Here is a 125,929-nt window from a genome sequence, read left to right as displayed (position 1 = left end):
AAAAAAAAAAAAAAAAAAAAAAAAAAAAAAGCTCAGGCCCAGTTGTCTTACTGGTGAATTAAAGGAGAAATAATAACAAATTTTCATGAATTCTTCCAGAAAATAGAGGAAGCTGGAACACCTTTCAACTCATTCTAGGAGGCCAGTATTACCTTGATACGAAAGCCAGAAAAAGCCATCACAAGAAAAGAAAGCTACACATGAATATCCCTCATAAACATGAAAAAGATGTAAAAATCCTTAATAAAATATTAGCAAATGAAATCCAATAATAAATTATATACAACATGACCAAGTGGGGTTTATCTCAAGAATGCAAGATTTGTTTTACAACTAATATATCATGTGAATAAAATAAGAGGAAAAATTATATGGCCATCTCAACGGATGCACAGAAATCATTTGATAAAACCCAAGATTCATCCATAATAAAAGTACTCAAAAAACTAGAAATAGGAGAGAACTTCCTTGAACTAGAGTATCTATAAAAACCTACAGCTAAAATCCTATGTGTTGGTGAAAGACTGAATGCTTCTGCCAAATATCAGGACAAAGACAACATTATCTGCTCTCACTTCTATTTAACCTCGTATAGAAGGTTTCAGCCAGTGAAATCAGGCACAAAAGAAATAAAAAGCATTAGAAAGGTTAGAAAGGAAGAGGTAGCCAGGCGCGGTGGCTCATGCCTGTAATCCCGGCACTTTGGGAGGCCAAGGTGGGTGGATCGCCTGAGGTCAGGAGTTCGAGACCAGCCTGGCCAACATGGTGAAACCCCGTCTCTACTAAAAATACAAAAATTAGCTAGGCATGGTGGCAGATGCCTGTAATCCCAGCTACTCGGGAGGCTGAGGCAGGAGAATCGCTTGAACCCGGGAGGCCAAGGTTGCAGTGAACCGAGATCGCACCATTTGCACTCCAGCCTGGGGGAGAAGAGTGAGACTTTGTCTCAAAGAAAAAGGAAGAGATAACATAATCCTATATATACAAATTCCTAAGGAATACATGCACACACAAAATAAAACCTACTAGAGCTAATAAATGAATTCAAAGTCTTGGGAAACAAGATCAATAACAAAAATAAATTCTATTTCTACATACTACCAATGAACAATCTAAAAATAAAGTTTAAATGACAATTCCATTCAATAGCATCAAACAGAATATGTAGGAATAAATTAACAAAAAAGTATACACCGTACACTTGTACAATGAAAATTACAAAACTGAGAGAAACTGAAGATCTAAATAAATGGAGAGACATTCCACGCTCATAGATCAGAATCCTATGTGCAATTTTCCACAGATGCAATGCAATGCCTATCAAAATCTTAGCATGGGTTTTTTGCAGAAACTTACAAGCTGATCTTAAAACTTATAAGGAAAAGCAAAAGATCCAGAGTAGCCAAAACAATCTTTGAAAAGTAGAACAAAGCTAGACAGCTTACACTTCCTTATTTCAAAACTTAGTACAAAGCTGTAGTAATCAAGACACTGTGATAGTGTATAAGGACACACATATAGAGGTTAATGGAACACAACTGAGTACAGAAATAAATCCATACATTTATAGTCGGTTGATTTTTGACAAAGGCGTGAAGGAAAGTCAGGGGGAAGGGGCAGTCTTTTTTTAAAATGGTGCTGGTGGCCAGGCACAGTGGCTCACCTTTGTAATCCCAGAATTTGGGAGGCCAAGGTGGGCAGATCACCTGAGGTCAGGAGTTCAAGACCAACCTGGCCAACGTGGTGAAAGCCTGTCTTTACTAAAAATACAAAAATTAGAGGCATGGTGGTACTCGCCTATAGTTCCAGCTACACGGGATGCTGAGGCATGAGAATCACTTGAACCTGGGAGGCAGAGGTTGCAGTGAGCCGAGACTGCGCCACTGCACTCCATTCTGGCAACAGAGTGAGACTCTGTCTCAAAAAAAAAAAAAAAAAAAAAAAGTGCTGGGACAACTGGATATCTACATATAAAAAAAGTTTTGCCCTTAACTCATACAATTCCTAAAAATTAACTCAAAATGAATCATAGACATAAACACAAGAGCTAAAACTAGAAAATTTTTAGAAGAAAACATAAGAGCAAATCTTGTGACTGTTAGGCAATAAATTCTTAGCTACAACACGGAAAGCATGATCCATAGAAGAAAAAACTGATAAACTGTACGACATCAAAATGAAAACTTTGATGCTTCAAAAGATACCATTAATAAAATAAGACAAGCCACAGATTGGGATATTTGCAAATCATGTATCTAATAAAGGATCTGTATCCAACATATGTAAAGAACTCCTAAAACTCAGTAAGAAAACAATCTCATTTTATTTTATTTTTTATTTTTTATTTTTTTTTTGAGACAGAGTCTTGCTCTGTTGCCCAGGCTGGAGTGCAGTGGCACAATCTCGGCTCACTGCAAGCTCCGCCTCCTGGGTTCATGCCATTCTCCTGCCTCAGCCTCTCCGAGTAGCTGGGACTACAGGCGCCCACCACCACGCCCGGCTAATTTTTTTTGTATTTTTAGTAGAGACGGGGTTTCACCGTGGTCTCGATCTTCTGACCTCGTGATCCGCCTGCCTCGGCCTCCCAAAGTGCTGGGATTACAAGAGTGAGCCACGGCGCCCGGCCGAAAACAATCTAATTTTAAAATGGGCAGAGATCTAAACTGACTAATGGCCAATAAGCACATGAAAAGATGTTCACAGTCATTTGAGAAATGAAAATTACAACTACAGTGAGATACAGTGTCACTCCTACTGGAAAAGCTATAATCAAAATGACTGATAGTAACAAGTGTTGCTACAGTAATTAAGATAATATATACTGGAGAAAAAGACAAATGGAGAAGAACTGACATCCCAGAAACAGACCTTCAGATCTTCACTTGATGGAAACTTGACATATACCAAAAGGAGTATTACAGGTTAGTGGGGGAAAGAGCAATCTATTAAATTAAATAATGCTTGGGAGATTGGTTATCCATATGGGAAAAAGGGAACAACAACAACAACAAAAGAATAGTATGAGGCCTCTATCTGATACCATTTTAAAAAAGTCAATTAGTATTATTTTTTCTTTTCTCCCTAGAATTACAGTTATACTCTTTTTTCATTTATTCTAGCAGTTCCTCCCACATGTAAAGTACAAAAGGTGGAGTACAGTTTCCTTCTCCTTGACTTTGGGCTTGGCCGTATGACTTACTTTAGCCAATGGATTATAAGTAAATGTGCTGTAAACAGGGCTTTGCCCTCTTGAGTTTCTGCCAACACCGTGAGAAGAACATGCCCTACCTAGCCCACTGGTCCCAGGAGAGTTAGATAAGTATGGGCAGAACTGTCCCAGCAGATCTGCCATATGAAACAGAGCCAACCCAACCAAGGCCAGATGAGATCAGCCAACTCCCAGCCAATCTATACATGCATAAAAAATAAGCACTTTGTGTTATTCACTACTGAGAACTTTGTAGTTGTTTTTGCTAAGCACCATTACTGTACCAACTGTTAATACAATTCCCAATGGATTAATATATAAATGTAAAAAGCAAAGCTCCAAAACTTAAACAAAAAGTTAAATTACTTTACAGCCTCATGATAGGGAATAATTTCTTAAATGAGACACAAAACACAAAACTAGCCATAAACAAAAAGATTCCCAAAATAAGTAATTCTACTCACTGAGATGCCTCAAAAAAAAAAAAAAAAAAAAAAAAAAAAATGAAAAGACCATCCACAAAATGGGAGAAGGCCTGCCACACATAACTCACAAAGAATTATATAAGGAATATATAAAAATCAATGTATAAAGGACAATCAGACCAATAAAAACATGGGCAAAAGACATTAACAGGCATTTCACCAAAGATGAAACTCAAAAGCCAGTAAGCATAAGAAAAGATGCTGTACTTCATGCAAATTAAGTTACAAGATCCTATTTCTTTTTTTTTTTTTTTTTTTTGAGACGGAGTCTCGCTCTGTCGCCCAGGCTGCAGTGAGCCGAGACTGCGCCACTGCACTCCAGCCTGGGCGAGCTGGGACTACAGGCGCCCGCCACCACGCCCGGCTAATTTTTTTGTATTTTTAGTAGAGACGGGGTTTCACCGTGGTCTCGATCTCCTGACCTCGTGATCCGCCTGCCTCGGCCTCCCAAAGTGCTGGGATTACAAGCGTGAGCCACCGCGCCCGGCCCCAAGATCCTATTTTTACATTCACTAAATTGGTTAAAATTAAAGTACTGACAACATAAAGTACCGGCAAGTGTAGAGTGACAGGAGTTCTTCTACACAGTTTGTAGGAGTATAAACTGGTATGACTACTTGAGAAAAAACTGATATTATATTAAATTTTATGATGATATGATTCTACTCCTTGGCACAAACTGTGGATAACTTGTGCACATTCACACCAAGAGGTATGTATATGGATATTTACAACAGTTTGTATTTTTAAAAATTGAAAATAACCTAAATATTCATTAATAGTAGAATGACTAAATAACTAATATAAACATAGAATGAAATGTTATATAGGAGTAAAAATGAATGACAGCTGCATGCATCTACATGAATGAATAATGTTGAATGAAAATAGCCACGTCATCAATTAATACAGAGAGTATGACACAGTCTGATAAAATCCAAATATAAGCAAAACTAAATATATTGTTTTGTGAATTATATGTATTTGGTAAATCTACAAAGAAACACAAGAGGAGAATAAAAATATACCCGATAGACAAGACCACACAAGGAAGCAGGCTGATGTAGATCCATATAGGTATGTAAATATATCAAATATTTTATAATTCTTTTTTAGTGGGGGAGGAAGAAGAAAAATACTTCTATTTGAGAACCCTATTGAGGTTGCATGCCAACTTCTGGCGATGTTCAGACAAGAAAAAAAGAAATGTGGTAAATTCTAATTTTACCTTTTTATGTCTATTTTATTTACATGACTTCTTTTCGGTATCCAAAACCTAATATGAAAAAAAAATCACATTATTCATGTCTAATTCAGGTACATTGTCACACTCATAACTTTCAAATGATTCCAATCAAATTCATCCTAATAATCATCTAATATTATTTACTACTACTACAGGAACTGAAAAATTTATTTTATATATATCACTTTTCCGTATCTATTTCATACAAATAAACAACTAAATATTTGGTACAACTTCTAATTCCACATTAACCATTCATATTTTACAATCTAAAAATATCTATAAACAAGCACCTTTGACTTTGTAATATTTGCATATGCTTAAGGGAACATTTTGCCACAAGATCGTATGGTTGACTTCAAAAGAATCTTTTAAATGTTCATGTATACTTTTGAATTTTTAAGAGACTAGCTACAACTAACATGAGAAATGAAAGAATACAAATGACTGTAATTTTTCAATAACCTTTTCTCACAGACTGAAAGAATATCTGAAGAAAACATTTTGAAATTACTACTTAACTATTATTTGATGTAATTCTAAAATGTTTATAAACCCGTAACTCATAACTTTCCTTCCAAGAGTCTTTATAACAGGAATACTATTTTTCTTATTTGATTTGCTTTGTTTAGCTTAGTTTAGCTATTAAAATGGCTAATTACACTGAAGACTTTACATCATTCCAACTTAAATCAGCAGTGAATATACATCTTCCTTTCAGCTACAAGGAAACATATACAAATGAAAAATATTTAAACTGAATTCTTATCAGTCCTATTATAGCCCATATGCTAACCTAAGAGGCACTCTCCTTAATTATCTTCAAATTCTCATCCTTAGTTCAAACATATTCCTTAAAAAAGAAAAAACAAAAGATTATTAAAAATTATACTTACTTTAGCCAACAATTCTTGTGTTTCAGGAGTCAGCGGAGCATGAGAAAACTTGCAGTATTCTCCCTGATAACATTTTGTTCCTGTATGGTAAAACTTACAAGGATATTCATGTAACCCAAGTGTTAAGGAAGAGAACAGTTTTAATCCAATTGAAATAATGTTATTAACTTAATGACTTTATTTTTCCTAAATAAAGACCTTTGTGGCCAGGCGCAGTGGCTCATGCCTGTAATCCCAGCACTTTAGGAGGCTGAGGTGGGCAGATCACTTGAGGCCAGGAGTTCAAGACCAACCTAGCCAACATGGCAAAACCTTGCCTCTACTAAAAATACAAAAAAATTAGCTGGGCATGGTGGTGCAGGCATGCCTGTAATCCCAGCTACTCAGGAGGCTAAGGCACCAGAATCATTTGAACCTGGGAGGCGGAGGTTGCAGTGAACCAAGACTGTGTCACTGCACTCCAGCCTGGGCAACAGAGCAAGATAATGTCTGAAAAAAAAAAAAAAAAAAAAAAGAAAGAAAAAGACCTTTCCTACTAGTAGAAACTGGATTTCTCTATTTAAAGTATGAGATAATAAATTAACTGGAATACATTAAAAAATCTAATTTTAGAAAGACTACGTACATAAATCAAGTTTATTGGCTATCACAGGACATTTTTTTCCTTCACATCCATTCTTATAATAGAGTACAGGCATGTTTCATATATGAAAGGGGTATATATTTTAAATACCTTGATAAATGTGATCATTTTTAAAGCATTCCTTTGGGGGTGGAGGAATCAAAGTCAACAACAACATATCTTACAAATCTGGATCCTTTGTACATTAGACTTGTTTACAACAGAATAAATTTATATAACTTCAATATTGTTTTCTAGGAAAACAATCCTCAAATTACAATTTGATACTTCTTATATTGAATGCCTGAAGAAAAAAAATTTTTTGTGATGACTAAAGGTGCTATTAACCTAAAATGTTTATGTTCCATGTTTTTACAACTTGTCTGTGCCATTTGCACTGAACAGCTAAGGCTATTCTGCAAATTAAGGGATGATTAATTTCCACATAGTACAGAATACACGGAAAACAGGTACTCCCAAATTATGTAATCCCTGCCTTTTTATGAAGAAGCCTATTTGAATATAGATTCAATTAGTCAGTGTCACAGTAGAAATTGTGATAAGTCTTTCTGGGATTTGAAGAGGTCTCATGGACCCTCTATACCACCCAGGTTGAGCAGAAAGAATCATCATTTGAGAGATTTTCTAAAGAATTCCTCTTTTCTTGCTTATGAAAAAATCCATGTACAATTTAATCACTTTGATACTAAGTTGGGCTTGGATAATATCATTTTGGTATAGCTAAAACACTGGTTTCATTAAAAATTTTGCACATTTAAAATGTTCATGTACATATTTATAAATAATAAAGTCACCATAGCTTGTGATAAAGGATATTATGCAAATACAGACAGTTTTCACCTCTGGTACAATATCCTTGTACATAAAACTTACACATTTCCTTTTTCTTCTCTATCTCTGCATCATGATCAAATTTACACTGGTCTCCCTAGGCCAAAAGAAGGAGCAAGGAAAAGCCATTATTTCTCATAGTCAAGTCATTACGATTTAATTCCTACTAAACTTTAAATAAGCAAATGATTCCAGAAAGAACCAAAGTCTTAGAGGTAGCAAATTCTAATTGTTAATAAATTATAACCACATCACATATATCTGCTTAAAATCTACTTAAGTCCCAAACATTTTTAAAAATAAAGCATTTTTTAAAATTATCAGTGGCTCACGCCTGTAATCCCAGCACTTTGGGAGGCCGAGGTGGGTGGATCATGAGGTCAGAAGATCAAGACCATCCTGGCTAACATGGTGAAACCCCGTCCCTACTAACAATACAAAAAAATTAGCCGGGTGTGGTGGCTAGCGTCTGTAGTCCCAGCTACTTGGGAGGCTGAGGCAGGAGAATGGCGTGAACCCGGGAGGTGGAGCTTGTAGTAAGCTGAGATTGCGCCACTGCACTCCAGCCCAGGCGACAGAGTGAGACTCCATCTCAAAAAAATAAATAAATAAATAAATAAAAATTATCTGACTCAGGTGATCCACCCGCGTCAGCCTCCCAAACTGCTGGGATTACAGGCCTGTCTACTTTTTTAAACATAAAAGAATACTTCACTAAAATTTTCTAACTGAATTTTTTCCAGAATGAAACAGCTTTAAAAACCTAAAGGTATGAATTAAAAGAGTATCAAACAGAAAGAGCAGTTTTACATTTTAGTAGATTTTTGCTTACACATTTTTATACCTTAATACATTTCCTTTCAAGAAAATATTTACAAATATGTTTTCCCTTGCGTTCCACTGTATGTTGGTTGATGAATGCCTGACTCAAATGCTGCTGCTTCTCTTTAGGTTTACCATCCTTTAAAAACAAAAACAAAAAAACTAAATGTAAGAAACAGAAAATTAAATATTTTATTATGTTGCACAAAATTGTTTAAACCAACTTCAAAGCCTTAAAGGTGACTCTTCTAAATTGGCCTTCATATGTAAAACTTGGATTTCTGTACACCAGGTTAAAAATGAATGTTTTGTCAGTTTCAACAGCATTCCATCATTGAATATTAGTGTTTGTATTGATTTGAATATTATACATTGCCTTTATTTTGTAAAAATGAATGAAAAAAATTTTTTAAATGGGCCAGACACAGTGGCTCACGCCTGTAATCCCAGCACTTTGGGAGGCTGAGGCGGGTGGACCACTTGAGGTCAGGAGTTCGAGACCAGCCTGGCCAACATAGTGAAACCTCATCTCTACTAAAATACAAAAATTAGCTGGGAGTGGTGGTGTGCGCCTGTAATCCCAGCTACTCTGGAGGCTGAGGCAGGAGAATCGCTTGAACCCAGGAGGCAGAGGTTGCAGTGAGCCAAGATTGCACCACTGCACTCCAGCCTGGACAACAGAACGAGACTCCATCTCAGGGAGGAAAAAAAAAAATTTAAATGAAAGTGATAGTATTTATGATTAAAAAATGAAGTCTAAGAACAAAGATCTTTAGAGCAATAGAGACAAAGTTGGAAATCAGAGTGAACCAAAAGCAGTGGAATCTATAATTTCAATGAGATGCTCACTGGTGTGAGTTGATCAAAGATGGTGATAAAGGTATAAAAGGAGATTTTTATATTAAAAAAAGGAAGAAAATCTTATAATACATTTAAGCTCTTCAGAAACATAAGGTACTTTTTACATGTTAACTTATGCTACAGCTTACAGCTTCTGTATACCAAATTTTTGAATACAGTTTTAGGAATACAGTATGTACAAACAAGGGAGCTGAGTGTACAGTCATTTATAATAATGTCAAATTTCCACTTGGCACCATCAAATTTATGTCTTATAAATATCTGCCAGTTTAAATCTTTTGTTTTATTTAGTAACATTATTAAATTCTACTATGTATGTTTACAATTTCTTCCTTGTGTAGAAGGGCTGTCAGCTTTGGTTGAATAATCATTTGAGCCATGTAAATCACATCAAAGAGAATATTGACAGGGGGTTGAGAAACAAAATCCTAGTCCTGGCTTGGCCCTGTGTGACTATGGGTAGTTATCTGAACCATAGGGCTTCAGATTCCTCCTTCATAAAATATGGAGGCAGGGGACAGACTGTATATAAATGTCTTTCAATCTAGAATATTTGGCATTTCTAATATTTTACCACCCCTTACCCTTGTCCCCATGACCAAGCCTAATAAAAAAAGTTGCCATCCAGTTAAAAGCCCTCAGAAAAGTGGAATCCAGAAGAGGCACTTATTATTCTACCCTGCTTACATCTACAGACCAACGAAAAGGAACTTCTAAAAACCAAAATCAAAATACAGGAAGGTGGGGAGTGGGGAGATTTGGTAAGGCCAATGCTCAGAAATACCGATTTTTAATTTCCAGAGGGAGCCAGGATGAGGGACTTTAGTAGTAAAAAATTTGTAGACTCAGTGGCCTTTGAAATGCCTCATGACTATTTGATCTTCTCTGGGCTTCCCATTTTTCCAGAGTCACTGATAGTATAACACTAAAAAAAAAAAAAAAAAAATCAAGGAGCGGCCGGGCACAGTGGCTCATGCCTGTAATCCCAGCACTTAGGGAGGTGGTGGGTTGTGGGAGCCGAGGCAAGTGGATCACCTGAGGTCAGAAGTTCAAGACCAGCCTGGCCAACATGGCAAAACCCTGTCTCTACTAAAAATACAAAAATTAGCCAGGTGTGGTGGCACACACCTGTCGTCCCAGCTACTCAGGAGGCTGAGGCAGAAGAATCGCTTGAACCCAGGAGGCAGAGGTTGTAGTGAGCCAAGATCGCACCAGCCTGGGTTACAAGGTGAGACTCCGTCTCAAAAATAAATAAATAAATAAAAATATTAATAATAAAAATCAAGGAGTTTGTGTGCATATATTCAGGAACAACAGTGAGAAGACTAAGGCTTAAAAGTGGTGCTGGCAGCTAATTAGTGAGAAAAAGAAAGCTGCGATAAGAAACACGGAGAACCCAGTGATAGTAAAAGGACATCTTCATCCGAAAACTGATTCTGTGGGATGCTTCCACCTCTCCATATCACATAGCACTTCTTGTCACTGAAGTATAAGATCAAGTCCAAAAGCATGCAGGGGTCAGGTATTCCTAGAAGCATATGTTCTTATACCTCTTCCTGTGAGCCACTGTTCCTCAGCAAAGCATTTGATCCTTTGTTTCCAGTGCCAGGCCATTTTCGCTTCATTTTCTTCTGTTTGCCATTCTTGTGACCAGCTTTAAGATTTTTATTTTTTTGTTTAGCAGCTAAAAACAAAAAATTAATTTAAAAAATGACAAAGTTACAATAGCAGTTTACTTTTAAGAAGTACGGGGCTGGGTGCAGTGGCTCATGTCTGTAATCACAGCTCTTTGGGAGGCTGAGGCAGGAGGACTGCTCAAGGCTAGGAGTTCAAGGCCAGTCTAAGCATTCAAGGCCAGCCTAGACAGCCTAGAGATCTTGTCTCTACAAAAACGTAGCTGGGTATGGTGGTGCACACCTGTAGTCCAGCTAGTCTGGGACTATAGGCTAAGGCAGGAGGATTGCTTGAGCCAAGGAGTTCAAGGTTACAGTGAGCTATGACTGCACCACTGCAATCCAGCCTGGGCAACAGAGTGAGAACCTGTCTCAAAACAAACGGAAAAATAAAGTATGATTTACAATAATTGAGGAAAGTTCTCTAAGGCTCAATAAGTGAAAACTGGCATGATATTGATCAGTTTTTCTAGAAGCTCTGGGACTACGGGACCAAAAAGAGAATTATGATAATACATCCTGGATTCTCCATTCATTGTTTTTAAAAATATATAAGGCATTGTCAAGAAAAAAGCAAGATAATAAAATCAGTCTTACAAGCTCTAAGGCAGATCCTTTTGAAGCGTTCAGAGTATGATGGATCTAATTAGGAACTGTAACAGTAAAAGCTTTAAGTGTTTAAAATGACCTCATATATTACTGTCAGATTTTTCACTGAAAACATTTTATATAGATCAAGTTTTTATTTATTTATCTATCCTCCATCCTGCAATGGCATAATCATAGTTTACTGGAGCCTCGAACTCCTGGGCTCAAGCAATACAGATCCATTTTAAGAAAAGAAAGCAACAAAAAAATGACAGCATTAAAATTTTAATTTTTTTTTTTGAGACAGAGTCTTGCTCTGTTGTCCAGGTTGGAGTGCACTGTGCAATCTTGGCTCACTGCAACCTCTGCCTCCTAGGCTCAAGTGATTCTTGTGCCTCAGCCTCCAGGGTAGCTGGGATTACAGGCGTGTGCCACCATACTGATACTTTTTTTATTTTTAGGTTTCACCAAGTTGGCCAGGCTGGTCTCGAACTCCTGACCTCAAGTGATCCGCCGGCCTTGGCCTTCCAAAGTGCTGGGATTACAGGCGTGAGCCACCGTGCCTGGCCAAAAATTTCATTTATAATTGCCATCTGCCCTCATATTTATGGCTAAATCTCATTTTAGTAATCTAGAAGAATATATTTCTGAGTTACAGTCTGACATACAACCATTCCAGTCAATTCCTCTTTAAATGACAGCAATACAAACAGGCACATCCTATCCTTCATACATGCAGAGGCCAGGGCTTTAGCATTCTCCCTTTAGAAATAGTCATGGCCTTTGATAACCCATCTCCATCCTCCAGCTCCCCCTACAAACTGAGCATTTAATGCACCAACTGGCCAGGTCTCAGATGGGGTCTCTGGCCATGCAAGCTCATGTCTGGTATAAATATCCATGAAAACCATAGTCTTACCATGAGATAAAGTGCAAGGAAAAATCCTCTGTCCATATATGGACAACTGTGACTGCTTCTCTACATAAACTTTAAATGATAAAATAGTTTGACTCTTACCCTGTGGGGTATCTTTTACTTGTTCTTTCTTTGTAGATTCTTCAGGTTGAGCAGCATTTGCCATTTCTCTGGCTTGTATGTACTGTTGAAGCTCTTTGGCAAAATTATCTTCTGATTCCTGACTGCAGATATCATTATCACTATATACATCATAGTCCTTACTTCTTGATTTTCTACGCAGCGAACTTTTTGGTGATATTGCAGAGTTTCCAAAGTGTCTAAACTAAGTAAAAATTAAAACTTCAATTTTAAAAACCTAGCATGATTCAAAACAATCTGGCGATACAGAAGAAACAAGATTGGCTATAAACTGGTCATTGTTGAAGTTGGGTAACAGGTACATGGGGTTCATATACTATTCTCTCCACTCATATATTTGAAAATTTCCAGAATTAAACTAACAAACCACTATGACTTATCTATCCTTAAAGATGATTTGAGGGAAGATTCTAAATTTGTACATTGTATGCCTTTGACTGAATTAAAAGTCTACACCCCTAAATCTTAATTATTTGATATGAGAGGATTACAGTATTACAGTTCACACATTACATTTCTGCCTTTGCATTGACAGTACTTTAAATATCTTCAATAATTTACAAAATGATAAATTATTGAAGACATTTAAAAACACCAAGTAAACTGTAATAGTCCATATGAAAACCCACTTACACTTAAGATACATCTAAGCTACCAAAGCCTAGTCTTTCTCCTGTAACTCGCAGGAGTGGTAGCAGCAATGATGACAAGGAATAAAGAACTACCCTATTCTCTGTAACTGAGTTAACTTTACTTTCAGAAAGAGTTTCCTAACTCTGTTGTTGCAAGTGCCCAAGGCAAGGGTGAAGAACCCAGGTATGGGAGCTAAACCTAGAGGGGCCCAAGCTGATCACAGCAGATGACTTAAAGCAATTTCTGCATAAAAATTTTTCAGGTATTGGTTACACGTGTGTCTACAGTTGGTGACACAGGTATATTAAACGGTATAATTATAATTAGTATGTATGGCACATTTTAATCAGAAAGTTTATTTTTAAAAAATGATCAAGTATCAAAGGGCTCCTATTCTGATGTCAGGAAGAAATGGCATGCCTATCATTTTTGGTATTTTTGGTATAGATGGGGTTTCACCATATTGGCCAGGCTGGTCTCGAACTGCTGACCTCAAGTGATCCACCTGCCTCGGCCTCCCAAAGTGCTGGGATTATAGCCATGAGCCACCATGCCCGCCAACAGTTTACTTCTGATGGTTAACTTCAAAGTTAGGAGTTGTTCCACCAGAGGATTGATTATAAGCCTAGAAAATGAACTTGCTCTCTGCTTAAAGAATCCAAACAAGCTGAGGAAGTTTCTTGATCTGACAATGGCCTCAATTATACCTTATCTTCACTACACCAGACAAGACTACCAACCAATCTAATATCTTCAGGCCACCAAACTTCTTGTCTCTAGGTCTTCAAGAAAGAGTGCCTTTTTCCCACTAACACCATAGAATAAACTTGTAAATATAACTTCTGGACCGATAGATCAGGGGTTGGCAAACTTTCAGCTTCACCACCTGTTTCTGAAATACAGTTTTACTGTAACACCAATTACATCCATTCATTTACATATTGTCTTACTTGTGACAGAGACAACATGGCCTACAAAGGTGAAAAGATTCACTAACTGATCCTTTATGAAAAGGTTGGCCGACTCCTGTGATAGATTATGTTTACCTTGGTTTTGGACTTTAATTTTATTTAGTAGACATGGGGGAACCAAAAAGATTATTCGGTATGCAGCAGCTCCTAGGAAGTTTAGCTTAATCAAATACATAGAGGTGAGATTTTCTTCAGTGCATCTGAATCAAAATATTAAAATGATCCAAATGAGTGATTAAGTTCCTTCTGCCTGCACAAAACACATGGGCCTACAGTATTGAAGCAGACTCCTTTTACGACAAGTAATAATACGTCGGACTTATATTAAATGAAGACATGAAACAATCTGGCAACATTAATAAAGCCAGGACAATCATCAATTGTGCTGTTTTATTAATACAGTAGGGATGAATATTACTAATGATTCTTTTCAGAGGGCACTGAAACATATAAAATACAAATAATCGAATACTTTTCTTCACTTAGCTAGCTATAAACTCATTGCTTCAGTTTGTTGTTTTTTTGTATAATTTAAAAAGTATACGAACATGATTACAACCCCTTTCTCCGTTTGTAATAGAGTCTAAATAACTTTTTTTATTCAAGATGGTTTACTGAACTAGTATGGCCTCCAGAAACCTCCAAAATTAAAGTACAGGTAACAGTGTCTCTGTGTGTGTGTGAGTGTGTGTTGTGTTTTGTGTGTGTGTGTATAGAAGGCATGAAGTGTATTCATCAGGAATTAAGAGTCAAATTTCTGATAGACAAAAAGGAAGTTATGCTCTAAAGGGTGGGCTTAGGTACAGTGTGAGAATGGGGCTATAAATGAGAATGAATTAAAATTCTACATAAAACAGACAAAGCTGTTATAACAAATTCTCTCTGCCCTCTCCCTCTCCAGAACACAATCACCCAGGTACTTTCCCTAGGAAAAAAAAGAGAAGGCTGTTATCCAAAGAAATAGAATAGAATGTCTGGTAAAAGCTAAGATGTGGGTACTACAACCACCCACATAGAGGTACTAAATCTTCCACGGGCTGGCATTTGGGAGCAACCCCTACTAGAAAAATACTCCATCCTACTCACCATAAAGCAGGGGTTCTCACCCTGCTGTCCAGAGACCCCCCTCAAGGGCCTATGGATTGAATTCAGAAAAGTCAGTGAACTTGCATGAGAAGAAAACCACATATTATTTTCATCAACCTCCAAATTGACATTTGGTATTTGAACAAAGGAAGTATGTTCAAATATGTTATTCTGTTTTGAACATAGGAAACAAAATATAGCAGTATCAGCAGTGCCTGTGACTGTCACTAATACAAATCACAGATATTTTCATGTATCACATTATAGTTGCTGCAGATCTCAAAATATCTTTTATGTTCATGACCACTGCAAAATTAGAATCAGACTAACTGCTCTGCTAGGTCTTAATATTCAGTGATAAAGTAATAAAGAACATATTACTCTATAGCATTTGTTTCTTAATATTTTGATAAACGGTATTTCAATCAAATCAATTTCCTTTGTAATCAGACATTTTATTTTATACACTTAAAAAACTTGAAAAGGGGTCCATAGGCTTCACCAGACTGCTAAAGGGGATGCATGGCACAAAGTGGGCTGAGAACTGTTACACTGCTGGGAAACCTCCTATCCACACAGCCTACTCACTCACCACCCCGTCAGGCTTCCTATTTAGAGAAAAGGCCTTTAGAGACACAGACTTACCAACACATCAGCAGAGGACATCTATTAACTCTCTGGGCTTTTCTTAAATGAATGGACAACAAAGGAATACAAAAGCATGTGACAAAAATCTAGAGCTGGAGTCAGTGAACTACAACCCAAGGGCAAAATCCACTCTGCCACCTGTGTTTGTAAGCACCCACAAGCTAAGAATGAACTTTACATATTTTTTCATGGTTGAAACAAAAGAAATCAAAAGAATATTTCATGACACTTGAAAACTATATAAAATTCAAATTTCAGAGTCCATAAATACAATTTTATTGGAACATAGGCACACTCATTCATTTATATATTGTATGGCCTGCTTCTTTGCTACAACAGCAGAGCTGAGTAGCTGCAAGAGACCTTCATGGCATTCTCATCACTTTGCAGAGATGCTGTTATAAATTGACAACATTTTGAGTGCTTCATAGAGTACCGCATGCCATTTAATTTTTTTTATTTCCAGAGCATACTTACCACATCAAAACACAAAAAGCAGACTTCAAATGTCAAGTATTTAAAGGCACAGTGAATTGTGGATTATTATACTGTCAAGTCAGATGGCAAATCACTGTGGTTATTATGTAACAATACTACAGTAGTGCTAAAAGAAAACAATGTATGTTGACATTACAGTATTAAGCATTCATCACAATATTCCCAACTCATGAGAGTAACAGAAAAATTAGAAAAATTTACTCCAGCTCTCTTCTGATTAAAATTAAGTTTTAAAAAAAATTAGACAATTTAAAATAAATGATCACATCCACAGATTTCTTTCTTTCCAAAAATAAAACAAAAACAAAGCTATAATCAAAGTAAGTTTCATTTGTAGCCAAAGAAAGCTTATAGTGAGTTAATTAAATCATGATTGATTACAGCAGTTAAAGAACTCTGTCCAGAGAAAATAAAGTTCTTAAGACAAGTGGCCTTTTGGCAAGAACAGCTGCTCAAAGATATGAGGAAACTGGAGCTTCATCAGACAATTTAAAACCAGGTAAATACTTTCCAGTGGTTTTCCTTGGCTTTTAATGAGTTCACAGGTGTTACTGACACTGCTCGGTATCACTGTGCTGTTCAAAGTTAAAATAGGAACAAGATCTCCATACCTACATTAATTTGCAGCAGATATATTTTGCATACTCAAACAGTTCCAGAGTGTTTTTTCAGACTTTAAAGTAAGTGCTTCAAAATCCATTTAACTATGCAACTGAGGAGCTTCCGCCTAACCTTTGATTGGCAGTGATTCATCTGCAATGTAGTAACATGCTAAAACACAAATCTAAGAGAAGAATCGAATAAAGTTCCATAAATGTCTTCCAGGCAATGAATATGCTCAATTAAAATCATATTCTGGTGAACTGATATCAGTATTTGGCAATATCCATCTGTAGTGAAAAGACATTTTCAGAGATGAAATAAAGCCTTATTATATATCAGCTTAACAGATGAATCTTTGCAATCAATTTTGATAAGGAACAGTAACTTTGAACCCCAGTTAAGCAAATAATTACCTCACAAAGAAGAATCCCATTCTTCTCATTAGAATTGTATTAAAAAACAATTATTATTATGTACTGAAGTCTATCAGTCAAAGGCTGTGTTGTGGAAACTTGTTTTCTCTCCTTCATTATAAGTACCTAAATAACATCCTCGATTTTGCTTCTTGCCTTAAAAACCTAAAATACTTATTGTCTTGTCCTTTATAGAAAATGCTTACTGATTCCTGATCTACAGAACATAACAAAAAAGCAAGAAAATAACTGAAAAACAGATCCAGAAGAAGCAACTATCATTTGAGAAAAAGAACTTGAAAATTAAAAAATACACAAATATTAAAAATATATTCAAAAACAATGTTAGAAAGCTATCAAAACAAGAATAACATCTTAGTTAAATTGTAATTTATGAAATAACGATAAATAGAAACAGAGGAAATACCTTGGGATAGAAAGAAAAAAGATAAAAAATAAGAGATATGTCTCATATAAAAGGATATGAGCAAATAATCTCACCACAATAGCACTAAGCAGAATGAATGAAAAAAGATTCACAATCTCATAGTTAAGAATGCCAAGAACGAAGAGAAGAGCCTTAAAGCTTCCAGACAAAACAGGATACTTACAAAGATATTAGAATGAAATTGGTAAATTTCACCTTTGTAACACTGGATAGTAGAAGACAATGGAGCAGTAACCTCAAACTTAATTCTATTTCAGCCAAACTATCAACAATGAGGATAAATTCAAGATATTTTCAGAAATGTTAACAAGAACTCAAAAATCTGTCTTCCATGCATCCCTACAGATGGGTGTATGCCAACCAATGAGAAACCAACAGCTAGAAAATGATACTTAAAAAAATATTATTCACAATAGTTTCATTAAACACTTAGCAATAAATATAACAAAAGGTATATAAGATGTGAGATATCTACAAAGAAAGTTATAGGCCTACCTTATTTAATGTCCTTCATTTTACTGTGTGTCACAAATAACGCATTTCTTTTACAAATTGAAGGTCTGTGGCAACCCTGCATCGAACAAGTCTATTGGCACCATTTTTTGAAAAGCATGTGTTCACTCTGTGTCTCTGTGTCACATTTTGGTACTTCTCGCAATGTATCTGTTATAGCGATCTGTGATCAGTGGTCTTTGATGTTACTATTGTAATTTTTGAGGGGGTGCCATGAACCAAGCCCACATAAGATGGCGAACTTAATCGATAAATGTTGCATGTGTTCTGACGGCTCCACCAACCAGCCATTCTCCTGTCTCTCTCCCTCCCTCTCCCCTCAGGCTTCCCTATTCCCTGAGACACTAAGATACTTAAATTAGACTAATTAATAACCCTACAATGGCTTCTAAGTGTTCAAGGGAAAGGAAGAATCATATGTCTCTATTGAAATCAAAAGCTAGAAATGATTTAAGCTTAGGAAGGCATGTCAAAAGCCAAGACAAGCTGAAAGCTAGGCCTCGTAAGCCAAATAGCCAACTTGTGAATGCAAAGGGAAGGTTCCTGAAGGAAATTAAAAGTGCTACTCCAGTGAACACACTAATGATATGAACACAAAACAGCCTCATTGCTGATATAGAGGAAGTTGTATTGGTCTGGATAGAAGATCAAACCAGTCACAACATTACCTTAAGCCAAAGCCTAATCCAGGGCAAGGCCCTAACTCTCTTCAATTCTATGAAGGTGGAAAAAGGTGAGGAAGCTGCAGAAGAAAAGCCTGAAGTTAGCAGAGGTTGGTTCTTGAGGTTTATGGATAGACGATGTCTCCATCACATAAAAGTGCATGACAGGCCAGGCACAGTGGCTCACGCTTATAATCCCAGCACTTTGGGAGGCCGAGGCGGGCAGATCACTTGAGGCCAGGGGTTCAAGACCAGCCTAGCCAACATGGTCAAACCCTGTCTCTATTAAAAATACAAAAATTAGCCGGGTGTGATGGTGCACACCTGTAGTCCCAGCTACTCAGGAGGCTGAGGCAGGAGAATCGCTTGAACCCAGGAGGCAGAGGATGCAGTGAGCCAAGGTAATGCCAATGCACTCCAGCTTGGGTGACAGAGCAAGACTCCATCTCAAAATGCAATGTGCATGATGAAGCAACAAGTGCTGATGTAAAAGCTGCAAATTATCCAGAAGATCTAGCTAAGATCATTGATAAAGGTGGCCACACTAAACAACAGATTTTCAATGTAAATGAAACAGCCTTTTGTTGGAAGAAGATGCCACTTAGGACTTTCATAACTAGAGAGAAGTCAATACCTCAATTCAAAGAATACCCTGACCTCACCACTACAATCTATGCATGTAACAAAATTGCACTTGCACCCCGTAAATTTATACAAATAAAATACTTTAAAAGGCTTCAAAAAGATAGGCTAACTCTTGTTAGGAGCTAACGCAGCTGGTGACTTTAAGTTGAAACCAATGCTCATTTACCAATTTGAAAGTTCTAGGGCCCTTAAGAATTATGCTAAATATACTCTGCCTGTGCTCTATATATGGAGCAACAGAGCCTAGATGGCAGTATATCTGTTTACAGCATGGTTTACTGAATATTTTAAGCCCACTGTTGAGACCTAGTGCTCAGAAAAAATATCCTTTTCAAAATACTCCTGCTCATTGACAATGCACCCAGTCACCCAAGAGCTCTGATGGAGATGAATGTTTTCATGTCCACAAACACAACAACCATTCTGCAGCTTATGGATCAAGGAATAATTGACTTTCAAGTCTTATTTAAGAAATAAATACACTTTTTTAAGGTTATAGTTGCCATAGAAAGTGATTTCTCTGATGGATCTGGGCAGAGTAAATTGAAAACCTAGAAAGGATTCACAATTTTAGCTGCCATTAAGAACATTCGTGATTCATGGCAGAAGGTCAAATATCAACATTAACAGGAGTTTGAAAGAAGGTGATTGCAACCCTCAGGGATGACTTTGAGGAGTTCAAGACTTCAGTAGAGGAAGTAATTGCAGGTGTGGTGGAAAAGCAAGAGAACTAGAATTAGAAGTGGAGAATGAAGACGTGACTGAATTCCTGCAACTTCATGATCAAACTTGAACAGATGAGGAGCTGCTTCTTACGAGTGAACAAAGTGGTTTCTTGAGATGCAATCTATTTCTGGTGAAGATGCTATGAACATTGTTGAAATGACAACAGATTTAGAATATTATATAAACCTAGTTGATAAAGGAGTGGCAGGGGTTGAGACGATTGACTCCAATTTTGAAATTTTTACTCTGGGTAAAATGGTATCAAACAGCATCACATACTACAGAGAAATCTTTTGTAAAAGGAGAAGTCAATTGAGGTGACAAACTTTACTGCTGTCCTATTTTAAGAAATTGCCAGAGCCACCTCAATGTTTAGCAATCACCACTCTCAGCAGCTATCAACACTGAGGCAAGACCCTCTGTCATCAAAAAGATGACTCTCTGACTGTTCACATTTTTTAGCTACAAAGAATTTTTAATTAAGATATATACTGTTTTCTAAAATATAATGGTATTGGACACCTAACAGACTACCATATAGTATAAACGTAACTTTTATATGCACTGGGAAACCAAAACATTCCTGTGCCTAGCTTTACTGCAATATTTGTTTTATTGTGGTGGTATGAAATCAAACCCTCATGCTCTTTCTTAACTTGCAAAGTGTTTACCTGGGTATTCTCTTTTAAATAAGCTATGGCCAGGCATGGTGGCTCACACCTGTAATCCCAGCAGTTTGGGAGGCCGAGGCGGGCCAATCACTTGAGCTCAGGAGTTCGAGACCAGCCTGGCCAAGATGGCAAAAATCCATCTCTACTAAAAATACAAAAATTAGCCAGGCAAGGTGGGTGCCAGGCACCTGTAATCCCAGCTACTCGGGAGGCTGAGGCAGGAGAATTGCTTGAACCTGGGAGGTGGAAGTTGCAGTGAGCCAAGATTTTGCTACTTTACTGCAGACTGTGCAACAGAGTGAGACTCTGTCTCAAAAATAAATAAGTTAATTAATTAATTAGCTGTGATATTTATTTGATAATGTATTAACCTTTTACATACTTGTGAGTGAAGAGCCTGCACTGAAGCAAGCCTGGTTGAGAATAACCTAGGAGTCCATCTTCTCACAGTACTGTTTTGTGGAAACTACATAAGACAATTGTAGAATGTTGTTTCTGCCTGTCTGCTGTGGAAGGTTATAATATATAATACAAAGTCTGGAGGGGCTAAAAGTGGGCAAAAAGACTGAGGCCTATGTGACTTAAGCAGTATAAAAAACTTATGGGAAGCTGAAGTTGCAATTTCTTGTCGTCAACCTTGGCTCTTATCTTTGGAACCCACATAGGCCCCAAAGGGGAAAAGAAGTTGCTTACTTGGGTAGCTGAGAGGCTTCCAAGAAGATGAAGATACTGTACCTGCTTTATCATCTGTCCTGTATTCTTTTATAAAGCTAAGGAGGCTGGGCATGGTGGCTCACACCTATAATCCCAGCACTTCGGGAGGCTGAGGCTGGCAGATCACTTGAGCTCTGGAGTTTGAGATCAGCCTGGGCAACATGGTGAAACCCTGTCTCTGCTAAAAGTACAACAATTAGCCAGGTGTGGTGGCGTCTGCCTGTAGTCCCAGCTACTTGGGAGGCTGAGGTGGGAAAATTGCTTGAACCTGGGAGAAGGAGGTTGCAGTGAGCCAAGATCATGCTACCACACTCCAGCCTGGGTGACAGAGACAGAAAGAAAAGAAAGAAAAAGAAAAAGCAAGCAAGCAAGCAAGCTAAGTAAAAGATATACTATTAAAGTCTATTTCTGTCTTATAAGTCTCAGTGACAATTTAACCCATTCTTCTACAGTGTGTTAAAATTCAATTTTTTTTTTTTGAGACGTAATTTTGCTCGTTGCCCAGGTTGGAGTGCAATGGCATGATATCGGCTCACCGCAACCTCTGCCTCCCGGGTTTAAGCGATTCTCCTGCCTCAGCCTCCCGAGTAGCTGGGATTACAGGTGCCTGCCACCATGCCCGGCTAATTTTGTATTTTTAGTAGAGATGGGGTTTCTCCATGTTCAAAAACAGAAAAGAAGGGCAAGACAGGAATAGACATTATGTTTGTTATGGTTGAACTGCACCCTCCCAAAATTCTTATAATGAACTTCTAACCCCTAATACCTCAGAATGTGACCTTTTTTGGAAATAGGGCCATTGCAAGTGTAATTAATTAAGATTAGGTCATTAGGGTGGGCCCTAGTCCAGTGACTGATTTCCTTATAAAAAAGGAAAATTCAGCCAGGCACAGTGGCTCAGGCCTGTAATCCTAGCACTTTGGGAGTCCGAGGCGGTCAGATTGCTTGACCCCAGGAGTTCGAGACCAGCCTGGGCAACATGGCGAAACCCCGTGTATGTTTTGTCTCTACAAAAAACATAAAAATTAGCTGGGCATGGTGGTGCACACCTGTAATCCCAGCTACTTGGGAAGCTGAGAATTGCTTGAGTCCAGAAGGAGGTTGCCGTGAGCAGAGATTGTGCCACTGCACTCCAACCTGGGTGACAGAGAAAGACTCTGTCTCAAAAAAAAGGAAATTCAGACAATTCAGACACAGGCATACAGGGAGAACACCATGTGAATATGAAGGCAGAAATCAGGATGATACTTTTGCAAGCCATCACAAAAGATTGCCAGCACTCCATCAGGAGCTAGGAGAGACGAATGAATAGATTCTTCCCCACAGCCCTCAGAAGGAACCAACCCTGCCAACACCTTGTGCTGGGACCTCCAGCCTCCAGAACCTTGAGACAATAAAGTTCTGGGTTTTTTGTTTTTGTTTTTGTTTTGAGACAGAGTCTCACTTTGTTGCCCAGGCTGCAGTGCAGTGGCAGGATTTTGGCTTACTGCAACCTCTGCCTCCTGGGTTCAAGTGATTCTTCTGCCTCAGCCTCCCTAGTAGCTAGGACTACAGGTGCGTGCCACCATGCCTGGCTAAATTTTTTTGTATTTTTAGTAGAGATGGGTTTCACCATATTGGCCAGGCTGGTCTCGAACTCCTGACCTCGTGATCCATCCACCTTGGCCTCCCAAAGTGCTGGGACTACAGGCATGAGCCACTGCACCCGGCCAAGTTCTGTTGTTTAAGCCACCCAGTCTGTGGTACCTTGTTATGGCAGCCCTAATGAACTAATATGGGCTTTAAGCTATAAATCACTAAGGTTGGTTAAGTTAACAAATCATAACCCTCAAAAATGTTAACCCAACTTGAAAGAAGCTTTTGAAGCTGTTTACAGTCCATTTCAGAAATAACAAAAATTGAAATAAATGCAATTATTAAAAATACGTCATGTTAAATGACAATAAAGTTATTAAATAATAATTTATTTAGAAAGTATAACCAGTTTTCTTTGATATAAGTAACTGGGTCCCAAATGCTGGTAAAATGAGACAAGTAGGATCCTTCATTAATTTCTCATATCCATTTCTATCTGTTTTTTCTTTTTTTGTTGTTCCATGTGAAACTGAGAAAAAAAAATCTGCGTTTTCAACTTAAACAGTTGTCAACTTAATCTTACTTTTTTGGGAATTTGCTCGCACTCCAGTTTAATTTTCTCTTCTTGTGTTTCTTCTACTTCTGTATCTATTTCATCATCGATTCTGTAGCAAAAATATCAAAACACAAAAGAGTTTTTTCAACCTGAAGTGTTCATACCACAGCGTTACAATTCACTGCTTAGGCTTGTCTTCAACTTACCCTCAAAGAAATTACAAATTCAAATTCTACACCAAATACTCCAGAAAATGTACAAAATTATGATGACCAATAAATGTCAATATATATTTATGAATAGCCTGTAAAATTTTAGATTATACAACCTTAATGTTCAAGTATTAGCAGCTACATAAATCATTCATTCATCCATCATTCCATTAATTCAACAACTACTAAGTACCCACTATGTACGAGGCTCCAGGCCTTAGGCCCTGGACTACAACAATGAAAAAATACAGACCCTGTCACTGTCTTCTGAGAGCTTTCTATCTCCTTGGGAGAAAAAAATAAAGCTATTTCAATATGGTATGGTAAGTATGGGGGCATATACATGGAACACAACCCAGACTTGGGGATCAGAGGCATTCAGAGCCTAAATGATACTTATGAGTTAGCCAAAAAAGAGGAAAGAGGAATGTGAGAGAGAAGGGTATTTTAGGCAGAACGCAGAGTGCCTTTTGAGATTAGGAGCGAGACAAACACATTTAAGTGTAAAGATGAAAAAGAAAAACTGTCTTCAGACTTACAGGACTGAGAAGTTGACCATGCATATATATAATAGTCTGAGACAATTACTTGAGGATATTCCAGCAAAACTAAATATGAACCCAAGAGGGATGGGAAATATAAGAAACTGGTGAACAAAGAAGCCAATAAAATGTATAGATGTATCTGAATAATGGTTGATACTAGAAATATAGGGAGCTGAAGAAAATAGTGTCTTAGTAAGTGGTGACTACTGAACACAAGATTGGGAAAAGCTGTGAATTAAAATATGAGTTACACACCAGATAAAGGCAAGGAATTGGGGAATGTGTCCCATCTCAAGAGAACATGTTACAAAGGGAGAGCACTGACAGCACAAGGAGAATGTGAACAGTGGCTCTGTGGCTGTTCTTTCAAAGTTACAGGAGCTCAGGCTTTACAGCTTTGTCCAATTCAACAGTTTACACTGACTCAGAGCTCCAGAGTTACATCCATCAGATGAGGTACTAAGTTGTGAGCCTGCTACAGAAGCCACCATTACAAGAACCAAAAACCTCAATACTTGTGAACCTTTATAGCTATAGTTTCCAGTAATGAATCATCTCATGGAGTAGGAGGCAACCTCTCCTTAGGCAGAGGAATAATGACAATAATGACCTCAATAGCAGTAATAGCATCAGCCAACACTTGAATGATGCTTACTGTGTGCCAGATGCCGCTCCATACACGTAACACTTATCACAAACAACAGTGTTATGACATACATACTAAAAGCCCATTTTACAGATGAGAAAACAGTCACAGAAAGGATATGTAACTTGTCACAGAGCTAATACATGGAGCTGAGATCTGAGCCCCAGCAGGCAGGCAAAGCTCCCAAGTATGTGCCCTACAATCACACTGTTATTCAACACTGCCCATTCTAAATAGATGTCTGCTTTCACTGTTAAGGTCTGCAATACTCAGCACCCATATTAGACCTATGAGCAGGATAGGACAGAGTTGACCACCTCTTCTCTGTAAAACATGTTCTTTACTTAGCTTCAGAGATAGTGGACTCTTCTAGTTTCTTCTTTCCACAGCTACTACTTCTCAGTCTCCTTTGTTGGTTCCTCATCTTCACAGCTTTCAAAGTTAGTTCTCACCTCTTCTCTTCTTTGTCTATATTCTCATCTATATTCTCATTCCAGGCTATCCCTTTCTATATCATCACTATGAATATCATCTGTACGTAGTTGATTTTCAATATCCAAGTCTCCAACCCAAACCCCTCTTCTTAAAACCAAACAGAGCTAACTTCCTAGTCAACACAACCACCTGAACATCTACTAGACATATGTAATCTTAAAACATCCAACACTGAACTCTTGCTCTTCTCTCTGAAGCCTAATCCTTCTTGCTATCTAAAACGGCAATGCCATCCCTCTCAAGATCCCTACCAAAACTTTAAAGTCAATCTTGATTCCTCTCTCACATCCCCATCCAATCTCTGAGGAAATCCAGTTTATTCTACCTTCAACGTACCCACGTTTGACCACTTCTTGCCACTAATACAACAATCCAAGCTGCTCTGGCACCCTTACATTCTACTCGCAACACAACTAGAATGACCCTGCTAAAATATTTCAAATGTCACTCTGCTGAAAAACCCTCCAATGGTCTCTTGTCTCATTCAAAGTAAAAGCCAAAGTCCTTATTTTGGCACCTACCAGTTCCTCTATGATTGGGCTCCCCTAACCCTACCCCAATACCTCGCAGACTTCCAAGTCCCTCTTACTCCACCCCAGCTGTCCTTCTGGCAACTTTGCTCCCCTAACCCAATCACACAAAGCTCACTCCCCCTGAGGACCTTTACACAGACTCCTCTCCACCCCTCTAGACTATGAAACCCCCTCACCTCCTTCAGGTCCCTACACAGATTTTTAAAACTTACCAATGTTATCAGTGAGGCTTTCTTTATCTACCTTCTTAAAATATCTACACCCTCCTGGCCGGGCGCGGTGGCTCACGCCTGTAATCCCAGCACTTTGGGAGGCTGAGGCAGGCAGGTCACAAGGTCAGAAGATCGAGACCATCCTGGCTAACACGGTGAAACCCCGTCTCTACTAAAAATACAAAAAAATTAGTCGGGCGTGGTGGCGGGCGCCTGTAGTCCCAGCTACTCGGGAGGCTGAGGCAGGAGAATGGTATGAACCTGGGAGGCAGAGCTTGCAGTGAGCCAAGATCGCGCCACTGTACCCCAGCCTGGGGGACAGAGCCAGACTCTGCTCAAAAAAAAACAAAAACAAAAAAACTACTCCTCCCTGCCATCCCACCAGTACTTATTTTCCCCTTACCCTTCATTCATTTTCTCAGGGCATTTAGTACAACCTAAAATATGATATATTCATGTATGTCTCCCCCTTCCCCTAATAATGTAAATTCATTACTACAGAAATTTTCATCTCTTCTTCATTTACTACATATCCCCAAGGCCGTAGCAGGTGCTCAATACGATTTTTTGAATGAATGAGAAGTATTCCCATCACAAATTACTCGGAAAAAAAAACAGAAACCATATGAGAAAAGGCTGATTCATTTGACTGCATAAAACAAAACCACAACATCCCCATTCCTTTTTACACTGAAAAATAATGCCATAGGCAAAGACAAATTACAATTGGGAGTAAAGTATTCGCAGATAAGAGATCCTAGAATTTGAAAAAGACCAAAAAGGAGAAAAATGGGCAAATAATATGGACAGCTCACCATACTTCCATACCATCCTTCACCCATCATTTTGGCAAAATTCCAAGTGTCTTTTATGTATTGCAGTCAAGTTTTTGGGAATGGAGCTTTTGTCCAATACACTTTGAAACTGATAGCTGCTGTTGGGATTTTTACATGTTGCTATTATCTTTTTTTGTGATGAATTCTTATGGATTTTTTAATGTATCAATTAGTACCAGTTATTTTTCTTAGTAAATTATATCATCTGCAAGTAATTAGTGTCTTTGTCTCTTTCCAATTATAGGCCTTATTTTATTTTAGTCATTTTGCATGAGAAGCTTGGTGGTAAAATCATGGATCCTGGACATAGCTCTTCCACTTACACTGTGCAATCTCGGCAGGTTATTTAGCCTCTCCGTGCCTCAGTTTTCCCATCTGTAAAACGAGGAGAGCATCATCTTCTCTTTAAGTTTGTTTTGAGGATTAAATGATTTATTTCATGTAAAGCACAAGGTAAAGCTCTGGATGATCAGTTAAGGTAAAATTTGAGATAGAGAACAGCTGAGCAATATTGAGAGGTAAAATCAATCACAATTGGAAACATATCTCAGTTGAGGGAAATAAAAGACGTAGGTTTAAGAACAAAGATGGTGGTTTTTAGCATTTCAAATCACTATACACTGCTCCAAAAATATAATCTACAAATTAGGGCCATTTGACCAAGAGTCTCACTTGCTTTTCCAATCTAATGGAAATATTAAGTCCAAATGATGTCTGTTGCTTTCTTGAGGTCTTTAGGGTCTTTCCATGCAAATCAGTGGACTAATGGCAGAGTATTCCCTATTCTTTATCTTTTAATAAACTTGTGGTTTCATCCTTTCTACAGAAAACAGCCTAGCATGTGCCAGTGAAAAAGGTCAAATCAGTGTCCTTTGGGAATTTACGTTCTCGTGGAAACAGGCAACGATGGTAAAGACAGACGCTACGGGGCCACAGAGGCGGGCTCCTAACCCGCTGCTGTGCAGAGAAAGGGGCGCATCCCGGAGCCTTCTCGCCTCCACCCCGCTCCCCCGCCCAGGCTCTCGACAGCCCCGGCCGTGGCGGCCTACGCCTGAGCCCCGTGTTCAGCTTCTGCTCCCACCCGGACCCCGCACGACCTCTACAGGTCAGACGGTGGCGCCCGGCCGGCCCACGTGCTCCCCACGGGCCCTCGCGACGCGGCCCGGACGTGGCCCCTGACTGCCTCCAATCCAGAAGAAACTAAGAGGCGGAGTCCCGCTGAGCCCCTGCATTCAAAGGATGAAAAGATGTGAGATCACCTTTCGTCAGAGTCCGTGGCCGTTTTGCCGAGGGCCGGGTTGGGGGGTTTTGAGAAAAGATTCTCAAAATCCATGACCCAGACAGGTCCTCCCTTTCGCGAGCCGGGAAGCTACAGAGTAACAACCCGAGAGAGTAACAACCCGGACGCGACTAGACGGACTCGGAGCCCGGCCAGGGCCACAGGCTCCGCCCCGCGCAGCCCCATCCGCCCCGCACATGCGCTGCGCCGCCCTCCGCGACTCTGGGCAAGCCCGCTCTCTCCCTGCCTCCTTCGCCTCGGCTCTGCGCAGGCGCCGCGGTGGTTGCCCTTCCGTAAGCTTTTTTGTCCATCACCTCAGATAGTAGAATTTTGTTTATTTATTTAATTTAATTAATTAATTTATTTATTTATTTAAAGACAGAGTCTAGCTCTGTCGTCCAGGCTGGAGTGCAGTGGCGTGATCTTGGTTCACTGCAACCTCCGCCTCCCGGGTTCAAGCAAGTCTCCTGCTTCAGCCTCCTGAGTAGCTAGGATTACAGGTGCCCGCCACCACGCCCAGCTAATTTTTGTATTTTTAGTAGAGAAGGGATTTCACCATGTTGGCCAGGATGGTCTCGATCTCTTGACCTCGTGATCCGCCCGCCCCAGCCTTCCAAAGTGCTGAGATTACAGGCATGAGCCACAGCGCCCAGCCCCAGCCCAGAATTTTTAAAATGAGTTGTTAGGATTCTGCTTTCACCTTGGTAAAAACTCTTCCATCAAAATCACAGTATTTCTAAGAGATGGTAGTAACAGCTAACATTTATCTGAGCACTCCACTACTATTCCTTAGAAATAGCGTTTCATATGTTAGCTAACTTAATCCTCACAACAGCCCTGTAAAAGATGTTCTATTACCATTCACATTTTTGAAATGAATAAACAGATGTGTAGTCAGGTAATGTAACTTGTAGGGTCTCTACAATTGAATGGGAATTAAAATGAATACACAAGTAACCTCAAGACAGAAAAGTCCATTAAAAAGTACCAAATACTAAGAGGATTCAGAAGAGGGAAAAAATTGCATCCAGTTGAGAAGGCTTCTTGATAAGGGAGTATTTGAGCTGGGTCTTGAGATATTTCCGTAGGAAAAGATGAAGTGGGCATTGCAAGTAGAGAGAATTGTATGAAGGCAAGAAAATAGAGCATGCTGTTGCAGAACAGGGAATTGCTCAGTTTTGCTCAATGTAATGCCATTTAAGGGACTAGTAGAAAGGAAGCCTCAAACCCTAGGTTGGGCCAGTGATAGAGAACCTGACTTGCTTCTGTAAGTGAAGGGATTGTTTGATTCTTGGCATGAATCAGGATCCCTTTACCGATTAGTGAAGGGAACTATAAGCCAGACATCTTCCCCAGGGAAATTCTACTTTCCCATGTTGTTTATATTATAGGCCATCACCTATGGAACATGAATCATTACTAAAAATTGAGAGGAAAAATTGAATTAAGGAGATAAAAACTAGAATTACCCCCTCTTTAGCAGGAAGCATTATTATAGAACTCAAATTGTTACCATACACACTTTTATATAAAACGTCCAGCATACAGCAAAAGATAACCAGACACAAATGAAAATTAGATTGGTAGGTAAAAAGCAGCTAAAACATCTGACCTGCAAAGGCATCAGACACTAGCATTTTCAGACAAAGACTATATAAAAGGCTACATATGTTTGTGTTAGATTGATGCCAAAAATGGCCCCAAATTCTCCAACCTTCCCTGTATCCATGTCCTTCGCAATGTGACTTTGCAGCTCCTCCCACAAAGAGGTAGGATCTATTTCACCTCCTCTTTAATCTGAGTTGACTTTGCCTAATAGAATGGCTTGTTTTAGCTAGTAGAATGCAGAGGTGGCCTGCCAATACCAACCCAAGGCCCCAAGAGGCTTTGTATGTGTCTGCTGTCTCTTATATGCCTGCCTTCTTCAGGACAATAAGCTCAGGCTACCCTGCTGACGATAAGGGAGAGGCATGTGGAAGATAAGGCCAACGGAGGAGAGCAAAAACATCCAGTCAACAGCTAGCAAAACCCTAAAAGCAAAGCCTCCTAGGCAACATACAGCGGAGCACACACATGATGGAGTCCTGCAGAGAACCGAAGTCTCTCAGATGATCCCAGTCCAAATTACTAACCCACATAATTGTGAGCTAAATAAATGGTTCTTGTTTTAAGCCACTAAGTTTTTAAGTAGTTTACTATATAGTAATATCTAACTAATAAAAAAGCAACTATAAAAAGTGTCATAGAGAAATTGGGGAGAAGTAACCAAGTAGAACTTCTAGAAATAAAAAATATAATACTGAAATTTTAAAAAATCAGTGGATGGGGCCAGGCGTCGTGGCTCATGCCTGTAATCCCAGCACTTTGGGAAGCCAAGGCCGGTGGATCATGAGTTCAAGAGATAGAGACCATCCTGCCAACATGGTGAAACCCTGTCTCTAATAAAAATACAAAAATTAGCTGGGCGGGGTGGTGTGCGCCTGTAGTCCCAGCTACTCGGGAGTCTGAAGCAGGAGAATCGCTTGAACTCGGGAGGCGGAGGTTGCAGTGAGCTGAAATCGCGCCACTGCACTCCAGCCTGGGAGACAGAGCGAGACTGTCTCAAACAAACAAACAAACAAAATCAGTGGATGGTGTGGTCATATTAAAATGTGTTAAAAAAATTCCTTAACACTTCTCCCTGCAAAAGTTGGAGATTTAGTCCCCTCTTCTTTAATGTGGATAGGATTTACTGATTTATTTCTAACAAATACAATGTGGCAAAAGTGATGATGCATGATTTCTGAGGTCCTAAGAAGACATTGTAGTTTCTGCCTTATTCTCTTGAATCATCTGCATGAAGGGAAGTCAGTCACCATGTCATGAATCACTCAGGCAGCCTGTGGAGAGCCAGCCACATGGGTGAGGTACCTTCGAAACAGATCTCCCAGCACTAAGCAAGCCAGAAGACATCTTGACAGTAGTCCCATGAGAAACTGTGGGACAGAACCACCCAGCTAAGTAGCTTGCAGATTCATGACCCACAGAGGATATAAGAAGATTAATGTTGGGCCAGGTGTAGTGGTTCACACCTGTAATCCCAGCACTTTGGGAGGCTAAGGCAGGTGGATCACCTCAAGTCAGGAGTTTGAGACCAGCCTGGCCAACATGGTGAAACCCCGTCTCTACTAAAAATACAAAATTAGCTGGGCGTGGTAGCACATGCCTGTAGTCCCAGTTACTTGGGAGGCTGAGGCACGAGAATCGCTTGAACCCAGGAGGCGGAGTTTGCAGTGAGCCGAAATCACGCCATTGCACTCCAGCCTGGGCAACAAGAGTGAAACTCTGTCTCAAAACATAATAATAATAAAGAAGATCAATGTTTATTTTTTTAACCACAAAGTTTTAGGCTAATTTGCTATCCTGTATAGCAATAGATAAGTGAAATTCCCTATTATTATAAAGCAGATGGCCTAAACATAAAATTATCATATGACCCAGCAATTCCACTCCTAGGTATATACCCAGAAGAAACATATATTTGTACATTCATGTTAATTGCAGCGTTATTCACAATAGCCAAAAGGTAGAAACAAACCAAGTGTCCATCCACTGATTAATGGATAAATAAAATGTGATATACACATAGGATATTATTTATCCATAAAAAGGAATGATGCTCTGATACATGCTGTCAGAACTGAATTTTGTATCCTAGCTGAACTTTGAAAACAGTATGCTACATTAAATAAGCCAGGCACAAAAGGACAAATATTGTATGATTCCACTTATACAAAATATCTAGAATAGGGAATTGTATAGAGACAGACAGTAGATTACAGGTTACCAGGGACTGAGAGAGGGTGAAACAGGGAACTGTTGCTTAAAAGTGACAGAATTTCTGTTTGAGTGATGGGAAAGTTTGGAAATACATAAATGGTGATGGTTGCACAACAATGTGAATGTAACTAATGCCACTGAATTATACACTTAAAAATGGCTGGTCAGACACAGTTGCTCACTCCTGTAATCCCAGCACTTTGGGAGGCCAAGGCAGGTGACTCATCTGAGGTCAGGAGTTTGAGACCAGCCTGACCAACATGGTGAAACCCCGTCTCTACTAACAATCCAAAAATTAGCCAGGCGTGGTGGCAGGCGCCTGTAATCCCAGCTACTCGGGAGGCTGAGGCAGGAGAATCGCTTAAACCCGAGAGGCAGAGGTTGTAGTGAGCCAAGATGGCGCCATTGCACTCCAGCCTGGGCAACAGAGTGAGACTCCGTCTCAAAAAAAAAAAAAAAAAGTGAAATGGCAAATTTTATATTATATTTCTTTTACCAAAATAAAAGCAGCTGGCATGTTAAAATGGTGAAATGGCCTGTGATAACTCAGTTACAGTATGAGCTAGATATAATACCTTATGAGTATATGCTATAAATCAGCAATCACCAATACGTGGTGCTGTTTCTCCCATAGCCAGTATACTCGGGGTCTGGGAATCAAGGCTTGCAAGTGGGAATAGATCCTCTCTGTATTATTCCTAGTGATGCCCTAGAATAATGTTTGCTTCTTATCTCCACAACTTTGGGCTCTGCTGGTTTAGAGCAGACTTTTTCAACCTCAACATTATTGTCATTTCCGCCTGGATAATTGGGGACAGTCTTGCGCATTGTAGGAAGCTTGGCAGCATCCCTGGCCTCTGCCGCTAGATGTCAGTAGCGGCTGTTCCCCAGTTGTGGCAACCCAAAATGTCTCCAGACATTACCAAATGTCCTCTGTGGGGAGCAAAATCGTCCTCACTTGAGAACCACTGGTGTACAGTTAATCCCCAAAGTAGGAATGTTTGCATCAAGGGGCATGACAATGAGTCCATTAAACTTGACGTTGAGACTGCCGTTTGGCCACCTTAGGCTCCTCATGTCAGTGCATTAACAGGTAAAGAAGGGGCTTACTGTATTGGCGGGGGTGATTAATCCTAACTATCAAGTTATCCTGACTACAGAATACAGTTAAGGAAGAGTATGTCTAGGATGCAGCTGATTTCCTGGGCGGGAGACTAAGTAATCCTATGCTCTATGATTAAAGCTAATAGAAAACACCACCACCACAGGCAGCACTGAAAGTGCCCCAAACCCTTCAGGCATGAAGGTTTGGGTTACCCACCTGTTATCGGAAGGAGCACTTGAGTGTAAATTGTGGTGGTCCTTCGTATTTTCAACAAAGAATTAGACAAAACGCACAAAGTAACAAAGGAATGAAACACAGGGACGAAGCAGCAAAAGCAGGAATGTATTAAAGCGAGAAAGCACTCCACAGGGTGGGAACGGGCCAGAGCAAGCAGCTCAAGGGCCCAGTTGCAAAGTTTTCTGGGTTTTAAGTACTCCTTTTGAGGTGCCTATAGATGAAGGATTTGGTCTCTGGCTAATTAAAGGCTGAGGTGAATTGGCGCCCTATGTAGATGAAGCGATGGTCCCTGCCAGGCCCTCGGCCAATCCAGGACACTTTCCTTTTCCATCTGAGATGTGGCAGATGGGGGAGAGTTGTAGGGAGAGTAGCCTTTGATCCTTTGCTACTCTGGTGTGAGGAGATGGCGGGGTGTTGGGGGGGGAGGTGTTCCTTTTGGTTCAGCTTTAGGATATTTACAGTAATTGGCCTTAGGATCCCTTCCCCCAGACCCAGGTGTTTTCCTTTTGATCCAGCTTTGGGAAGTCAGCATGAATTGGCCTCAGATTCCCTGCCCCCAGACCTTGGTGTTTTTCCTTGATTCAGCACGAATTGGCCTTAAGTTCCCTGCCTCCAGACCCTATTCTCCTGCCTCACACCCAGCAAGGAGTCAAGACCAGCTTGGGAAAGAGAACATGGCAAAGGGTAGGAGCAGAAGGTAGTTGTACAAATATAAGCTGCAACTGATACAGGAGCTTAAAAGAAATTGTTTAGGCTGTTAGTGAGGGTAAGAGAGTCCTCAGTAAGGTTTCCCTTTTAATAAAAAAGCAGCTTCAAAATCATTTCTAACAAAGAGCAGCCTGAAAAATCAAGCAGCACACATAGAAAAGCAAGCTAGAACCTTGCAGAGGTAAATGCCGGCAGCTGTGCCAATAGAAAAGGGCTACCTAGGAGCCAGGCATATTCCAACATGGAGGCTCCATCTTCCCTTTTCTTTGTCACCACATGTACAGTCAGGGAACAGGCAACATGGCACCAGCCAGGTAGCAAACCTATCTGCATAATAAAAGATTAGGGCGGGGTTGCTAGCTTCTTCAAGCACCATGTAAATGGCGCACCTGGTCCGACCAATCCTTTGCACTCTATGTAAATCAGATACCAGCTCCTCAAACATCTATAAAACCACCCACATCTCTCCCTGAACCTGGAAATGTTGGGGGACCCCTTCCTCTGCACGAGGCAGCTTTTCTCTTTCTTTCACCTATTAAACTTCTGCTCTTAAACTCAGTCCTTGTGTGTCTGCATCCTCGACTTCCTTGGCATGAGACAATGAACCTAAGGAATTACCCCAGACGAATGATGCTGCTTCCCAACTACATGACCAGTAGCAAAAATGATTGCAATATTTATGAATATATCATTCTTAATTTGATATAAATTTGTGGAAATACGTGTGTGGAATTACACACACATAGACACACACACACACATATATATTTAAAATTTTCCCTTCTACTATTCCCCTACCATCTAACACAAAATATGTTAATAGTAGTTAACTTTATATCTCTATTTAAGTTATAGGATATAAAAGGAGGCATGTGACTGAGCTAAAAGAAGAATTCAAAGAAGAATGAACATCACCCAGAAGTGAAAAAGGGACTTTTTATCCTTTCTTGGGAAAATGGGTAGCATGTTTTTGGTGGAATGGGGGATTGTTGCATCATGTTAGGCAGAGGCATGACTTTGCTATTGCTTTTATCTGAAAACTAAATATGGGTTAAAGAGATATTTATAGGTACCTAGTTAAAAAGTGTATACTTGGGCTAGGCGCAGTGGCTCATGCCTGTAATCCCAGCACTTTGGGAGGCCGAGGTGGGCGGATCACGAGGTCAGGAGATGGAGACTATCCTGGCCAACATGGTGAAACCCCATCTCTGCTGAAATACAAAAAATTAGCCAGGCATGGTGGCAGGGTCCTGTAGTCCCAGCTACTCAAGAAGCTGAGGCAGGGGAATCCCTTGAACCTGGGAGGCAGAGGTTGCAGTGAGCTGAGATCGCGCTACTGCACTCCAGCCTGGTGACAGAGCAAGACTCTGTCTCAAAAAAAAATAAGTGTATACTTGATGATTTTGTAATATGTCATCTTAGTGTATACTTGGTGATTTTGTAACATGTCATCTTAGGTAGGCTAACCCATGTTTTCCAGGATTCTTATCCTGCATATTTCTAGCTAGGGTGGACCACAAGATAGATTTTGCATAAAATTTGGGAGGTGGAAGTAAAACAGTAGCCATATTGCTTTTTACATTCAGGAGGTCAGTGAAGGGGCAGAAGATGCTATTGCAACTCATGCACATTGTTGTTTACTGGTTTACCTTGTTGATATGGGACAACAACAAGACCTGATATAACTCATCCCAGATCCTCCTTCAGATTTTCTAAATTCTGGGCCAAGCATGTCTTTAGTTCCATGATAAAGGGCTCAAGAGTCTCCTGCACAACACCTACATCATTAAAGTAGAGCAGACTAAGAGACTAATACAGGTTCTGGGTTTATGCTCAGGGATTCTAGATTGTCCTCATTCTCTCCCACTTTACATCCAACTTCCCTTCCTGAATATGTGCCTTGCAGGTCTAAAAGATTTTAGACAAGGTCTTGCTCCATCAGTGGCACAATTATAGCTCACTGCACTCCCATGGATTCTCACTGTGTTGCCCAGACTGGTTTCAAACTCCTGGCCTCAGCAATCCTCCTACCTCGCCCTCCCAAAGTACTGGGATTATAGGCATAAGCCACTGTGCCTGGCCCCATCTTGCAGCTCTGAAGCTCCAATATCAGACGAGAGCTTTACAGACTGTTATAAACAGCTCCCACAATTGCATAAGGTCAAATCCCTGTAAATCTAGCTAGCTATCATCTGTCATCTATCTATTTATTTATCTTCTAGTGATTCTGATTATCCAATTAGACTTTGAGTAATAAGATGGCTTTAATAGGGTAGACAGGGTTTAAAAGAAAATTAGTGAACTGGAAGATAAGTCAGAAGAAATTATCCAGAGTACATCATAGAGAGACTGCCACCCAAAAAAGGGAAGTTACAAAACAGATGATTATAAAAACATAAGTAATAGATTTAAATGTCTAACATATAACTAATAATAAGAACAGAAGAAAAAAAGAAAGAGGAGGAGGACATATTTGAAAAGAAAAGCCTGGCTGGGTGTGGTGGTTCACGTCTGTATTCCCAGCACTTTGGGAGGCCGAGTCGGGTGGATCTCTTGAGATCAGGAGTTCAAGACCAGCCTGGCCAACATCGTGAAACCCTGTCTCTACTAAAAATACACAATAGCCAGGCTTGGTGGCCCACACCTGTAATCCCAGCTACTTGGTAGGCTGAGGCAGGAGAATTGCTTGAACCCAGGAGGTGGAGGTTGCAGTGAGCTGAAATTGTGCCACTGTACTCCAGCCTGGGTGACAGAGTGAGACTCTGTCTCAAAAAAAAAAAAAAAAAGAAAGAAAAAGAAAAAGAAAGAAAAAAAAGAAAAGACAGACTTTTCCAGATTGTTGAAACTCACCAATTTACAGATCAAGACATTAAACAAATACTAGGCAGGATCATCAAAAGAAATCCATACTAAGACACACCATACTGAAACTACAGAAAAGCAGAGAAAATATGTAAAATAGCCACAGAAAAGTTTTAAAAGTTTACCTTCAGAATAATGACAATTAGACTGCCAGCTGTCTTCACAGCAGCAACAAGGGAATGCAGAAGACAATAAAATTATATCTTCAATAAATTGAAAGAAAATAAAACTTAGGAACTAGAATTCTATACCTTGAAACAATATTATTCAAAAATGGAGGTGAGCTATAAGATATATTTAGGAAAACAAAAACAGAGAGGTCACTATGAGCAAATTATTTAGGAGATTCTGAATAAATTTAGAAATTAGAAAGAATGAATTTGATAGCAGCAAATCTCAGGCAAAAGGTTTGAGTTACAAGAAAAAAATGGAGAATGAAGAAGCTGATCATTCTAAGTAAATATTTAGTGAATAGAACAATATTACTAAGGTATTTGGTAGTTAAAGTTTATATATGATGGGATTTCTGGTTCTAGGTAACATAGTAAAAGCACATTATATCCCCTGAATATAGGTTTACCTAGATAGGATGCATGGAATTGTTCGAAGACTCTAGAAAGTAATTAAAGCATGCAGATTGGTGAAGAAGATGACAATTCAAAGTACCACTGAAATAGTGTTAAGTTTTTAATTTTCTTTTTTCTGTGGTCCTCCTGCCACTAAGCCCAGACATAGGTACAATTGCAAATATATGCAGAAGTGGGGGTAACTGAAGCTCAAGCTTTCTGGTTGGACAACCAAAAAATAAAGCTTCAGGGACCTGAAAAATTTCTAGAAGACCATAATGAGGAAGGGGCCTAGAAAAATGACAACATAAATTTCTGAACCCCCAGGCTTACCATACAGTTGCGCATGTATGGATCTGATCCTAATTGGCATGCCAAAGACTTTTGAGATTGAATAGACATAATTCATCCATGTCTTGACTGGTCCCTGGTAGTGCAGATCTAAGATTCAAATAGCATTGCAAAGGCATTCAGTTGAACAGGCACTGGAATCGCAGTGTGTTAGAAATCGAGGCCTGAACCTAACCAGATCTATTACCTATAAAAACAAAAACATAAACATTCTGCATAAGATTTAACTAAGATCCAGAGGTTTTATAGCATATTATTATTCAGAATCTCCAGGATACAATTCAAACTTATTTGGCATACAAAGAACCAGGAAAATCTCAAATTGCCTGGGAAAAGACAATCAACAAATGCCAAAGCCGTGATGACTTATATGTTGGAATTATCTGACAGACTTTGAAACAGCTTTTTATAAAAATGCTACACTAAATGCCCTTGAAACAAATGGAAAAAGTAGAGCATCTCAGTAAAAAAAGAGAAGACATAAAGAACCAAATGGAATTTTGAGAACTGAAAAATATAAAAACTAAAATTAAAAACTCAATGAATATTCAAAGACACAATAAGTAAATCAAATATAGAATATCCCAAAATGTTAAAGCAGAAAAGAAAAAAATAGAAGAGCAATAAGAGAATGAATAGAAAAAATGTTAAAGATAGACTTAAAATCAAACATATTAATAGGTACATTGGATGCAAGTGGGATAAATTTACCAAATAAAACAAAGAGATTGTCAGAATGGATAAATATGATCTAGCTGTGTGTTCGCTACAAGAAACTCATTTTATTTTATTTTATTTACTTATTTATTTATTTATTTATTTTTTTGAGATGGAGTTTCGCTCGTCACCCAGGCTGGAGTGCAGTGGCACAATTTCAGCTCACTGCAACCTCCACCTCTCAAGTTCAAGGGATTCTCCTGCTTCAGCCTCCTGAGTAGCTGGGATTACAGGTGCACTCCGCCATGCCCGGCTAATTTTGGTATTTTTAGTAGAGATGAGGTTTCACCATATTAGCCAGGCTGGTCTCGAACTCCTAAGCTCAAGTGATCCTCCCACCTCAGCCTCCCAAAGTGCTGGGATTACCGGTGTGAGCCACCACCCCTGGCAAGAAACTCACTTTAAACATGATATGGACAGGTTAAAAGTAAAGGTTGGTAGAATACATACTAAGAAACACTAAACCAAAGAAAGCCAAAGTGACTGTATTAATATCAAACAAAGTGGACCTTACAGTAAAAAATTAGCAGAGATAAATATAGATGTTGTGTAATTACAAAAAGGCAGATTCACCATAAAGTCATAATAGTCCTAAATAGGTATGCACAAATATACAAAGCACACGGAAAATTCACCAAGATAAACCATAAACTGGGTTATGAAATAAACTTTAACAAATATAATAGTATTGAAATAATAGAGAGTATATTTGTTAACCATAATGGAATTGAATAAGAAATCAATAATAAATAACAACAACAACAACAAAACCTCCAAATACTTGGAAATTAAACAACATACCTCTAAAAATTCCATAGGTCAAAGGAGGATTCACGAAGTAAATCGGAAAATATCTTGAACTGAAGCCAGGTGCAGTGGCTCACACCTGCAATCCCAGCACTTTGGGAGGCTGAGGCGGGTGGATCACTTGAGGTCAGGAGTTCAAGACCAGCTTGGCCAATATGGTGAAACCCCATCTTTACCAAAAATTAGTTGGGTGTGGTGGCATGCACCTGTAATCCTAGCTACTTGGGAGGCTGAGGCAGGAGAATTGCTTGAACCAGAGAGGAAGAGGTTGCAGTGAGCTGAGATTACACCACTGTACTCCAGCCTGGGTGAAAGAGCAAGACTCAAGTCTCAAAAAAAAAAAAAAAGAAAGAAAGAAAATATTTTGAGCTGAATGAATGTGAAAATGCAACATAGCAAAATTTGTGAGATATGGCTAAAGCAGTATTTATAGGAACTTTAGAGCTCTAAATACTTAAAGATCTCAAATAAACTTTTACCTTCAGAAATTAGAAAAAACAAGCAGAAAGAATGATATATTAAAGATAAAGGCAGAAATCAATGAAAGATAAGAGCAGAAAAACAATAAAGTTAAACCAAAATCTAATTATTTGAAAAGATAATTGATAATCTCTAGCAAAACTGAAAAGAAAAAGGAGAAAAGATACAAATTACCAATCGGACATGAAAGAGGATATTTCAGTACAGACTCCACCGATAATTAAAAAAAAAAAAAAAGTAAGTCAATTTTATGAAACCCTCTTAGATTAAAAGCCAAATCTTCACAAACCACAAACCATGTAAACTCATCTAAGGTAAAGTACACAATCTAACAGAACAATAACTATTGAAGAAATTAAATTCATATCTTAAAACCTTCTAAAATAAGAAATCTCAAGCCCCAGATGGTTTTTCTGGAGAATTCTACCAAACATTTAAGGAAGAAATACCAGTTTTATATGACCTCATGCAGAAAATAGAAAAGAAAGGAACACTTCCCAAATTATTTTATTAGGCATGCATTAATCCAATTCCAAAAACAGTCAAAAACAAACAAAGAAAACTGCAGACCAATATCCCTCCTGAGCATAGATTTTTAAATCCTTAACTAAATGTTAAAAATCAAATCCAACAATATAAAAATAATAATATGCAACAACTAAGTGGAGTTCATATCAGAAATATAAGGTGGTTTGTTATTTGCAAATCATTCAGTGCAATCCAACATGTTGTGAGTCAAAACAAGAAAAACTATATGATCTCATCAACTGATGCAGAAAATTATTTGACAATATCCAACATCAATTCAGCAAATTAGGCATAGATAGATTTCCTTAACAGAAAGATTTCCTTAATAGATAAACCTTAACAAATGTCACAGAATTGAAATAATATAAAGTATGTTCTCTAACTACGGTGGAATTAAAAAAGAAATCAATAATAAATAACAAAAATCTCAAAAACAAAAAAATAGATTTCCTCCATCTGATAAGGGCATGTCAAAAACTACGGCTAATAGCATACTTCATATGATTGAATGCTTTCCCTCTAAGATTTTGAAAAAGCAAGAGATATAAAAACTGAAAAAAGGCAATTTTTAACATAAAAAATAAATGAAGAAAGTCATTTTTCTGAGTGAAAAAAGCCTTACACAAAACAGCATTTATTCTATTTATAAATCACACCATGTTTTAAATCAGGCAAAACTAATTTATAGTGAAAAAAGTCAGAGGAATGGTTGCCTCTGGATGCAGATGAGGATTGAATGGGCAGGGGTGGAGGGAAATTTCTAGGGTATGGTCATGTTTTATGTTTTCATAAGGATTTGGGTGACACAGGTGTACGTATTTCCTGCATTTTTCAGAACTCATCAAATTGTTTTCTCAAGATTCTGCACCTCACTGTATGTAAAATTTACCTTAAAATGGTACCGCAAAAATATTACATTCTAATTAATGATTTGTATGATGAAGTGTTTAGAAGGTGCTATAGACCGAATGTTTGTGTTCCTCCCAAATTTATGTTGAAAATTTGAAATTTTGAAATTCAGTATGTTGAAACGTAATCCCCAACGTGATGGTATTTGAAGATGAGGCCTCTGGGTGGTGATTAGGTCATGAGGTTGGAGCCCTCTTGAATGAGATTAGTGCCCTTATAAAAGAGAAACCAGAGGGCTCCCTTGTCGATTCCACCATGTAAAGAAACCAGAGGGCTCCCTTGTCGATTCCACCATGTGAAGACACAATGAGAAGACAGCCATCTGTGAATCAGGAAGCCAGCCAAATCTTCTGGCACCTTGATCTTGGACTTTCTGGACTCAAGAACTGTGAGAAATAAATTTCTGTTGTTTATAAACCACCAGTCTATGATAATTTGTTATGGTGGCCCAAACAGACTAAAACCAGTGAAGTCTGCAACTTACTTTGAAATGTGTCTAAAGATAAAATCAACTGATGGATGGATAAAGGAAAGAATAGATAGCTAATAGTGTAATAAATATGGTAAAATGTTAACAAAGTAACAAGTAACAGAAAATTGTGAGAAACCTCTGGAGATTCAATGGCAATGGTGGAGTTTGTGGGACTAGGTGCTGTTTTAAACTGATGGCTGTGGGTTGGTGTCTTAGTATGTTTTGTGCTGCTATAACAGAATACCTGAGACTAGTTGACTTAGAAACAACAAAAATGTATTCCTCACAGTTCTAGAGGCTGGGAAGTCCAAGATCAAGGCACTGCCATGTGGCCTGGTGAGGGCCTTCTTGTTGTGTCCCCACTGGTAGAAGATGGAAGGGCAAGAAAGGGAAGAGCACCATGTCCTCGCATGGTAGAGCAGCAGAAGAGAGAGAAACAACTCCTGCAATCCTTTTTTATGGCAGCGTGAATCCATTCATGAGGGCAAACCCCTCATGACCTCTGCACCTCCCATTAGGCCCCACTTCCCAATACTGTTGCATTGAGGATTAAGTCCCCAACACATGAATTTTGGGGGACACACTCAAACCACAACAGTTGGTGTCTTGGGCTTGGGGCAGGAAGCAGCTTGGGAAGGTTGTGAGAGGATAAATTAGAAAAGAAACAGTTCCAGTTGTGCCCTTGTTTCCCTCACCACTGCCTTGGACAGACAGTGACCCACATTTTATATTGGTGTCCTCCAAACTAAAATCAGGGTAGTACAGAGCCTTGAGCTTGTGAAATGCTGAAAAAACAATGAAAAAAAAAAAAGACTCATCAGACAGAAACTAAGAGAAAGGTTTTATAGCTATATGAATATTAAAAAAAAGATTTAAAAGTCTTTAGGAAAAACAGCATCATTAGAAATGGAGAAAGTTACTAAATAACTTACTAGGAAGGGAAACAACTTTGGGCACTTTTGTACAATATCCTTGTAATAAATGAAGAATATGTGATATAACTGTAAAAGAAGTGGAGAAATACATCATTGCATGGGATTTAAATTACTTGATTGTTTCATCAAACAGATGAAGAAAAATCAGCAAGGATATAGAAAATAAGAACTTTACAATGAATAATCTTGTCCTACTGGACATATATAGAGTTCTGCATTTAACAATGAGAGAATTTACATTTTTAAAGCACAAATGGAACATTTACAAAAATGAATCTTATACACAAAACCTCAAAATTGTAAAGAATAGGTGTTATACAGTCCACAATTTATGACCTCATGGCAGTTAAGCTAGAAGTTAAAAACACTGCTAAGTAACTCATGGGTTAAAGAGTAAATTATAATAAAAATTATAAAATAACTGAATGAAAATAAAAATACCACATGTTAAAACTTATAGGATTCAGCAAAAGCAGTTCTTCAAATTTATAGCCATAAATACTTAGAAAAGATACATCAAAATTAATGAATGAAGAAGTTAAAAATAAAATAATAACCAAAAAGAAAGCAGGAATAAAGATATAATATGATTGAGTGAAAATTGATGAAACAGAGACAATAAAAATAAGAGTAAAAAATTATGACCTACAGTAAAAAGTGAATTCTTAGGGAAAAAAATCAATGAATTACTTATATGAAAATTTTTTTCAACCAAACTTGGGAGTATCGGAGGGGTGCAGAAACCGGCGTATACAAAGGACCCACTTTTCATATAATAGAGTTGCCAAGGCCGAATATGCGTGGATTTTGGTATATGCAGGGGTCTTGGTACCAATCCCCTATGTATGCTGAGGGACGACTGTATATAAAATACCCAGATATCATCCTAAATGGGAAAACTTTATAGTCATCTCCTTGAACACTGGGAAACAAGACAAGGATATCCAACATAACCACTTCTATTTAACACAGGATTGCATGTCCTAGTGCTGGAGATCTTAGCCAGGGCAGAAAAAGAAACTGGAGTCTAAGGATTGGAAAGGAAGAAATAAAACACTAGGTGTGTTGTAACTTGTTATGCAGCAACAGAAAACTAATACAAATACCAAATAGTTAGGAATAAATCTATAAAAGATGCAAGATATTTATATAAATGAAAGACATATAGGAAAAATTTCAACATTGTATTAAGAGATATGAGTCCTAAATAAATGGAGAGATATTACATATTCATAAAATGAAAGACACAACTAAGCAATCGTCAGTTCTTTCAAAATTGGTCTATCAATTCAAGGCAATGCTAATAAAAATCTCAAGTTTTCTTTATGGAACTTGATAACTCTAAAAGTTGTATCAAATTATAAATTCTAAATGACTACTTCTAAACTCTATATTAAAACTTAAGGCCATGTGTGGTGGCTTAATCCTGTATTGCTAGTACTTTGGAAGGCTGAGGCTGGAGGATTGCTTGAGGCCAGGAGTTCAAGAGCATCCTGGGCAACACGGCGAGCCCCTGTCTCTACAAAAATAAAGACATAGGAAAAAATTACAAAATTGTATTAAGAGAAATGAGTCCTAAACAACACAGCGAGACCCTGACTTTACAAAAATACAAATAAATTAGCCAGCCTGGGCACATAATAAGACCTCGCCTCTATAAAAAATAAGCCAGATGTGATAGAGTGTACCAGTGGTCCCAGTTACTTGGGGTGGTGGGGGGGGGTGTGGACGGCGGGTGATGGTGGTGGCTGAGGTAGAAGGCTGCAGTTCTAGTTCTTGTATTATCTAGTGTGATATCTGTGATACATACACTCCTCCTTATCTGAGGCAACTAAAGACAAGGTGTCACAGATCACTAAGCACTATAATTGTGCCACTGCACTCCAGCACATCTGGATGTGCTGAGGTCATAACAAGGCTTGAGGAGGCACATCTCACACGTGCACATGAAAATCTAATCATCATGCTTATGAGCCGCAAAAGAATTGGAGGCAACATTTTAAAAGTACTTTTTCAGGCCGGGTGCTGTGGTTCACACCTGTAATCCCAGCACTTTGGGAGGCTGAGGCAGGTGGATCACTTGAGACCAGGAGTTCGAGACCAGCCTGGCCAACATGGTGAAACCCTGTCTCTACAAAATACAAAAATTAGCCAGGTGTGGTGGTGCACGCCTGTAGGCCCAGCTATTCGGGAGGCTGAGACAGGAGAATCGCTTGAGCTCAGGAGGTGGAGGTTGCAGTGAGCTGAGATCATGCCACTGTACTCCGCCTGGGTGACAAGAATGAGACTGTTTTAAAATAAAATAAAAGTACTTTTTCAAAGACATGGCTACTGTTCAGATGCTTGTATTTTTAGGGGGTGTGTGTGTGTGTGTGTTAAAAACTTTCCAATGAATAACACAAGCATTCATTTGTAACATCAATGTGTACTGTACAGGGAATTATTCCTCTCAATTTAATTCTAACTCTAAGCCCCTATGCTGGTAGGTAGGCAGAAAATAGTTGTAACTGGGGCTCTGTCCCCCTGCCTAGGGCCACATATACATTTAGGGTTTGTATAAGCTACCAGGAAGGATGGGGAAAAGGCCCCCTAATCCTCCAGCTAGGACGATCACCTAGGAGACTGCTTTTGTCCCAAGCCTGACCAGTCTCTGAATGTCTAGTGGTCCAATATTGGGAGCCTTGGTATACCAGGGCTTATTCTTACCATCTGGGACAAAACACGGGCAATAAAAGGAATTTTTCTTAACACTAAATGTAAAGGAATTCAAAGTAAAGTAATTGGCTTTTTAAAGTATATCCTTGGCCAGGCGCGGTGGCTCATGCCTGTAATCCCAGCACTTTGGACGGCCAAGGCGGATGAATCACTCAAGGTCAGGAGATAGAGACCAGCCTGGCCAACATGGCAGAAACCACCGTCTCTATTAAAAATACGAAAATTAGTAGGCATGATGGTGCGTGCCTGTAATCCTAGCTACTACTCGAGAAGCTAAGGCATGAGAATTGCTTGAACCCAGAAGGCGGAGGTTGCAGTGAGCCGAGATCGTGCCACTGCACTCCAGCAGGTGAAGTGAAACTGTCTCAAAAAAAAAAAAAACCACCAACAACAAAAACCAACGAAACAAAAATGATATCCTTCCTACTTTCTTGATGTTAAAATGTCTTTTATGAAATAACTGTAAGATGTTTAATATGTTTAATTTATTTAGCAAAATAAAGTGTTGGTACCTTTATGTCCGTTACAATTTTTGTGTGCATAGGGGGTGGGGAAGGTTGACAAAGATAAAAAAAAACTGGACATTAAAGTGGTGAAACCAATTTTATTCAGTAATTACTAACAGTAGGGGAAAGAGCAGCGTTCCATTTCAATGCAGAGATAATTGAGCAGCTTAAAGAGAGAATAAGGGAGGGGGAAAGAGCCGGAATGCATGCAAAAAATTTCAAAGTCAGTCAGTATGAAAGTGATTAGACCAGCTGCGTCAGCTAGCTAGCGATTATCACTGAAGTCAGGATTCTACCCTCCCACCAAGAATGGGAGATAGCAACCTTCCAGATGATTAAATTTCAAAGGAATGGCTTTCAGGTCCTTGAGAAAGATACTCCTGAATTGTAGGAGAGAACACATACATGTCAAGGGGACAGAGGAAGGACTCACAATTTTAAGCTCTTTTTTTTTGTAAATGCTCCAAGAAAGGGGGTCAAGGGCCTATGGCCAGGTGGGCAGTGTTTTCTCTGGGAGACATTTAACCCGAGAGGCCTGGGGAGAGATATGCGATCATCCTACGAACACGACCTTATGCTGCTACAAGCCTTGCTATAGTTTGGTGGTCTCTTTTTGCTGAGGTTTGGACAAGGTCATTATGTGACAAGAGTTCTGCAGTTCTCATGATCCATATGTCATTATCAGGTAAAATCTGTTAGGTTTAAAATTAATTAGTGTAATCTCTTTGATACCTATATTGCTCCTTAACTGAGGCAATTAAAGACAAGGTGTCACAGATCTCTAAGCACTTCTAGATTCTAAAAACCCATAGCCTCAAAGGAGCACTGCCCCTCAATGCTCATACACACACACCTCCCCTTTCTGTTACCTAGAGAAAAAGACCAAGGCCTGATGACAAATTTCATCATCAAACTTAAGTGGCGCATGCCAACGGTTAGAAAAGGAGGCTTTTCATCCAGAGAGAACTGCACTGTCCTACACCAACACAAACCAAACACCTTAACGAAGGTTTGAAAGGAATTCTCAGACCTCCAGATACAGGGGACAGGGAAAACAGAAGTGCAAGAAAGAACAGCAACTGTTTACCACACGGGCCTTTGGATAACTTCAAGAAAGCAGCTACCCAAATTAGCTATAGAAAGGCCCAGAGTAACTAAGACAGTTACAATAAAACCGAAGTCCTGAGATTTTAATGTAACTCCAAATGTTAACATAGTTTCTTCAGATCTATGAAGCTTCCTACAAATTTATTATGGTAAAATGTGGCTATAAGTACAGGTCCTGTCACTGGCTGCATTCAACTGAAAAAAAAAAAAAAAAAGTGCGACTACAGGTCCTGTCACTGGCCGTATTCAACTTTTTTTTTTTTTTTTAATACAGAGTTTCGCTTTTGTTGCCCAGGCTGGAGCGCAGTGACTCAACCTCGGCTCACCGCAACCTCCGCCTCCCGGGTTCAAGCGATTCTCTTTCCTCAGCTTCCCGATTAGCTGGGATTACAGGCATGGGCTACCACGCCCGGCTAATTTTTATTTTTAGTAGAGACTGGGTTTCTCCATGTCGGTCAGGCGGGTCCCGAACTCCCGAACTCTGGTGATCTGCCCGCCTCAGCCTCCCAAAGTGCTGGGATTACAGGCGTGAGCCATTACACCTGGCCTTTATTTTCAATGTATATGTTAATATCAAAAACTTTACATTTCTAATTTAATCCACTCACTGCAATTGTTTTTGAATGCATTCCATTTATGTATTAGTAAAATGTATTATTAAGGAAAGACTAAGTCAGATATTTGGATTAATTATTAAGTCTATCATTTTAGTAAAAAGCAAGGAACTTTCCTTCAGGACTAATATATTAAGCCAAAACACTGACTTGTCATTAAAAAAATTTTTAAGGTCACTTCATAAGTATAAGAAACTCACGCATGGTCGGGCACGGTGGCTCACGGCTGTAACCCCAGCACTTTGGGAGACCCAGGAGGGCGGATCATCTGAGGTCAGGAGTTCCAGACCAGCCTGGCCAAAATGCGGAAACCCCATCTCTACCTAAAATACAAAAATTAGCCAGGCCTGGTGGTGCGTGCCTGTAGTCCCAGCTACAACGGAGGCTGAGGCAGGAAAATTGCTTGAACCCGGGAGGCAGAGGTTGCAGTGAGCCGAGAGCGCGACACTGCACTCCAGCCTGGGCGACAGAGGAGACTCCATCTCAAAAAAAAAAAAAAAAAAAAGCATGCCTAATACTTTTTATTTATAAAATACTCCCATACATTTTACATGTTAATATTATTACGAAATAGTAACGTTTATATAATTATTTCAATAGCTATTACTATTTTAAGTAATATTTGGGTAAATTTAACAGCAAATATAAGAAAAAACTGCATGGCAAGCTATTTCCCTTAAAACACGATTCTGAGCACTAAACGTTACAAAAACAGATAACTTGCTACAACTGTGAAGGAGAAACTGCATTTCCCTATTACAAGAACAAAGGTTTTAACAAAAAAATTTAAGGATTCTACAGCCGCCTTGTTGTTATCCCACCCCTGTCCGCCTCGGCTAATGGTTTTGGGGCCCGTTTGCTTGGTGCGTCTGGAACTCCTCAGACAGCGGGCGTCTCGCAGAAAAAACCGCGGCCCGTACTGGGACGGGAGCAGAGGCGCTGGTGGCCCTGGTAGGTCCCGTGGGCCGCCTCCCCCTCCTGCAGACACTCGAGGAGCCATCCGGAGGCGTCTCCAGCCCGGCCCCGCCACTAGGCTGCCGCCTCCGCCGCTGCACAGAGAAGGGCGAAGACCCGCCCCTGCAGGTGATTGACGGGCACTCTCCTCCAATGATCAACGCGCTCGGCCCCGGCGGGCGGGGCAAGGGCCGCGGCTCGCGGAGGAATCTCTCTTGCCCTTTAGTCCCGGGCAAGGTGTTGCGGCCGGCGCCATTTTCTCGAGCCGCCTGTTTCGGGTGCCGCCATGTTGGTGAGGAGAAATCACCGTTACGGCCACTGTCCAAATCCCCGCGTCGCTGCACGCCGCCCGCCCGCTCCCACGCCACAGCCACCGGCGGCGAATAGAGACTAGAGCGGCAGCGCCGGCAGCGCGGGGCCGTTGCCCAGTGTTTGCAGTTAGAGCCCCACCTCTCTGGCGTGGTTGTTAATAGACTGGAAAGTCTGTGTCTGTGTCGCTCACTAGTAACCGTGAGTTTTTACCACTTCGTCACCTGTCGGCGGCGGCCGGGAGCAGGTTCCCGCAGGCGGCGCAGGGGTCTTCCCCGCGCCCCGCCGCCGCCGGCCTCGCAGACCTGCCCTCCAGCCCCGCCCCGTTCTTGACCAAACATGACAGACTCTGAACATGCAGGGCACGACAGGTCGGGAACCCTTCTTGTCTGTCTTTCTGTCGGATGAGAGGAGGGGTCTGGGGCGGCGGGAGCGGGCCGGGGCCGGGCGCCTCCTGCATGACCTAGACGTCTCTGTGTGGCTCCGTCAGTTCCATGACGCGCACCCTTATGTAAACTGCTGGATCGCGGCCGCGGGGGAGGTCGGCCCAGCCGCGCCCGCCTCCCCGAACCGGGGTCGCTGCTCGCCGGCGCCGGCCCCGGCCCCGCCCCCGGCCGGGCACGTGCGAGCCCCCCGCCCCCGGGCGGGCTCCGTGTGCGCCGGGCGGCTCTCAGCGTCCCGGCTCGGTGCTGAGGTCCTTCCTCTTCCCGTCCAGGTGTCGGTGCTCCCGGCCAGATAGGACCAGCCAGGAATTTTCAGGAACGGGTGTTTTGGTATTTGACTACTTCCCGAGAACCGAGAACACCTCTAAAAAATAAACATATTTGGTTTTCAGGGAAGTTTTAAGCAGCCCCAAAAGGCCATCTGTTGTATACAGTCTTGTCCCTTGGAATTTGAGATGGCAAGTTTCAAGTTCAATATGTTAACACAAAATACTTAGGCTTTGCAGAAACTTAGTTTAGCACAGTTTTACCCTAACGGAAAAACTCCATGGATTATTCCGGCTAGCCCAATTTTCTAGATGGTGTGTATCACTTGAATATTGAGATTCTGATTTTTTATTTTTGCTCTGTGCCTTAAGAGGCACATTCTTGATTCCATTCGAGTTTGGGGACATTTACAAAGTATACTGTAGCATACTTAAATTTTGGTTATAATTCAAATTTTCATTCGTATATATCTTTAAAATGCGAAAGGGGGGCTTTCATTCATTAAACTTACTGAAACAAAATCCATTGCATCTGATTCTTACTTAGAATATTAATTTGAAAATCTAGAACCTCACAATTACTCCTTTGTGAATACAAGTAATCAAAAATATACATTTTGCTATAGACTATATACATTGCTGAAGTTTTATCTGTAGTAATGTGATCGGCTTGGTAAAGCATCCTAAACACGTTTTTTAAAACCCAGAAGCAAAAATCACAAACACTGCTGAAATTTGAAATATCTGAATACCTAGCAATCTTCAGAGGGATAAAAATGGTATTTCAACAACTTCAGTATTGTAATAATAAAGGTAGATTCCCAGAGGGCACGTCAATCAAAGTGTAATAATTTTTGGAAAGTAAAATGCACTCTTAAAAATGATAAGCTTGCACTTGGCACATTTTTAATTTTTTTTAGTGTTATCTTTTGTATTAAAAAGGAAATTCTTAGAATGGGTTGACTAATACCTTGCTCTTGAGGTATGGACAAACCAATGATGGGGTTTTGCTAATGGAGCCTAAAATCCTTTTTTTTTTTTAATATGGAAGAAGGATATCTGTTCCCCTCTCAGTGCACAAAGTAACTTCATTATATGGAGTTATGTATTGTACATCATAAAAAAACCATGTCATCAAATTCAAGTATCAAAATAATTTTGCTGGTAAGGAACTATGATGACAGACCTTTTAAAGAATTTGAAATTTTAAAATACTGGTTTAGAGGTTCGAAAGAAAACTTTAAAGAATTATTTGTAAGATATGTTAATAGGTTGGTAGTAGGAGCTAAAGATTAAGATTAGTCTATTTTATTTAAAATTCGAACTAAAAGTATTTTCTAGTGATTTCTGAAACAAAAAGGTTAGCTCCACTTTAACTTAGCCAGTTGTTAAGTGGCATCATTGTGCTGAGATGAAGGAGATGGTTTTTTTTTTCACACTTTTTTTTGTCAACCCACATGAAAAACAAAACAACTGCATCAAAAACAAAGTGAACTAGAAGTCAGGAAAAATTCTACAAGATCAGATCAATGGTTCTAAACCTTCCCTGGGGGACTTTTTTTCTTTAAAGTATTGGCGCTATTCCTGTTGGTCTGGACCTCAGCCTGGGTTTTAAGAATTCTAAAAGCTCCCCAGGAAGTTCTAATATGTGCCAAATTGAGAACCGCTGTACTCGATCAGTGTTTCCCAATGATAGTTAATCGTGAGAATCACTTTGGGGAATAAATTTTTGTTCTGCCCACAGCAACTGAATCAGAATCTCTAGGATATTTTTCATAGGCTCCCTGGGAAATTCTTAAGAAATTTGGGGAAAAAATGGACTAATCTGCGGGCTCCCAAAATACTGTATCTTTCCATATTATAGCTATTTTATGCTGTTATAAAAGTTTCTGTGAATTAAGTGGAGAAAAATATATGAAACTTGGTATATGGAGCTAGGCTTTGTCTCAAGGATTTTATTTTTATTTATTTATTTATTTTGAGATAGAGTCTCGCCCTGTCGCCCGGGCTGGAGTGCAGTGGCACTGTCTCAGTTCACTGCAAGCTCCACCTCCCACGTTCACACCATTCTCCTGCCTCAGCCTCCCGAGCAGCTGGGATTACAGGCACCCGCCACCACACCTGGCTAATTTTTTGTATTTTTAGTAGAGACCGCGTTTCACCATGTTGGACAGGCTGGTCTTGAACTCCTGACCTCAAGTGATCCACCAGCCTTGGCCTCCCAAAGTTCTGGGATTACAGGCGTGAGCCACTGTGCCCAGCCAAGGATATTCTTTTTATAACATTTTCAAATATTAAGGCATATTGTGTATGCAGGAAAAAAAATGAAGCCTATGATTTATATTTACAATTGCTTTGATTTTATGCAAATTAAAATATTACTGTTTATGTGAGAATGAGATTCTAAATGTAAATGGAATTCACAGAATGCATAATTTTTTTCTCCTTTAAAGAAATAGTTTCGCTATATGCCTAGGCTGGTTTCGAACTCCTGGGCTCCAGCCATCCTCCCATTTCAGCCTCCCAGAGTGTTGGGATTACAGGCGTGAGCCACCACGTCCGGCCTTTTACATGTTATATAGTGAGCATTTTGTACAAAATTGTTTGCCAAATGAATAATTTTTAAAAATATATCCATTTAGTGTACTTTCCTTTAAATATTTTCACACCTGGAGTTAAAACATTGTATTTTATAAAATGTTATTAATATAAAAATACTTGTAAATAAACTTGTGGCTATGTAGAATGTAGTAGAGGACTTTTGCATAAGCCCAGAGCCTAGTTTCTAAAGGTCTTTAGAAATATATAATAGAGAGAAGAAAGAGTTGGGGGAAATCAGGGGGAGGTATAATTCTGGTCTCTCATCGTTCAGTTCTTTTTCATTCAGTTCTCTCAGGCAGGACTCCAGCCGCTTAGTTTTATATTTCAACTGGATGTTGACCCAATTAAAACAATTCACAACTCCTGAAGATGAAATACTATGAGTCCCTGCTTTGGACACATCTGTAGTAGAGTAGGAAAAGATAAATATAACCCAAGTAATTGTTAAAGAATTTTCTGAAATATACTAATGGTAAAAGGTTTTGTAGGGCTTGTACTGGGGAAAAAGATAATTTTTTAACATGAACCTTTTAAGAGCTTGTGAGTCTCAAAGAATCTTTAATTGATAGGTGATATGGATAATACTCTCCTTTGGGAGGAGGTTTATAATGTATAAACAACCTCCCTACCCTTCCCTTGCAGCTTTCTGTCCTGTACTACAAGAACAACAAAAGTCCAACTAGTCAGAATTGCAAGTGGTTTATGGCCCCCCATATAGATTGAAAATTTGCTAAGAGACTGCACTGGAGAACCTGAAAGGATGAGGATGGAAAAGATGATTATACTTTTCATTTGCAACAGGGCTTTCATTTGATTCTCACATTAATGCCATGTGGTAGTTAATTAAGATAGTATTACAAGGTTCAGTGAATTGTCTGAGATCTCACAAATACAACCTAGATAAGAACCCAGGTATTATTATTTTCAGTCTTGCAATATTATTTTCCTACTTGCAATATTATCTTCATTCTTCATTATGAAGTTTGCACAGCAAAGTAATGGAGTAAGTTCTGGGCTTTAATTCTTGAGTAGTTTGGAATTGTAATGTGTTACATTTGAGAGAGAGCCCTTCATTTTGAATAAAACCTTGGTACTGATCCTGATCTTCTAACTTGGGTTAATGCTCTTCCCCTTTTCATGATTTCTTTCATTTGTGAAATGAAGTAGTTGCACTAGAGCATTTTCAATTTTCCTTCCCACTTAAAAAAATCAATTTTAATTAAAAAAATTGCAGATGCCTTTTCTCAGATTAGAGTACACTTTTTGCTCCACACAATATCTGGTTTGTAAATTAGTATGTTCGGTGGAGTAAATACCTGACTAGCCATTAACTTACTTTTGATTCCTGAATCCACTAATTGAACTATCGTTGAAATTACTAAAGGAAAATTTTCTTTAGCAAATGTAAAAACGATATCAGGTCTCAGGTTTGATATTGTGAAGCACTCTGACTCTTAGGAAGACTCTTTTTTCCCCCAACCTCTCATAAACAAATTATTTCATTCATTTTAAAATTTCATTCATTACGTTTTCATTCTTCAGACTTACAGTGTTTCCTCTCTGCCAAGTACAGTATTAAGCACTGGTAAAACAACTCTGGACACAACATCATGAACTTGCTCTCTGGGATCTTATAATCTAGTTGCAGAAACAGATTGGTAAATACATAGTATAGCGCAAGTACTATAATGGAGGCCTGAACTGAGTGCTGTGGGGGTACACAGATGAAGGCTTCTGGGAGACATCATGGCATAACTAGACCTGGAGGATGAATAAAACTTTGGCCGAGTAAATACAGAGATACACGAAAAGCATGGATAAATGGCACAAGTAGGTTCAGGGATGATAAAAGTATTAGTATGTGGAGAGTGTACAACTATTTTGGGGAATGGGGAAACGGATTAAATTTGGGGCCAGACCATGAAGGATGTGGGGATCCCATCAAAGTCTTTTAAGCAGGAGAATGATCAGATGCATTTTTTGGTATACTACCTGGGGGATAGGAGGAAGTGGACTACAGAAGGGGAGATCAGTAGAAGGAAGACAAGTTAGGAAGCTTTTCAGTCATTTTCATTAAACATGAAGCTTAATACATATTGTTCTAGGATCAGGAATACAGCAATAAAGAAAAAAAACCTTGCTTTAATGAAGCTTACATTTTCTTGGGAGAGACAGAAAATAAACATGAAAAACAGATGTGTTCGATGGTGATAAAGCAGAAAGGGAGATGGGGAGTCAAGTGGACGTGGGGAGGGTGTTTAGGGAAGCACTTATGAAAGTAACATTTGAGCAAAGAGCTCTGATACAAGACAACAATCCAGACCCAAGACATTTGAGGAAAGAGCATCCATATAAAGGGAGTGGGAGGTAGAGAAAGCCTGGACCAGGAATGAGCCTGGTATGATTGAGAAAAACACAAGGGATGTGGCCAGAGAAAAGAATGAGCAAGGGGGAGAGTAATAAGAGAATAAATTAGAGGGGTGATAGGCAATTGTATAGGGCCGTGTAAGCCATTGTGTGGACCTTGGATTTCACTCTTGAGTGACCTGGGAGCTAATGGGGGATTAAACAGAGGAGGGACAGGATCCTCTATGGTATATGGTAAATAAGTAGTATGGTAAATGAGGTAAATGAACAGTAAAAGGAACTGCTGTGGTAATTTAGGTAACAGATGATGATGGTTTAGGTGAAAATGGTTGGATTGTGGATATGGTTTGATTGGTGTTAGAACCAATAGGATTTGCTGGTGGCTGGATGTGGACAATGAGAGAATAGAATAAGCCAAAGCTATTGTAAATGTCTAGAAATCAGATGAGGACTTGACCAAAGGCATTGGCAGTGAGAAAGTAGACAGGCACAATTCATGAGGTATTTCTTAGCATTGATAGAGTTGGATATAAATATCTGGAATTTTTAGCTGATTGAAATGTTAGTTGAAATGAATGATACCACTCAAGGTATGTGTGTCAAGAGGTATGGAGAAGAGCACAGAACTTTTTGGAAACCAAGGGAGGAGAAAAGAAGGGATAGTCACAGAGCAGTAAAGAAAAATAAAGGTTAAAAATAGGTCACAGGATATACATTATCTTAAGTTAAAATATTTTAAGGTTTGAATGAAAGGGTGCTTCAGGGTTTGCAAACTGGTGGACTTCAGGCCTAAAATCTGCCTATACTGTTGTTTTTGCCTGACAGAATGTCTTAAAATATCTGTATTTGAAAGCATTTAAGGCTTGACTTGTGCTCTACACTCCACAGTCTTATCACTCAGTTTCTTGGCAAACTCACCACTCAAGGTGTGCCCCACTTATTTAGGAGATCTGCCTCACTAGGGTAGACATTTTAGGTTTATGACTCTTAAGTCAAGTTTTCACTTGGACAGATTGGCTACCAAAAAGAACCTCACAGGTGGGTGACCTTGAATTCACCAGGTCATGCCATGAGTTCAGAGTGGCCGGAGAACTCTGTTCTCTTGTGCATTGATGCCGCCGGAGTTGTGCAACACAGTGGCCCTGCTTTAGTGTTTTAGATTTAGAAACTGATCAGTGTCAGAGCGATCAGACATAGGAATGTTAATTCATGTTCAAAAATAATAACCAGGCTAGCATTTGTTTAGCACTTGCTATGTGACAGGTACTGTTTTAAGTGCTTTACATGAATTGTTTAATCCTCACAACAACCCTGGGAAATAGGTCCTATTATTAGGCCCCCTTTCTACAGATGAGGAAACAGACAACAGATTGGTAAATTTCCCAAGATCACAAAGTAAGTCAGTAGGAACTCAAAGTAACCTGATTCCAGAGCCCACACTCTTATCTGAGCATATACATCCCCATCACAAGAGAGCGCCAGTTTATTCAAGTAAAATAAGGACTAGAATTGTACATCAGGGAGTGTATTCTTTCAATGTAGAATGCTGAATGGAAAACAAAATTTCAATAGTTGCCTACTGAACAAGATCATGAGATAACAACAAGGGAGTTAATTATAAATGACTAGAAGTTTTAAATGGCATTGGCGTGATAAAGTGATAACCTCAGCTCCATGATATATTTGTCAAGCAGTTACTTACATCAATCTGCCTTATAGGATATCCTTTCTCCTGATTAATGCTTACATGATAGTGTTTTGTACCTTTCCTTTTTCACTTATTCCATTGCTTACCAAACTACTCACCTCCGTATTTCTGGTAGATATATTTCTTTTCATTGCATGTTAGTATCTTAAATTTAGTCCTATCTTTTACTTGATCCTCTGTGCTTGACTTCCTAATCTATGTTCTGGTTTATGTTTTAGTTTTACAGTTGAGCTTTCTGAGGACATTCTTATTCCCAATATCTTTTTTTGGGTGGTTGGGTTCTGGGAGGTGTTATTTGACTGCTGCTGATGTGTACCAACCAAGACAGTAGTCATTAAGTGACTAACAATAATGATTTCAGCAGATTATTATTACTCTTGGCAAAGAGCAAGCTTTCTCTATTATAAATGATTTTATATTTGTTTTGTTTTTCTTTATTTGTAATTTGAGTTCTAGCTTAACATTAGTACTTCAGATAACTGTTAATATACTTTCATAAATCATACCCACATTCTTGAGTGGCAAATAAATAAATAAATAATCAAGTTCCGAGTAGTTTCTAAAGAGAGTAAACATTAAAAGTAAACATAAAACTACATAAAAATCAATCACAGTCTATTCATAAAGTTGGTATGAAAATAAAGATCCTAGATTTGGAAACCTCATGATACTCAATATTTTACATATATCAGAGTTTATAATTTCCATAACTTCATTTGGTACATATAGACAGAGAAGATATTAATATATTCATTTTAACAGTTTAGGAAACAGACTTGGAAGGGCAAATAACTTGTCCAAGATGACTAAGCAGCTGAGTGAGAACCACAGCCTATCTATGGCATTCAGTTTCAGCCATCTTTCCCTTGCTTCATAAGGATGGTTACTCTGGTATCAGTTGCTGGATTGAGATTTTGGGCATTTATAAATTTTTTTATTTTGGATATTACTGAATCACAGACAATTTCATCTTAGTTAATTAAAAATTCATCTTATGTGACACTTGTCTAAATCTTAAAATATACCTTTTTCTAAAGCTTAAAATATTAAAATTTTAATGTATAAGGATGTTAATAATCTTTATATTTTAAGAGACTATGAAGTCAAGTCTAGCTAACTTAGATCTGTAAGTTTTTACCTATGGAAAGCAATTCTATTGTTTACAAGTTTCAGCCTGTGAAGGGAATTCATTGAAAATTCATAGAGATCAGAAGAACTAACACTTTTCTTGCATGGATTTTTCTTGATTATTGGCAGTTAACAATAAAATGTTATTAGATCACTGGTGCTTCTGTGTGGGATTGAGTTTTTTATGATATCTCCTGTTAGACCCATAAGGGAGGCTGTGAGTTGTTTTCTACATCCTTGGAATATATAAGATCCTCTTTTAAAATTATGTTTTATATAAGCACATGAAAATGGAATGAAATAATGAATTGACATAGGAATTACCTACATATTTTGGCTGTACATTTAGTGCACAAAATACCCCTTTTTTGAATGCCAAATGGCCAAGTGTGAAAACCAGTATTTGTTAAAGCTGGAGCAGAAGTCAGTATCATCATCATAGAGTAAACTTCTGGCATATGTGAAGATATGAAATGTTATCCCTGAAGTTATTATAACTTGTTCTTAGAAATATTAGTAATCTTATTTTAAGAGTAGGAAATTATAATGCAGTAATGATAATTTTCTCAGTGCTGCCTGTTGCTAGATTGTTCCTGTGATTGCTGTCATGCACATACAGACACTAAATTGAGGGTCACTTTCCACTGAAGTTAGTGGAATACAAAATAGGTGGAGGAACTTTCTTCCTCTAACATCTTTATATGTGTCTGTGTTTATATATATGTGTGTGTATATAAATCGTATACACATATATAATATCTGGAGCAAAAATGATTATGTTGTACATAAGTTTTGGAGGTTTTCCTCCTCATAAAATTCTGAAGTGGTAGAGTTAACATTCTGCTTTTAATTTGTCTACAAAAAAATGTGAAGAATCCCCAAATAAGATTTTCTCATAGAAGATTCATGGATTTTGAGTGAGTCTCAGAAAAAAAAGGAAGAAAAAAAATTCATGGAATAAAATAACTAAAAATTAAATGTAGTCTTTAGAAATGATTTTGTTTAGTATAATTCGTACTGGTATGACAACTGAATGCAATTGAAATTATGATATAAAATTTCTATTCTGCTGTGTATTTTTCATTAAAGTTTTTATAATTGTCATCTGAAAAAGGATTTAATATTCTTCTTAAATTCATTAGCTAACTCTCTCAATATTATTACACTATGATTTGCCTATTTGAAAATTGTTACTTTCTTTTGTACATAAATAGCATTCATAATCATTGTGACATTTTCTTCTTGCATTAATGTACATTTATACTTCATCTAATTGAGAAAATTTTAACAAAGTGACACAAAAAGATTTTCATTCCAAGTTTTATGTAAAACACCTTAAATTGAAAAATGAATATTCAAATACTAAGAGTAAATTTTTTTTTTTTTTTTTTTTTTGAGACAGCATCTAACTGTGTCACCCAGGCTGGAGTGCAGTGGTAGGATCTTGGCTCACTGTAACCTCTGCCTCTCGGGTTCAAATTATTCCCCTGCTTCAGCCTCCTGAGTAGCCGGGACTACAGGCCCACAATGCCACACCCGGCTAATTTTTGTATTTTTTGGTAGAGACGGGGTTTCACCATGTTGGCCAGGCTGGTCTTAAACTCCCAGCCTCAAGGGATCTGCTGGCCTCAGTCTCCCAAAGTGCTGGAATTACGGGCATGAGCCACTGCACCTAAATGACATACTTGAAAAAATATTCTCGGGCCGGGTGTAGTGGCTCACGCCTGTAATCCCACCACTGTGGAAGGTCGAGGGTGGATCACCTGAGGTCAGGAGTTCAAGACCAGCCTGGCTAACATGGTGAAACCCCATCTCTACTAAAAATACAAAAATTAGCTGGGTGTGGTGGCATGTGCCTGTAATCCCAGCTACTTGGGAGGCTGAGACAGGAGAACTGCTTGAATCCAGGAGGCGGAGGCTACAGTGAGCAGAGATTGTTCCACTGCACTCCAGCCTGGGCGACAGAGCAAGACTCCATCTCAAAAAAAAAAAAAAAATTCTCACTTTCTATTGTTGTTTGTTTAATGATTAATAGACGATTTATTTAAGCAAGAATACATATAGTCATCATTGCCAGACTTAATGTGACAGGTTAAATGTTGGACCCAATTTTCCTTCCCAGATAAGTTTTTCTTTCCTATCCCTGTCAGTTTTGAAAACATAATACCAGAAGAAGAGGGGCCCAATTCCACACAGAGCTCCCAAGAGTGAGTTTTTAGGAGTGGGTCTGAAATTAGGAAAGACATTTGCTGATCTTGCATAGGTCCAAGGAATCAAGGCAGGATTTTCGATGAGCCCTCAGCAGTTAGGGTAAGCAGGTTTCAGCCAGGCTCTTAATGGTCAACCACTTGGCTTGCGCCCTCCAGCTTTCCGAAAATATGTCCTATTTGGCTGGGTTGAGGGCATAGTGGCCAGGCGCGAAGGAGTATACTTTGGGAACGACATCTTGGCGACCCAGCGCACAACTCACTTTTTTTTTGGAAACGAGGTTGGCTCTGTCGTCCAGGCTGAAGTGCAAGTGGTGCAATCTCGGCACACTGTAACCTCCGCCTCCCGAGTTCGGGCGATTGTCCTGCCTCAGCCTCCCAAGTAGCTGGGACTATGGGTGCACACCACCACGCCCAACTAAATTTTGCATTTTTGGTAGAGACAGGGTTTTGCCATGTTGCCCAGGCTAGTCTTAAGCTCCTGGGCTCAAGCGATCTGCCTGCTTTGGCGTTCCAAAGTGCTGGGCTTATAGGTGTGACACTGTGCCTGGCCAGATTTTTATTATACTGTTTAGATATGATGGTAACTGAATGATCATGCAATTTCTGACCATGTGACATTCAGAGATACCAAAAATGACTTGAGATGGCCAAGGCAGAATTGGAGAAGCATACTTTGGCTGAATACTTAGGCCAAAGTGTAATTTGGAACATTTATTTTAAAAAATCTACTCCCCTATGCCCCCCAGTTGCGTACCTTACAATTACAGTTAATCTAGTAGCAGATACTGGATTGGGATATTAGGTATTTACAGACCAAATGCCCATTGGGATATTACTGGGTAACAGGCGGTTTCACTCTGGTTCATTTTAGGTTCATCCAGTAAGCATTTCTAGAGAACTGCTATATGAAAATATTGTGGAAAGTATCAACTTTTTAAACTTTTGATGTCATGACACCTAGAAGATTATTTTCTGATACTCATGTTCTAGGGGAATTTTATTTTCTGAGATTTGTTTCTGTGGAATTTCTAGTTCTCCAGTCTGCACTGAAAGCCTAAATCAAGAGGATAATTTGAAAGGTAATGAAAGTAAATCAATTCTAGCTTAGATACCCAAGACAGTAAATGAAATATAAAAATAATAACTTTTAAAATGTTAAAAAAAAAAAGCTCTGGCAAGCTAATTCACAGTTTGGTTTATTCATGCAATAGTCTGTCTCTGCTTATGGCATAAAGTATAATATATTTTAGGAATAGTGTGGTTTTCTTCATGATGTCAAACATACAAGCTTATGGATATATTTAAAAATTCTTAATTTTCTAGATTAATGTTCGGCACTACTTCCATCTTGCATTGGATGGGGGCAGATAATTAATAATTATCAGATTTTTTAAATCAAAAACCAATTTGTTGGAAATTTTTTTTTTTTTGAGACGGAGTCTCGTTCTGTCGCCCAGGCTGGAGGTGCAGTGGCGCAATCTCGGCTCACTGCAAGCTCTGCCTCCCGGGTTCATGCTATTCTCCTGCCTCAGCCTCCCGTGTAGCTGGGACTACAGGTGCATGCCACCACGCCCGGCTAATTTTTTTGTATTTTTAGTAGAGACGGGGTTTCACTGTGTTAGCCAGGATGCTCGAGATCTCCTGACCTCGTGATCCGCCCGCCTCAGCCTCCCAAAGTGCTGGGATTACAGGCGTGAGCCACCGCTCCCGGCCGTTGGAAACATTTTGAAGGAACTCTTTGTACATAAAATACATGGCATGCCTTTCTGTTTTACTAGACAGTTGCTGATTTATCCTTTACTTGGTTACTTTGAATCATCATTAACATCTATTGTCACCATAATCCCTGTGATGACTAGATGTCATACTCCATTTTATGTTTTATTGTTGCCTTGGGGAGACTTTGAGAATATGAGAGGTGTTCATGCAGACTGCTGCTGAGTATTTCATAGAGATGGAATAAAGTACAAATAACTTCAGGAACAGACTCCAAACTTGGTCTATTCCAGCTTCCTTTCATTTTTTTTTAAACCTATTCCAGATAATTTTTCATTGGTATTCTCTGAAGGAAAATAAGAGAAATTTCCTCTTAGAATCCCTTCTCCTTGTATTTATAACCTTTCCCAGTTCATTTCTGTGGAAGTACTTGTAGTCCAGCATAGTAATTCTATTCAGATATGTATAGTTGAGTTAAGTCACGAAGGGAAAGGAAGCTTTCGTTGAGGGCTATCTACTAGGTGGTACAGTGCTAGGTAATTAACTTCATCTCAATCCTTAAACAACTCTGCAGTGGTAAGGGTGATTAATTCATCCCATTTTGTAGAGAAGGAAACTGAATGTTAGAGGGATGGCATAATTTGTTCATGTTCATATAGGTAGTACATTGGGAAGCAGAATTTGAATACAGATCTTTCTGATTGTAGAGCTTTGTATTCTTCTACCTTACTATGATAAGTAATTAGTTTTAACATGCCACTTAAGTTTAAAGCCTTAAGTAGTCCTTTTAAGAAATCTTTTGTTGCTGGTTATTCTCATTTAACACTCCTATTTTAATTTCCGGGTTCAGGTGACCTCACTTTGCCAGAACCGTGGGTCTTCATTAAATAAGAGATTTCATTTGGTTTTTGTTTTGGTTTGGATCCTCTCTAACTTTAGGTAGAAATTGCTGTTCTGGCAATCACCTACCTCACTATATTCCACTCTCTCTTCTGGATGTTGGTGCTCAGCCCTTTTTCGAACTGCAAACCTTATTAATAAAATAGTTTTAATTTCTTGGAGCGTTCCTCTTCTCACCGTCCACCGACCCCCCCCCCCCCACCGCCACCACCACCCTACTGACTTTGATGTGGAGCTGAACTGAACCACTCTTTTTTTTTCTTTTTTTTTTTTTTTTGAGACGGAATCTCGCTCTGTTGCCCAGGCTGGAGTGCAGTGGCACAATATTGACTCACTGCAACCTCTACCTCCCGGATTCAAGCGATTTCCGGCTAATTTTTGTAGTTTTAGTAGAGACGGGGTTTCACCATGTTGGCCAGGCTGGTCTCGAACTCAAGTGATGTGCCCACCTTGGCCTCCCAAAGTGCTAGGGTTACAGGCGTGAGCCACCGTGCCAGGCCCTGAACACTTTTTCTTTTTTTTTTTTTTTGAGATGGAGTCTCTCGCTCTTGTCGCCCAGGCTGGAGTGTAGTGGCGTGATTTCGGCTCACTACAAGCTCCGCCTCCCGGGTTCACGCCATACTCCTGCCTCAGCTTCCCAAGTAGCTGGGACTACAGGTGCCTGCAACCACGCCCAGCTAATTTATTGTAGAGACGGGGTTTCACCATGTTAGTCAGGCTGGTCTCGATCTCCTGACCTTGGGATCCGCCTGCCTCGACCTCCCAAAGTGCTGTGATTACAGGCGTGAGCCACCGCACCGGCCCTGAACCGCTCTTTATCAACTTATCTGGGACCCTGAAATGAAATAGGGTGACCCATTTTCTAGCTTTATATGATTTTCTGGCTTCATATAGTTAAGTCTTTTTACCGTTTTTTGTTTGTTTTGTTTTGTTTTGTTTTGTTTTTGAGACAGGGTCTCTGTCACCCAGGCTGAAATACAGTGGCCCAATGACAGCTTACTCTAGCCTTGACCTCCCAGGCTCAGGTGATTCTACCACTCCAGCCTCCAGAATGGCTGGAGCCACAGCCACGCACCTAACACCTGGCTCATTTTTGTTTTTTTTTAATAGAGACGGGGTTTTACCGTGTTGCCCAGGCTGGTCTCACGCTCCTGGGCTTGACCAGTTCACCCTCCTCGGCCTTCCAAAGTGCTAGGATTATAGGCATGAACCACCATGCCCAGCTTTTGAAAAACCTGTGCAATAAAAAGTTTGGACTAATGTTCTTTGAGCACTTAAAAAAAATGCTATTCAATTAAAAAAAAAAAAAAACTATAGCGTCTTATAACTCCAAATCCCATACTGTTACCCAACTGGTCTGCCCTGGTGACCACCATTTCCTGACAAACATTCAAATAACTCCTGAGGAATTGAAGAAATTCACATTTATGACCCAGTGACACTGGCCTTGTCTCAGTTCCTGTAGTGTGTCATACCCTCTTCTACACAGAAGTTTTGCTCATCCTATTCCTTTGTTTGCAGAGGTCCCTTCCCCATCCCCTATCTCTCAGGCAGACTCCTCATCTCAGTTTATTTATGACTTCCTCAGGGAAAGCCTTCCACACTTCCCTGACGGATGACTTTCCCCTGTTGAGTGCACTCATAGCACCATTTACATACTTCGTATACTTGTGTGGTTATTTTATGTTTATTTGTGTGATTCTTTGATTGGTGTCTGTGCTGCCCCAAGATTAAAAACTTCATGAGAGGAGAAACCATGTCTTTTTCTTGTTTTTGTTTACCATTGTATCCCCACTGAGAACATGGTGAATAAATAGATGTTAAATGAATGAATGGCCTTTTTTTTTTTTTTTTTTTTTAGCTGGAAGGACATAAAATTCTTACATACATATAGTTTTTAAGAATTGTGGCTCCAGATATTTTGGATTTCATCTCTGGATTAAGTCAGAATGTCAGACAGTTGTGTACTTGCACAGTAGTACTTTGTTCCTTTACATAGTTGTTTTTTCTTAATTGAACTTTGGTAGTGTGCCCTTGGCTCAAATTGTCATATGCTGTAAGCAATAAAATGTTGCATTGATTGTATGGACACTCTCGAGGACAGTGTCTGCCATATCAAGTACTATCCATTATATCAGGTAATATTGTCATTATGAGGACTCAGAGGAGAAATTTCTCTCTGATTTTACTCCCAGAAAAAAAGTGTGCTTTTCTTGAGCAACTGGTCTGTTTTTGTCTTGGAAACACTGTTGTCTTAGGCCTAATTTTTGTTTCCTGAAGCTTAAAGCCAGATTTGCAACTCACATCTAAAAATTAGTTAGGAGTTTCTGGCATATGCTGTGTAAGCTAATCGCAGTTTTAGTTTCATCTTAATCTCTAGAATTTTAACTGTGATTATGTGATTATTTACATATTTTATAGTTTGTTCAGTAAAATACTTTTTTTTTGGAACAGAGTCTCATTCTGTCGGCTAGGCTGGAGTGCAGTGGCACGATCTCAGTTCACTGCAACCTCTGTCTCCTGGGCTCAAGCAATTCTCCTGCCTCAGCCTCCTGAGTAGCTGGGATTACAGGCATGTCCCAGTATGCCTAGCCAATTTTTGTATTTTTAGTAGAGACGGGGTTTCACCATGTTGGCCAGGCTGGTCTCGAACTCCTGACCTCAGGTAATCCGTCTGCCTCGGCCTCCCAAAGTGCTGTGATTACAGGCATGAGCCACCGTGCCAGCCTCAAAAAAATATTTTATAAATACCTTTAAGGAATAATACAACTACCACCAGGGCTTAACTAAATAAATCTAAATCAATCTGCTTGCTGGTTAAGTAATGGGTTCAATGTTTCTCTCCACACAGAAAGTGGAAGAGATAGATGAAGAAGAAAATAAAGTTTATTACATGTTGGGAAGGATTCTAGGCGCTAAGTTCCTTTTTTTGAGTCAGAGTCTCATTCTGTTGCCCAGGCCAGAGTGCAGTGGCTCTATCTCAGCTCACTGCAGCCTCCGCCTCCCAGGTTCAAGAGATTCTCTGGCCTCAGCCTCCCAAGTAGTTGGGACTACAGGCACCTGCCACCACGCCTGGCTAATTTTTGTATTTTTAGTAGAGATAGGGTTTCACCATGTTGACCAGGCTGGTCTCAAACTCCTGACCTGAAGCAATCTGCCCACCTTGGCCTCTGAAGTGCTGCAATTACAGGCGTGAGCCACTGTGCTTGGCCAGTTCTAGGCATTAAGTTCTAATTGGTTCATTTGGGGACTCGAAATTCTCCATTTTATTTTATTTTATTTTTTCTGCTTTTGTCACAAAAGCACAGACATTGCTTAACAAAGAAGTCTGAGATGGGATATGAGTGTTAAGCTCAGGGACATAAGGTCAACACTTTTGAGTGCACAGACTGGGAACCTGGCAGAGTTTTAACAATCCCCTCCCCTATTTTGACCATCCCTTAGTCCTGTGGAAGTAGAGCAGATGATTACGTATTCACTGCTGTATGGCTTATTACCTTTGTAGGAATTCTAACTGAAGGGCTTGGCATTTGGCCTGACTGAATATCAGAATCCCTTTATTTTTCCTTCCATTGCAAAATAATTTTTTGTGCCATCAGTGAAGTAACAGCTATGCAGTGGTATATACAGCTCTGGAGACCAGGCATTAGAAGACTGTGAGACAAGAATAACCAGAATGATGATAAGGGGACACTGGAAGTCACTTTAGATTGATGACCAAAGATTTCCTTACTTTGACCAGGAGGTCAGATCTCAAGGGTCCTTCTGAGTCCACTTTTGATTAGCCAAATTGTCTTTTCTTTCAGTTTGACTATAGGTTAGTCAACCTTCCCTCCACATTCATCAGGGAATGTTAGCAATATGTCATATTTTTTTCTTGGCGTACCATTAAGCAATCTAAAGCTATGCTGTTATCTGTAACCACTTGGATTAATTATTTTAGATTAGATTGTTGTACTTCTAGGGCTTTATGGCTTTATCTTTTCAGTCAGCATTATTAACCAAGTTTTGATAGCTTTTTCAAGTTTTGTAACCCCCATCCAGGGAGATCAGTGTCCTCTCAGACACTCCCAGGTAAGCATGATCTCCTGGAAGACATGAGAAGTCTCTTAAATCGTCTAATTATTACATTGTTACCTAGAGTTATTATGTGTATATGCAAGTTAGGTTCTAATGAGGCAAATATAAGTAAATATGTTGTTGATTCAGGAGGTAAAAATTAGGAGAGCCACATGTAGTTTTAAAAACAAAAGAGGAATTACTTGTAACAAAAGTAAGTAAGAAAGGAATTCTCAGTTATCTCTTGGGTAGAGATAACTTGCATAGAGTTCAACAAAAATTGCAAAGGTTGTCATAGGACTATGGAGGCCATTAGGCTAATTAAAATTTATAATATTGCCCATATATTTGTACTAAGTCTCATTCCTGAAGGATTTTATATTTGGGTTGAGGCTTTGACAAATTCTAAGACTGGCTTGAGCAGTAAAACAAACCAAGTAAAAATTGCCATGGCTGTAGATAGTCAAAAAGGGGTAAGCTAAGTTTCTGCAAACTAAATAATTTCAGAGGGTGTAAGAATGTATTGGATAAAGGATGAAGATAAAAAGCACTTTGAAGACTATTGATACTCATCAGATTTTACCACTGATAATTTTTCAAGAGGAACTGTTTATGAAACTACAAAGAGAAAATGGAGATACGAAAAGCCATCCAAGATATAAATGCTGAAGGCCAAGTTTTGAGATAAACAAAATCACAAAAACTCATGTCAGATGGATCTTCCATGGCCCCAGGGTGAGCAGACAGTATTTTCCTTGAGGAGAGATACTAGTTTGGTGGGGGTAAGGTAGGGACTTAGTTTAAGGATTAATCAAGAGAACTATACATATGCTATTTAGGTTGAGGTAAAAGATCAGAATAGGCATGGGCAAAGCCTAGACTCAATCAAGTTACCTATCAAGCAAGCTGACATATTCAGACAGTTTATTAATTACTTAGACAAATGCATGATCAGCATGGTGTCAGCTCATCATGTCCCTCATCTGCAGGGTAACACTGAAACCAAACGGGGCCACATGATAGGTAACATGAGTGGTGGGCACTCTATTGCTGAGGAGCAGTTTCCATCCCGTAGCTAAGCAATTTTTTAGCCTACAGCTACATCCTAAGGAGTGGGCAAGGTGGTGAATCTCAGACCTTACGGAACCAGGGAAGGTGGATGAGAAACTGCCTCCCAGCAGGCTCCCACAAAATATGGAGGTAGGTAAGAAATAGCCTTGTAGCAGCACCTCACAATACTGTCTATCTTTCCATATTCTGAAGGAACACAGAGCATTCTGCCAAGGCTTAGGTCAGCCTATCGTTGGGCTTACCTAAGTGGCCTACGTGGAGGCATGCAAGTTTTCCAGGGCATCAGTACAGAGCAGTTATCCTACCTTATTATCTATAGTAAGGAAGAAATGACCGTGTGAATTAGTACAAAAGCATGAAAAGAAAAGTGTTCTAAGTAATCATTTCAAACATCTAGGAAATTTTGTTCTGTTGGTCTTAGGATAAGCATTCTACTTCTATTAAGTTGTTTGCTCCTGGACTGGAAAGAAATCCTAGAGATTCCGACACAGTCACTTGGTGCATTCTGAAGATTGTCTTTTTTTGTGGTGATCATATTATCCCAAGAAGTTTGCATTCATGAGTAATGTCATTGTACTATCATCTATCAGGAGTACTTGTATAGTCTTTTATAGAGGCTTTTGTGTTTCTTCCAGAAGACTCAGTTTCTGATCTGTAGCTTGTAACAGGAGCCTTTAGGCAAGCATAAAGAAAAAGCAGAAACTACTGTGGAGGTAAGACTGAATAGTTGAGGTTAATTTATTTTAATACCCATCAATATCAGAGTGGAAAAAAGTAGAATCCTCTATTAAGGCATATCAGTTTGTAAAGATTTAATGAATAATTACCTTAGAATAAGAACATCATGGGTGACGAGGGTACTGACCATTTTCAGAGTCTTGAATTTTTATACCATAGTGTATTATGATTTTCCCCAGTTGTCTCAATCTAGATACTTAGATCTAGAGAAAAAATATTTTAACTATTTTTTAAAATAACAGCTTTATTGAGATAAATTTCACTTTTAAAGTGTACAGATCACTGGTTTTTAGTATATTCAGAGTAGTACAGTCCTTACCACTATTTAATTTTAGAACATTTTCACCACTCCACAAAGTAACCCTTTACCCACTAGTATTCACTCCCTATTTTTCCCTCTAATCTACCTGGCAACTCTTAATCTACTTTGTATCTATACAGATTTGCCTAAGATATAAAATCTTTTTAAATTATTTTTGTTTATTAACTGGACAGTTATTTACCAGTCATTGGTACAAGAACATGAATATGCTCCTTTTTTAAAAAGGACATAATCAGTCTATTGTGTTTATATTAATAAAACGTCACCTATTTATAATTACTTGACTAAGGAACTTACCTATTTGATGTATTACATTTTTTAAAAATCTTGTGTTTAGTAAACAAAACAGCTCTTATATAATAGTATTAAGCTAGTTCAAAATCTAGAGAATGATAAGCACTCCTAATTATTTCTGTTACCTCTTCTAGGTATTTCTCAAGATCACTAGGTTAGTATCTGATACATTACCAGGTGTTCAATTAAGAAAGTTTTTTTTATTTTGGTGATAGAGCTGGAATTAGAATCCAGCTTTCCTCCCGTGAAATCTCCTTCTCTTTCCATTATACCACACATGCTTTCCACATGTGTCCAAAGCTGACATTTCAAAGGGTTTGGAAACAGTTCATAGTGTGAATCGTTGTTCTCTATTTCCTCTTTCTCTCGTATTTTTTGTAGCCTTACAAAAATGTACAAGTGTAAATCTGCTATTATATGAATGCTGAAATGATAAGTAAGCTAAGGGAAAATAAAGAAAAAAAATTTTAAAAGCTTGCAATGTTTTATATCTCATAACAAATATAAATGACCCATATTTCACACTTAAATAATGTATGTAAAGTAGGACACAAGTTTATGGGCATTTTTAGCATGTTTACTTTGTTTTTAAATAGCTCTAGTTAAAATGCTAAATATGAAGCAGTGATTTCCAGATGTAATTTTTTTTATGCTTTAACGAGCTCACGTTGAAGGAGAGTCGCAGTAAAAGAAAGGATAAACACTCATAGATTTTTTTTTTTGTCATTTGTGTTTTAAATTTTATTGTGGTATAAATATAGATAGCAAAGTACACAATACTTAAATGTATAACTTGATGAGTTTTTACAAGTATGTATAATGTATATATAGTAATCACCACACAGATTAATATACAGAATATTTCAATACCTCAGAAGTTTCCTTAATACTCCCTTTTTTGTCACTTGCACTCCTGCAAGAGGTAATCACTATTCTGACTTCTGTTATATATTGGTTTGTCTGTTTTCGAAGTGCATATACATGAAATCATACAGTACTGTCTTGTGTCTGGCTTCTTTCACTCCTCATTATGTCTATAAGATTCCTTTCTATTGTTTTTTGTAGCAGTTGTTAATTTTTTCTTTGTAGTATTCTGTGATGTAAATAAAGCATAATTTATATATCTATTTGCCTGTTGATAGAGATTTGTTATTTATAATTTTTTACTATTATGACTAGAGCTGTCAAAAACATTCTTATACTTGTCTTTTGATGAATATGTGCACTCATTTTCTTGGATTATAAGGTTTTATAGTTTATAAAAGTTTAAAACATTTTAATTGAAATAGCCAGAATGCCAAGACTGCCTCATAAGCAATTTTCAAGTCTAAGTGAATATTACCTCTTTGATTTTATAATAGAAGCTGGGGAAAATTCCAGTGACTTTACAGCCACTTTAAGGTCGTATCATATGCCTCTTCCATGATGCAAGAGTTATGGGTATTATATACATTCAGTGATTCAGTAAGTAGCAAGGTGCCATGCTAGGCGCTAGAGATACCTCTGTAAAAGACAGTCATACACCCTGCTTTCACCAATGAACAAACGAGTCATTTGACATAATGTAGAGTGCAATGATAAGAGAAATGAGAACTAGCAGAGGAGTACTTAGAAGGAAGCATCTCACCTAAACCTGGGTAGTAATGGGAGACATCTTGTAGGAAATGACATCTAAACTGCATCCGAAATATTGAATTGGAATTAGCCAGGTGAAAGAGGTGTGGTGAGGCTGGTGACGTGAGCTGGGCATTTGAGAGATTTTAGGCACTTTTTAAGTCTTGTAGACTTGAGAAATTGAAAGTAGCTGGGTAAGCAGAGGGAACCATTGAAGATTATCTTTTTATTATAGAACACCTCAAATGTATAAAGAATAGAATGAATCCTCGTATACACATCCCACAGTTTCAGCAGTTACCAACTCATGGCCAATCTTATTAAGACCGTGTCCACTATCCGTAGTGGATTATTTTGAAGCAGATTTGAGATATATCATATCATATCATTGAAGATTTATGGCAGGAGAGTGACATGATCAGTTTTGTATTTTAGAAATTACACATACCTGGTAATTCTAAATTACCTTTAAAATGCCCACACCATAGTTTAGTTGTTTTTTATTTGCTGCCATTTATACATAAACAGTTACCTTTCTGCATGTACTATTTGTAGTAGTTTGCACTTTTTCAAACTATAGTGTTTTGGAAGTATGATTAAATTATGTATTCATCTTTCCATGTGTATCAGTTGGTTTATTTGTATTTTAAAATACTATTAATGAATATTTTGGTTTCTATCTATAAAAATGTCATAATCAATATAAAAGTCAGTTTGTTTCTAGGATTCAGTCTCCATAGTAGCAAAGATACTAGTATTTGGAAGGAAATTAGATTTATAGTTTTACTATGAATCTTTTTTTACAGATTCAAGTTGAGGAATTGTTTTGTGGTTTGAGTTTTGTTACTATGTATGGAAATTTGGTTTTTTGTTTGTTTACTTAGTGTTTACTTTGTTGGTAAGAATTAATATAGACTGGCTGGGCACGGTGGCTTGTGCCTGTAATCACGGTATTTTGGGAGGCCAAGGCAGGCAGATCACTTGAGGTCAGGAGTTTGAGACCAGTCTGGCCAACGTGGTGAAACCCCCATCTCCATAAAAATACAAAAATTAGTTGGACGTGATGGCGTGTGCCTGTAATCCCAGCTACTGGGAGGCTGAGGCATGAGAATCGCTTGAACCTGGGAGGTGGAGGTTGCAGTGAGCTGAGATCGTGCCACTGCACTCCAGTCTGGGTGACAGAGTGAGACAAAAAAAAAAAGAAAAATACATGTAGATAGATAGATTGCCTTTAAAAAAATTTTTTTTTTTTCAGATTAGGAAAAATATTTGTATTAAATATGACCAACAGTACTAGTTTTGAATAAAATGTTTTCTACAGATAAGTTTAAAAAAATAGTATGACCCCAATCCAAAAGAAGGACAGCGACAAACAGGCAAAGTATGCAAGCAATATAACAGGCAGGGAAAATTCAACTTCACTAGGCATCAAAGAAAGTAAAATTTTTGACTTATTAAGCTGGCAAAAAAAACCAACTAAAATTCCACCACCAACATTAGTAAAGTTGTAGTAAAACTAATGCGCTGATTCACTGCTAAAGATGATCTAAATTGCTGCAGCCCTTGTGCAAAGCCATGGCGATACATGTCAAAATTCATGAGCATGGTAATTTCTGTAGACCAGAAATCTCACTCTTAAGTAAGCTCCATATCAAGAATAAAATTCAACCAAAGAATAACTTCATGCTTAAAAATGCTTGTTGCTGAGTTATTGGCAAGCAATCAAATGCCCAGCTCTGTGTGAATTATTTGATATAAAAGAACTTGATCAAATAAATATACAGCCATGAAATGTATAATATTTAAGTACAAAATACAAATTGTGGTATGCACACCAACTAAAATTTCTGAAAATACATAAGCACAGGAAAGGGAACATACAATAAAGGAAAAAGTTATGATTCAAATGAAGAAATGTTTAATTATTTGATACTGATACAGTATTTTTTAACTTAAAACGAGACAGCTCCTTATGTGCCTTTTGAGATTTCCCTTTAAGCCACATGCCTGTATTATCTATTAAAAGAATTATTTTTTAGAAATAAAAATAAAAAAAGAATAATTTGGCCGGGTGTGGTGGGTGGCTCACACCTGTAATCCCAGCACTTTGGGAGGCTGAGGCAGGCGGATCACGAGGTCAGGAGATCGAGACCATCCTGGCTAACACGGTGAAACCCCGTCTCTACTAAAATTACAAAAAATTAGCCGGGCGTGGTTGCGGGTGCCTGTAGTCCCAGCTACTTGGGAGGCTGAGGCAGGAGAATGGCGTGAACCCAGGAAGCGGAGCTTGCAGTGAGCCAAGATGGTGCCACTACACTCCAGCCTGGGCGACAGAGCGAGACTCCATCTCAAAAAAAAAAAATTTAAGAACTGTACGCATAGGGACAAGCCGTAAGCTGCACCAACTGGATCCTAGATCCTCTTTCCCCAAGGGCAGCCCGTTCTTGGTTCTTAGATTGCTTTTATTTTAAAACTGTAGCTGTCTATGAGCCACTAAGTTAAAAATACCTTCCTGTAAGTCGAGTGTTTCTTAGAGCATTTTAGTTTAATTCTTTTTTTGAAGAAAGTTTAGTAGATGGTAACTATTGCAGTACTTCGGGATAGCACTGTATTTATTCATGCATTCATTTTGTGAGAATCAGTGATTTTAATCTAAGAGGTTTGCAAACTTCGGCTGCTAATAATGGTTCTTACATTTTTAAAGGAATGTTAAATGAAGAAGAATTCGCAACAGAAACCAGATATGGCCTGCAAATGTAAAATACTTACTATCTGGGCCTTTATAGAAAAATTTTTCAAGTGCTTGTCTAAATGAATATAACATAAATCCTTGGCATATGCTTTTTTCTTTTGAAAATCTTTCTGTAAGATTTGTTTTAGAATGATATTTGAAAATTAAAATTTTCCTTCTATAGAGAAGATGGCGAATTAGAAGATGGTGAAATAGATGATGCAGGATTTGAAGAAATACAAGAAAAAGAAGCAAAAGAGAATGAAAAGCAGAAAAGTGAGAAAGCCTACAGAAAATCAAGAAAAAAACATAAGAAAGAGAGAGAGAAGAAAAAATCCAAAAGGAGAAAACGTGAGAAACATAAGGTTAGTTAGAATCTACTTTTTATTCTTTTGATAAATTTTTATGAAATATAAGATACTGAAAATTAGAAAGTAGAAGTCATTTTATTATAAAACATATGGATTAGATATTTTCATTTATGTGATTAAACTTTCTAAACAAAGATTATATGAATTATCTTAAAGATTTAAAAAGTAATTAAGTTAAATCTTTTTTTTTTTTTTTTTGAGATAGGGTCTGTTGTCCAGGCTTGAGTGCAGTGGCACAATTTTGGCTCACTGCAGCCTCGACCTCCCAGGCTTAGGTGATCCCCCACTCAGCCTCCTGAGTAGCTAGAACTACAGGCGCACGCCACCACACCTGGCTAATTTTTTATTTTTAGTAGAGACAGGGTTTCGCCATGTTGCCCAGGCTGGGCTCAAACTGCTGGGCTCAAGTGATCTGCTGACCATGGCCTCCCAAATTGCTAGGTTTACAGGTGTGAGCCACCACGCCAGGCTTCAAGTGAAATTTTAATGCAGATTGAAATAAATAATATTTTAATTGATGGAAGATTGTATACATGGATATTGGAAGATTAAGGAAAGAGAGTTTCATTCTCTACAGATACAGATTAGCAGCACTGGCATTGTCCATCTATTTATTTACTTATCCATTTAGATGTATGATCAAATGCTTACTATGGAAACCTTTATGCTGTATGCTGAGGGTTACAGTAGTGAGTGAAATAGTTGGCTCTGAAAGAGATTACATTGCAATGGGAAGGAGAGAGGCAACACACAAATGAAAAACAAATGCTATCAAAAAAACAACAGGGTACTAGATGGAGAATTATGTGGATTGGGGGTAGGGAAGAAGGGGAACCTATGCTGACTGAGAAATCACGGACAAGTTGGCAGCAATGGAGGAGCAGGTTTTGAAACTCCCTGAATTTCCTCCATTAAAATCACATCAATTAGGATAACACAACCAAAACCCATTGACAACATCTACAAAAAAGGGAAGAAACAAGTTATCTCTAATAAACCTAAAAAATACAAATGATTGGAGCCAAACGATAGACAGCAACAAGACCAGTGTAGCAACAGCATCAGTACAAATGAAGCAGAGGGAAAATAAAGGGACTTCCAGAAACCAAGTTGCCAACAGATATTCACCTCAAATGGTCAATGCCCAGCACGGAAACCTCATGGGCCTGAGAACAGCAACAGAAACTGGGAGGGGGCTGTGCTATCACCAGTTAATGCATGAATATAAGGTGACCACAGAAGTTGGATGGTGTTGAAAAGATCTGGACCTGATGAACCCCAAAAATGAATCAACCAAATTCCTTTTTACGACAGAGTCCCACACTGAGGAGGTAACAGCTGGAGGTAAAATCTACGTTGAGAAACAGGCATATAGGGCCAAGGAAAGAAATAGTCAGATAACAAATGGGGGAAGGAAGCAGAAGAGGCATAGCTCAGAAAATAGCCATATTTTTGAATACTTCATGCTAACAACTGGAGAGATAACCCTAGAGCTGTGAAGCTAGGAAAGCTTTATTGGCCCATTCCATCCATTTTTTTCACATGAGAAGCAAGATAGGACTATGGTCACATTCCATAGTTGTTATTGTAAGATAAAAGAGAATAATGGAGAGTAAGTCTTCCAGAAAAGAAAGCATGCCCACAAAGTCTATGAAAAATTTAACCTAATATTTTAAAATGACAAAAAATTAAGAAAACAATATAAGCTATGATCAAACAGCATAGAATAATAACAAAACAAAACAAAAAGGAAGTAGTTAATAAAGTTATGAGCAGAAGTGAATGAATTAGAATGAAAACCAATAGTTTTTTTAAAAAGATCAACGACATATATATCATTGACCAAACTAAATAATAAAAAGGAAAAGAAAAATAAATGTATATATGCTGAGGGCAAAATAACTACCAAAAAGGAAATTAAAATCATAAGAAATTTATGTATATAATTTTATGAAAATAAATATTAAAAGCAAGATGAAATGGAAAATTTTCTAGAAAAGTACTACCCAACAAAATTAATTCTAGAGAGTCAAAAAGTCTGAGACTTTTTGGAGTTTGTAATCTACCCTACCAAGAAACACAAAGACCAAATCTTTTCAGAGTATAATTCTATTAGTATTTTTCAGGTGAAAGGTTTTCCTTAGAGCTAGAGCTGACTTCTGATGGTGACTGAGCAAACTTGGCTTTTAAATAGACACTACTTATTTTAAATCCTAGCCAAGAATGATTAGATACTTAAAGTTGAAGCATTTGACAGCATAGTTATAAAAATATTTCTTTATATCACCTATCAAATCAACAAAGACAAAAGCAATAAAATCGTAAAAACCAAACTGCAGACCATTTAGGAACAAGATGGAGGAAAGCAATTTGTCTTTTCTAAAATAACATTTCAGGATGGGTTAGAGAAAAACAGAGCCTTCTCTTGTAAGAGCATCAGAGTTCAATCATTTCAGCAAATTTTTACTGAGTTCGTACTAGATCTAGATGCTAGGACTGCAACGATAATAATACACAGAGCTAGTGTTTTCATTGCTAAGAAATGTAAGAACTCTTTAAAGAGAATGCTCAACTTGGGAAGGTAATCATTCTGACCAGATGGAGGAGATTTGGTCCCATTTTTTTTGAAATTGTATTAATACTTGAAAAAGCTTACTCTTGGTATCAATTATCATTATACTTGACATCAATGATCATTATCAATTACTTATGCTTTTCCTTTCACTTTTGTTCAATTTTGTGGGCCAGATTTATTTTATTTTTGTAATTTGTAATGTTTTGGTATCTTTTAGTTTTAGGGTACTCATGCAATAGAATAAGAACTCCAAAGCCATTTTAGGTAAAAACAAATTAATACATACTCTACTCATGTTCTATGACCTTTTTTGGTGATCTAGGAGCCAATTTTACTTTCTTTAGGTTTAGCTTAAATGTAGATCATTTTAGAGCACAGGGGCAGAATATTTCTGTTTAGGTCAAAGGGATGATGAGGAAAATGTCATAAAGTCGCTGAGCAGAGAGTATGATATACTTCTCAGAAAACCTCAGTGAAGTTGGAATGGTGGTGGCCTTTGGGGCAAGAATTTTTCAGTAGTACTTCAGAGTCTCCTGGAATAATATAATCTACTGGTTGGTATCTCTGACTGAAACAAGCTTATCTAATTACTAGTTAAATTTTCTTCCTTTTGCAAATGTAACATATTTGTCTTTCCCCTCCCTTCAGCATAATTCCCCATCTAGTGATGATAGTTCGGACTACAGCCTTGATTCAGATATTGAACATACAGAAAGTTCCCATAAAAAAAGAACTGGTTTCTACAGGGATTATGACATTCCATTTACTCAGGTATTGCCATTTTTTTTGTTTTGTGATAAAACATAGATAGCATAAAATGTACCATTTTAACCCTTTTAACTGTACAATTCAGTGGTATTAAATATATTCACAGTGTTGTTCAATCATCACCACTTATCCATTTCTAGAAATTCTTGATCATTCCAAACAGAAACTCAGCACCTATTAAGAAATAACACCTCGTTTTCCCCTGCCCCCAGCCCCTGAAAACCACTATTCTATTTTATGTTTCTATGGATTTGCCTATTCTAGGTATTTCATGTAAGTGGAATCATACAGTATTTGTCCTTTTGTACCTGGCTTATTTCACTTACCATAATATTTTAAAAGTTCACCCAAGCTGTAGCATGTGTCAGAATTTCATTCCTTTTTAAGGCTGAATAATATTCCATTGTATGTATATATCACATTTTGTGTATCCATTCATCTGTTGATGGACATGTGGGTGTTCAGGAAAAAAAGCTTCTACCTTGTGCTATTGTGAATCATGCTGCTCATGAACATGGGTATACAAAAATCTTTTTAAGACTTCTTTCAGTTTATTGGGGTATATATTTAAGAGTAGAATTGCTAGATCATATAGTGATTCTATGTCCAACTGTCCGAGGAACCACGAAACTGTTGGAGTTGCAGTGGCTGCGCTATTTTACATTATTTACAATATTTACATATTATTTACATTACAATAATGTAAGTATAAAAATACATTTACAATATTTACATAATGCCTGAGGGTTTCAATTTCTCTACATCCTTGCCAACGTGTTTTTTTTTTGTTTGTTTTCTTTTGGAAACAGAAAATGAGTATGAAGTGGCATCTCATTGTGGTTTTGAGTATTGCCTTTTAAGAGAAAAATTAAACTTTCAATTTTATTCTTTCTGATATTTTATCAGACATAGGCTATAAATTTGAAATCTTTGAACATAAAGAATACATAATGTATTAGTTTGCTAGGGCTAACATAACAAAATTTTATAGACTGGGTGGCTTAAGCAATAGAAATGTATTTTCTCACAGTCTGGAGTCTAGAAGCCCCAGATCAAGGTGCCAGCAGGGTTGGTTTCTTTTGAGGGCTGTAAGGGAAGGATCTGTGCTAGGCTTCTCTCCTTGGTTTGTCACTGGCCTCCTTCTCACTGCTTTGTCCTTACATGGTTATACTCTGTGCACAGGAACCCCTGGTGTCTCTCTCTGTCCAAATTTCCTCTTATTGTAGGGACATCAGTCAAACTGGATTAGAGCCCACTTTAACAGCCTCATTCTAATTTAGTCACCTCTTTAAAGGCCATATCTCCAAATATACAGTATTTTGTGCTAGGCAAGTAATGATGCTTCTCAGAGTCACTAGGAAGTATTTGGATCAGTGTGCACTTACCTGAAAAGCCCCAGAGTTTCTGAGTTCTCATTTTTGCCAGTCTGTCACTGTTCTGGTCTATAAGAGCACTATTTTTTCTCCTAATTTGGTGTTCCTAATCTCTTGTGAGTTTAGAAACCAAAATACTATTTTTGTTAGAGTTATTTCTATAGTCTGATTCACTGTTGCCACCTTTACAGTTGAGATTGCTAAGTGACCATTAAATAAATGAGGTTTTATTAAAATATCTTCTCTTAAAATTTGAAAAGAATTATACACTAGTTAATAATTTTATCTAGTTAGGTAAATATCAGAATGTTTATAAGGTCAATATGTCCAGTGATTTTAGTCAGTGGTTGTTGCTATTTCTCAGAACATTTTATAACTATTCATTAAAAATATTTTTACCACAAATGACAAAACTTTTAATTCAGCAACACTGATATGTAGTTAGATTTATCCTTTAGAAATATTCAAAAGTCATTTGGAGACTCTTACAATGAATGAAAAGATGCTAAGGATGGGCATTATTATTTCAGGTAAGAAGACATTTGAAAATATCAAGTAATGAGACAGATTCTGGATTCATAAGTTATCACTGAAAGTAACCCCAAAGAGAAAGTTCCAAATATTTAAAATAGTGGCAGCATTATTGTAATAAGTACATAGCCTTCTGTGTGACCACTGTGGGAGGCAAGATCAATTTGTATGTATAAACAGTAATGCAGATGTTTTAGGTATCTCACATTTTTTAAACATTATGCAGTTATTTATTGTTAATAAATATGTATTGTTAATATTACACTGACTATTATATATCCCTGTAGACATCCTGTTACTATTTTTGCTTCAAAAAAATCAGTTAAAGAAATTAAGAAAAAGGATGGTCTTTTATATTTAACTACATTTCATTTCCAGTGTTCTTCACTTTTTTTGTAGATCTGAGTTTTAATATGTTACCATTTTCTTTTAGCCAGATGCACTGCGTCATTTAGCCTTTGCTTAGCATATCTTATAGCACAGGTTTGCTATCAGATTCTCTCAGCTTTTATTTATTGGGCCAATGTGTTTATTTTATCCTCATTTTTTATAACTTTTCATTTTGTCATAATTTTAGGCTTACAAAAAAGTTGCAAGAATGGTGCAGAGAACTCCTGTATATCTTTCATCCCGATTCCCCAGTTAACATTTTACCACATATGCTTTACCTAATCTTTCTTCTCTAGTCTTCTCTTCTCTTCAGAGAGATCTAATTTGCCTTTATTTATTTATTTATTTGAGACAGGGTCTTGCTCTACTACCCAGGCTAGAGTGTAATTTGCCTTTAAACCCATCTATTAAGTATTTTTCGTATGTAGAAATTTGGTTTTTTAAAATCTTCTAAGTCATTTTTATAGTTTCAAGTTTGCTGCTGAAATGCTTATATTGTCTTTTACTTGAAAATAGCAGACTTCAGATATAAATTTCTATATCTGAAGTCTGTATTTCTTTTTTTTCTTTTGAGACGGAGTCTCACTTTGTTGCCAAGGCTGGAGTGCAGTGGTGTGATCTTGGCTCACTGCAACCTCTGCTTCCCGAGTTCAAGCGATTCTCTTGCCTCAGCCTCCCAAGTAGCTGGGACTACAGGCGTACGCCACCATACTTGGCTGATTTTTGTATTTTTAGTAGAGACGCGGTTTCACCATGTTGGCCAGCCTGGTCTGGAACTCCCGACCTCAGGTGATCTGCCCACCTCTGCCTCCCAAAGTGCTGGGATTATAGGTGTGAGCCACCGCGCACAGACTGAAGTCTGTATTTCTATTGCCTGTTATTTTTTGCTGGTTCTCTTTCATGTGATCCTATCTCTTCATAAGCCTATTTCTGTTTTCAGTTTTTTCTATTCTGTACTGAGCATTTTGTAGAAATAACTTTAGGCCTAGGATGATGTTCTTTTCCTTCAGAAAGGATTTTTACTTACTTCTGCCAGATTTCTGGTGACCCTTACAAACTTTATTCCAATTTCAGGATTTGAGACTTCTGAGCCACTCAGATTCCTGAAGGCTGGGTTGCAGTCTCTGATTCGCATTTTGAGATCCCCTTATAATTGAGGATGGGGGTTACTAAGCTTCCACCTTTTCCAGACTCTGGACTCCACCTTTTGTTTCCATAGACAACAGAGACAGTCTAAAGTGCTGTTGGATCTTTCACCTGGTTCTTCCTGATGGGATGATACTCTCGGAGCAAATGCAGCTCCAAATGCTGCCCACTTCTCAGGATTTTCATTTACTCCATGGGTATTGGTCTAGTAATCCTTCACTAATTTGTTAGCTGTCTGATGTCTACAAACGGATTTAAGAAAAATATTTTGTCCATCTTTTCTACTTTTTTTAAGAGAGACAACTAGTCTGAATTACCCAGTCTGCTATTTACAAGAAGAGAAAGTTCAATACCATTTCTTCCATATATACGTTTTACAGTTGACTCACTGAGAATTAAGATTATATCCTAACTACATCTAAAAATCCTTTTTTCTTAGATAACAAATATCTGCTATGTAACTTCTACAATTACAGGGCAAAATTTGAATATACTGTTAACCCCCCAGCAGTTAAATTAGAGAACTTAATTTAGCTTCCTTTTTCCTCATCTTTTTTCAAGGCCTCTTTTTCCTTTATTTGTTTCTAGTGATTGCTGTGGGACCTGTTTTTGTTTTACAGAAACCAAATCTATCCCTACAGACATTCTAGCAGTTTGTATAGCCAAATAATCAGTCGGCAAAGTGATTAGAAAAGCTATCTATTTTTGTGGAATTTATTGTCTTTTTCATTTATCTTCTCTTGGTTGGACTTGAAAAAATACTTGCTAGACGCTTGCCCATGAGTGCATTTTGTTCATCCCAGTGATGACTGTATGAACCATAAGGAATATATGAACCACTCTAGAAAAGCGGGGCTGCTCTGTATCCCTTCATTCATTTCATGCTTCCTGGAAAACTTACACAACATGGTGTGAATGCGAATGTGAAGGACCTTAGGAGTCCACACTAGAAGTCTTTAACCACAGAAGGAGCCCTGGGATGCAATGTGCATTCTTAGGGGACTATTAAGAATATTTACAGTTGGGAATCTAGGGAGGAGGTAAATGAAAATTTAGGGATAATTCTACTTAAGGTAGGAACATGGAGATTATTTTGATAAAGCTGTGCCAACCAGAGAACTGAATTAATGTTAAGAATTTAAAACTTCTATGAGAAGCATCTAATCTCCAGAGAAAAATTTATACTCATCTATTAACAAAGTAATCTTCAACCATAAAGTGTTGAAATTATCAAGTATTAATATAGTCACAGTTTTAATAAAAGGAAATGTAACCATCATTTAACTAGTTAATTTAATCTTCAACTTAATCTAAGCAAGTATTTTTTGTTTTGCTTTAGTTTTCATAGTGGCTTTTTAAAAATGTCAGAAACACTGTGTTTTGGCTACAATCATAAATTCCCTTTTGAACTTCTGAAGTGCTAGACTAAGAATGGAGTTTATAAACTTTAAAAAGTACTACTTAAAACAAATCAAAAATATGATACAGTGTTTTTAAAATTTAAAATTGATGAGTGAATTGGTTTTCTTGATTAGTTATGCATTTTTTCTGTTTTATAATTAGAAAGATCTAATACTTCATTGCATTTCATTAAATACGTAGTCTCATATTGGTATTTTGCCAGAGTAGTATTTTATTTTATTTATTTATTTATTTATTTTGAGACAGGGTCTCACTGTGTCACCCAGGCTGGAGTGCAGTGGTGCGATCTTGGCTCACTGCAACTTCCTTTCACCTCCTGGGTTCAAGCAATTCTCCCGCCTCAGACTCCCGAGTAGCTGAGACTACAGGTGTACACCACCACATTCAGCTCATTTTTGTATTTTTTGGTAGAGACGGGGTTTCACCATGTTGGCCAGGCTCTTCTCGAACTCCTGACTTCAAGTGATCCACCTGCCTCGGCCTCCCAAAGTGCTGGGATTACAGGTGTGAGCCACTGTGCCCGGCCAGAGTAGTATTTTAATATCACATTTAAAATGCACTAAGCTGGCCAGGTGCAGTGGTTCACACCTGTAATCCCAGCACTTTGGGAGGCTGAGGCGGGCGGATCATGAGGTCAGGAGTTCAAGACCAGCCTGGCCAACATAGTGAAACCCCATCTCTACTAAATATACAAAAATTAGCCGGGCATGGTGGCGCACGTCTGTAGTCCCAGCTACTTGGGAGGCTGAGGCAGGAGAATCGCTTGAACCCAAGAGGCGAGGTCGCAGTGAGCCAAGATCATGCCACTGCACTCCAGCCTGGGCAACAGAGCGAGACTGTCTCAAAATAAATAAATAAAATAAAATGCACTAAGCTAAAGATGAATTACTTGGTTTGGATTTGTCTAGATACTTAAGTTGTAATTATGTGCAATTTTTTCTCGCTTTACTAAAAAAAATTGACAGAGGATACAATAGAACTAATAAAAATATTTCAGTGAATAGAGACAGACCTGAATACTGTCATTTAATAAACTTGTAGTACTAAAGTGTATTCTTTGTTTTCACATGCTTTAGTAAGGAAGCAATAAAATTAATAATGTTTGTTGTGATGAACAGTTTCTAATGAGCAACTTATTCACTAGATGTTTTTCACTATTAGGGAAAGCTCTGTTTTTTCTGTTAGATCCTTGATATAGACATTTTCTTTTTATAAAATTTTCCACAAATACAGTTTTTTATTAAATATAATGTAATTTGAGAATTTTCCAGTATTAGGAGAAATGGTATGTTTTACCACACTCCTCCACCCCAAGCTATTTAACTGTCTTTTCCCTATTTTCAAAAAAGCCCTTTTCATTTTTTGGAGGAAAAATTTATGTATGATGTTGTGTATTTTTACTTTTTCCTGTGTGTAAGATACTGAGACATAGAACATAGAAAGCAAAGGCTAAAGCATAAAGATTACAATATTTAATTATCTCAGGATAACATTTAGGCTTTTGAAGTTAGTGTTAAGTAGTATCATAGATAAGTACTAATCAAGAGTCGGAACTTATAACTCTCTTTTCTCCTTTCTCCAAACTTGCTGGGGGGAAAAGGATGTCCTGTGCTACTGTCAATTGCTATATATAATTGAAAAATCCTGATAATGATTGTCCATTTTCACTTAGCGTGGACATATATCAGGAAGCTACATGACATCAAAGAAGGGTCAACATAACAAAAAATTTAAAAGTAAAGAATATGATGAGTACAGCACCTACAGTGATGACAACTTCGGTAACTACAGTGATGACAACTTTGGTAACTACGGTCAGGAAACAGAGGAAGATTTTGCCAATCAGCTGAAACAATACAGGCAAGCTAAAGAAACCTCAAATATTGCTTTAGGGTCATCATTTTCTAAAGAATCAGGGAAAAAACAGAGAATGAAAGGAGTTCAGCAAGGTAAGTTTGAAATTACAGTCTGTCTTAGAATGTGAGAACCTTATTAAAACAGGCAGCTATGGAGTAAAAACTTAGAAACTTATCCCCGCTCAAGATTAGCTTGTTCTTGTGGAACCTAAATTAATTTTCTTTTATTTTGTAGACCTTGAGAACAGAATCTACAAATATTTCAATCCGTATGATACACGAATATTTCAGTTGGGAAGATACTCTAATGATTTAAAAATACATAAAAATGCAATACAACTTTCTTACATTTTTCCCCTTGCTTCTGTATCATGTCAGTATACAGTTGTCTCTGTTGCTGTATGTATTGCTTTAAATTTAGACCAGCTGGGAAGCTGTTCTTTTATTAGGCTTTAAAATACAGCAGTCATTTTTGCTAAGCAAATGTGCATGGACTATGAACATCCTTTAAAATTGGAGATAAAAACAATCTAAAGACATTTCTGCACTGATCACCTGTTTATCTGCAATATTGTATTACATGGTCCCTGGAGAGACTAGGACAAGTTGCCAGCTCTTGACAATAAGTGAAGAAACTATGAGTCATTTAAGGCTCACATCAGCCTTAAGTATTGGCTAGTCAATATATCTGCTTCAGGAAAAGTGGAGCAATATGAGACTGAAATGAAGTAGTGAGGAGCCACACTCTGTATAACTACCCTTTAATTATCTTTGCATACAGGAATCAGTTATGAGTAAATTTGGTTATTTCTATGACTTTATTTTTTCTCGATTTCCTAGCAAAATTTCTTTGAAAAATATGAATGTAGGCTTTAGCTGAAATAAAGGGAAAATAATTTTTCTACACATATGTGGTTGTACTGAGCAAGTTTGTTCCTGTAGCCTAGATGTTGTGGTATCAGGGATCATCCCACTTGGACAATAAGGGTAATGCAAAGAAGTCTTGCTCATCCCTTCCCACCTGGGGCTTTTCTTTTCGAGCTCCTACTTGTTTGTGCTCTTAAAGAACTGAGTATTGGCCAGGCCAAGGGCTCACACCTAAAGTCCCAGCTACTCAAGAAGCTGAGGAGGGAGGATTGCTTGAGCCCAGGACTTCAAGGTTACAGCGAGCTATGATCTCACCACTGTACTCCAGTCTGGGTGACAGAGTGAGACCCTGCCTCTAAAAAGAAAAACTAATTTTTGTAATTTGGGTATCTTTTTACATACTTTTAAATACTAAGTTTTTCAAAAACAAAAGAAGTATAATTTTTCCTGGAGATACATGTATATATATCTACTCAAAATTACCAGTGGAAATTTGATTTGCTACTAATTAACCACTGATACTTACAAAGTCTTCCTTAAATAGGAATATAATATTTGATTCTCTTAAAAACAGAAAGCCTTGTTAATGATCTTATGCTAAGGAAAATTAAAAACAATAAAACTTGATTTTGCTTCTCTAGCCGTGTGTATCCTTGTTCCTTGCCTTCCTGTGTTGTTAACATCCCTTAAGAAACAGTACCAAGGAGATAAGATATAAAGATTTAATTTTTTCATTGAATTTAGAAGGAAAAAAAAGAATGCACTGTATATTATAGACTATTAAAATGTACTGTTCCTTATAAACTAATAAATTGAAAGGTATGCTGTTTTTCTTTTAAATTTAAGTACATTTTAACTTTTCTAGGTATTGAACAGAGAGTTAAAAGTTTTAATGTTGGTCGTGGACGTGGCTTGCCGAAGAAAATCAAACGAAAAGAACGTGGGGGAAGAACCAATAAAGGGCCTAATGTGTTTTCAGTATCGGATGACTTTCAAGAGGTACTAAGAATTTATATATAAGGAGGGGAGGAGCTTTCTCATCTTTTAATTTATTTGATGGCAAAGAAAGCATTGTGATTTTAATGATACTTCTCTAGTAAATGAAAAATTACCAGCTCAGATAAAATGAGTATCAATAACCTCCAAAATATAGTTGTTAATGAGTTGTGAAACTTAATTTACAGATTTCGGTGACTTTGAAATAAAATTATTATGTTTGAAAGAACCTCAAAATAAAACTGATAAGTTTAAAAGCAAAAATATATCCTCTATTAGTCTTCTTTTGTGCTTTTCTTTCCTAGGAATCATCTTCCCCAGATGTAATTGGCAATGAAATGCTAACAGCTCAATATGTAGGGGGGACAAGAAGGGAGGCATTGGTAAATTAACTTCCTTTTTAGAGTTGAAAAGATTGAAAGAGAAGAAAGGGGGATATAAATGGTTGGAAAGGTGAACTTATGTATGTTACATGTGGTAGATATTCAATAAATATATGTCAAATTGAGTTGAACTCATGAACTTTAAGCTTGTAGTGACTCCCTGGATTACAGTGGTCCAATTCCTGTATTCTACTTCTGTTCTAGTAAGATTTGATTGAATTATACAGGCAATAGTGGGTCATTAAAAGCTGCAGCTTTGGCCGGGCACAGTGGCTCACGTCCGTAATCCCAGCACTTTGGGAGGCCAAGTCGGGCAGATCCTGAGGTCAGAAGTTCAAGACCAGCCTGGCCAACATGGAGAAACCCCATCTCTACAAAAATACAAAAATTTGTCAGATGTGGTGGTGCACGTCTGTAGTCCCAGCTACTCGGGAGGCTGAGGCAGAAGAGTCGCTTGAACCCAGGAGGCAGAGGTTGCAGTGAGCCGAGATGGCTCCACTACACTCCAGCCTGGGTGACAGAGCAAGACTCCATCTCAAAAAAAAAAAAAAAAAGCTGCAACTTTGTGTGAGAGCTGAGAGGAATAGCTATATACTATAATTTGAAAATGCTTGGTTTTCTGATCTCTCAGTTTAAAGATAATGGGCAGAGATTTCTTAATATGCACTCCTTAGTATACTGTTTAAGGAGATGTTAACAGATGTGACCTAAAAAAAGAAGTTCAGACCCAATTAAATTTGCGAAACCCAGCACATGCCATCTGCTTTTGGAGAGTCTCAGTTGACATTAATGTAGTAAAGCTTCTGAGCAGCTTAGGCAAAAAGAAGCTTATTTTGTTCAACCATCATTTACTCAACTACAAACTATTTTTTTCCCTACACACCTACTAACATTCACTGAGCCACTCACGGTTCCATGGAACAGCAGCTTTGGAATTATTATGGTTATTATTTTAGAATTTTGGGGTGACTAAAAACCTGCCTGTCATCTTCTTAGACACCAGTAGACCTTTAGAATATGCTGATTTCCCTAACCCAAACTAATACAAATGCTTTCTAAGTAAGCACGCTCCTATACCCAGTTCTTACACCCTATACCTTTAAACAAAATTAGCTTCCAGGAAAGTGTGACTTTGAGCAAGTTATACCTGTCTCTTTGCCTCAATTTGCTTAATCTGCAAAATGAGGGTATAAAGTTAACTCTAAGGGCCCCATCAAGCACAACATTTTAGATGTCTGTAGATCTGGGCTATACCTAAAAGGTAATCATGTAACAGAAAAATCAAGATAAAAATACATTATCAATCATGTCAGTTTATTGGCTATCATGAGAGACATTTCTTATGATTCCAGAAACAACTGGGAGTGTGCCAGAGCCCAAGGAAGCAGTTCATGTTCAGGAATGGTCTGTAGGTGGCCCATCCAGAATAGCATGAACATGCAGGCCACAGCAGAGTGGCCAAGATAGATCCGTCTCCGTCCTAGGCCTTTCAGAGACTATGAGAGTCTCCAAAGCCAAATCAATTCAGGGGTACCTTCAGATGCATCATAATTTTTTTGAAAAATCAAGAGTAGTCACGAAGAAGCAAACTTTCACTGAATTTTAAAGGCTTCTTCATTTTATTGGCCATAATACTCTTAAATTTTTTTAGTGTTTACTGTACCTATTACATTTTTTGTAATAAATATTATTTTCCTGGTAGATCCTTACATTTCCTCTACCTGATATATATTAATATTTTATGCTGTTGTCTCTTGTATCAATATATTTTTTAAAATAAATAAGTTTTAAAATGACCAAGTACAGTAGGTAGCTTGGTTTTTTTTCTCCCTCCGTCTCTCCCTCTTTCTCTCCTTCTTTCTTATATTGTTTTTTTATTCACAGTACTGTGTTGTAATGCAAAGAATATAGGAGGAGTTGCAAGGCACAGTTCCTGAGTTCTGTCAGTCTGCTAACTTGCCAGATCTTCTAGGCACTTAATTTTGCCCTAAAAATTTATTTGTTAAAGTTGCTTTAGATTTTCTGTAGTACCTTGATTATAGTTGGGTTTCCCATAGCTGTGGACACTGAGATACTTTCTACTCATTTAAGTGGAACTAAACTAAAAAACAAAACAAAACACTTCCTCACCACTATCCTCTATTAAAACAATGAAACATTATTTGGAAGTAATGTATACAGAAAGAGTAAGTTATTAATGAAACGTTAAGTACAACTTGTTGCATTTTTCAGGGGATGTGTGTGTGTGTGTGTGTGTTGAGATGACCTAATTTTTTTACTTTTTAATTTCAGAGTTATATTCCTCAGGTTGGCTCATTGATTTTTGCATAATTTACTTTCTTTGGCTGTTTATTTTATTTTATAACAGTCACGATTCTTTGTACTGAATGCCTGTGTGAGCTGGTCATTTATATCTGCTTATTCTAAATGAATCTGTAAGCATAAAAATGGTTGTGAATCAAATTTATATAGACTTGAGACACTTTAAATGATTCTGTCAGAGTATATTATAAGCAATTTCATTGTGTTTTCCTGGGGTAAATTAGGTATATTTACATTTTTAAAACGAATCTCTAGGATTATCTGTTTACTTGGTATTCTTGTACCTTTTTTAGAATTCTTACAGTAAAATGTGATTTCAGCTGTGAGTGCTGGGGATCAGATTTCAGTTTAGACATCTATTGCCTCAATGTTTGCTGTGAGGCAGTTTCTTGTTTTCAGTAGATTTGAACTTTATGCTCTATCTTTTAGCAAATTAAAAGAAAAGGGAAAACAGAAATCAAATCAGAAGGTAAATAGTCATTGAACTCCTGTGATGTACAGGGCACAGTGCATGCCAGGTGCTTGAAAAATAATGTTGTTTTTTAGAGTTGATGAATGTAACTCATTACATTTAACATGGCTAGGCATCATACTCTGCCTTGTTACTCAATCTTATACTTAAAGCAGAAGTTGAATAGAGGACTCAGGAGAAGTAAGGAAAACAAGTAGGGCTATAAGATTTCTTTTCCTTTAATTTTCTTAAGTTTTTTTCTTAACTTTTTTATATTTAAAAGTTAAAGGTAATACACGCTGCCTGTTTGTTTGCCCTTTTTTTCCCCTAAAGAAAGTACAAAATAACCACACACACATAAAATCTCTAATCCTGCCATCCAGAGACATACACTGTAAAATATGGGGGTATATTCTTTTTGTCTTTTTTCCTTTGCCTTTATTTATTATTGTAGAATTGGGATCAATTTTTTACTTCATAAAATATTGTAAACTTTTTTTTTGTTTTTTGTTTGTTTGTTTGAGACACTCTCACGCTGTTGCCCAGGCAGGAATGCAGTGGCATGATTGGCTCACTGCAGGCTCCACCTCCCAGGTTCAAGCGATTCTCATGCCTGAGCCTCCCAAGTAGCTGAGATTACAGAGGCGTGTGTCACCACACCCGGCTAATTTTTTGTATTTTTAGTAGAGACAGGGTTTCACTATGTTGACCAGGCTGGTCTCAAACTCCCAAAGTGCTGGGATTACAAGCATGAGCCACCATGCCTGATCTGTAAACATTTTTTATGATCCAAAGTTGTTGATTTTTTAATGACTGCATAATATTCTGCCACCTAAATGTATCATAATATATTTGACCAGTCTTCTAGTTTTAAATGTGTATAGTGTTTCTCGTTTTTCTGTTTGTTTTACTATGTCGGTATTTTATTATATGAATAGATCTTTGTGTGTCTCCCTGAAAATTCTTTCAAAATAATCACAAAAAGTACAAGTTGTATGTCAAACAATATGGATATTTTAAAGTCTTTTTAACATACCTATCAATAATATGAGTGCATATTTTATTTTGTCTTTGCCCAAATTGAGAATTGTGAATTTTTAAGCTTTTTATAATTTAAAAATAGTTATTCATCTTCATTAAAATAGAAAGAAATAGGCTTCGTTTTGCAATCACTAGTAGCATAAGTAGATTACTAGACACACATCTCTCTCCAAATAAATGAATAGCATCAGAATGTTCAATCTTGATCAGTTTTTGTACAATTTGTACTTTTTTCCAGATCAACTTAATCATACATTTTGATACCTATTAATATTTCATATGTTGCATTCAAATGAAATTTTTTTCTTGCAGTATAGTAAACCAGGGAAAAAATGGAAGGTTATGACTCAGGAATTTATTAATCAGCACACAGTGGAACACAAAGGAAAACAAATCTGTAAATACTTCCTGGAAGGGAGATGTATTAAGGTAAATTTATAGAGGTATCATAAGTCATTTTAACTTCCAAAATAATCTTTAAAATTAGTCTTTTGGGGGATGGTGAATTTTTTTCTCTTCACATGTAGTTGTAGTAAAACTGGGTCTTTAAAATGTATCTTGCATGGAAATACTGTACATTAGAGCTCATTTAATTATGTTCTGGGACAATAACATAATTTGTTGAAATCGGATTTGTTTAAAAGACACATAATGCTACGTGGCAAGTACTGTTCAAAGTACAACTAATATTAAATGATTTAATCCTACAGTGACCCTACAAAGTAGTTAATGTTGTTATCCCCATTTTATTCATGGCACCAAGAGGTTGAGTAAGTTCCCATGGTAGCTCAGCAAGAAATGGTGAGTGCTGGTTGCCAATTCAGGCAGTATCCTGTGAGGTCTTGCTCACTGTGCTGCCTCAATGCATGTAGCTACATCCACTGTCTTGGGCAGGAATTCTAAGGGGTCATTTGAGTTACTATTTGTTCATTATTAAAGACTGAAGATAATGACCATAATTTTACCATGAGACACCATGTAGAAAATTCAGCTGTTGTTTCTTTGTTTCTCTTTGTTTCTTACCTTTTTTCTTTTTCTTTTTTTTTTTTTTTTTTTTTGTGAATAGGGAGATCAGTGTAAATTTGATCATGATGCAGAGTTGGAGAAAAGAAAAGAGATCTGCAAATTTTATTTACAAGGATATTGTACCAAAGGAGAGAACTGCATTTATATGCATAATATCCTTTATTTAAAATGTATGTTAAAATGCTGGGGTTTTAAAGCGTCATTGAGGTTTTAAAAAATAATAAATATACCCTAGAAAGCCTAGTTTGGTTTTAAATTTAACACATTACATAAACCCCATCTGGTTAAACTTTGTACTTCAAAAGAGCAAACTGACTTTTATTCTTTAGGGAAATGAGATAAATGCCCTTTGGAAAAAATTCTGTGAAGGGAAGGTACTTTAATATAATCAGCTTAAAGTGTTTCAAGAGATTGTGCTTCCTCAAGGAGTAGTTGGCAAAATACTTATTTTATTCCATAATTATTTTACTTAAGTTTGGGAGTAATAAATTATCATTGTGAAAATTATAAAAGTCTTATCAAATCTTACCACTCAATGGTAGATGCTGTATATTCTTCCCCACGCTCCCTTGGGAAATATATACATTTAAATTGTATTCCTGCTTCTACCCAAATTGGAATTTCACTATATATGGTGTTCTGGTCCTTTAAAAAAATGTATTCTGCAATGTTTCCATGTTAATTTTCCCCCAAATATCTATCAGGTTTCTCACTACCACTTATGACTAATGAAGCTTTCCCCCACAGAATTGAAACTGTATCACAGATAAAATATTTCTATATATAGATTTTTTTTCTGGACTTTATGTTTGGCTTCATGGATTTGTTCACCCTCATGTCTGTCTTGCTTTGCTGTGATTATTTCTGCCACAACAGCCACTGTAATATTTGGTAGATTCTGATGTTTATTTTTCCAGATAAATTTTTAAATTCTGTTGTCGTGTTTAAAAAATGTGAAACAAAGAAAGTGAATAAAATGAAAAATGCCTGTTATCATAGATCAAAATGTCAAAAAATGGAACCATGCAATTACCAGAGGAATACATGATGAATTGGAACAGAAAAATTTCCTGTGTCTCAAAATCCAGAATCCAAAAGGGAACAGATTGAAATTTTGACTCCATGAAAAAGCTTGCATTTGCAAAACAAATACATATAACATGAGCTAAATAATAAGATAAATAATAAAGTGAGAAAGATTATGTGTAATTTATATCACTTACGAAGAGGTCATACCCTTAATATATGAGTTTCTAAACATTGAGAAGAAAAATGAGGCAAGAGATACAGATAATTCACAGAAAGAGAAATGCAAATGGTCCCAAAACATATAGAAAGATGTTCAATCTTGTTCCTAATAAGGGGAATGTAATTTAAGCTACACTGAGATAACATTTGCAGCTGTGTCAGGTTTGCAAAAATAAAAAAATCGTGACAGCAAAATTTGTTAGCAAGGATGTGAGAAAACCTTGATGCTGGCAATGTCAAAATGGTGCATTCCTATGGAGGAGAGCTTGGTAAATGCAATATGCATTTACCCTTTGAGCCAGCAATCTCACGTTTTGCAGTTTCTCCGCAATAGACCTGGGCAGTGATTACTGATGGCTGCTAAAATCATGAGGTGAAAAGTTAATTAGGAACTTTACAATTGATGGATGGAGCTGACAACACCTGAAAAGACTGATCAGTCTTAACATTACTAAAAAGAAACAACCAGCTATTAAATGCCTTTTGATATGATACAGTAGAGAGTATTTGAATACCATCTATCACCAGTATTAAAATTAACAAATGATACAAAAATAAAAGGGAAAGGGGAACTTCTAGAAATCAATAAAAGTAACTTGGGAGATATATTAACTAGATACAATTTGTGGATCATCTTTATGTCCTGATCTGAAGAAAGGAATTATAAAAACATACTTTTTTAAAAGTCTGGAAAATTTGTATATTGACTGGTTACTAATTGAAATTAGCACATTAATTTTGCCAGGTTGGTAATGAAGTCGTGATTGGTAAGAAAAAGTATTCCTGGCCAGGCATGGTAGGTCACACCTGTAATCCTAACCTGTGATGCTGGGGTGGGAGGATTGATTGAGGCCAGGAGTTGGAGACCAGCCTGGGTAACATAGTGAGACACCTCCCCCACTCCCATAACTAATTTAAAGAGGAAAGGGGCCGGGCGCAGTGGCTCATGCCTGTAATCCCAGCACTTTCAGAGGCCGAGGCGGGTGGATCACCTGAGGTGAAGAGTTCAAGACCAACCTGGCCAACATGGTGAAACCCCATCTCTACTAAAAATACACAAATTAGTTGGGCATGGTAGCGTGCGCCTGTAATCCCAGCTACTTGGGAGGCTGAGGCAGGAGAGTTGCTTGAACCTGGGAGGCGGAGGTTGCAGTGGGCCAAGATGGTGCCACTGCACTCCAGCCTGAGCAACAGAGCAAGACTCCGTCTCAAAAAAAAAAAAAAAAAAAAAAGGAAAGAAACAATAGAAACAATAGTCCTTATCTGTTGAGAATAGGTATGGAAATATTTACAACAAATGATGAAAGTTGTTGAACCTATGAGGTCAACATGAGAGGGACTTCGTTTTATTATTCTCTCTATTTTGGTATGGTTGATGACCTTCAAACAAACTTAGAAAAAAAATCCTAAGTAATGTCATCCTACAGAGAACCATGCTTGCAGTGTGGCATAAAGCCTTTCAGACTTTTTTTCTATGCTGGTATGTATGTATGAATGGATCTGTATATATTTATACACATAATTTTTTATTTTTGTGAGACGGAGTTTTGCTTTTGTTGCCCAGGCTGGAGTCCAATGGCGTGTTCTCCGCTCACTGCAACCTCTGCCTCCCGGGTTCAAGCAATTCTCCTGCCTCAGCCTCCCGAGTAGCTGGGATTACAGGCATGCACCACCACGCCTGGCTAATTTTTGTATTTTTAGTAGAGACGTGGTTTCTCCATGCTGATCAGGCTGGTCTCAGTCTCCCGACCTCAGGTAATCCGCCTGCCTCGGCCTCCCAAAGTGCTGGGATTATAGGTGTGAGCCACCGGGCCCAGCCTATACACATAATTTTTTACAAAAATGAAATCTATAATGATTGTGAATATTGTATTTTTAAATTTAACATTTACATTAATATGGACTGTATTTTCATACACAGTGTGTTATAAGGACCTTTTTTCCCATATGATTAACTCATTGTCTTATCTTTACTGATTTAAAATGGCATCTTTACCAGACCCCAAATTCTCATTTGTACACAATTCTCCTTCTATACTACTCTTATCTATTGTGGTATTTGATTATTCCCCTCTGTAAGAGTATGTTTGATATTTGGTAAGGCAAATACTCCTTCCTTTTTTAAAAAAATGTAATATTCTCAGGTCAGAAGTGATTTGGCAAATAGTAAAAACAAAATGTAATGAATTTGTCCTATTCAAGAAAAATAATTTTTTTCAGATTTGACATATTTCTTTAGAAAACAAATACTTTATTCTGTTTCTGAAAGCTTTCCATCTATTCTTATGGGGTTTTTGTTACATAGTTATGCTGTTTGTAAATAATAATAATTTTACTTCATTTACAATATTTATACCTCTTATTTAATTTTAATTGTATTGGCCACATTTCCAGAAGAATGTTAAATAATAGTGATTGTGGCAGACATAAACATGTTTTAATGATAGTGCCTTTTTGTTTTAGCTTGTGGCTGCAGTTTTAAAGTAAGTTTTAAAAAATCAATTAAGAAAGTCTATTTTTATTTTACTAAGAGGATTTTTTTAAACCTGAAAAAAAAATCTAAAACAGATTTTGAATTTTATCAGTTGCCTTTTGCATCTGCCAAGATGATCATATAATTTTTTTCTTGACCTTATCAGTGTTTACAGTAATAAATTTCCTAAAACCGTCCAACTATTCCCTGAACATGCATCACCTGAGAGTGGTATATTTTTCACTATACTTCTAGATTTAATATTTTCTCTATAAGTTTGTCTCCAAAATCTTAAGATTAGTCTGTAGTTGATTATTGGGGTATTTGCCTTTAACATGACATATTAAGCCTCTTAATTTTCTTTATAAATATAAGCTCTTGCTACAAAATTTATATAATATTTTATTTTATTGTGAAAAGTAACAGAGCTTATGTAATTATAATAGTGTTTGCTATAATCGTGATAAATGTTTTTTTCCTTTAAAAAGTGGCTTTCTAGTTTTAATAGAGAAAAAAGCTGTTGGAATGTTTTTGTGTAATTAAAATATTTAACCTTAATAGAATTAAAAATAAGCTGATGTGATTATAGTAAATTCAGTATAATATATAATAATACAGCCTTATTATTCAGCACAGTTATGGTTTTGTGTGTGTATGTGTTAAGAACACTTAGCATGAGTTCTACTCCCTTAAAATTTTAAGTATACAATACAGTATTGTTGACTATAGGTACAATGTTATATAGCAGATCTCTAGAACTTAATCATCTTGTCTAACAGTTGTAGATTTTGGTTTAAAAAAAATTAGACCTTGATTTTACTTGGTCTTTTCCTTAATATTTTTATTTACATGAATTTCCATGCAAGTTCTATCATAGTGGAGCAAAATGTTACCAGGGAGACAACTGTAAATTTTCCCATGATGATCTAACTAAAGAAACAAAGAAACTTTTGGACAAAGTGAGTAAGGTTTTTGTACCTTGATTATGTCCCTCCACAAATACATTTGACTTGAATCATATTTTATAAGTGATATTTTATAAAACTGAGAAATTGAAAGTTTACTGTTTTATATTTTATTCTATTTGAGCAATATTCTTTATCTTTTTTTTTTTTTTGAGACGGAGTCTCGCTCTGTCACCCAGGCTGGAGTGCAGTGGTGTAATCTCGGCTCACTGCAAGCTCCGCCTCCCGGGTTCACGCCATTCTCCTGCCTCAGCCTCTCCGAGTAGCTGGGACTACAGGCGCCCGCCACCACGCCCGGCTAATTTTTTGTATTTTTAGTAGAGACGGGGTTTCACCGTGGTCTCGATCTCCTGACTTCGTGATCCGCCCGCCTCGGCCTCCCAAAGTGCTAGGATTACAAGCGTGAGCCACCGCGCCCGGCCTATTCTTTATCTTTTTGAACCTCATTCTGTTTCTAAAAAATGAGGAGTTAGCTATCTCCAAACCATTTCAACTGTTTTTTTCTTTCTCTCTCCCTTCCCTCCTTCCCATCTTCCCTCCTTCCCTCCTTCCTCCCTCCCTTCTTTCCTTCCTTCCTTCCTTCCTTCCTTCCTTCCTTCCTTCCTTCCCTCCCTCCCTCCCTCCCCTCGCTTGCTTGCTTTTTCTTTCTTATTTCTCTCTCTCTTTGTCTGTCTCTTTTCTTTTCTTTTTTTTTGGCAAGGTCTCGCTGTGTTGCCCAGGCTGGGTGTAGTGGCGCGATCTTGGCTCAGCTTACTGCAACCTCCACACCCTGCTCCTTGCCAACCCCCTGCCCTGCACCGCCCCCACCCCCGCCCCTGGGGCCATCCTCCCACCTCAACCTTCTGAGGCAGGAACTACCATGCCCAGCTAATTTTTGCATTTTTTGTAGAGACGGGTTTCTCCATGTTGCCCGGGCTGGTCTCTTGGGCTCAAGGGATCCAGCTGCCTTGGTCTTCCAAAGTGCGAGATTATAGGCATGAGCCACTGCAACCAGCCCATTTCAACTTTAATATTATTTTTCTACTAATCAAACTTAAGTCTTCTAGTTTTAAATGTGAGGAAAAGACTCGCTTTGAAATAGTAATCTTTGCCAATTATTTTTAGGTGTTGAATACTGATGAAGAACTCATAAATGAAGATGAAAGAGAATTAGAGGAACTTAGAAAGCGTGGCATAACTCCTCTTCCCAAACCACCTCCAGGGGTTGGGCTTCTGCCAACCCCTCCAGAGCATTTTCCCTTTTCTGATCCTGAAGACGATTTTCAGACAGATTTCTCTGATGATTTTAGGAAAATTCCATCTCTTTTTGAAATAGTTGTAAAACCTACTGTGGATTTAGCGCATAAAATTGGGAGGAAGTAAGTGAAAAACTTTCAAAATGACATCAAATTTTTTTTCCTGAAAATTATCATTAAGAAACTAAGTCATACTCCAAGCTAATCATGTAATTAAACTTGGTTAGAGATAGCACATATCTAGCATGCGTGCAGATGGTTGCTTCCCCCTTTGTTTTCCGTTCCCACCTGCTACTTGCCATCAGTGCTTTCCCATATGGAATCCTTACACAGCTTCTGAAACCTCTCAGCATAGTAATCCTGAGGGACCCTGCCTGGTGGGTGGATTTGGCATCTTCACTTGATTATGAGGCTGCATTGTCATTGATAATGCCTTCAGATTGTGGGAAATAGGTCTCCACATATTTGATTATTTTTGAAGAGCAATTCCTTAGGCTATTGGCGGAAAACCTCTGGATCCAGATTTTCATTTTCTAACACCATCATTCCAGCCCTGCTGCCAGTCCCCCAGTGTCTGTGCACCTGGGCCCTAAGTTGCATTGTTGAGCATTCGTTTAGTCCTGACAACTCAGGGAAGCAAAGAGGTCTCAGCCAATGAGGAACAAGAAATCTATAGCAGATATCACAATTCATTTGAACCATTAAAAGTATTTCTACTAATGTCAAGAAGATAAGTATGTCTACTATTTTGGTAATACTATATATTGTATCCTGGTCAATGAAATAAGAGAAATAAAAGTTACAAAGATTAGAAGTGGAGTGGCAGCCTAATTATTTGGGAAGTTTCCCTCAACCCAAAGGAATCAACAGACAAAACTATTGGAAATAATAATTAAATTAGCAAGATGTCAAGAAAGAAGAGCAACATTCAAAAACTGAATGTCTTTTTATATGCCAGCAATAACCAATTACAAATTGTTATAAAAAGTTGGATGTTTATATAGTAGATTCTAATTTTATTGTAAAAGGTTATATATGCCTGAAAAAGGGGACTAGTAGGAGAGAACCAATAAAAATTTTATCTCTGGGTAGTGGGATTAGGGGGGATTCTTATTTATCTTTGTGCTTTTCTGTGTTTTTCAAAACATTAAGTTTTAGAACAGCTAATGGTAAGCAGCAAGTGGGCTAAAATGAAAGCAAGAGGTCTATTTCGTGTTTCTACCTATCGATGATATGGAACAAATTGCTTCTTAAACACACCGTATTCTATTCTGATATAAAAAAAGTACTTAACCAATATCTGTTTAGAAGTGTTAACATTCTTGTTTGTTTCTTTTTCCTTGAACTAAGAAATATTATTATTTCTGTCTACAGGCCACCAGCATTTTATAACAGTGCCTCACCACCAGGACCACAATTTCAGGGAAGCAGTCCACACCCTCAACATATCTATAGTTCTGAGTCAAGTCCAGGTCCTGGACCTAACATGTCTCAGGGACACAGTAGTCCTGTGATGCACCCAGGCTCCCCTGGACATCACCCATGTGCAGGACCTCCTGGTCTACCAGTGCCACAGAGCCCACCTTTACCACCTGGTCCACCTGAAATTGTAGGTCCTCAAAATCAAGCTGGAATACTTGTTCAACCAGACACATCTTTGACACCACCAAGCATGGGTGGGGCTTACCACTCCCCAGGCTTTCCAGGACATGTGATGAAAGTACCCAGAGAGAATCACTGTTCTCCAGGTTCATCATACCAGCAAAGTCCTGGTGAAATGCAGCTCAACACCAATTATGAGTCCCTGCAAAACCCAGCTGAGTTTTACGATAATTACTATGCACAGCATTCTGTACATAATTTTCAGCCACCCAGTAACTCTGGTGGTAAGTTTACTTTTTGAAATAATTTATTCCTAATTTAAAATACAGTCCTATTTTTCATTAAAAGCATGATAGAAATGTATGTTTTAAGTAAAGCTAAGTAAAATTGATAAGATTGAAACCTTAAAATGTTTTCAGTTTGCCAAACTTTTGAAACAATAGAATTTTAGATAACTTTTAGAAATATTTTTAAATGACATAATTTGATAATCCAGTGTGCCTGTTATGAAAGCTTTCATTTCTTATGACTCTGGTGAAGTTTTGTGCTCACTCAATGACTGTCTCTCCCCATGTTATACATGTAGATGGGATGTGGCATGGTGAATTTGCCCAGCAGCAGCCTCCTATTGTTCAAGACTCACCTAACCATGGGAGTGGGTCTGAAGGCAGCAGCACTAGGACGGGCCATGGCCCTCTGCCTGTACCAGGCCTCCTCCCTGCAGTGCAAAGAGCTCTTTTTGTCAGACTTACTCAGAGATACCAAGAAGATGAAGAACAAACCAGCACCCAACCTCATAGGGCACCAAGCAAGGAAGAAGGTGTGTCAGAAGTTATTGATAGCATCTTACCTATTTGGATGGGTTAAAATTTTTAAATGGCCGAGGCAGGTGAATCACCTGAGGTCAGGAGTTCGAGACCAACCTGGCCAACATGGTGAAACCCCATCTCTACTAAAAATGCAAAAATTAGCTGGTTGTATTGGCATGTGCCTGTACTACCAGCTACTCTGGAGCTTGAGGCAGGAGAATCGCTTCAACCTGGGAGGCGGAGGTTGCAGTGAGGCTAGGCAACAGAGTGAGACTCAGTCTCAAAAAAAAAAAAAAAGAATTAAAAATGAGCTCTCTCTTCTATTTCCAATGTATTTCATAGCCAGTATCTTGTGATTGTGGTTTCAGTGCCATTAATTGCATTAATACTTAATTGCAAAAGGTTTGACTTGAAGCAGTGAAAACATCTGAAGCTAGAGTTCAAGGTTGTGCAGACTTGCAAGTAATTAAGCCTTTTGCTTTTTTTTTTTGAAGAAAATAAATAGAACAGGAAAAGGACACCTTTCAGTTTAAGGATTTTGAATTCTAGCCCAATTTCAAAATGATTCAGTTATTAGAGATATTTTTATGTCATAGGCTATATAATTAAGGATCTGCTATAATAAGAAATATTTTTAAATATAAAAAGATTATATGGAAACTAAGTTTATCTTAGTATTTTTGATATTGGTAAGTATACAACAGTTAGTTCAGTAAAGGATGAGAAAAGTTTAAAGCATCCAGTTCTGTTTATTAATTACAAAACTGATGTTTGGCCACTCTTAAACATGACATTTATGAAAAACTATGTAACGCTATGTAGCTACAAGCTATTATATGAGCATTTAAAATATATATATTTATAATTTTTAAATTATTCTTGTGGGTATGTAGTAGGTATATATATTTATGGAGTGCATGAGGTATTTTGATAGAGGCATGCAATGCATAATAATCACATCAGGGTAAACAGAGTATCCACCACCTTAAGCATTTATCCTCTGTGTTACAAACAATCCAGTCACACTCTTTTAGTTTTTTTTTAAACGTACAATTAAATTATTATTGACTATAGTCACCCTGTTGTGCTGTCAAATACTAGGTCTTATTCATTCTTTTAAACTTTTGGTACCCATTAACCATCCCCACTTCCTCCCTATCTGCCAGCTACCCTTCCCAGTCTCTGGTAACCATCCTTCTACTCTCTATGTCCATGATTTCAATTGTTTTAATTTTTAGCTCCCACAAATAAGTGAGAACAAGAGAAGTTTGTCTTTCTGTGCCTGGCTTATTTCATTTAACATAATGACCTCCAGTTCCTTGTTGTTGCAAATGACAGGATCTCATTCTTTTTATGGCTGAATAGTACTCCATTGTGTATATATGCCACATTTTCTTTATCCATTGTCTGTTTTTTGTTTTGTTTTGTTTTAAGACAGACTCTCACTCTGTTACCCAGGCTGGAGTTCAGTGGCACGATCTCAGCTCACTGTAACCTCTCCCTCCCAGGTTCAAGCAATTCTCATGCCTCTGCCTTCTGAGTAGCTGGGATTACAGGTGTGCACCACCATGTCCAGCTAATTTTTATATTTTTAGTAGAGATGGGGTTTCACTGTGTTGGCCAGGCCGGTCGCGAACTCCTGACCTCAGGTGATCTGCCCACCTCAGCCTCCCAAAGTGCTGGGATTACAGGCGTGTGCCACCATGCCTGGCCATTGTCTGTTGGTAGACACTTAGGTTGCTTCCAAATCTTGGCTATTGTGAATAATGCTGCAGTAAACGTGAGAGTACAGATATGTCTTTGATATACTGATTTCCTTTCTTTTGGATATATACCTAGCAGTGGGATTGCTGGATCAGATGGTAACTTTATTTTTAGTTTTTTGAGGAACTTTCAAACTGTTCTCCATAGTGGTCGTACTAATTTACTTTCCCACCGACAGTGTATGAAGGTTCTCTTTCCTCCACATCCTTGCCTGCATTTGTTATTTCCTGTCTTTTGGATAAGACCCATTTTAACTGGGGCGAGATGATATCTGACTGTAGTTTTGATTTGCATTTCTCTGATGATGAATGATGTTGTGCACCTTTGCATATACCTGTGCGCCATTTTTATGTCTTCTTTTGAGAAATGTCTATTCAGATATTTTGCCCATTTTTAAATTGGGTTATTGATTTTTTTCCTATAGAGTTGTTTGAGCTCCTTATATATTTCTAGTTATTAATCCCTTCTCAGATAGGTAGTTTGCAGATATTTTCTCCCATTCTGTGGATTGTCTCATCGTTTGTTTCCTTCACAATGCAGCTTTTTAACTTGATGTGATCCCATTTGTCCATTTTTGCTTGATTGCCTGTGCTTGTGAGGTATTACTTAAGAAATCTTTGCCCAGACCAGTGACCTAGAGAGTTTACCCAATGTTTTCTGGTAGCAGTTTCATAGTTTGAGGTCTTAGATTTAAGTATTTTATCCATTTTGATTTGATTTTTGTATATGGTGAGAGATAGGGGTCTAGTTTTACTCTTCTGCATATGGATATCCAGTTTTTCCCAGCACCATTTATTGAAGAGATTGTCCTTTCCCCGATATATGTTTTTAGCACCTTTGTCGAAATGGGTTCACTGTAGATGTATGGGTTTGTTCCTACTCTGTTCTGTTCCATTGGTCTATGTGTCTGTTTTTTGTTAGTTTATTTTTTTGTTTTTGTTTTTTCTTGAGACAGGGTCTCACTCTGTTGCGCAGTGGTGCGATCTCAGCTCACCACAACCTCCGCCTCCTGGGTTCATGCCATTCTCCTGCCTCAGCCTCCCAAGTAGCTGGGACTACAGGTGTGTGCCACCATGCCCAGCTAATTTTTTTGTATTTTTAGTAGAGACAGGGTTTTACCATGTTGGCCAGGTTGGTCTCAAATGCCTGGCCTCAAGTGATCTGCCTGCATCGGCCTCCCAAAGTGCTGGGATTACAGGTGTGAGCCACTGTGCCCAGCTTATGTGTCTGTTTTTATGGAGGTACCATGCTGTTTTGATTACCATAGCTCTGTAGTATAATTTGACCAGGTAATATGATTCCTCTAGTTTTGTTCTTTTTGCTCAGGATAGGCTTGGCTATTCTGAGTCCTTTGTGGTTCCACATAAATTTTAGGATAGTTTTTTCTATATCTGTGAAGAACACTATTGGTATTTTAATTGGAACTGCATTGAATCTGTAGATTGCTTTGGGTAGTATGGACATTTTAACAATATTGATTCTTCCAATTCATGAACATGGAATATCTTTCCAATTTTTGGTGTCCTCTTCAGTTTCTTGCATCAATGTAAGTGAACATTTTTTGTTACATTTTCAAAGAAGATATTATTAATTCTTCGTTTACCTAACATCACAGGAGAATGAAGGATTCCTAATAAGTGAATTTCCTGTACAATTTAAATTATAAACATTTTAATAGTAATCTTTCAGCCGGGTGCAGTGGCTCACGCCTGTAATCCCAGCACTTTGGGAGGCCAAGGCCGCTAGTTCATGAGGTCAAGAGATCGAGACCATCCTGGCCAACATGGTGAAACTTCTTCTCTACTAAAAATGCAAAAATTAGCTGGGCATGGTGGCACGTGTCTGTAGTCCCAGCTACTCGAAAGGCTGAGGCAGGAGAATCGCCTGAACCTGGGAGGTGGAGGTTGCAGTGAGCTGAGATCATGCCATTGTACTCCAGCCTGGGTAACAGAGCGAGACTCTGTCTCAAAAAAAAAAAAAAAAAAAAAGAGGTAATCTTTCGGTAGTCTTAAAGTTTTATGTTTTCATAAACGAAGATATTGAAACTTTTAGATAATAGAAAATTTTATTTTATAATGTTATATAATTGGTAATGTTCTATGGGAGTTGTTGGCTCTGATACAGAAATATTTTGAACAGCTAGGTTTACTTGTGTTTGTGTTAATTTTTATGGATTTTAATGCTTTTATGCATTTTAACTCTGCTTTGATAAAAAGCTGCTAATTATCATTTTTTATCTAATATCTGTTTTCCATCGGCCTGTCTCTATTCTTCTACTCTCCCTCTGTTACTGTTTTCACTCTCATTTAAGAAAGATTTTAAGTATGCTTTATAAATCATAAAATATATATATAATGCTGATAAAATATATTGATATGGGAATGAAAAGAAAGTAATGATAGAAGTAACAAATACTATGAGGAGTGAAATTACTATACAGAAATATTTAAAGTAATTGCAGCAGGTAAAAGTGAATCACAAATCCATCTGTAGATTTCCTTGATGTCAAAGAGAAGAAAAGAGATCTAGTGTCTAGAAGTAGTTTTCTCAGATACTGAGATCTGAGTAAAACTTTTTGCAATTGTGACATACCATATGCTGTTTTAACCCACATTTTAACCCTAAATACCAATGCTTGTTTTGTAAGCACTGCTTTGTTCAAACTAACCCTGTAACACTAAAGTTCCATGTAGTAGGCATGCATTAGTGAGCAGTGAGATGAGGTAAAAATGAGAATATCTAGGATATTCTGCTGATCCAAGATACTCTAGGATGGAGATACATATATGCATATACAGTATATCTATATATCTGTATTCCATGTTCTGACTCTTACGTTCTGGCAAGAATGTGAACAGTAGATACCTTGTGGCCAATTCAGAGCCAACCTCTGTATATTTTAATGGAGAGGAGGGAGAATCACCCTTCTGAAACATCAGTTTGTAATTCCTTCTGCTAGAGAAAAGACTTATGATAGGTAGGCTTCTTAAACTTGTGTCTAATACGCTAGAGTTAAATAGGCTTTAAGAGTAAGACTCAAAGTGTTCTCATAAAGTATGTAAGTTTTAGGATGGTAGGTTTTTTTTTTTTTTTGAGACGGAGTCTTCCTCTGTTGCCCAGACTGGAGTGCAGTGGCTAGATTTCAGCTCATTGCAAGCTCTGCCTCCCGGGTTCACGCCATTTTCCTGCCTCAGCCTCCTGAGTAGCTGGGACTACATGTGCCCGCCACCGTGCAGGGCTAATTTTTTTGTATTTTTAGTAGAGACGGGGTTTCACCGAGTTAGCCAGGATGGTCTTGATCTCCTGACCTCATGATCTGCCACCTCGGCCTCCCAAAGTGCTGGGATTACAGGTGTGAGCCACCGCGCCCAGCCAGTTTTGTTATTTTTAAAGTTAATGTTTGAATAGCTAATATAGTCACACAGGTCAAATATCTAAACATACAATAAAGAGTAAATGAAAAGTCTGTACCCCATTCCTCATTTGCTCAGTTTCCATTGCTACCTTAACCATCACTTTCAGTGTTTTGTTTTCTTTTTAGTCCATTGTTAACTTGATAAATTCAGAGCTAGGAAGCTTAAGGAATGCTTGATTTGAAGAGATCTAGCACATTTTAGAATGCTAACAGCATTTTCCTTGCTCCTACAGCCCACCACACATACAACACACATATCTGAATTCCCTTTGGCCAGTTGGAAGGAAAGGTCCTGCCTTTTCTCTTACTGAAAGGACATTACACATATTCTAGTATCACCCCGCTTCCTTAATAGAGTATAATGACTGAATCGGTAGTTTTCTTACCACATCTTATTTTGTTCCAGTATTGAAATTTGGCATTTTGGTTATGCATTTTCTTGAAGTTAGATTATACTTATTTTGGAAATAGTATGTGCTTTTTAATATTAATTAAGGCTACATATAAATGTAGCCATATTATAAAGAATAATTTATAATTATAATATAATAATTTTATTATATTGTAAGTTTATAATATAAAGTTTATAATAAGTTTTTGTCTGCATTTAGATGATACAGTTAACTGGTATTCCAGTAGTGAAGAGGAAGAAGGAAGCAGTGTCAAATCAATACTGAAAACATTACAGAAACAAACAGAAACTTTAAGGAATCAGCAACAACCTTCCACAGAACTCAGCACTCCTACTGATCCAAGACTTGCTAAAGAGAAAAGTAAAGGAAACCAAGTGGTTGATCCTAGGCTTAGGACTATCCCAAGGCAAGACATTAGAAAGCCTTCTGAGTCTGCCCCAGTGGATCTTAGACTTGCGTGGGATCCCAGGAAATTGAGAGGGAATGGAAGTGGTCACGTAGGCTCTTCTGTTGGTGGAGCAAAGTTTGATTTGCATCATGCAAATGCTGGCACTAATGTCAAACACAAAAGAGGCGATGATGATGATGAAGATACAGAAAGAGAACTGAGAGAAAAAGCTTTCTTAATACCTTTGGATGCCTCACCTGGCATAATGCTCCAGGATCCAAGGTCACAATTGAGACAGTTCAGTCACATTAAAATGGACATTACTCTAACCAAACCCAACTTTGCAAAACACATCGTGTGGGCTCCGGAAGACTTACTTCCAGTACCTTTACCTAAACCTGATCCAGTGTCTTCAATCAATTTACCTCTGCCCCCACTTATAGCTGACCAGAGGCTAAATAGATTATGGAATACAAAAAGTGATCTTCATCAAAACACAGTGTCCATTGATCCAAAATTAGCAGCCAAAGCCAAAATTAATACAACAAACAGAGAAGGCTACCTAGAACAATTTGGAGACTCACACAGTTCAGGAGCTAAATTAGGAGATCCTAGACTACAAAAAAATTTTGATCCTAGGCTTCACAGACTGCCCAATACAGAGTCTCATCAAGTGGTTATGAAGGATTCACATACATCAAAGGGTGCCCTTCACTTAGCCAGATCAAACCCTGGTTCATCACAGCCCTCAGGGGCAGGAACTAGCAATTCTGGTTCCGGGGCTCTGCCTCCATATGCCCCTAAACTCTCTTCCTCAGCTGGCCTTCCACTGGGAACTTCAACTTCAGTTCTTAGTGGTATTAGTTTGTATGACCCTAGGGATCATGGTTCATCATCCACATCAGAGCTAGCAACAGCTTCTTCAGGAGAAAACTCAAAGAACCAGAAAAAAAGTGGTGGCTTAAAAAGTAGTGACAAAAATGAACCTTCTCCTGGAGAAGCTATCCTTCCACAGAAAACCAATCCAAATGTGGAAGTCACTCTTGATGGGCCAGCTGACCCACAGGCAGATGTTCCCAGGAGTTCTGGTAAGGTTCAGGTCCCAGCAGTGCACAGCCTTCCTGTTCAGGCATTAACAGGCTTAATTAGGCCACAGTACAGTGATCCAAGGCAGGCAAGGCAGCCAGGACAGGGGAGCCCAACCCCAGATAATGATCCCGGTAGAGAAACAGATGACAAATCTCTGAAAGAGGTTTTCAAAACTTTTGATCCAACCGCTTCACCATTTTGTTAGCTATTGTGTAATTGAGCAATTCTTTTCACTTTTGTTACTATCTCAGTCCTCTGCTGTTTTGTAACTGGTTTACCTCTATAGTTTATTTATTTTTAAATTATAAACACTTTTCAGCTGCTAGTATCAGAACCACATGAAGTTATAGCCTCTAAAGCCTGTGGTATTTTATATAATATTTTTATAACTTTAAGAGACTGTAGTAATTGACCTAAAAACTTATGTTAGCTTCAGTAAAAGTACTTTTATTGTAAATAAACAATCATGAACTCAACACTCTGCCTGAATATATGCCAGTTGTCTTTCATAATCAATGTTTAGATAAATGATTGCCACTTTTTATATGGTTGTTTAGTTTCAAGCAATATGATGTACATTACTTTTGAGAAACAGTATTTTGACTAGGACCTCTCTATTTGTCAGCACAGAACTGATTAATATGTAATGCTAACTGCTAATTAAAATGTAAAATCAAGTAAAGAAAACATTTTAAAATTACAATTAGCAGAGCAGTTCATGTTTAAGGGCATCACTTTTATTAGTATTGGCAATATTATTTGTGTAAATGAAGCATTTGAATGTCATATCTTTTTAAAGTATTTTATTGTATACTGTATCATAGAAGTTGGAGGTATATAAATAGAACATTTTGCTAAAGTGAAAAATTTCCAAGTTCTCTAGCATAACTTTTTACATTTAATTTTTCATATGAAATAGCAGTTAGTTACTGCTGTGTTACATTGTGATGTTTATGTATGTCAATGTTTTTGTCTTTAGCAGCATAATTTTTATTGCTTTTTCAAATGATGTAGCTGCATTAATTGTGTTCATCATGACTTTGGCAATTTTTAACAAAATTTTTAAAGACCCAGTGAGAGTCTGTAGTGATTATTACATGGATAATGTTTTAAATGTCTAGGTTCTGTATTTTTTTCTTAAATAGCAAGAAAATACAGATTGCTAGTATAGTCAACAGTATTTGGCTATCAATAAAGAATCTCTTTAAGATCTCTCCCGGCTGGCATTCTGTAACAGAGGGGATTACCTGGTGTTTTAAGTATTTAATGTCCTCATAGTGTGGAAATCCCCTAAATTGATTAGAAATTGTATTTTATGAAAAATAACTTGTATTCATTCTTGTGTATTTATTGCAATATATAAATAATGGCAACTCTATTTGTTTTATACATACATAATTTATAACTGAATCTAAGTATTAGACTGCTACTCATATTTTGAACTGCAGGTGTAGGACAGTGTTTGCTGGTAACAACTCCAATGTGTATTAATAACTTGAAAAGGAGCATTTCACTATAAAAGATAATGAAAGTAGGTAATGAAATCATTCCTTGAATGAAAGCAGTGCCCTTGAGAAGGGATTTTTTAAAAATATACAGTAAAATATTTCATGGGAACCTAACACTCACATAGCATATGGATTATTAATAATGCATATCCTTTCTAATCACTTCTTCAATTCTTCCTGCTGCAGTTCTGTGCTAAAATGGGGTTGTGGTTAAGTGAACGAGAACTCTGCCTACCTAAGAAGTTCATTGTGTTCTAAGTGGAAGGAGAGTTACTGAAGGGAATGTGAATTTTTACTGTTTGTACTTCAGATACATTTGTTGTCTGAAATGGCTCTGGATAACATTTTTAGGTTAAAAAATGTAATTTAAAGCCACCATAGAAAGTATTTTCTGATTTACTGTCCAAATGAACTTTGTTGTTAATTGAGAAGTCAATAAAATGGATTAAACTGACAGAAAAAAACATATATATATCCCAAGGTGTAATTTACTCTTTTGTCAGAATAAAGTCAGAAAAATGGCTGATTTTAGTAAATGAAATTTTTAGCAAATCTTTCATTCATGTAGTTTATAATTATTGTGTCAAGCAATGCTGTTTACATTTTAAGCATCATACAAAAAAGATAATTTGGCTTGCTAAACATCAAAATAGAATCCAAACTCTTAACAGGATATCTTTTTTACAACTAAAAGAGATATTCCAAGATGTATTAAAAAGTCAGGTTTAAAAGTTATTAATGCAAATTATGTAATGTTCATTTTTTCAGTATTCTTGAGTCCCTATTACTTCAGTTGGTGTTCTAGAGGCTATTTTACAAGAAAGTTTGAACTTAGTTTCAAATTTGACAATATATTTTATATGAAAATGTTTGTTTAAAATAATTGTTATTTATTATGCAGCATTTTTATTGTGATAACATTAGTTTATGGGATATTCTGTCATATCCTGTAAACAGTTTATTTTTCTTGTTTCTTCCCATTTTCTCATACAAATTGAATAAGTAGCCATTTTCCCCCAATGAATACCTCTTCTTTTAGGTCAGTTGGTGTTTTTAGAATCCATGTAATTTGATTTGCACTGTTAGATTGAAAAGTAAGTTACGTTCTTGTTCTTAGAAGCCACACATTTAGAGATAACAGAAATAACTTGAGTCTTAAGAGTCTGGATAGGCTCATCCATTGAGATGTAACTTAACTATTCATACTGTTTGTGACAGAAATTCTATACCTGTTTACTGTGATGATGAATAGAGTGGATATATCAGGGGGTTGAAATGGAACACACAGAAGATCATGACAATTGAGATTCAGCAACTACTTTCTCATATCTTGGTTAAGACCTCATTGTGAACCCTGAAAACAAATCAGATGTTGGAGTGATTTCAAACTCTATTTCAACAATGGGGTCTGTTTCTATATGGACCCTCTATTTCCCAGCTGAATGTTTCAAACCCCCAAATTAGGCTGCAACCGAAAGAGCCTAATTGTGAAATGATGTGCGTTTATGTTTCTGTTTATCCTTTAGCCATGGAACTTTAAAGAGTAGTGTTCCTCCTACTTACTTTAAGCATGGAAGAAGAATTGATTAGTAAATCCTGTGTGAACTTTTAGCTCAGCTACTCTGCTGAATTAATTAGAGAGAAGTAGGAAGGACTTAACAAGGGCTGGAAGTTTAAAGAGAATAAATTCATATTTTTTGTTCTGAATTGATTTCTGTGTAATTTATATCAGTATCTAGTTGCTTATTTGTGAAATTGGGTTAATTTTTATTGATCACATTTGATGTAAAGAATGAATTATTTTTGTAAAGTATTTGTAAATATAAAATTGCTTTATAACTTGAATGAACATAATCATTATGCTCCCATTAGGGTGCATTAAGTTGTACAAATTCCAAAATAACATGGTATGGTTTGTATGGTTTAGCAATTTTACGAAGCTTCAGATGACATGCACTGATGACACAACAGTACAATTTCCTGAGAGGTTGAGTGAATATTAACCCATCAAGGTAGCAATTTCCTTAAATACATGAGTATCAGGAAGACAGGACTTCCCTACCTTAGAGCTATATAGACATGCACCTCTTCAAGATCTGACTTCTCTGCACATTTTATACAGGTTGGATATTGATGGAGGGTTAAAAATGCTATGACAATTCATGGTGCATGGTGTGTTTGTTTAAATCATAGCATGTTTAGGCAAAGTGGCCAGCTCATTCAATATAAGAGCCACCAGCTCTTAGAAACAACAGATATATTCACACTCAGTCTGTAATATGTATTTCTTCAGGCATGTCACATTGAGGTCTTCCTGAAAGACCACTTACTTCATAAAGGTATTATGTTTCTTTAGTTAATGGCCACTAGAAGTTAGGAAGCTCCTAGGGAGCGGGATATGAGATCTTAAAGAGGCTGTCAGAATCTTTCCATTTGCATGACAGAATCTGTGGTGGAGATGTTTTCCCTGATGTTTTTGGAGGGTCGGACTGTGCTGAAGGCTGTACCTTGGTGAGGGTGGTCTGCAGTCATGCAGTCCACTGATAGGGTCTCCCTCCCCGCAAGCTTCAATAATTGAGCTTTCTGTTAATTTCTCGAATTATCTTTTCAAAAATGGTTTGGCAGCACTTGATGACATTATGTTCAAAATTAAGTCCAGTAAAATATATAAGCATTTGTAAACTATAATTATAGTTTAAATAAGACTTAGTTTAGGAAATCCAAGCTCTGACATATATAACCAAACGGCCTAAGGGTTCAAAGCTATTTTCTTAGGTGTTACACCTTAGCATTTACATAATGCCTTTTCCCCAAGCAGTTTAATGTGGTTTGCAGAAAGTTTTGGCAGCTACCAGTCGCTGTATTGCTGGGTTTTGTGTTTGAGTATGTCATTTATCAGCAGTATCTGCCAGTTGTGACAAAGCCCACCCTATTAACCTGCCTTTCCTGGAAAGGATACAGACCCAAGAAAAGTTAACATCTACATAGTACTTAGAATTTCTAATTTTAAAATAAGAAACAGAAAGCACATTTAAAATAATATTTTATGCTTTTGGAGGCAGCACCCACATGTATCTCCTTATTTTTATACTTGCCATAGAAACAAGCCTAGTTGTAGGCACACAGTGGGTGCTTTGTTAACTGCTTGTTGATGGCTTCCTGACATCCATCCAAATGTCAGTTTTACAGATGCTGTCACCCGTTAAACAGGTGTGGCAGAAGTATTCCATGACTGCATTAGGAAGAATGCACCTTATGGGTTGTATCTCTTTTGGTAGACAGCCCACCTGCTCTTTTTTATCCCCACCCTCACCCCAAGCAATGTGAAGACAGATTATGGCAATTTAGGAGCTCCATGTTTCCATAATAATTCATAACTTTAAGAGTCCTCCAGACTTACAAGATTACTTCATGGTGAAAGTTTGGATTGATCAATAATTTATTCCTATAAATGTCTGCAGGATTTTTTCTGTCACCAGAAAAGTAACTGCATAGCCAGTCTTTTTTTTTTTTAATTTTTTATTTGTTGTTGTTTTTGTTTGTTTGAGACGGAGTCTTCACTCTCGTTGCCCAGGCTGGAGTGTAATGGTGCAATCTCGGATCGCTGCAACCTCTGCCTCCCAGGTTCAAGTGATTCTCCTGCCTCAGACTCCCAAGTAGCTGGGCTTACAGGCACGTGCCACCACACCCAGCTAATTTATTGTATTTACTAGAGATGGGGGTTTCACCATGTTGATCAGGCTGATCTTGAACTCCTGACCCCAGGTGATCCACCTGCCTCAACCTCCAGAAGTGTTGGGATTACAGGCGTGAGCCACCGTGCTCAGCCTGTTTTTTATTTATTTATTTTTTTGAGACAGTCTCGCTTTGTTGCTCAGGCTGAAGTGCAGTGGCACTATCTCAGCTCACAGCAGCCTCCGCCTCCCAGGTTCAAGCAATTCTCCCACCTTAGCTTCCTGAGTAGCTGGAACTACAGGTGTGTGCCACCACACCCAGCTAATTTTTGTATTTTTTTGGTAGAGACAGGGTTTCACCATGTTGGCCAAGCTGATCTTGAACTCCTGGCCTCAAGTGACCCACCAGTCTTGGCCTCTCAAAGTGCTGGGATCACAGGCATGAGCCACCACGCCTGGCCCAGTCTTTTTTTTTTTAATTACTATTTATTTTTATTTATTTATTTTTTGAGACGAAGTCTTGCTCTGTTGCCCAGGCTGGAGTGTAGTGGCATGATCTTGGCTCACTGCAACCTCTGCCTCCGGGTTCAAGCGATTCTCCTGCCTCAGCCTCCTGAGTAGCTGGGATTACAGGCATGCGCCACCACAACCAGCTAATTTTTTATATTTTTGGTAGAGACACAGTTCCATCATGTTGGCCAGGCTGGTCTCAAACTTCTGACCTCAAGTGATCTGCCTGCCTCGGCCTCCCAAAGTGCTGGGATTACAGGCATGAGCCACTGTGCCTGGCCAGTCTTTTATTTTAAAATAAATACTTAGTCCTAACCTAGTGAATTATCAATAGCATTTAAAATTCCTTTTATCCTGACACCATGAACAGTAATTTTCCCTTTCAAGTTATGATTTGACTCTAATTTTGGGTCTTGTATCTGGTCTTTAAACACCTTTCGTTACCCTTTGGAACAGAACAGTCATGCTACTGTTAACAAAATTATTATAGGCATAAGGAAGAGCTGTGAGTTCAAAGAAGATTGTGAGTTTTTGGAATAGTATTTTACAGCATTGTTTATTCTTGACCTTGTTTTTTAAGCTTAGAGTTTATAAGAAAAAAGTGAATATATAGCTAATTATAGCATTTTAGAAGAAATTAGCTCTGCAGATAGGCCCCATACTCCTTGGCTCATTACTGATTTTAATACCTTCATGAGAGTATTAAGGTTGAAAGGAATGGTGAAATTTGCATTATCAGAGGTCTGATATGTAATTTATTGTAAAGAAATTAAATATATAGAGGCTCAATTAAAAAATAATTAACCATATTGTTCTCAAACCTCCATTACCACTAATATCTTGGGGTTATTTGTCAATGATAGACTATATATATGTGTGTGTATATATATATTTTTTTTTCTTTTTTTTTTTGAGATGGAGTCTCGCTCTGTCACCCAGGCTGGAGTAGAGCTCACAGCAACCTCTGCCTCCCGGGTTCAAGCAATTCTCCTGCCTCAGCCTCCCAAGTAGCTGGAATTACAGACGCCTGCCACCACACCCAGCTAATTTTTTGTATTTTTAGTAGACATGGGGTTTCACCATGTTGGCCAGGCCGATCTCTAACTCCTGACCTCAAATGATCCACCCACCTGAGCCTCCCAAAGTGCTGGCCTTACAGGCATGAGCCACCACACCTGGCCTAGACTATACCTTTTATACACTTTTTAAATAGAGAAAGTGAAAAATGATAAACTAACCATTATAAAATAGAGGTTTGATTCCACCTCTATTTTACAGAAATTTGCCCTCAAATGTTTGAGAGGGAAGTCACATATGATAGAAAAATATCTTTTCAAGGGTAGAATGATATTTCCTTATAAAAGTCACAATCAAAAAAGACTCATTTGTATACTTGCCAAAGTTTATAAGTTTTTTACATTCCTTACCCTAAACCCACTGCTCCATCCACCCAGGATTCAGAAAGGGTTTGGCATAGATCCAGGGCTCTAGGGCCCAGGTCATTTTGTTATTAGTCTAGGGCTTTTGTCCTGCACAGTCTAGGCAGGGCATCTTTGTATGTGTGTTGCTGGCTGGGGCCAGGGACGGGGGCAGGTGGGAGTTGTCTAGGTTTAAGATTGTTTGTTTTCCATCAGATCCACAAGCAATATCTGTGGGCTGAAATCCAGGTTATACCTATTCACTATGACTTTTTTTTTTTTTTAACTTTCTACTGTAATTATTTCAGTTCCCCCAAGTTGTATCTCAAATGTTGGGGAAATGCTGCCTCGACTATTTTACTTTGGAAGGTTTTACTAGATATCAGTTTAGTAGATTAATGACATTGTTAATCTGTCTGCTCAAAAGACACCAGCAAGGAGGTATACTTTGCTGAACTGATAAATTATTCTATTAAGGACTAACCCAGTACCTGGTAAAATTAGGAATAACTTTTCCCCTCCTTCTTTACTAATAAATTTTCCAAGTTGCATACTGTTGTTGCAAGTTTCTGTAATTTTTTTCTGCATACCTTTTTATTGTCTGAATTTAAATAAAAATGTTTCTAATAATATCTGTCTGGCAGTGTGATGCTTTGCTTTAATAAATCTTCAGCATTTAAAGACAGAACATAGGGGAACCATGTGCACATTTAAAAGCTTATAACTGGAACCCTCCCAGACTTTCCTGGAAAAAAAAAGGGGGATAGCATTAAACTATTTGCCCTTCAATTTATCTTTAGTACACCGACATTGTGCTTCACTTAACTACATAGATGCTGTTAGCATTTAAAGCCCCATTTCCTGATACTACCTTCATTCCAGAAAACGTCTCTTACATTAGCTAAAGTTAATTTTCTGTTAGAAGATCTGAACCTAAGAAGTTGTTAGCAAATGCACTGCTTAATAGAGCACGAACTCTTTAGGATCAAAATGGGATCTCACTGCAGGAAAGGCTTTCAGAGAACTGGTCATGCTTCCCTTGAAGTCAGGAAATGTCATTAAAAGATGTTTTCTGGCTTCTGTTCTAACATGTTCAATGGTCAAGAACACACTGTCTTAAACACGGGAGCCTAGTAGATTACTGGATGTAATTCCTGAGCAATTCTGTCAGAAGCTTCTTCCTTAAAAGATAGCATGGTCTGGACTTGGTACCCTCTCTTCTGAGCAATGTAATACTGGGCAAGTCAGGACTTCACTGAGCATTGCTTTCCTCATCTACAAAATGCAGATTTATTCATTCACTCATTTAAGAAAGATTGGGCACTTAGCATATGCTGTTAGGTGTTGAGATACAGAGATGAGTAATAGGATGGATTGCTTTTTGAATATCGCTTACTGCAAAGTGAATGAAGTCACCTTGCTTTGTGGTGGACGTCAAATGATCAAGCACACAAGAATACATTTTAGTAACTAAAGGGATCAAAAAAAGTATGGTGGATGTAGGGTTACATAATTTTTTTCAAATCAAACAATGCTCATCTCTGCCATCCTCACACTGGTGTTGGTTTCACCCCTTTGACTTCATTTTCCGCAATGGCACATTACCCAGCATTTTTTGAGCCCAAAAGTATTTATGATAATTACGGTAAAGCCTCAATATATGCGAATTGGGTGATGGCGTGCTCAAGGGCTTATGTGCATCATCTTATCAAATCCATAGCTAGTATCCAGGACAGTCCAGTAAGGTGAGCCCTGGTTCCCATTTTAAAGATGGGCAAACAGCATCGTGAGGATAGATAGCTCGCCTAAGATCATAACTGATGTGTGACAAAGCTGGAATTTAAACACACCTGCCTGGGTCCAAACCAGTGTTCTTAACTACAACAACATGGCTGCTTTTCAATACTCAGAAAACAGCACAAACTCTTAGAATAGCGATTTCCAACTTTAGTTGCAACTCTCAAGACCTCATTCCATTGTCTGCAAGTGGCTTTTGGCAGGTGTTTATATTTATCATTACTTAGCGCGAAATTAATTTGACTTTGCTAATTCAACAATAACTTCTCAAGTAATGGTGTTCTCAGGTTTTACAAAATGAGAACTAAGATTGACCATTTTCAGTGGTCTCTCCAGGTTCTTTCCTGGGGCTTTAGAAGCACATTCTGTATTTTGTTGTAGTGATTGGCAGCTCAATACTTGAAAATAGGATCTGCCACCCTCACTCCTTCCACGTCTTCCATAAAGGGCCAGTTGGGATCACTCTTGGATGATTTAACAGATTCACTTTTGCCATCCAAAGACTGGGGTTTGACCCCTCCATATACAGCAAAACTTCATGTCCACTCAAGACATGGTATTTACAGCCAAAGAATAGTTTAATTTTATCTAGGGAATAATTAAAATCATAAAGGTCTTTTTTTTTAAGACTTGAAAGGGATTTCAGGCTAGATGATCTCAAATCTCTCTCTTTATCTGATAACCGAAGGTTTAGAAATGATAAAGAACTCAGTTTATGCCAGTGGTTACAATTTTACTTTAAGCTAAAGTAGGGGACCAGATGGAGTTAAATAAATATAGACCGGAAGTACATATTCATTAAACGTTCACCATGAGATATACATGCAGGTTACTTTTTTTTTTTACTACAATAAGTTATTAGAAACCCCATCAATAAAGTGCTCAATAAATATTTATTGACTGAAGAAATTAATTTCAATTTAGAAAAAGCTTTGGAAAGTTTAACATACTTGCAATTATTTTCTACTGTACATTAAGTACTTAATGAGTAAGAAAGAATGCTGATTGTTTTTTTCCCTCAGGGGTTTCCAAGACAATAAATCAATCAGCTGCTGAAGTTGGAGTAATGACACATGGGCAATGTTGTCATATTAATGGTTTCGAGAAAGCAAAAATACCTAAAACATTCCTACAAAGCAAAGCAAAATTCCAATATGGAACACATTAGCCACAACCAAAGATTGCAAATGTCTCCACTGATCTTACAAGCATGCAATACAGCAGGTCTCTTGAGTAGCTTCAAAGTGTCTCTGATTATCCATGGAAGCACTTTTTCCAAAAGTGAGCCAAGCCTCTCTCCATTCCTGATATCCACCTCCTACCCCTAAGTAGCATCAGAAACAGTTTTTAAGGCCGGGCGCGGTGGCTCACGCCTATAATCCCAGCACTTTGGGAGGCCGAGGTGGGTGGATCACGAGGTCAGGAGATTGAGAACATCCTGGCTAACATGGTGAAATCCCATCTCCACTAAAAAATACAACAAATTATCTGGGCATGGTGGCGGGCGCCTGTAGTCCCAGCTACTCGGGAGGCTGAGGCAGGAGAATGGCGTGAACCCAGGAGGCAGAGATCACGCCACTGAACTCCAGCCTGGGCGACAGAGTGAGACTCCATCTCAAAAAAAAAAAAAAAGAAAAAGAAAAAAAAAAGAAACAGTTTTTAAAATATTTTTAAAATTATTAACGAATTTTCACTTTTTTTTTTGAGCTTGCAAACGATTGCCTCATTGTCTTGTGACAATTATCCACCTGGGACAGTGAGGTGAAGATAAGAGACTATTACGCTTTGTTACAAGGAATGCAAAGCAAATGAAGAAAATTTTCAGCTTTGACACTCGAAAACCAGAGTTATCCTAGCCTGGCTTGAAACTTGAAGTGATTGTCTAAATTCCTTTATCCTCCTTTCAACATACCAATAACTAGAGTTTTACTAAAAGGAGGGCTAAACTACTGAGGAATGGGGTGGAGGATGGAGTCAGGAAAGAAAGTCTTTTTCTGTCTGTCCTTGGACAATTCCAAGAAAAAGAAGAAGAGAAAAGGGTTAGAGTGGGTTGACCAGATGGGCATCCAGAATTGTTTCTTTGTAGGTGCTGGGAAGTGTCTGAGATTCTGGGAGGAGACTTCGTGCAAAGGTGCCATGGCTAATGTAGGGCAGCCAAGCTTAGGCGAGAGTGTTTGCTCAGGGTGTCCTGATTCTCCTGGGGCACTCTCAGTTCCTGTGTAGTGTGGGTGCCTTTTGTGATAGGATGAAGTGACTACACAGGGGAGCGGTTCCCCAAGGGTCTTCAGCCATTAAGAGCTGAGGAGAAGCAGAGACAATGAGGGAAGCTGGTTGGTGCTCCCTGCAAGCACTCTCCAAGCAAAAAGAAAGAACAAATCACCGTTTCCCCAGGTGTAGACACAGCGTGAGAGGCCAGCAGCTGTTGTGATTAGTGACTAGTACAGCGATTATCAACCAGTAGTCACCCCAGGACCAGCACAAAGCCTAACCTACCCCAATGCCATGAAGGCATGAAAACCGCTCCTGTCTTCTCCCTCATACCCAGATGCCATCTTAGGGACGGATTAGATCATACTAAGCTCTTAAACCAGTTTGGGGTTTAATGTTTTTGTCTTGCTAATCAGTGGGTATGAGCTAAGGAGGAAGGCCAGACATGTTATAGAGCAAACTGGGCAGATTCTTTCCACTTCTGAGTTTTGTGAGCTACTACTATAGTAGCAGCAACCCAGTAGATACTTACTGAAGACTAGTCTACTTCCTGTCAAGCAGCTGGAGTGTGAGGTGCTCCAGAGCTCACTACAACAGACTGGGCAACAGAAGCTAAGCGTTTTCTCCGAGGCCTTAGCTGCTATTTCCATGGAACACTGGCCCAGAGAGTCTTCCCGATGTCCCAAATGGCGTGCAATTCTTACACAGAGCCCAGGGTTTACTAACAAAATATCTCACTCAATGTCTCAGGAGGCAGTGTTGGCAATTTAGTTATTGGCATCCACTTCCAAAGAGGCAGACACTGAAAATTTAGTAATGCATTGCTCGAGAGGGCTTCCATATATGTAGAAAGGCAGAGAGGGTGGCATGGGTGAGGCTGAGCAAGCATAGCTGGATGATAACTTAGGTAGGAAATTAAAATGAGTCCCAGAGGAAAAACAGATATGCAGGCTGAACTTGGATTTTATGTGATAAACTGAATGTAGAAAACAACCGCAACTGACATCATTGGCCCAGCTATCAGTGGGGTGACCTCACTAAGGATTACATTCAGTTTCATAATTGCTCTAAGACTAGTTTGGAAATTTTAAGTTATTATCATTATATAAAGATCCTGTCTATGGGATTTGGTTATCCCCTCAGTCAAATATCCTTAGTTTGAAAGATAAAATTTATTATTACAAAATCAAAATTATAAATATGCATGTGTCTGGGTCTATGTATGCATTTGTTGTTTAAACGTGCATGTGTGTGTTGTACTGATAAACCAGCTGTACCTGATACCAGATGTACCAGGGTTTAGTTTGGTTTTAGAATTGGTGCCAGTTGCTTTCTGGGTTCAGATAATTAGTAAAAAAGTACCAGTTCAGTTCAGAGTTATATGCAGGAAGTCAAGAGAAATACCCTAATACCCATTATGTGAATGAAGTGTAAACCATCTCAGGAGGCTGCTAAGTCTCATAATAATGCTAACACAGAAGAAAAATGTTTTCCTTCTCCTTAATATATTAATAGAAGTTTTCTGGGTATTATAGTTTGAGTGCTATTTTATCTAACCCTTAAAACGACCAGGACGGAGAGAGGGAGGAAGAACTGCCTGCCCAGTCCTCTTTTTCTTTTCTAATCTTCAGACTTACCTAGGTTTTTACAATTTTTAACCGATTTTTACCTTTCTTCTTTTCATTTCAGAGAAAGGGGTGTCTGTCCTACCTCCCCCTTACCCCGACTTTTTTTTGAAACCGGATCTCGGTTGCTCAGGCTGGAGCGCAGTGGCACAATCATCTCGGCTCACTGCAAACTCCACCTCCTGGACTCAAGCGATTCTCCTGCTTCAGCCTCTCGAGTAGCTGGGACTACAGGTGCGAGCCACCAACGCCTGGCTAATTTTTGCATTTTGTAGAGACAGGGTTTCGCCAGTTGCCCAGGTTAGTCTCTAACTCCTGGGCTCAGGGATCCGCCCGCCTCGGCTTCCCAAAGTGCAGGGATTACAGGCGTGAGCCACCGCACCAGACCCTACCGCCCATTTTCGAATCGATTTAGCACCTCCTTCGCCTAACAATTTGCTTTTCCAGGCATCCCTTTTCTGTTCGGTCTCTGCACTGCACTAACTTTACCTATACACAGGTCTATATCCTCCAGGACTGCTGCTTCTGGGTTAGATATAATAACAGGCATTGGATTCCTCCTCTTCCCTCAAACAACTAGAAAGCTGGAGGAAGTAAATGACGTTGCTGTTAGGCATTGGATAATAGGCCATGAAAGACATGGATCTATTAAAAAAAGAAAACCGTCAGGTAAGCCCTGCAATCGCCCCAGCTTTTTCCCTGTAGTTCCATTCTTGACCACAGAGCAGGGCATCCCGGGCAGAGCGCAGCTGTGCAGCAATCTTGCTAAATGGAGCAGAGGTGGAGATGAGATGAGGCAGGGGCAGCTGCGTGGGGGCGCTGGAGAGGAGAGTGCTGGCAGACACAGAACTCCAGACGTCTATGTAAAGGTCCTCCACAGTTTTCGTTTAATACTAAAATGTGAATTTGAGCAGCCTTCCCATGCAGGATAAAGAGAAGGAAGGGTCCAAGCTAGAAGGAGGGGGTGCCCACCCAGCACTCCCTTGCCCTCCTTGTCCCCCAGCAGCCACGAGGAAGACAGGCAGGCGATTCTGGATGACTACCTGTCCAGGGTCCTCAAGACGCCTGGCTGCCAGTCACCAGACTCAGGCCACTACCACTTCCTGCTCCTGCACCCCAGACTACCACCACCACCACCACCACCACCACCATCACCATCATCACCACTGACATCACCACCACCATCACCACCATCAGCAACACCATCACCACCACCATCACCAACCATCACCACCACCACCATCACCACCATCACCACCACCACCGTCACCATCACCATCACCACTGCCACCATCACCACCACCACCACTGCCACCATCACCAAACACCATCACCACCACCATCACTAACACCACCATCACCACCACCATCACCACCATCACCACCACCACCACCATCACCACCATCACCACCACCATCACCACCACCACCACCACCACCACTGGATGTGCCATGCCCTGCCCCTGCCATGGGCAGTATCCAGGATCCAGAAATAAAAGGCACATCATGTACAGAGAAATAAGCCTCATAACTGGAGACTTTTGTTCAGAAACGAAGCAATGAATAAGGCAACGAAAAGACATCTATAAAATACTGAAGGAAACTCAATATAGAATTAGGTAGCCAGGAAAAACACCTTTCACAAATGAGAGAAAAAGAAGATGATTTCACACAAACAAAAGCTGGGAGAATTTGTTGCCATCAGACCTACATGATATGAAATGTTGAAGAAAGTTCTTTGGGCAGAAGTAAATGATACAAAGGAATGAAAAGCAACAGAAATGGTAAATATTTAGGTAAATATTTAAAAATTTGTCACACTTTTAAATTTCTGTGAAAGATACTGTTTAATGCAAATATAATAATACTGGATCGTGGGGTTTATAAAATATGTATGACAACAGTAATGCATAGGAGAGAAGAGGAAAGTGTATTATTCAGAGATATGCAATAGATGAAGTAGTAAATGTCATATGAAGGTAGACTATGATAAATTAATTATGTATATTGTAAACCCAAGTGTGATTAATATAAAAATAAATCTGAGAAGTATAGCTTATAGAACAATGTGGAGGTAAAATGGAACTATAAAGAAATGCTCAAGTAATCCAAAAGAAGGCAGAAAAAGAGGAGAAAAGGAGCAAACCATATCTATAATTTTATTAAATGTAATGGTTTAAACACTCCAATTAACCTACAAAAATAATCAGACTCACTGTAAAGTCGTAGTAATCAAAAGAGTATAGGATTGGCATAAGGATAAACACATAGGCCAATGGAACAGAATATAGAAATCAGAAGTTAGCCCACACGTGCGTGGTCAACACGGAGACGCTGCCAAGGTATTTCAACGGGGAAAGTACAAACACAACAACAAATGGTGCTGGGACAAGTGGATATTCATATGCAATAAATAATAAACACACACACTTATAGAAAAAACAGAGAAGAAAATCTTTGCAATCTTGGGGTAGGCATACATTTCTTAGATATAACACACAAGCATGAATTGTAAAGAAAAAATAAATTTGATTCCCCCAAAAATTTAACTTCTCCTCTTTATAAGACATCTTTTTTTTTTTTTTGAGACGTAGTCTCGCTCTGTCGCCCAGGCTGGAGTGCAGTGGTGCAATCTCGGCTCACTGCAAGCTCCGCCTCCCGGGTTCACGCCATTCTCCTGCCTCAGCCTCTCTGAGCAGCTGGGACTACAGGCGCCCGCCACCACGCCCGGCTAATTTTTTGTATTTTTTAGTAGAGACGGGGTTTCACCGTGGTCTCAATCTCCTGACCTTGTGATCCGCCCGCCTCGGCCTCCCAAAGTGCTGGGATTACAAGCGTGAGCCACCGCGCCCGGCCTATAAGACATCTTTACGAAAACAAATAGGCAGGCCCCTGACTGGAATAAAATACTCGTAACACAACGGACTTATATACAGGATATATAGGAAAACTTTATAACTCATTGTTAAGAAAATAAGCAACCAGGCCAGGTGCAGTGGTTCACACCTGTAATCCCAGCACTTTGGGAAGTTGAGGCGAGTGGATCATTTGAAATCAGGAGTTCAAGACCAGCCTGGCCAACATAGTGAAAACCTATCTCTACTAAAAATACAAAAAATTAGCTGGGCATGGAGGTAGGCCCCTGTAATCCCAACTACTCAGGAGACTGAGGCACAAGAATCACTTGAACCCAGGAGGCAGAAGTTGCAGTGAGCCGGGATTGTGCCACTGCACTCCAGTTTGGGTGACAGAGCAAGACTCCGCCTCAAAACAAAAACGAAAACAACAAAAACAAGCAAACAAACAAAAACAAGAAGCAAGGCAAAGAAAAAAAGATAAACAAACGGCCAATAGGACCAGAAAAGATGCTCAATGTTATTAGTCATTAAGGCAATGCAAATTAAAATCACAATGAGATGTCATTACACACCTTTGAGAATGAACAAATTTACAGACTGGTAATGACAGATGGTGTGAATGTCAAATGGAACAACCATTTTTGAAAATAGTTTTGTAGTTTCCCATACAAATAAGAATGCAAGTAGCATTTTATTCAACAATTCCACTCCTACGCATAGTAGTTCCCCCTTACCTGCAGTTTTGCTTTCATTGGTTTCGGTTACCCATAGCCAACTGCAGTCCAAAAATACTCAACAGAGGCTGGGTGCCATGGCTCACGCCTGTAATCCCAGCACTTTGGGAGGCTGAGGCGGGAGGATCACCTGAGTTCAGGAGTTGGAGACCAGCCTGGCCAACATGGTGAAACCCCGTCTCTACTAAAAATACAAAAAAATTAGCTGGGCATGGTGGCAGGTGCCTGCAATCCCAGCTACTTGGGAGGCTGAGGCAGGAGAAAAGCTTGAACCTGGGAGGCAGAGGTTGCAGTGAGCCAAGACCACGCCATTGCACTCCAGCCTGGGCAATAAGAATGAAACTCCGCCTCAAAATAAATAAATAAAAATACCCTAGAAAATCTCAGGAATAAACAATTTGTAAGTTTTAAATTGCACACTGCTCTGAGTAGCATGATAAAAATCTCATGCCATCCTGCTCTGTCCCACTGGGGACATGAACCAACCCTTTGTGCAGTGTCTCCACGCTGTATACACTACCTGCCCATTACTCGGTAGCTATTTTGGCAACCGGATTGACTGTTGCAGTATCCCCAGGCTTGTGTTCAAGTCACTCTTATTTTACTTGTATTATAGTATATTGTTATAATTGTTCTATTTTATTATGAGTTATTGTTGTTTATTGCTCTCACTGTGTCTAACTTATAAATTAAACTTTATCATAGGCAGGTATGTATAGGAAAAACATAGTTTCAGGCATCCACTGGGAGTCTTGGAGTATATCCCTCATAGAGAAGAAAAGACTACTGTATTTACTCAAGAGAAATAATAAATATGTTCACACAACATGTCGTACATTCATACTATATTCAAAATAGCAAAAACCTGCAAAGAATCCAAATATCTATAACATGCAAATGGATGAAGATAATGTGCTATATCCACAAATGAAATGTTACTCAACCACAAAATGTAACAAACTACTGACACACAGAGCAACATGCAGTATATAAAAAATGTGGATGAAAGAATTCTGATGCAAAAGTTACCATGTGATTCCTTTTATATAACATTTTAGAGCAGTCAAAACTAATCTGTAGTTACTGAAAGCAAATCAAAGTTTGCTTGGGGCAAGGGATGGGGGAAACTTTCCTTTCAAGATGCCCAAGGAACTTCTGGGGACCTGGAAAACATTCTATAGCGTGAGTGCGGGTGGTTACACAGGTGTATCCATTTGTGAAGCTGCAGCTAAGGTCCACATCCTATTCTCTTTAGTCAGCGTCTCCTGAAGGCATATTCTTTTTTTTTTTTTTTTTTTTGAAGACAGAGTCTCGCTCTGTTGCCCAGGCTGGAGTGCAGTGGCGCGATCTCAGCTCACTGCAACCTCTGCCTCCCAGGTTCAAGAGATTCTCATTCCTCAGCCTCCCACGTCACTGGGATTACAGGCCTGTGCCACCACGCCCAGCTGATTTTTCTATTTTTCACCAGGCTGGTCTTGAACTCCTGACCTCAAGTGATCCACCTGCCTTGGCTTCCCAAAGTGCTAGGATTACAGATGTGAGCCACCATGCCCAGCCTGAAGGCATATTCTTAATGCAAAACACAAGAACATAAAGGGGTAAATCCAACCATATGAGCACATTTCAAGTCTCTGCTCACATCACATCCACTAACATTTCATTGCCACAGCAAATTACACAGCCAAGACTAACATCTAGTCCAGGAAAGTGCACTCTGCCACAGTGGAACTGGTAGCAGGGTAAGTAATTGCTGAATAATAATTCAAACTATCCCAACACTCAAATCAATTCCCTGCATCATATATTCATATTAACTCATCAAATATTTATTGAGCACTTACTCAGGGCCAATACTTGGTTCCTTAGTGAATGAAAAGACTGTCCTCAAGGAGTTCATATTCTACGTTTTCCAAACGAAGCATTTCTGTGAAACCCCAGTGTACAACATGGATAACAGCGGAGACATTCTGGCTGAAGTTGGGGTGGGGGTGCTGGGTGCCACTCCTGAATCACCTCAAAGGAGCAAGGAACACGGGGAGAGAACACCATTTGAAGTCCTCTATGTAGCAACTGGTTTGTCATAAAATGCAGCTAGCATCCCGCCACTCCTTGGCTTAAAAGCCCTCCATGACTTCCTCATCTCTACAGGAAGTCCAAACTCGTTGGCTTGGAAGTCAAGACCCTTTTCTGGTGGCTTCTCCACTTGGTCTATCACACATCTGGATCTGCATGGGAGGACTGAGTGTTCTCCGTGTGCTCCCCTGGTATTGATCAGATTACATCTCAATTGGCTGTCTGTGTCTCCTCTGTTGCACTGTGAGCTCTCTTTGTATTTGCCTCCCTCTCCCCAGTACCTCACACAACATCTGTTCCTCAGCAGGAGTTCAGCCAGTCCTCGCTATGACATGACAGACCAAGATTTCAAATCAGGGGCCTCTATCCATGAGGTGTGTGCACATTCCCAGGTCCCCTAGCAATTCAGGAGGTCGAGGTGGACAGATTACTTGAGGACGGGAGTTCAAGACCAGCCTGGCCAACATGGCAAAACACTATCTCTACTAAAAATACAAAAAAATTTGGCTGGGAATGGTGGCTCACGCCTGTAATCCCAACACTTTGGGAGGCCGAGGTGGGTAGATCACCTGAGGTCAGGAGTTCTAGACCAGCCTGACCAATATGGTGAAACCCCGTCTCTAGTAAAAATACAAAAATTAGCTGGGCGTCATGGCGTGTGCCTATAGTCCCAGCTACTCGGGAGGCTGAGACAGGAGAATTGCTTGAACCTGGGAGGCAGAGGTTGCAGTGAGCCGAGATCGCGCCACTGCACTCCAACCTGGGCGACAGAGCAAGACTCCATCTCAAACAAAACAAAACAAAACAAAACAAAAACAAACAAACAAAAATCAGCCAGACATGGTGGCAGGCACCTGTAATCTCAGCTACTTGGAGGGCTGAGGCAGGACAATTGCCTGAACCTAGGAGACAGAGGTTGGAATGAGCCAAGATCACACTATTGCACTCCAGCCTGGGTGACAGGGAGACTCTGTCTCAAAAAAAAAGAGAGAGAGAGAAAAAGAAAAAGAAAATTGTAAAGGTGGATGTATGATTTCAAAAGCAAAGTTATTCTCATAATGCTTATATATAATTAAGATAACATATATATGAGTGCACAAACAATGTAGAACATGGATGCACATGGGTGTCATATGCTGTATGACAGAGTGGGGTCTTCGGACATTAGAGTACCTAGGGCCTATGGATGTCATCACATGGCCCAGCTTCCAATCCAGAGTTTACATCCAGAAAATATACTGAAATAGAGAAAACAGGGCTCATGGTTCTGTAAATCTGGAGCACTGCTGCTGAGTATTAATTTTAT

General features: G+C 38.4%; 2 protein-coding genes and 1 pseudogene across 5 annotated transcripts in view; 1 reads left to right on the top strand and 2 right to left on the bottom strand.

Moving 5' to 3' along the window:
* Positions 1-28,580, bottom strand: part of ZC3H8 (zinc finger CCCH-type containing 8) — a 48,830-nt gene extending 20,250 nt beyond the window's left edge. For 3 of the 4 annotated variants that reach the window (XR_004252249.2, XM_032177284.2, XM_032177283.2), the window contains exons 1-8: positions 28,411-28,580; positions 23,700-23,781; positions 12,272-12,494; positions 10,543-10,676; positions 8,154-8,270; positions 7,295-7,406; positions 5,836-5,945; positions 4,922-4,969 (exon numbers count right to left, since the gene is read on the bottom strand). Coding sequence is in view for 3 of the 4 variants with exons in the window: in XM_032177284.2 (XP_032033175.1) it covers positions 4,937-4,969; positions 5,836-5,945; positions 7,295-7,406; positions 8,154-8,270; positions 10,543-10,676; positions 12,272-12,494; positions 23,700-23,781; positions 28,411-28,484 (885 nt within the window). In the remaining variant the exon portion in view is untranslated. Of the gene's footprint in view, positions 1-4,921; positions 4,970-5,835; positions 5,946-7,294; positions 7,407-8,153; positions 8,271-10,542; positions 10,677-12,271; positions 12,495-21,562; positions 21,953-23,699; positions 23,782-28,410 lie in introns of those variants that run through there. The other variant, XM_058428685.1, reaches the window with a different exon arrangement.
* A 16,235-nt stretch (positions 28,581-44,815) lies between these two features.
* LOC116484403 (small nucleolar RNA U13) lies at positions 44,816-44,912 on the bottom strand (annotated as a pseudogene).
* A 4,187-nt stretch (positions 44,913-49,099) lies between these two features.
* Positions 49,100-113,905, top strand: ZC3H6 (zinc finger CCCH-type containing 6). The gene is made up of 12 exons (XM_032177275.2): positions 49,100-49,502; positions 73,484-73,664; positions 76,894-77,016; positions 83,548-83,824; positions 85,464-85,597; positions 90,104-90,220; positions 90,858-90,969; positions 95,388-95,497; positions 96,608-96,861; positions 98,113-98,624; positions 98,927-99,160; positions 104,940-113,905. The coding sequence occupies exons 1-12, from the start codon at positions 49,471-49,473 to the stop codon at positions 106,421-106,423; spliced, it is 3,570 nt and encodes a 1,189-aa protein (XP_032033166.1). The 5' UTR covers positions 49,100-49,470; the 3' UTR covers positions 106,424-113,905.
* Positions 113,906-125,929: the final 12,024 nt, after the last annotated feature.

The sequence above is a fragment of the Hylobates moloch genome, unplaced genomic scaffold (assembly GCF_009828535.3).
Source record: "Hylobates moloch isolate HMO894 unplaced genomic scaffold, HMol_V3 SCAFFOLD_15, whole genome shotgun sequence".
In the NCBI taxonomy this organism is placed as follows: Eukaryota; Metazoa; Chordata; class Mammalia; order Primates; family Hylobatidae; genus Hylobates; species Hylobates moloch.
The sequence above is the reverse complement of the archived record's forward strand: the minus strand, read 5'-3'. Positions and strand labels throughout refer to the sequence as shown.

Excerpts from the sequence above, each read along its gene's own strand:
- ZC3H6 (XM_032177275.2), top strand. The coding sequence starts at position 49,471 with ATGACAGACTCTGAACATGCAGGGCACGACAG. Across the intron at positions 95,498-96,607 it reads CAAAGAAACTTTTGGACAAA|GTGTTGAATACTGATGAAGA; the intron begins GTGAGTAAGGTT and ends AATTATTTTTAG. Across the intron at positions 96,862-98,112 it reads GCGCATAAAATTGGGAGGAA|GCCACCAGCATTTTATAACA; the intron begins GTAAGTGAAAAA and ends TTCTGTCTACAG.